At 39.3% G+C, this 144179-nt stretch overlaps 2 protein-coding genes across 2 annotated transcripts in view; both read left to right on the top strand.

Moving 5' to 3' along the window:
- Positions 1-28846: 28846 nt before the first annotated feature.
- Positions 28847-129024, top strand: PRRC2C (proline rich coiled-coil 2C). The gene is given in 36 exon segments (XM_055323735.1): positions 28847-28997; positions 58242-58403; positions 59127-59304; positions 60984-61027; positions 61030-61092; positions 62213-62338; positions 64383-64606; positions 68267-68349; positions 69394-69527; positions 69608-69695; positions 70749-70893; positions 72656-72709; positions 77048-77669; positions 87507-87676; positions 88111-88360; positions 89910-90120; positions 91550-93808; positions 95749-95957; positions 99650-99804; positions 100606-101389; positions 101784-101869; positions 104716-104904; positions 105051-105302; positions 106540-106632; positions 109305-109406; positions 112820-113021; positions 115900-116103; positions 117590-117702; positions 118078-118214; positions 120819-121050; positions 121280-121387; positions 122420-122638; positions 123194-123297; positions 123670-123796; positions 124728-124964; positions 127092-129024. Coding segments are annotated over 35 exon segments (8574 nt in total). The 5' UTR covers positions 28847-28997; positions 58242-58291; the 3' UTR covers positions 127350-129024.
- A 12783-nt stretch (positions 129025-141807) lies between these two features.
- Positions 141808-144179, top strand: part of MYOCOS (myocilin opposite strand) — a 4243-nt gene continuing 1871 nt past the window's right edge. Inside the window, exons 1-2 of the mRNA XM_055323549.1 lie at positions 141808-141927; positions 142817-142962. Of these exons, the coding sequence (XP_055179524.1) occupies positions 142868-142962 (95 nt within the window). The 5' untranslated portion in view covers positions 141808-141927; positions 142817-142867. The remainder of the gene's footprint in view (positions 141928-142816; positions 142963-144179) is intronic.

Genomic DNA, 144179 nt, shown 5'->3' with positions numbered 1-144179 from the left:
AATTAAAAATTTAAAAAAAAACACAATACAATATGATAAGAGTCAAAACTCAAGATGGAAACAATAGGAAAGGTATGTTCAGGAATGGCAAGAATTTCAGGGACAGCAGGAAGATGGCCTACCTTAGGGCCAAATTATTATGAAATTTGACTTTTAACTATAGGTGACAAAGTCAATGGAGGAAAGTTAACTGTGGGGTCTAATAAGAAAGTATGTCTGTGTGTTGTGTGCTGGGAGTGGGGTATGATTTTTATTGGATTTCAGATGCACAATGATAAATTAAACATACTTGAAAGGTCATGCATGGCCTATTATAATTTTTCTTGCCCAGACAAAACTTTCTTATTTATTCTCTTTTTATCCTCATATTCTCTCTCATTCTCCTTCTACTATATGCAATCATACAACATTGAATAATATTTTCACTTGTGTGTTTGCGTTCCTTTTTGCCTGTTTTCCTACAAAATATGCATGTCTTTTTTAAATTACTATGCAGGATAGTTAACATACAGTGTTATTTAGTTTTAAGTGTACAATATAGCGATTCAACAATTATATACATTACTCAGTGCTCATCATGGTAAGTGTACTCTTAATCCCCTTCACCCATTTCATCCATCCTCCTACCCACCTCCCCTCCAGGAACCATCAGTTTGTTCTCTAGAGTTAAGAATCTGTGTTTTGGGGGATCCCTGGGTGGCTCAGCGGTTTAGCACCTGCCTTTGGCCCAGGGCATGATCCTGGAGTTCCGGGATCAAGTCCCACGACGGGCTCCCGGCACAGAGCCTGCTTATTTCTCTACCTGTATCACTGCCTCTCTCTCTCTCTCTATGTCTATCATAAATAAATAAATCTTTAAAAAAAAAAGAATCTGTGTTTTGGTTTGCCTCTTTTTATTTGTTTTGTTTCTTAAATTCCACATGAGTGAAATCATATGGCATTTGTCTTTCTCTGACTGACTTTCATTTAGCATTATACTCTCTAGATCCATCCATGTTGTTGCAAATGGCAACATTTCACTCTTTTTGATGGCTGAGTAATATTCCATTGTATATACATACCACATCTTCTTTATCCATTAATCATCTATCATGGATGCTCGGGCTGCTTCCATAATTTGACTCTTATCAATAATGCTGCAATGATCATAGGAGTATGTATATCTTTTCAAATTAATATCTTTGTCTTTTTTGGGTAAATACCCCGATAGCAGAATTATTGAATTATATGGTATTTCTATTTTTTATTTTTTGAGGAACTTCCATACTGTCTTCCACAGTGACTGTACCAACTGACATTCTCATCAACAGTGTGCAAGTGTTCCCTTTTCTCTACATCTTCTCCAACACTTGTTTATTTCTTGTGGCTTTAATTTTAGCCATTCTGACAGGTGTGAGGTGATATCTCATTGTGGTTTTGATTTGCATTTTCCTGATGATGAATGATGTTGAGCATCTTTTCATGTGGCCATCTGTATGTTTTCTTTAGAGAAATGTCTGTTCATGTCTTCTATCCATATTTTTTATATTAGAGAGAAGGGGAGGGGCCAATGGAGAAGAAGTCAGAATCTTTAACAGGCTCCACACCCAGTGCAGAGCCCGATGTGGGGGTCGATCTAACAACCCTGAGATCATGACCTGAGCTGAAATCAAGAGTCACTTAACTGACCGAGCCGTCTAGGTGCTGCTCTTCTGCCCATTTTTAATTAGATTATTTATGGAGTTTTGGTGTTGAGTTGTATGAGTTTTTTATGTATTTTGGATACTAACCCTAAATCAAATAGAAGTGTGCATGTATTTTTAATTAATGTAAATGGTAGTGTGTCACATAACTCATTCTCTTTTACTTTTTTTACTAAACATTATGATTTTAAAATGTATCCATATGGCAGTGTGTATATTTAATCTGTCTATTGTAATTGCTATATTGTACTTAAGAGTATACATCCATCACATTTTACTATCTACTCTCACACTGATGAACACCCAACTGGCACAACTCCTCCCTACCATATGAAAAAAAAGAAAACACTGAACTGCTTTTATGTGTCCCATTATAAATCTGTATAACAATTCCTTTGGAATATATGTTCAGGAGCAGAATTACTGTTCACAGGGCATGCATATACTTCATCGGACTAAATTGTGCCACGTTGCCCTCCAAAACAGCTGCACTACTTTACATATTCACCAGTAATGCAAGGGGTAACTGAATTCCCTCACTCCTACCTACACTTTTTAATATCTGCTACTCCCATCGGTATAAATTGGCATATCATTGCTGTTTTTATCTGCATTTCTCTTATTATCAATGAGGAGCTTCTCTTCATATGCTTATTAGTTCTTCAGGTTTCCTCTTCAAAAACTTCTTTGACCCACTATGTTAATCCTTAGTCTATTTTTTCCCCATTGGGGTTGCTATCTTTTGCAGCAATATCTAGAAGTATTCTATATATTAACCCTTAGGATGGTTTAGATATTTTAAATACCTTTTCCTATTATTTCCTCTATTAAGATCATTTACAGAAAAATAAAGATCATTTACAGAAATACTCAGTTTTGATATAATAACATTTGTCAGTGTTTTCTCTCCGCTTTTGCTTTATTTTAAGAAGCTCTCTCTGAACTAAAATCACAAAGATATTCTCCTACATGTTTTTCTATTAACTTTGCTATTTTACCTTTTACATTTAGATCCTTAACCCAACCGGAATCTACCCTCCATATGGTGTTAGGTGGGGATCCAATCTTAATTAATTTTTTCCATATTTCCCCCCAACTTATCTTTTTAACAACAGGTCCATTCTCTCCGCTGATTTGGGGGCAATTTTTTTTTTAATTTAACCAGCAGTTTTGCAGAGGAGAAAGGTTGGAAGTAAGGATACCAGGTAAGAGGCATTACTATAATGCAGGTAGAAATATGAACTTGAAAAAAGAAAGAAAGAAAGAAAGAAAGAAAGAAAGAAAGAAAGAAAGAAAGAAAGAAAAATATGAACTTGACCAAAGACACTAGCTTGGGAGAGGGAGGGCAGAGAGGACTATCAGATTTGAGACATATTTCTGGGGTTGGAAATATGGGATGAAGAGGAGAAAGGAGAAACAACTTCAGTTCTTTTGTGTGTGTGTGTGTGTGTGTGTTTTAATAAATTTATTTTTTATTGGTGTTCAATTTGTCAACATATAGAATAACACCCAGTGCTCATCCTGTCAAGTGCCCACCTCAGTGCCCATCACCCAGTCACCCCCACCCCCCGCCCACCTCCCCTTCCACTACCTCTAGTTCGTTTCCCAGAGTTAGGAGTCTCTCATGTTCTGTCTCCTTTTCTGATATTTCCCACTTATTTTTTCTCCTTTCCCCTTTATTCCCTTTCACTATTTTTTATATTCCCCAAATGAATGAGACCATATAATGTTTGTCCTTCTCCGATTGACTTATTTCACTTCAGTTTTTAACTCCACATACTCCGTGGCTAGAGATGCCCCTACTCCAATATGGGCAGGAATGTGAACAGGTTTGAAGGGAAAAGATGAATAGTTACAGAGGTTGAGGTGCCTGTAGACATGCTTTGTTTGGCCCTCACATTTTTTTTAAATGTGTGCATAATTAAATAACATCATTTAATAACTGGGGGCTTTCATTTAAAAATCTATATTCAGGGATGCCTGGGTAGCTCAGTGGTTGAGCATCTGCCTTTGGCTCAGGGCATGATCCTGGGGTCCTGGGATAAAGTCCTGCATTTGGCTTCCCACAGGGAGCCTGCTTCTCCCTCAGCCTATGTCTCTGCCTCTCTGTGTATCTCTCATGAATAAATAGAGATATGTGGGTAGCTCAGAGGTTAAGCGTGTCTGCCTTCAGCTCAGGGCATGATACTGGCGTACCGGGATTGAGTCTTGTATCGGGCTCCCTGCATGGAGCCTGCTTCTCTGTCTCTGCCTCTCTCTGTGTGTCTCTCATGAATAAATAAATAAAATATTTTTTAAAATAAAAAAATAAAAATCTATATTTAGGGGCACCTGGGTGGCTCAGTTGCTTGGGAGCTGCAATTGACTCAAGTCATAATCTGGGGGTCCTGGGATTGAGCCCTCTGTCAGGCTCCCTCTTCAGTTGGGAATCTGCTTCTTCCTCTGTCCCACCCCCCAGTCATGCTCTCCCTCTCTCTCTCAGTCTATCAAATGAATAAATAAAATCTTTTTAAAAAAAATAAGAATAAAAATCTATATTCAGCTGCTTTCTAGAGATCAGAACCACTGTAATACTAATGGCCTGGCTTTAGCTGGTGGAGCTGATCACCAGCTCCCAACACTTCATGGAGCACAAGCTTCTGAGGGTCCCACAGTCTGCACTAGACCCTTAATTTTCCTATAGACATTTGGGATTAAGATCTGGTACTACAGAGTGATGAGGTGGTAAAAAAAGCATAGGTGTCTGCCATTGAACAGACTTGATTTGAATCCTGGCTCAACCACTAACTTAACTGATCTAAACCTGAATCTTATTATTGCAAAGGGGGCAGAGTGTATGTCTTATAAGAGTTTTTAAAGAGAGTTTAAAGAGAGAATGCATGCAAAGCTCAACAGTAATTGTTAGTAAATGATAGAGCAAATCAAATTAAAAATTGGAAATACAGGGATGCCTTGGTGGCTCAGTGGTTGAGCCTTTGGCCCAGGGTATGATCCTGCATGGAGCCTGCTTCTCTCTCTGCCTGTGTCTCTGCCTCTCTCTCTCTCTCTTTCTCTGTGTCTCTTACGAATAAATTAATAAAATCTTAAAAAAAATTAGAATTACAATTCCAGAGCTGAGGAGAGAATCAGAGCTCTGAGCCATGGCTTGGCAAGGCAGTGGTATATGGTTCTGTCCCACATCCCCACTTCCCTAAATCTCTAAAAGTTCACACAAAGAGCTCAATACATGTTTGTGGAAGGAAGGGGAAAAAGAAAGACTAGGGTAAAAAATAGACATTTTCTTTCATTTGTAAGACAGAAGAAAAGTGCAAGTTACCAACTTACTTACATTTATTCCTGTAAACCTAGCCTCACCTCCTTGCCAATAAAAAAGTTAATTAAGGCATATAGTTGCAGCGTATACTCCCAGTCCCCAAGAAGAGATTGTGAAAAAGACACACACTTACTCATGTTGGCTGCAAAATATATCCGTAAGCCTCCCTCGGTAAAATACTGTTTCAACAGTATTTAATGGAATTGTTACAGGGGCGCCTGGGTGGCTCAGTCCATTAAGCATCTGATTCTTGATCTCAGCTTGGATCTTGATCTCAGGGTCATGAGTTCAAGCACCACATTGGGCTCCATGCTGGGTGTGAAGCCTCCTTAAAAAAAAAAAAAAAAAAAAACGTATTTGTTATATGCAATTAACAATGCCAACAAAAAATCAACCAAAAAATACAAAGATATAACAACTTTGATTCAGTGCAAAAAGCCTTAAAGAAGAGATGGTTTTGTGGGAGGTTGTTTATCTTTTTCTGTCATAAAATATATATATTTAACTTCTGAATTCTCCACAGCAACACTCAACTCTGTAAACACATTTTTCTCATGCATCTGCTAAAAACATTTTTCGAATAGCTACATTTACTTTAAATTCATTTCTTCAGAACAACCTGGTATTTGCTCTTTTTATAGTATGTCGAAATTAAAGTTTTAAGTTTTCCCAATGTCCTAATAACTGAGTACTGAATGATACTTGGCTTGTCCTGTTAAGTGAGTTTCTGATCTCACTCTTTATAGCTAAGGAAATTGACCATATTAAATTTGAAAATGCATTAACTCAAAAAAAAAAAAAAGAAAATGCATTAACTCTCATTTATAAAGAAAACCTGAGTTAAATTACCAAAAATGTTTATCAATATGTTATTGTAGAATATCATAAATTTGGGAGGGTAAGTTCTTCCAAAAAATTATTTGCCTAAAAATTCCAGATTAGTCTTGGAAAGAAACCAACACCAGAAGAGAAAGTAAGGGATAGTTGACAGAAGGGAATGCCATGAAGAATATCCTATTTTCACATGAAGAAACAGACATCTGGTTCAAAATTACCTATTATTAAGTGCATATGTATTTAAAATCTAATTATTTTATGCTGTCCCAATGAAAAGATCATTATGGTTCTTATTCTCAAGAAGCCAGACTCAAAGACACATAGAACTGGAAGGAGATTACTGAAGTCATCCAGTTTTGTTTGCTCATTTTCCAAAAAGGAAACTGAAGATCACAAATGTGACTTGCTTCTGGTGAACAGATCATGTGCTCCTTTTGAATCCCTTAGCCTCAGCAGCAACTGCACCAAATTCATTATTCATTAAATGGGCACTAAAGGGTATTTCTGAACAAAGAATGGGAAGCACAAGGAGGAAAGACTATCCACTGGAAATGGTGCTGGGAAAATTGGACATCTACATGCAGAAGAATACAAACTAGACCACTCTCTTACACCATACACAAAGATAAACTCAAAATGGATGAAAGATCTAAATGTGAGACAAGATTCCATCAAAATCCTAGAGGAGAACACAGGCAACACCCTTTTTGAACTCGGCCACAGTAACTTCTTGCAAGATACATCCACGAAGGCAAAAGAAACAAAAGCAAAAATGAACTATTGGGACTTCATCAAGATAAGAAGCTTTTGCACAGCAAAAGATACAGTCAACAAAACTCAAAGACAACCTACGGAATGGGAGAAGATACTTGCAAATGACGTATCAGGTAAAGGGCTAGTATCCAAGATCTATAAAGAACTTATTAAACTCAACAGCAAAGAAACAAACAATCCAATCATGAAATGGGCAAAAGACATGAACAGAAATCTCACAGGGGAAGACGTAGATATGGCCAACAAGCACATGAGAAAATGCTCTGCATCACTTGCCATCAGGGAAATACAAATCAAAACCACAATGAGATACCACCTCACACCAGTGAGAATGGCGAAAATTAACAAGGCAGGAAACCACAAATGTTGGAGAGGATGTGGAGAAAGGGGAACCCTCCAGCACTGTTGGTGGGAATGTGAACTGGTGCAGCCACTCTGGAAAACTGTGTGGAGGTTCCTCAAAGAGTTAAAAATAGATCTGCCCTATGACCCAGCAATTGCACTGCTGGGGATTTACCCCCAAAGATACAGATGCAATGAAACGCCGACACCTGCCCCCCGATGTTTCTAGCAGCAATGTCCACAATAGCCAAACTGTGAAAGGAGCCTCGGTGTCCACTGAAAGATGAATGGATAAAGATGATGTAGTTTCAGGCTCCTGGTTCGTGGAGCCTGCTTCTCCCTCTGCCTATGTCTCTGCGCCTCTCTCTCTCTCTCTCTGTGACTATCATAAATAAATAAAAAAAATAAAATAAAAAAAAGAAGATGTAGTTTATGTATACAATGGAATATTACTCAGCCATTAGAAATGACAAATACCCACCATTTGCTTTGACGTGGATGGAACTGGAGGGTATTATGCTGAGTGAAGTAAGTCAATCGGAGAAGGACAAACATTATATGGTCTCATTCATTTGGGGAATATAAAAAATAGTGAAAGGGAATAAAGGGGAAAAGAGAAAAAATAAGTGGGAAATATCAGAAAGGGAGAGAACATGATTCCTAACTCTGGGAAATGAACTAGGAGTGGTGGAAGGGGAGGTGGGTGGGGGGTGGGGGTGACTAGGTGATGAGCACTGAGGGGGGCACTTGATGGGATGAGCACTGGGTGTTATTCTATATGTTCTATATGTTGGCAAATTAAACACCAATAAAAAATAAAATTTAGGGATCCCTGGGTGGCGCAGCAGTTTAGCGCCTGCCTTTGGCCCAGGGCGCGATCCTGGAGACCCGGGATCGAATCCCACGTCGGGCTCCCGGTGCATGGAGCCTGCTTCTCCCTCTGCCTGTGTCTCTGCCTCTCTCTCTCTCATTCTATGTGACTATCATAAATAAATAAAAATTAAAAAAAATTAAAAAAAATAAAATAAAATTTATTTAAAAAAAAAAAAAGAATGGAAAGCGCCATTCTCATTCTGTTTACATTCTAGATGTGGTAGTCTTGCCAGAGAGAGAAAGAGAGAGAGAGAGAGAGAGAGAGAGATTGCTAAAAGAAAGTGAAAAATATAATGTAGAGTGTGTTACCAAGAAAAACCTTTTTAGAAGCTTTTTATTGTGGACATTTTTTTTTAATGCATGGAAAGAGCATACTGAACCCCCATATATCTGTCGCCCACCTTAAACAATTATCAGCATTGTCATTCTTTTTAAGTTTCTAATTTTAATTCCCGCTATTTAACTACAGTGTTATATTAGTTTCGTGTGTACAATAGAGTAATTCAACACTTCCACACAACCCCTGGTGCTCACCTCAGCAAGCACTCCTTAATCCCCATCACCTATTTAATCCATCCCTCCACTCGTCTCCCCTCTGGTAACCATCAGTTTGTTCTCTATACTTAAGTCTATTTGTTGGTTTGTGTTTTTTTTTCCATTTGCTCCCTTGTTTTGACAATTATATATATAAATATCACTTCTTCTTTATCCATTCATCTATTGATGGACACTTGGGCTGCTTTCCTATTTTGGCTATTGTAAATAATGCTGCTATAAACATAGGGGTGCATGTACGTCTTTGAATCCATGATTTTGCATTCTTTGGGTAAACATTCAGTAATGTAATTGCTGGATTGTAGGGTAGTTTCGTTTTTAACTTTTTGAGGAACCTCCATACTGTTTTCCACAGCAGCTGCACAAGTTTGCTTTCCCACCAACAGTACATGAGTTTTTCTCCACATCCTTCCCAACACCTGTTGTTTCTTGGGTGTTGATGTTAACCATTTTGACAGGCAGGAGGAACTTTCTGCCATTCTTATTATCTACGTATTTTCTTCTTGCTTTGTTTTGTTCGGCTGGAATATTTTTCATTTTTTTAAGTAATCCCCACGCCCAACATGAAACTTGAACTCAGGACTCTGAGATACAGAGTTACATACTCTAGCAACTCAGCCATCCAGGCCCCCCTAGAATATTTTTAAATTGTAACCAAGGAATTATATCATTTTACCTATACATAGTCTAAATATATCTCCAAGAGATGAGGATTTTCAAATAACATAACCACAATAATATTATCACACCCTGTAAAATTAACAATGAATTCTTATATAGGCTAACCCCAGAGAAGCAATGCTGAGAGTATTCACTAATAGATCAAATTCTAAAGTGACAGTCTTTGAATAAAGTTAATAATTCAAAAGAAGAACATTTCAAAACTAAAGATTCCAATCTCATCTTTTTTTATATTGCTCTGCAAATACAAATTTGGATACTCAGATTCCAGAAGAAGATAAAAATAGGCTATGAATCAAAACCATTAATCATATCCTGTTATTTTTAGTTACCCATTTCTTCCTGGTATTTTAATTCAACATCAGTTTAATATATTTAATCATGCTTTTTTCAGAGAAAAAAAGCATTTTGGGATCAATTATGGAAATTTTACAAAATATAAACTTAAAGCTGAAGTAGGGTGATTGTCAAGCCTGTGTCCATGACCTTGGATGAGGTTCTTATTTAGTCACTTGGAGAGTCCTATGTTAATAGTCTATCCTATGATTCAACCATCTGCCACACAAGGTAGTACAAAACACCCTAAAAAGACTCACTGCTAGAAATGCAAAAAAAAAAAAAAAAATGTAAATGACAATTGGGTGACAGGCCACATTATTCTCTGCTAAAAAAGCAAAATTCAGTGGAGTAAATTCCAAGACTATATTGTTTTTCCTAAGCAGTTCAAGTAGGGTCAGCATCTGACCTAGCAAGTAGAGGAGAGCTCCAAAGTTTTGTACGAAAAGAAGGTTTTTATAGGAAAGGAGGTGGAGCAAAAAGTTATTAGCAAAACAAAACTGGTTTAGGCCAGTTTACCTTCCCTTAAGGGAAAGGGCAGGGGTCTTATCATGCTAATCACCTCATCTTCCTTGGTGGGAGGGGGGGCCCACATGTGACAGATTACTTCATTGGTGTTCACCAGAAAAATTCCAGGTTGATTGTCTTAAAATTACACCCCTGGAGAGTTTGAAACTGCAATTAAGTCTTGGTTTACTGCCCTGAGGGCAAGTGACTCTACCTTGGGTCTATGGTTCTCTACTTAATACCTCCATGCTCAAAGCAGACACTAATAACAGGGATTTTGATACAGCTTGTATAATGTTTGGCTGTGAGTACACTTAGAGTCAAAGCACCAGTGTTTTTCTTCTATTGGAATGTTTAGAAAGACCCTTCCATACACAACAGGTACTTAGTAATATCCGATTGGTTTTAATGTTAGAATCACGCTTTTCTAACACAGCAACTATTAAATTCCCAGTTATGTAAAATGCAATGGTTATGTATTCTTCCACAACCTGGAACTGAGTAAAAGCGATGCTTTTTCCTACATGTGCCTTTGCTCTGCACTCAGCACATTTTTTGCTGTCCAAATCTTTATACTCCTATTCAGGGTTCATGCTGAATTTGTGTTTGTGTGGGTGAAGATACCCAGCACTCCTACTTCGCTTCCATTCCCAGCTTTGAGGGGAGCTAGAGGTCGAGGCACTGTATGGGTGATAATGGATACGTTTTTGGTGATGGGGGCATTTTTTAGATATTGATGGAAAGGCATTGATCAATATATTTACACATCAGTGAAGTGCTGATTCTTCTGGATAGATAGCCTACTTGGTAAAGATTTCACCCCTCTTCAGACAATTCTATTTCATCTCTTTCTGGACTGAAATTTACTAGACCTAAATAGAGATTATTTTATCATGTATGCTTCTAATTATCTACCTGCTTACATATTGGCACATTCTATCAGCCCACATATTCTTCTACAAGCACATCTTGACTCCCCACAATGGCAACATGAATACAAACAATGTCATTTGACCCTTTCAGTGACGACTTAGGCTGTATTATTGCAGGAGGGATGGTACGGGCAAATAAATTCATACTACCCAGAGCCAAAATCAAACCAACAAAAAACTTGATGTTGTTGTTAAGGAGTTAGTTGGACAGTTACGTTGTCAGGGCCAGGGTCCCTAACAAAAATACATGGAGTAGGGACAGCTAAGACAAAACAGTGCTAACATCCTGTTTCACTGTTCAGACAAGACCATCAGCATGTGAACATTAACCTAATAGGTAGACAGACGCATGATCAAAGCCCTGACTGGCACACCTTAGCACACCCTGGTTGCTTAAGATAGTTCCATGTCACTATCACGAGCTGAGGCAGTTAAGACGTAAATCCGCAGATGTCAGCCCAAGAAGACCAACAGCACATGAACATTAACCTAATAGATACACAGATACATGATCAAAATTGGCATATTCTAGCACACCATGGTTGCTCAAGATAGTTCCTCAAAGAGCTCATAAAAACCCCTAGACTTGGAAACTCCAAGAGCAACCCCCTCAGATCTCCTCCCTCTTTGGGAACTTTGTACTCTCACACAATAAATTTTGCTTCGCTGCTCACCACTCTTTGTCTGGTTTACCTCTTCATTCTTGAAAGAGGTGTGACCAAGAACCATGGGCACTAAAGGAAGAGAAATCCTGAAACATTGTCAGTGAGCCCTCTTGCTGAATTGTAGACCCCAATAGTTAAAACCAGAAATAGACTAGAGTGCTGAACTCATGCTCTAACTAAAACCCATTGTGCTGATTTCTTATCACACTTTCTTGAGGCATTGACAAAGATGTTTTGCAAGGAACAGAACATTCCAACCGACAGACTAGAAAAGTCCTGATAGCAACGGAATGTCTAGTAGACCACACCCCACACATCCCCTTCCCTGCCCATGATTATGGGTTGCACGCTTACTGACCCTTACCTCTGACCACAGGCTCTCTGCCCTGCTTTCTTACACATCCACCCCCCCCCAAACTTCTCTGTTAAACTCTAAATGTCCATTTCATTGGCAGTTATTAAGGCTTGAGCCTGCAACCAACCCCCTGCTGCCGGCACCTGAAATGAATTTCTCCCATTCTCTTTTCCAAACCCTCATCTCTTGAGTCACTGGCTTCTCTTGTGACGAGTTTATCCGAGTTTGTTCAGCAACATTTTTGGCAAACCCAGCCAGGAGCTATGCTTTTGATTTGTCCAGCCCTCTCGGGATTTTCTGGGATGGAGGAGTTGGTCCCAAAGCATGCCAGGGCTCACCTGTTTGTTTCCTGAATTAGCAGCTATGATAGGTTGTTTGGTAACAACGCGACTTGATTAAGTTTTCCTTATTAACTATGTCCCTCACGCAATCTTCTTTGTGAATAGAAACAGTGCCTTCGGTATGTCTGCTTTTCCAGAACAGTGCATCAGTATCACATGAAGAATTTTTTAAAACACAAGTCCCCAAGATAATCCCAGACCCTTATCAGAAACTCCAACAAGTGAGATGCAAGAATCTGTTTTTATTTTTGTTTTATTTTTAAGTAGGCTCCATGCCCAACATAGGGCTTGAACTCATGACCCTGAAATCAAGAGTTGCATGTTCTGACTAAGCCCAGGTACCCCAAGAATCTTAACCTTAACAATCCCTCAGGAGTTTTTTCTGTGGCCAGCACCAATATTGTATAAGAATCACTACCCAGAGTACCTAGAGCAGCAATCCACAGAAAGCAGTATTATATAAATGTTTGATGAATGAATAAGTAAATGAGTCTAAACTGTGGAAATTAGCAAATCAATCTACTATCTATAGGTCTATGTACCTTCTGTGTTACCTTTAAGTATCTTGCATTGTCTGGCCTGTATAGATGCTGACTCAACTCTGATCTGTTTTGCCTCACTCAATTCCACCCTCTGCAGACAGCAACCATCTCACTCAAACCAGAAATAGTGACAGTGTTAAGAAAACTTTGCTTTATTTACCCTTTGATTTGTAAAGTAAAGAAACCAAAATCATAAACCCAAGCTAGCCCCCAGAAATACCTCCTGGCATTCCATATAACTACTTATTGGCTATCTAGTATATACTCTGTGTATGCCAGACACAGTAGAGGATACAAAATGATTACAAGATTTGATACTTGCCCTTGAATGTTTTACATTCAAAGTTGGAAAGACAAAAGGCCCTGTCACATCCTGTGTTGGATCCTTTTTGCTATCATCTTACTCACTCCTGAGAACAATTCTGTAAGAGGGGGAAAGTATTATTATCTGCTTTATAGGTGAAGAAATTGAGACTCACAGAGGTTAAATAGCACTAGCTCAAGGTCATATATTGGCAAAGTCTGGATTTGAACTTCCCTTCTTTCTGACTCCAGATTCTAAGCTTTGGCCACTAAGCTGCTATACAAATTGCAGTGGAGATGTCTAGTCTTCTTTCTTTCTTTTTTTTTTTCTTAAGGTTGCCTTTTTTTTTTTTTTAAGATTCTATCCATTTATTCATGAGAGACACAAGAGAGAGAGGCAGAGACACAGGCAGAGGGAGAAGCAGGCTCCATGCAGGGAGCCCGACGTGGGACTCAATCCGGGGTCTCCAGGATCAGGCCCTGGGCTGAAGGCTGTGCCAAACTGCTGAGCCACCTGGGCTGCCCGATGTCTAGTCTTCTAATGGGAAAACAGACATTTAATAGTGACTGCAAGGGCACCTGAGTGACAGCTGGTTAAGCATCTGACTCTTGATCTCAGGTCAGGTGTTGATCTCAGGGTTGAGTTCAAGCCCCGAGCAGGGCTCCACACCTAGTGTGGAGCCTAATTTTTTAAAAAAGTTGTGAGTACAATGCATATTCTACAGGAAATCTGGAGGCCATTACACAGGAGGCTGTAACCAGGAACTTACCTTGGTCTAAAGATTCAGCAACAAGGGAATCCTTCTAAACCCAGCAACTGCCTGATTTTGGGGAAGTCACAGTTCCTTATCTGCAATAATGCCAATTACCCATTTTGTAAGGCTGAAGAGATAGGCAAAGCATAGAACCTGACAAAAAATAAGTATTCAATAATCATTAATTAGCAATTATTTAAAATATCCATTCACATTTAGGAATATGCACAAGCAGGGGTGGGGGTGGGAGTAAAAGAGCAGTAGAGGGAAAGGATAAAGCCTGGTGGAAGACCCTGAAGCAAGAAGGGGCAGGGCAACACTAATTTGGTTGAAAAATCAATCCCCTCGGGCTAGAAATAGAAAGGTCTGCCACAGGAAGCTGGAAAGGTGGATGGGGGATCAGCCTTCAGGGAAGGATTTTTGTCGTTATTCAAATGCATTTGCCTTCCCTGCGGTGTTGACATCCCAGTGAAAATATGCCCCACAGGAAGGACCTCCTCCACCCCTGGGGAAGAGAAGAGGTAGCACTAGAGAAGCACCTGGTGCAGAGCCCTAGCTCCTACTCCATGGTGGTGAAGTGCCTAAAATGCTACAAAATCACCATGGTGATTTCGGCCAAGTACACGGGGTGGTTTTGTGTGTTGGCTCCTCCACTCTCCTCTGCCAGCCTCCAGGAGGAAAAGTAAGGCTTACTGAAGGATGCTCCTTCAGATGGAAGCAGCCTAAAAACACTCTGAATCAAGATGAGTGGGAAACTATCCCAATAAATAGACTTTGGATAGCCAAAAAAAGAAAAAAAGACATGTGAAGCAATTAAAGGAATTTAAGACAAGGAAAAAACCTGTTAAGATTCAAATTGTAGGGCCATGTGGTTGAGCGTCTGCCTTTGGCTCAGGGGGTGATCCCGGAGTCCCACATCCTGCTCCTGCATGGAGCCTGCTTCTCCCTCTGCCTTATGTCTCTGCCTCTGTGTGTGTTTATGTCTCTCATGAATAAATAAATAAAATATTTTTTTTAAAGTTTCAAATTGTAAACGATTACCCCCCAAGGGAGCGTAAAAATTCCTGTTCCCACTTTCTTACTGCTTATCTCTACGTTTCCAACTAACTTGCACAGCTTTTGTAATTTAAAAAATTATAGAGTTGGTGGTGGATATGCTTATTACCTTGGTCGTGGTAATAGATTCACAGGTATACACATAAGTCAAAATCTTGCACACCGTCGTTGGGTTTTTGTTTTTGTTTTCTCAGCTTGCAAACCCTGTAAGTCTCCCAACCTGGGAGTGGGAGTCACAAGGGCAGAGCCGGTGCAACACAGAGGGCCGCAGGCCCTGGCGTGGGCGGGTCCGGGGCCCGCAGCCCTCAGGTGAAGGCTGAGCCGCGCCAGCCCACGTTGGCCACGTTCGAGCCACAGCAGTCGGTGTGGATCCTCTCCGGGCTGCCCCGGCCAGGGGGCCACACAGCAGCTGCAGGAGCCTGTCCTGCCTGCGGATCTTGCCCGTGCAGTGCGGTGCAGACTACGGAGCGCGCCTGAAGGCCGGGCATGGGTCTGGGACCGCGTGCACCGCGGTGTCCTGGGCCGGCTGGCGGGGGGCCTGCGCCAGCTGCTGACTCAACTCAGAAGGGAGCCCTTCTGGCAGAGACGTGCTGGGAACGTTGGTGTTGGTCAGGAGCACGGGCATGCTGGTGGGGGAGCCGCAGGGGCTGGTGCATAGGAACCGACCTTGCGCACCTGGCAGCAGCCCAGGAACCTGAGCTACGTGACCGCCACTGTGCTGCTTCAACTTGTACACCTTAAATATATCCAGCACAGGGGTGCCTGGCTGGCTGGGTCTGTTAAGCATCTGCCTTTGGCTCAGGTCATGATTCCAGGGTCTTGGAATTGAGCCCCACCTGGGGAGCCTTGCTCAGGGGGAGTCTGCTTCTCCCTCTCCCTTTCCCTCTCCCCCTTCCTCAGCCCCTCCCCTTCCCTCTCTCTCAAATAAATGAAATCCTTAATAAAAATAAATATATCCTGTATATTGTATGTCACATATAACTCAATAAATCTATTGAACATAATATAATTATTTTGAAAAGAAGTCGCTTTGATCCAGGCAAAGTAAAAGATAGGAAAAGAAATTAGCAGCTTGTGCAGAAACTTTACCTGCACAACAGATGGGGGTGAATTGGATTATGATGGTTGCAACTGGAATAATGAGAGAAAAGGATCTGGTGATTGATTGGATATGGAGGCCTTTCCGGGATAAAGGAGAAAGGGATCTAGGGGATTTTCCAGATTTCCGGCTTGGTAGATGATGGTATTGCAGGTTGGGTCCCGCGGAGAACAGATAGAGATTAACGGGAAGAGTTTTAACTAGACTGCTTTGGGGATCAATGCCAATGGAAGAGAGAAAAGTTAGCTGGATTAGAGAGACTGAGAAATTGATCTACATACAGTCTCAAGGAAGTCTCAGCATACCCTATGTGGAGTTCCAGAATGGAGATGTCCCTTCAGAAGGTCCTGAGATGAGATGCAAATGAGAAAGCCAGACCTCAATACCATCAATACCCCTGCCCTCTCTCACTCTCTCTCCAAAATAAATAAAATCTTAAAAAAAATAATAATAATAATGGAGGGAAGAATGACTAAGGAATAATATACATTAAGCTGTATTTCATGTGTGATTTCAATAAAGATCACAAATTTTACCTACATTACATAACATCCCAGTTTTAACCCATTCAAAGGCTCCTCCTGCCCCTGGGGTAAAATCCAAACTCATTTATACAGCTCTTCGCATTCTGGTTTCTGCTTACCTCTGCAAGTTTGCTTTTTTATTCATATTTCTTTTACTATCTAAGCAACAGAGCTGCTGAATACTGTAAAATCCTCAAATATGCCATGTTCCCTTTGGCTTTTGGGGTTCTTTCCCTGTGCTATTCCCTCTGTCTAGAGAATTCTTCACTATTTGTGAACTAACTGCCCTCCTCTTCCCAGATGTTGACCTACCTACCACATGCTGCCACACTGTCCCTACCATATACATACACTAACTCACTCAACACATGCACACACACAAGCATGTAGCTAATTCCTGTAAAACATTTGGATTCATTCCCTGATCACCCTTCTCTGCAAATCTGAGTTAGTTGCCTTTTCTTTGGACTCATATAGTACCTTTTAATTGCCTTGTCAGAGCATTTACCACCTTTAGTCATAATTGCTTATAATTTTTTTTTACCTTACTCCTCCCCTTTCACTTAACTATATGTCCCCCAAAAACAGAAGTTTAGAATGTCTTGCTCATTTTTATGTCCTCCATGACTGGCACAATAGCTGATATATCATGTCTTAACGAATATTTGTTGAAGGAAAAAAATAAATCAAGTATAGTACATATTAAGTATCCTGCATTAAAAATAAAAATAAATAATACAGATTTATAATATATGGCATATTTACAAACAGCAAATGTACAAGTTGAGTAATGCATTAAGAATTCCCATTCCAAAAAAAAAAATTCCCATTCCACTTACTTCCTGTGATCCACTTGGAAAAGTGAACTCTTCCCTGTTATTAGATCACTTCTGTGACCTAATAAATTTCTATGCAGGGGTGCTTGGCTGGCTTGGTCAGTAGAGCATATGACTCTGGATCTCAGTGTGTGAGTTTGAGCCCCACATTGGGTATAAGAGATTACTTAAAAATAAAATCTTAAAAAAAAGATTCTATACAAGCATTCTATACAATGCTTAATTCTAACATTCATGCCAATTCTTTAAAGCCAACTTGTTTCTCGAGTAATTTGAGAACATTTTTTTCTAATACAAGATGATAATAGTTATGATTTGTTAACAGTGCTCTTCTTCCTACTAAGCCATGAAACTCTCAGCTAGTACCATGGGCTGACTGATTGGCTTAAATGTCATACTCAGAGAAGAGGCAACAGCTGCTCCTTGCTAAAAACATTTTTCTCCTGTTCCTGGAGAAAGCTGACCTTTTGCAAGTTTGGTTACTGAACAAAAATAATCTTGAGACCAAAATTTTCTCTTATCCTTTGGCCTTAGATAAAGCTCAAAATGCCACACTAATAACTAGAAGTTATATCTGCATGGTACTATGTAAGCTTAAATGCTCTCCCATTATCTCATTTCATAACACTGATAAAATGGGAAAAATAGTTAATACGCTGCTGAATTGTCAATTCAACTGGAATTTTAGGAACAGTGATTAAGGAGCTAGTTCACTCTCTAAATCAGTAATCTAGTGTTTTAAATTGTATCAGATGGAGCAAATTATTAGTGATTTATTAAGGATTTCAAGCAAAAAGATTTCTTGCTTTTGTTATTGATCTTTTACCAATGGATAGTATTGTTTATGTGTATTCTTTTTGTGGTTTTTAAAAAATCACTTGAAATCGCCCTCTGTCAGGGAGTAGAGGGAGAGTCCACCAGCACGGGTCATGGGGTTTAATGCTCTATGGACAGAGAAAGAACCTGGTTTAGTCAACAGCATCAGTCACCATACCTCCAGGTCATAGAGCAAATGATGAAGAGATACAGACCTTGAGTGAAAGATCACAGAGAGTGTGCAGGTACATTTTCCAGGCAACCTGGATACTGCGGTGGTGAATGAGGGCATCAGCTCTGTTTGAAATTATACCTCAGTCCAAACACCAACCAGCTCTATACCAATTGGTATTGTGACATCAAAGGCAGCCATTTTACCTCCTGTAACCACAGTTTTATAATCTATATTGCAGTCTGGCATGTAAAAGGATGTGTGCAAAGGACTTAGCACACTGCTAGCCCCCAGTAAGGACTTCCTAATTGGCAGCTGGCACAGGATAGGAGGAGTTAATGCAGCAATGACAACCAGGTGAGCACCACAATAATGATGTGTCCAATTGATGCCAGAGTGCTCTTTTGGACTAACTTCTTAATTTTCTGTAGTTTGGCTAACCCCCAGGATTTGTCTGTGGTATCAGACAAAGCTCCTTTCCTATTAGTAATCTCCAGCAAGGATATCTTCTCAGGCAGATAACAGGGACCCAAAGGAGATTTTTTGTTAAGATTTTATTTATTTATTTATTTATTTATTTATTTATTTATTATTTATTTATTTGTTTGTTTGAGAGAGAGACAGAGACAAAGATAGTGAGAGACAGCACAAGCAGGGAGGAAAGGGAGAAGCAGGCTCCCTGCTGACCCTGGGATCATGACCTAACTGAAGGCAGATACTTAATGGGCTGAGCCACCTAGGCACCCCTTCCCCCCCAAAAAAAGAGATTTTATTTTATTTTCTTGAAGATTTTATTTATTTATTCATGAGAGACACAGAGAGAGGCAGAGACACAGGCAGAGGGAGAAGCCGGCTCCTCACAGGGATCCCAATGCAGGACTCCATCCCGGGTCTCCAAGATCATGCCCTGGGCAGAAGGCAGGCGCCAAACCGCTGAGCCACCCAGGCGTCCCTATTTTTTTTATTTTTTAAAAGATTTTATTTATTCATGAGAGGCACAGAGACAGTCAGAGACAAAGGCAGAGGGAGAAGCAGAGTCCCTGCAGGGAGCCCCACAGGGACTCGATCCCAGCATTTCATCACACCCTGAGCCAAAGGCAGATGCTCAACTGCTGAGCCACCCAGGCGTCCCCAAAAGAAACTTTAATGTGGAAGAGGCTTGGGACTAAGATCCATGCCTCCACTTCCTCGTAGCCAGCATAAGGTGACCAACTGTCCTATTTTGCCCCAGACTGAGAGGTTTCCTGGGCCATGGACCTTCAGTACTAAAACCATGACAGTCTCAGGCAAACCAGGATGATTGATCACCCAACCTACCAGCATCTTCTCAAGGTTGGACAAGTGGCCTGGTTACATGTAGCTTAAAAGGTAGCACAATTTTATTAATCATTATAATAAATAAGGCTTTCCAATTAAAAATTTCATATAGGTAATATGGAATATTAAAATGAGGAGAGGTTCATTTCACTACAATTTAACCAGGTTGTTAAATACTTTGAGAAGCTTTTTCTCAATTCTTTTGATCACTATTCCTTTTCTCTCTTCTTCGTATTAAGACTGTGTCCTATAAGGTTAACAATGGCCCAATCCCTGGAGTATTGTACTATGAATTCCCATGTGAAGCAATCATCTCACTGAGACTCTCAGCAACTCAAAGAAATAATTCTGAAATAACTGTTTAATTAAACCTTGCTGAAATAAGAGTGGGGAATACAGAGAAACAAAACCCGAACTAGGCATGGAATACTGATACTTCGTAATACATGAACTTCTCTTTTCTATAGGAAGCCTAAAAGTATAGAATTGCTTACAATAGCCAAGATAGGGGGGCAATCTAAGTGTCCATCAATAGATGAATGGATAAAGATGATGTGTGTGTGTGTGTGCATGTGTATACATACTCTCTCTATATATATGTGTGATATATATATACTACTTGGCCCTTAAAAAAGAATGAAATCTTGCCATGTATGACATGGATGGATCAGAGGGCACTATGCTGAATAAAATAAGTCAGACTCAGAAAGACAAATGCCACATGATTTCACTTATATGTGGAATCAACAAAACAAACAACCAGAAACAGACTCACAAATAGAACAAACTGATGGTTGCCAGAGGGGAGAGGGGGAAGGGAGATGGGTAAAAATAGATGAAGGGGATTAAAAGGTAGAAACTTCCAGTTATAAAACAAGTAAATCACAGGGATGAAAAGTACAGCATAAGGAAAATAGTAAATACTATTATATTAACTTTGTATGGTGACAGGTGTTAACTACACTACACTGATTTATCAAGGTGAGCATTTCATAATGTACATAAATGTTGAATCATTGTTATACACCTGAAACTAATATTATATTGTATGTGAACTATAGTCAGTTAAAAATAAAATACCCAGTCCCAGTGCTAACAAAGAAATGTACTATCAATCTTACTTCTCTTAATTACCATGGAGCAATAAAAGATTTGAAACTGGGTGGTTTCATTTTTACATTGTATATATAATTGGTTGGGCAGGAAAAAAAGTGCCTTATACTTTGAGGAATGCTACAGGCAGCAGCCAGTGTTAGAGTTTTAGAGGTAATTATTGAGCACTGTATATCCATCAATAATGTGTCAAGTTTCTATTTTCTGGCCTTACAAGTTAAGACATCCTCTATTCTGTACTTTCAATTACCCCCTGGCTAGCTTCCTTTCTGAACCTTTTCTGCTCTGCTTTCCATAGACCCACCCTCTTTCCCTTTGGTCTTTAGATTCTTGTCCTTTATCATTACTCACTTCCTGACTCCGGTGAAATTCCAGCCCAAGGCAAAGCTGTGAGCCTGGCAATTTTGTTTTCTCCCATCTCCTCCCAACTTCCCTCCTTCCGTATGCTCCCAAATATTGTTTTCTCTGTTGACTTGGGTCCACTGCTCCAAGAATTTAGTTGCTTCTCTTAGTTAAGAAAAATCTGGGGAAATTTCAGGTGGAGAGGAATTCTAGTTAATTCAGATTTCATTAACACAGGATTTGTGATAAATGGATTTGTGATAAACACTTTAAACCAAATTGTAGGGATCCCTGGGTGGATCAGCGGTTTAGCACCTGCCTTTGGCCCAGGGCATGATCCTGGAGTCCCAAGATCGAGTCCCACATCGGGCTCCCTGCATGGAGCCTGCTTCTCTCTCTACTTCTCTCTTTCTCTCTCTCTCTCTCATGAATAAATAAATAAAATCTTTAAAAAAATAAAAATAAAAATAAAAAAACCAGATTGTACCTTTTATTCCATTATAAGAAGGGTTTGTTGACCCAATTAATAGACTGATAAGAACAAAAATATTTATTCCACATTATGTATAATGTAATATTTTATATACGACATATATTTAATAACCTCTTCTAACTTTACAAAAGACAATTTTTGAGGCACTGTCAATATTTTTCTTTATTAATAAAGTTCAATATCTGTTGAAGTTAAGTAAATGAGATTACATTTTCATATAATACTTGGGTATTATGATTTTCATTGTATCAGCTTATAATATTTCACAGTTTTACTAAATATGATTTGCTGGATCATTGGTGAAAAGAAATCAAAATTGCCATGTGCACATAAACCTCTAAGAAATACTTCTGCTGGCATCCCTGGGTGGCGCAGTGGTTTGGCGCCTGCCTTGGGCCCAGGGCGCGATCCTGGAGACTCGGGATCGAATCCCACGTCAGGCTCCCGGTGCATGAGCCTGCTTCTCCCTCTGCCTATGTCTCTGCCTCTCTCTCTCTCTCTCTCTCTCTCTCTCTCTCTCTCTCTCTGTGACTATCATAAAAATAAAATAAAATAAAAAAGAAATACTTCTGCTAATAAAATATGATATGGTCATTGATTCTTTTATTTTTTATCTAACATCTCATAAATCTTCAGTGCCTCTACGTTTATAGAATCAATCCAATGAGAAGGGTAGAGACAATAAAGCCATTAGCAAGGGGCATCTAGGTGGCTCAGTCGGTTAAGCATCTAAGTCTTGATTTCTGCTCAGATCATGGTCTCAGGGTTGTGAGACTGAGCTCCCTGTCAGGCTTCACACTTAATGTGGAGCTGATGAGAAAGGAAAAGGCAAGCTGAGGACAAAGCACAAGCTGACACTATACAACGACCCCCCTCAACTCCCAGGTGGGATCTGTGTGACCTGGCTGCCCTAAAGCAAAGGGAAGGAAAAACAAATGATTAACTAATAGAAATCACAGTCCAGTAAGACCTATGTCTCCCTCAGTTTAAAAATGTCTTAGTGATTTACAAGAAATAAAGCATTCTCATCAATAACCTAATTTCTAGAAGGAAACTGCCAACTGTCTTAATATTAATGGTTTACTAGAGGGAAAAACAACCTTAACTTGACAATGGCAAGGCCTCCAATATCTTGTAGGCCCTCTTTAGCTACAAAAATTCTTTTGAGAGCAGCCCAGGTGGCTCAGCAGTTTAGTGCCGCCTTCAGTCCAGGGTGTGATCCTGGAGACTGGGGATCGAGTCTCATGTCGGGCTTCCCTCATGGAGCCTGCTTCTCCCTCTGCCCATGTCTCTGCCTCTCTCTCTCTCTGTGTGTCTCTCATAAATAAATAAATAAAATCTTAAAAAGAATTCTTTTGAGGGATGCCTGGTGACTCAGTGGTTGAACGTCTCCTTTGGCTCAGGTTGTGATCCCTCAGTCCCAGGATCGAGTCCCACATCGGGCTTCCTACATGGAGCCTGCTTCTCCCTCTGCTTCTGTCTCTGCTTCTCTCTCTCTCTCTCTCTCATGAATAAATAAAATCTTTTTTAAAAAACCTCCCTTTTTTCTTACCCCCAACTCCCAAGTATATAATCAGTCACCCCTCACAATCCCAGGGCAGCAGCTCTTCCTGCCCATGGGTCCTGCCCTCCTGCTTTAATAAAACTACCTGTTTGTGCCAACGATATCTCAAGAATTCTTTATTGGTCTTGGCTCTGGACCCCACCCACCGAATCTCACCTATATTTAAAAACTACATCAGAGCCAGCTTTGGATTCTCTCTCTCCCCCTCCTCTTTTGCCCCCCACCCCCTTCTCTCACACGTATGTGTGTGTCTCTGTGTGTATGTGTACACTCTCTCTTAGGAAAAAAAAAAACACATTAGCAAATAAGACTGGAGAATCACAAAGAAAAGAGGTCATATTGTTTGGAGAATCATTTTGTTTCCAGTAAGAAACAGTTTGCTTGATTGCATATCGCCAATTGGCAATTTGATAATGTAATCCTAAAACTAATTTTTAAAAAGTAGAACTGGAAGTTGAATGACAAGTTTCCATTCACTATGTCATGAGAACATTTCCATTATGACAAATTTACCTATGCTGAAGGGATGTTAGGAGAGGTGCAAGTAATACAATACAACGTAAATTTTAAAATAATATTATTTGGCTCTAGACATCGTACCAATACCTACAGATTTCAGTCCATTTCCTCCCAGGATATTGGAAATAAGGGAAATAAGACTGCTCTTTGAGAGCTAAACTTTAAGAATACACACAACGGATAAGACCAGAAGTAAGTAAAGTCACCTATAAAACACAAACTGGCCTGACCTGACTGCAACTTGATTTTCATTGAAATAAGATTGCTAAGAGGTTTTGGGTAGCCGTGGAAACAGAAAGGAGCATATAGGGGCACTTCTGGGCCAATGCCCATCCAAGTGCTGTCAAGGAGAGAAGATGCTCAAATCAATAGCATGCCAGGATGTCCCTACTCTTGGAAATCAATGTAGAAAGTTGCAACCATGGAAATTGAGTGTTTCTATCTTTGGGACAAAATCATCCTGCCATGGAGATAGATGAATCAAGAACAATCTATACACATAAGCCTACTTGTTCTGAATCTGTGTTTATCAAGCTGCCTTCTGATAATGCCTAGGTTTCCTAGGTAAGCCTTGTTTATGTAGAAAACACACTGACTTTGCAGTCTTGAGTTTTCTGGTATATAAATTGAAAACTAGCATTAATATTCTGGTTATATTATATATATATATATATATATATATATATATATATATATATATATATAAAATTCTCATCACCTTGGATAATATAAACTCATCTGATCGCTGGAGCTATTTTAGGTACTTCTGAGATTAAAATACTGTAAGCCAGATCTTAAAGGGTTGGGAAAAATTCACTAAGGTAAGGTTTCCCTCTCCTCTTGGGGTTTCCCCTGGCAATGACCCTATATCATCCAAACTTTTCTATTTCAAAAGACCATTGATATCAATGCTGGGCGGGGGGGGGGGGGGAACAGGGTGTTAGTGTGTGCTTGTGACTTAATTGTGTTTATTATTCTATTTATTCTAACATTGCTACAGTGACAATCCTTGACCATATTGGTGGGAAAGACAGCTCAGACCAGGAGAGATGGCAGGGAATTCTTGAATTTAAAATATACCATATATAATTCATAAAGTGGATGCAAGTTTCCACTTACCACATGTCTACCGTATGCTCAAAGTCAATATTATCATCATTACGGTCCCTTAGTTACAGATACCCTCACGGCCCTATCTTATACTTGCCTGGTAAAGCCCAGCATGGATCAATCTACCTGTCTTCTTCATAGCTGTACCAAAGAGCTGCACACTGCTGGAGAAATCATATAAATAAACTGAATGGCATATTTTTACATTGATTATCACAAACTTTAAAACCGCTCTCAGCAGAGCATGCCAATCCTACGCTCCTCCTCACACTAGGCTTAATTTTTCACTCTTTTACTTTTGAATCTTCCCCTCAAACTCCTACAAGTCAAGCCCTCTCAGCAGGTTTCCTCACTCTCTACTTCACTGAGAAAACATGCTATCAGTGGGATTTCCCTTTTGTTTCCAACATCGAATCATCAATATTCCTTATAGCTGCAACTACTGTATGTAAATCCTCCTCCTTCAGAGCTCTGAATCCCCCTTCACACCTTCTCATGGGCCTCCCTGCCTTAGCATTTCCTCTCTTCTATCTAATTGTTATCCTCCTCCTTCTGGATTATGCCCATCATCATACAAACATGATCTACTGTCTCCAATACTTAAAAATGTCTTTCTTTACTCCACATTCCTTCCAACTACCTTGTTTTTTTATCTCATGGCAAAATTCAAGTTCTTCTGGAAATAATTGTTTATCCATGGTCTTCTCTACTTTCTCAACATCTATCTCCTTTTCAACTCACCATCATATGACTTTCTGACCTCATTACTCCACCAAAACTTCCTATAAAAGATATTAGTAACTTCCAGGTTGCCAAAAACAATGGACACTTTTGGCTCCTCCTTTGTATGACTTGACCTCTCAGCAGCATTTAACTTATGTGAATGTTCGTGCCGTCTTGTAATCCTCTCCTCTCTTGGCTTCTGTGACATCATCGTCTTCTGACAGTTCTCTGGCTTCTCCTCAGTGTTCTTTGCTACTGCCTCCACCTCCACCTAACCTTTACATATCACTGTTCCTTAGAGCTGGCCATTTTTTCTTCTTTCCCTACTCTATCCCTAAGTGATATCATCTGCTTCCAGCACTTTAAACATATGTCTATGAAACGTGTGTGTATAGGTGTGAAGCCCATGTCTATGAGATTCAAATCTCTCTCCAATTCTGACTCCCCTCTGAGTTCTAGACATGCATGTCAACTGCATACTTGATCTACAGTTAGACATTACACAAACATCTCAAATTTCACATGTCCAAAATTTAATTTTCCCCAATTTTTCTTTTTAATATTGCTCCACCAACCAAATGATTTTCCTTCCCTCTTCCAACACCATAATCTCTATAAATGTTGCTGTCATTCACCCAGTTGCTCAAGCCATAAATCTGTCATCATAGATTTTCTTCTCCCACAGTTAGAAGCCATAATGTCCCACAAGCAAGTATATTTTAGCTCCAAAATACATGCCATATCCATTTCTATCTCCACTGCCTCCATCTTAGTACAGGCCATTGTCATTCTTCACCACTGTAATTACTTCATTATTGCCTATTAGGGCTCCTGGTTTCCTTTCTTGCCTCCCCCTAATCTATTTTTCATGCTCTTCACTCGGCAGTAACGATGATCTTAAAATGCAAAATATCAGATCGTGTGGTTCCTCTTCTTAAAAACTTCCAAAAGCTTTTCACTGCACCTACATGAAATTCTGAACTCCCTAACCTGGCTTCTAAGGCCCCTCTGAATCCGGCTCTTGTCTCTCCTTCTAGTGCCATCTTTTGTCACTCTCTCTCTTAACTAAGTTCCAGACACACTCCTCTTCTAGTTCTTAGAACATTCCAAGCTCTTTCCCAGATTAGGGCATTTGCAATTGTAGTTCTCTTGGTCCAGAGCACTTTTCACCTATTCTTTGCATTACTACTTTTTTTTTTTTTTTTACAATTTTATTTTTTTTGTTTTAGAGAATGAGCACAGGTGGATGGGAGGGGGAGAGAGAAAGGGCAGGGAAAAGCCGACTCCACACTGAGCTGGGAGCCCTGACTCTGGACTCATACCCAGGACCCTGAGATGATGACCCAAGCTGAAGGCAGACCCTTAACCAACTGAGCCATCCAGGCACTGCAAATTACTGCTTCTTGTTATCATTTAGGTCCCAGCATTATGGCCCCTTCTCAGAAAGGTACTCAGTAACCACACTTTCTAACATAAATTCCTCCAGCTCTTCTCCCTGGTTATTTTTTATCTTGATAACCTGTTTGTTTCCTTCACTTCACATATCCAAACCTATTATTTGGTCTGTATCCCTAGACCATTGCCTTAGGACCAAGGTCTAAATTGTTCTATACCTTTAAATACCCAGTACCTAACGCAGATAATAGGTGCTCGATACATATTTGGTGAGTAAGTAACACAAACTTGAGAAGTAGGTATTATTATGTTTTTGTGGAAGAACAATTTTTAAAATATTTTATTACGGTTTTTAAAAAAGATTTTATTTATTTATTCATGAGAGACACAGAGAGAGAGGTAGAGACATAGGCAGAGGGAGAAGCACGGCGGGGACTCAATCCTGGGACCCCAGGATCACGCCCCAGGCGGAAGGCAGGCACTACACCACTGAGCCACCCAGGCGTCCCTATTATGTTTTTTAATTATAGTACAATTGATATAGAGAGAAATAGGCATTATCTCCATATTACACATAAGAAAACAGAATCTAAGTAACTTGCTCAAAACAGAGCAATTAGTTAGCAGAACATGTTCTTGTCTTATTCTAAAACCTGAGGAATATATACTTTATGAAATGTAAATAAATCCAATGCCATAGTTATATGCATAGTGTATACACTAGACGTATGTACACATTGATCATTTGTGTGTCATAATTTTATGACTCACAAAGTTTTCATTACACATTATAAATTTTTTTTTAAATTTTTAAAATTTATTTATGATAGTCACAGAGAGAGAGAGAGAGAGAGAGAGAGGCAGAGGCAGAGACATAGGCAGAGGGAAAAGCAGGCTCCATGCACCGGGAGCCCGACGTGGGACTCGATCCCGGGTCTCCAGGATCGCGCCCTGGGCCAAAGGCAGGCGCCAAACCGCTGCGCCACCCAGGGATCCCTTCATTACACATTAAAAGTGATTTCTGACTATAAAATCTGGAACTTACAGAAAGGCATGCATAAAATACTTTTAAAAATCTGCATTGGGGCAGCCGGGTGGCTCAGCGGTTTAGCACCACCTGCAGCCCAGGGCGTGATCCTGGAGACCCAGGATCCAGTCCCACACCGGGCTCCCTGCATGGAGCCTGCTTCTCCCTCCGCCTGTGTCTCTGCCTCTGTGTGTGTGTCTCACGAATAAATAAATAAATAAATAAATAAATAAATAAATCTTTCAAAAAAAAAATCTGCGCTAAGAAAACTATTGTTGACATCAACATTATTAACATCCAGAGTACATGTTTTTGGTCTTTTCCATCAATATGCACATATGCGGGTGCTTTTACAGCATAGTTATGGCATCAGCATTTCCCCGGTCATTAAGTATTAATCTGAATTTAATGGGTTCAGAATAGTCCATTATGTGGATGTATCATAATGCATTTAAATATCTTCATCAACGGCCAGGTTTCGGTATTATGAATATTGTGTTCACATTTCTGGAAAATCCCAAGACTGCCAAATATCAAGGTTAAAGATCGCGCACGGTGCAACGTTGCCACAAAGCGCCAAGCTGCTGACCCACTTCTCAGATCCATCCACCGCACACAAGGGCTCACTCCCGCGAGGCCCATCACCGTGCAGCCGCGGTCTCCTCTGGAGCGGCCGCTGGAGAGAGCGCAGGCAAATCGCCGGGCCGCGGGAACTTTGACCGCAGGAACTCCCTCCTGCCGGCAGGAGGCGCCGTCGCCTTCCGCCGGGCTTGCGCCGCCACGGAGGCTACACGTGATCCGGCCGGCTCTGCGCCGGAGGGCGGTCTTGCGGAGACCTGCCTGACGTACGCCGCGGCATGACGTAGTACGTAGGGGCTGGCTAGCCGCCATCTTGCTTCTTTTTCTCGCCCGCTCTCTCCCTGTCGGGAAGCAGCGAAAGTGCTTTGGCGGTTTGTGCGTCCGCGGCTCGGGCTTTCCAGTCGGGTGGTCCTTCCAGCGCCCCCCCACCCCGGCCCCCCCTCCCCCTCCCCTCGATCGGAGCCCGGCGGAGACTCTCGAGGTGCGCAGCCTCGCTCCGCTTGACACTCGCGCTGGCCGGTAAGGAAAGCGAGGGCGTCGGAGCTGCGATCACCGCGGGCCCCATCGGAGGGCGGGCGCGGGGCGCGGGAGCGCACCCCGACCCTGGCGGGCCGACGCGCCGAAGCCGCCTGGAGACGGCCCGGTCCAGCCTCCCGCCCGCTCGCGCTCTCCCTCCCTCTCTCTCTCTCTCTCTCTCTCTTCTTTCCTTAAGCTCCCATCCTGTCCGCGTCTGGGGGCAAGTCTCGGCCTCCTGGTCGGGGAGCGGGAAACCGGAGCCAGACCCGCCCCATGTGGTCTGCCGCGGGAGTTCCGGGCCCGTCGGCCTCGCTTCCCCACCCGGCCCCCGACTCAGGCCCTCCGCGGGGACTCCCTTGCGCTGCGGCCCGAAGGAGGGAGTTTCCATCCTGGGGAGAGGCGGCCGCGCGGTCTTTTTTTTCCTATAACGGGTGGGATGCGTCGTCCCCCCCCCCCCCCGGCAACTCAAGCGCCCACCCAGGGCCGCGACTGCCGACTTCTTTTCCGTGCGGAGTGGAGGGGGAATTTGTAGCGAACAGTGTTAGTGTCGGGCGAGAGGGACGGGGGTAAAGACCTGACTCGGTGAGGGGGATCTGGGCCGACCCTGCTTCCGCTCGGGACGTGCTGCCCCAGCTCCAGAGGAGGGTTTGGTTGTCGTTTCGTGGCCCTAGGCCTCGCCATCCCCTAACCTGCGTAGTGAATCCCGCTCCGCGGCTCGCCCGCTCTTCGAGGTAGCGTTAGTGCTATCGGTGCTGCGGGAAAGGCCCCACGCTAGGACTTGAAGGAAAAGGCGTGGGGGGGGGGGAGACCAACGAGAACACTGATAAATTGTTCTTTTTGCCCGAGAGGAATGCGTCGAGCTCCTTTCAAGGCGGGTGCATGTTTGTTTTAAGCTTTGAGATTTTTTTTTTTTTTTTTGAGGTTTCCCACATGCCTGGCGTTTGCTGGCTCCTAAAGGCTGCCCAGATTTCTGCATTGGCCGCTCTTAGCTTAGGTTTATAGAGTCAGACCTCGCTAGGGTACTTGGAACGGTACGGCAGGCAGCCGTGCTGTAAGGTTTTCGTGTGGAATGAATGCAGCAGAAGAATCAGAATTTGTGGTTAGGTGCTTGATGGCTTACTCCTGCAAATAAAAACGATAGGGTGGTATTTAAGCGCCCACCAAGTCTAACTCCAGCATTTTGTTGAGAGTATTTAACCTCCTCTGTTGGTGATTAAGATGCTGCTCTGACTGGAGCCATTTTTAGGTGTGTGTCACAGATGCACTGCAGCATCATTTCTGGTCCACCTCAAATGCATTGATCCCCTAAAAAAAAGAAAAATAGGAGAAGATTGAATTTGAATTTTATCTTTAGCGTGTAGTCAAATAGTAACTTTCTTTTCTATAATGGCCTTGTAAGAATCTAGGCTTTTTACTTTTATATTTTGGCTTGGTGAGCTTATTTATGTGGCTCTGTTCTCTCCACCATTAGTTGACCTCTTACTGTGTACCGAGCATAGTAATAAGCCCTTTACATACATGATCTTTTCTGATCTTACAGAAAGTGCTTGAAGGATGTTCTGTTATTATCATCCCATTTTACAGATGAGGAAATGAGATCTAAGATACTAATTTGACCAAGGTCACTCAAGAGTTCGTGGTACTGTAGAGATTCAAACCCAGACTGTCTAAATACAAAGGATGTTTTGGGTCCTCAAACTGCCTTCCTGTTCCTTGTAATTTTAGGAACGGTAGTAACTAAAGATGCAGCATTGTTAACCTAGTTGTTTTTTGTTTTTTGTTTTTTTTTTTTTTACTCCCGCTTGATTTCAGTATAGAAACATTGTTGCATACAATGGTGACAGTGTTGCAAGGTATAAAAAATAGTTTATTAACTACTCTGGGGATAGGAGAGAAGCTAGTTTTTCTACCCTTTCCTATTTAAAAGCCAGTTGGTTAATACTTAACTGTATAATATGTCATACAATTTTAAAATTTTGAGATCTGGCCTGTATTGTTGATAAAATAGTTCTTCATCTGTAAAATTGAGGTGATGATAATAATTCCCTCCAAGTTTTGTTGTAGTATTAATAATGTGTGTGAGGGGTTATTGCTGTGCTCAGCACATAGTAAAAGGCCAACTAATAGTGGAATGGCAAAATGTTGGTAGAAGAAAGTACTCTCCCAAGTAAGTAATCTGTATATTCTTAGAAAGAAGTATATATTCTTTGGGAATTTAAATAGTTTTATATTTTTTTTAACACTTACTAGATTTTGTTTTTTAAAGATTTCTTCATGCTTTGCAGTCAGTAACCTTGGGTTCAGTATGTTGAGCACAGCTGAAAATACAGAAGTTCTGACTCATTCCAGCCCTTGCCTCCCCGCTACCCTTATGTCACCCTACCGCCTTTACTGGTAAAATGTCTTTGAAGATTATATTTTCTCCTCCCTCCAAGTGGTTTCCTTTTGTTCCCCCCCCCCCCAAACACTGCTTCAACTTGTAAGCCAGTTGAGTAACTTGTTTCAGATGCTACTTATGCCATATTTGTGTAAGACAGGGATTGATTATTGATAAAATGTTACACAAATTGGTACAGAGCCCTATTCTTACAGTGAAGAGATCCAAGAGTTGTGTCTCACTGACTTATGACTAATAAACTTTCAGTAAAGTGAGATTTATCAACTTATGAATAGGGTAACAGTGATAGTTTATCTTAGTCAATGTTAACTGTTGTTTAGAAGCTTGAGAATTAATGTTTTCTGAGTCATAACATTCTTAACGTCTCCATAAAGCCTTTCATGCATCAGTCAGGACATCTTTGTGGGTAAAAGTATTTTCTAGAGATGGTAACTTGCACTGAGCATGTTCTATTGTGTGTTTTTTCCCAATCCCCAGAAAGTCTAAATATAAACTGATCTTTCGCCAGTTATATTTGTAGTCGTTTTGCTGTAGATTAACAGAATGCCAGGCATGTTTTAGGGCCTGTGTGTGTGCATGTTTGCCAGCAAATCAGATGAAAAAGGGCTATTAGTGAATTTCAACAGTCCTCTAGTTGGCAGACAGAAACTTAAATGGTTAGCATGTAACTACAGGCTGAATATAAGGTAGCAATAAAGTCATTACTGTCATTGTGATTTAATGTTCTCACCCCTATGTGGTGCTGCTAGGTGCTCTACATTGAAAGAGGATGGGGTTATAATCAGCATTTGTGGAGCATATCTAATATAAAAAAAACTTGGATATTATTTACATAGTATATTATCTAGTAATTTTCCTTGTACCTGTCTGTGTTCCAATATTAGTCTGTTTTCTTTTACTAAACTGTTTTCATGTCTTCATCACCTTGTGTGGTAGTTGGCATATATCTTGATTTTATTATTGAATGAGTGAAATTAGAAAACAGAAGAATAGACCCACAACCGAGATTGAACTGACACATATCTTAGTGGAGCAAAAGAATACCTTGTCCTGGGGATTCCTGGGTGGCTCAGCGGTTTGACACCTGCCTTAGGTCCAGGGATCGAGTCCCACATCGGGCTCCTTGCATGGAGCCTGCTTCTCCCTCTGCCTGTGTCCCTGCTTCTCTCTCTCTCTGTCTCTCATGAGTAAATGAATAAAATCTTTAAAAAAAAAAAAAAAGAATATCTTGTCCTTTTCCCCCCTTTATTTACATATCAGAATGATGTCAGATGCTTTCAAATAGTTTATGTACTATGCATTATGAGATTTATTTGCAGCAGATTTTCCTTTCTAGTTTTTAGATTTATTCAGCAAACATTAAAGATTCTTTTAATTTTGTAAGGCTTAGTGAATCAGGAATATGGCTTTTGGTTGCTGCTGCCAAGATGTTCACAATTTTAAAGATTAATGTTAAAAGTTATGTGATCTTTGGATTTATATCAAAAGAAAAAAATGAACATATAAGCTATAATGGGCAAAAAAAAATCCATATATGAAAATTTGCTATAGTATAGATCACATGTCTGGTTGATTACAAGTGAAGGTATGGTGGCCAAGAGAATCAATCATTGCAATTATTTGAAAAAAAGAATGAATTGCAATTTATTTGTTGGGCACTTTCCATGCAGGCACTGAGCTAAGATAATTTTGTAGGTTATCTTTTTCAATGTATACAGTAAGCCTAAGAGGTAAATTATTTTATGCCTGTTATACAACTAGAAAACTGGAATTTAAAGACGTTTAAGTAATTCGTTCAAGTTAACTTAGCTAGTAAATACGATTCAGGTCATCGATTCAGAGCCTGAGTGCTTAACTTCCACACTACATGGATTTCCCAGTGACTAGTATGGCCCAAACTTAAGACCACTCATGACTTTTTAAATCTTCAAACCACCTGTCTTAGACAATATTTTTCTTTAATTCAACTTACAAAAAATCTTTTAATTAAATGATTTTCAAGAAGAATATACATGGTTTTTTCATGTTACAGTTTGTTACTTTCGGTGTGTTTCAGAATAAACATTTTAAATATGCTTCTATGGACCACATAAAATCATCTAATAAGTTATCAGTAGTCTTAGGTATTTCATCCTTTAGGGACATAACCACTATAAGAAATGAATGCTGGGATAGATCAGGCAACAGTTGGAATTAATGAAAGCCAGAAGTGATGAAAGCCTAGAGTGGAATAGATTCATCACAGAAAATGGGAGCATTACAGGAGAGGAACTGTAAATCAGAGCCTTACCTACATCCTTGGGACAAGCATTTCCATGATAAACTGCAAAGTGAAGATATTTGTTTAGACAGAAATGTAGCAGGATGTCTTAAGACAATCTATGGCAAGAGGAGGAGAGCAACAATGAATAAGTGAAGAAGGAAACCACTACAAAAATCAAGATGGAAGAGAATAATCCAAAAAATATGATTATTACAGGCAAATGCAGAGGAATTCAGAAAAATATAAGAGAAGTGACCATTGGGTTTGGCTGAGACATCTTTGGTGACCCTAAAAGAATTTAGGTCAAGTAATGAGGGTAGTAGAAGGTTAAGCAGGGAGGAATAAGTAGTGAGACTTCTTCATTTTTAGGTGACTTGAATACTTAGTATGACCTCTGGACTATGAGTTTAAAAACCTGGGTTTAGTCCTTTGGCACCTACGTTTTTTTCTTGTTCCTCCTGTTAACTTTGGGGGCAAGTAACGTGGCTTCTTCAAATTTTAGATCCAGGTATTCCGTGCTTTTTGAAGGTTCGCACCCCACTTTGCTTTTATGAAAGATATACATTTGTATTTTTGCTAACTGTAAATTCTGAAGAGGATTTTTGTTTTCATGGAAAAAGGCAGAAAGTGAAAATAGTATTCAGCAGTGAGCCATTATAGAAGCAGGGCACAACCTGAGTAGCGAGAGTGGTGCCACCAAGCTCCTTCCCTTGGAACTACCCTCAGCATCTAGCCATGGTGGCTTTGAACTGTTTGTAAGTGTCTGTACTTTATCATGATACATTTTGTGAATTTGTTAGTAAGATGTGTCAGAAGGTATCAGAAAAGGCTAAGAGAGGTTATTTTTTGAGTCTGGGAATAGTGCAAAAAATTTTCCGTATAAATTATGGTAATTGTTTCTTTGCTGTAGCCATTTCGGCTTACAGGTTTCAGGAGAACACTTTGCTTTCTGATAGCCGGGGAAACCTGTTTATTCACCTGTGAAATAAGGAAAATACCCATATCCCCTATTTCAGAGGATTGTTGCAAAGATCACATTAAATGTGTTCCTATGTATGTTTTGAATTTTTATATTCTTTGATATTACATGATCCTTGACCATATTTAAAATAGAACTATGAAAAATAAAAAGTTAATAAATATAAAGAGAGGGTAGGTTCTCTATGATGTTGGAACATCCTTTTTAAATAAATCCTGAGTTTATTAAGAAAAAGGTGGATGCATATATGGTTGGAGAATACTTGATCTTCTTTCCTTTTTCCTAATAAATAATCTGAAAGCCTAGGGCTGATGTGTATGATTGTGCAGTTTGTGGGCTGCACAAATGTGCTGGGCTGATATTGCTGAGGCAATAAGGACTGAAAGCTCCATGTTCTACTTGCAGAGTCCTGTGCTCTGACCAGGCCTCCCAGGGATAATTGTGCCTTCACTTCTATCCGTTATCCCAATGCATCAGCACCTCACCCAGAGGATCACCTGTATCTTCCCAGAAGGATAGGTTTTTCTATTTGCGCAAAGGCCCTTTGGAGACCAGTGGATGCTCTGAAAGACTCCAAAGTAGGTGTAAGGAGTACACACACACACACACACACACACACATACACACACACATTTTAGAAATTTTATTTATTTATTCATGAGAGACACAGAAAGAGAGAGGCAGAGACACAGGCAGAGGGAAAAGCAGGCTCCATGCAGGGAGCCCGACGCGGGACTCCATCCCGGGTCCCCAGGATCACACCCTGGGCTGAAAGTGGCGCTAAACCACTGAGCCACCCGGGCCTGGCCAAGGAGATATATTAAGGATACATTTAGAACAAAACCAAAAACCGTTGGGAGACTGGAGAAATGGTCACCAATGAGCAAAAAGCTCAGTACTTCTTACTGAAAGGGGTTAAATAGTTGGGCAAGTACACATTTATTTTATCCATGTACTTTATTTTAAAGATTTGTTTACTTCAGAGAGAGCACATGTGCACACACGAACAGAAGGGGCAGAGGGAGAGAGTCTCAAGCAGACTCTGGTCTGAGTGTGGAGCCGGATGGAGGGTTCCATCTCAACAACCCTGAGATCACCACCTGAGTTGAAACCAAGAGTCAGAGGCTTGACCACCTGTGCCATCTAGGCACCGCTATCCAATGTACTTTATTATTTTTTCTTTCTTTTTTAAGATTCTATATATTTATTCATGAGAGACACCGAGAGAGGCACAGACATAGGCAGAAGGAAAAGCAGTCTCCCTGAGGAGAGCCTGATGAGGGACTTGATCCCAGGACCCCAGGATCACAACCTGAGCCAAAGGCAGATGCTTAACCCCTGAGCCACCCAGGCACCCTATCCAATGTATTTTAAAGATGAATATTGTATGTAACTTATTAAATATTTCCTGTAAAAACAGACCATTATATGTAATTTTTAAAAGATTTTATTTATTTATTCATGAGAGACACAGAGAAAGGCAGAGACATAGGCAGAGGGAGAATCAGGCTCCACGTGGGGAGCCCCACACAGGACTGGATCCCAGGTCCCTGGGATCACGACCTGAGCCACCCAGGCGCCCCTATATGTAGATCTTAAGAAGCACAATGTAAGACATATAGAATTAACTTCTGAAGGTCAGGAAAATGGAATAAATTTTATTTTAAAAGTATGAAAAGTAGTAAAAGAAATTCATATGTTATTGAAACGAGGCTTTTTTTTAAGATTTTATTTATTTATTCATGATAGAGAGAGAGAGAGAGAGAGAGAGAGAGAGAGAGAGAGAGAGAGGCAGAGACACAGGCAGAGGGAAGCAGGCTCCATGCCAGGAGCCTGATGCGGGACTCAATCCCGGGTCTCTAGGATCACGCGCTGGGGCAAAGTCAGGCGCTGAACCCCTGAGCCACCCAGGGATCCCCTACTTTTTTTTTTTTAAGATTGTATTTATGTATTCATGAGAGACAGAGGCAGAGACGTAGGCAGAGGGAGAAGCAGGCTCCATGCAGGGAGCCCGATGTGGGACTCAACCCTGGGACCATGGGATTATGCCTTGAGCCAAAGGCAGGTGCTCAATAATAAGCCACCCAGGCATCCCATGAAATGAGGCTTTTGACAGAAGCAGAGATTGATTATATTTCTATATGAAGTTTTTGAAATTTAGATAAAAATTGGAACTTGTTATGAGTTTTAATGCATATAGATTCATGTAATTCACATGAAAAGTAGGATACAGAATGTAGAACCATAGAGCCAGAGTCTTTGGACATTTTGGAGGCAGAAAAAGTGTCTCCTGCTGAAAGAAGTACTGTTGAATAAAGATTTAAAAGTCAGGAAGAGGAGTGCCTGGCTGGCTCAGTCAGAAGAGAATGGGGTTGTGGGTTAGAGCTTGGTATTGGGTGTAGAGGTTACTAAAAAAAATAATAATAAAGCAAAAGTTAGGGGGGATCCCTGGGTGGTGCAGCGGTTTGGCGCCTGCCTTTGGCCCAGGGTGCGATCCTGGAGACCCGGGATCAAATCCCATGTCGGGCTCCCGGTGCATGGAGCCTGCTTCTCCCTCTGCCTATGTCTCTGCCTCTCTCTCTCTCTCTCTCTCTCTACCTATGTCTCTGCCTCTCTCTCTCTGTGACTATCATAAATACATAAAAAAAAATTAAAAAAAAAAACGTTAGGAATTGGCCTGCATGTGCTGATTGCTTGGTTTCTTGATCAGGATTTTTTTTTTTTTTGTACAAGTTTATATATGACAAATTGGAAACAAGGAAAGAATAAAAGTAGAAAGCAAAAAAAAAAAATAGGTAGGCTTACATGTCTGGAGACAAGACATTTTAATGATAGAGGAATAGAGCCAGTGCTTAGCAGGGAGGGATGCTAACCAGTTTTCTAGTTTAAACTTAAAATTCCAACCCTTAAAGGCAGCTGGTTAGTTTATATGAAAGGTTTAGGGAGGTTCATGATGACACTTGAGCATCGTGGAAGAGAATGCTTCTGTTTTTCTCCCAAAGTATTGAACATATTTGCCTTGCAAAAATTAGTTAATTAAGAAACTTTTATGCTTTGGTTTTTATTTGTAATGTATAAGTTTTGAAAGCATTATTACCATTTGTTAAACTTAATAAAAGCTTAAGTGCCAGACAGTATTTTAAGAGCTTTATACATATTTTATTAATTATATCTCATAGTAGACTAGAAGATATAGCCCACAGATGAGAAAGTAAAGATTCAGAATTATTTTTAATGACTAGGGAAATGGTTCTGCCATAGCATGCATATGCCACAATTATGCTGTAAAAACACCTAGTTACTAAATGTTAGAGCTGGTATTTAAACCACATTAGTTTTAAGAGAAGTAATTGTGTGACATGAACAGTTTAAAAATATTGTAAGTTGTCAAAAAGAGTAATGTGGCAGTCACCTCATCTAGTAAATGGTAGACACAGATTTGTTACTTCGCTGGAGCAGTAATTTATGGTACAGAGGTTTGATAGCTACATATCTTTTCTGACTGTTAAGGCATTCTGCCCCAGAAACTTAATTCATATGTTTCATTTTCTAAGAACAGCCTGAGCCCTTCTACCATTCTGATTAGAACTCCACCAGATTTATTTATATTACACTTTGTTTTTAAAAATGACAATTTTTAATACTTTTGCTGAGGTGCTATTTGTAGTAGAGGCATTCAACATATGGTGGTATTCTTAGCTTTTCTATTATAGCAGCAATGTGATCTTAAAAATATTTGATGTCACTCTAATGTTAGAATTACTGATTATAACAATTGGAGATTGAAATGAACTTAGAAGTTGACCAGTCTCTTATCCAAAGCAAGACCTTTTCATTTTAAACGGAAAATTTAGTTTAATTTGATAGAATGTTTTCTGAAGTTAATATATGTCTCCCTTGCGTTTGTCAGTTCCAGCTGCCTTGAGAAAATACCAGACTTAACTTGGTCTTCTATCCTCTAGAGCTGTAATAAATTCCTGTTTGACCAAGATCAGGGTCCTCGCATAATCAGGTTCTGGTGAGGTCATCCTGGCTTGCACGTGACCGCTTGCTAGCTATGTGTTTTTTCCTCCTCCTCCTCCTCCTCCTCTTCCTGCTCCTCCTCCTCCTCCTCTTTTTTTTTTTTTTTTTTTTTATTCTTTTTTTTTTTAAATTTTTATTTATTTATGATAGTCACAGAGAGAGTGAGAGAGGCAGAGACACAGGCAGAGGGAGAAGCAGGCTCCATGCACCGGGAGCCCGACGTGGGATTCGATCCCGGGTCTCCAGGATCGTGCCCTGGGCCAAAGGCAGGCGCCAAACCGCTGCGCCACCCAGGGATCCCTTTTTTTTTTTTTTTTAAGATTTTATTTATTCATTCATGAGAGACAGAGGCAGAGACACAGGCAAAGGGAAGAGCAGGCTCTCTGAGGGGAGCCCGATGCAGGACTCCATCTCAGGACATTGGGATCGCGACTGGAGCCGAAGGCAGATGCACAACGGCAGAGCCACCCTGACATCCCAAGCCACCCAGGCATCTAGCTGGTTGTATGTCTTCATGTGGCTGGGAGAGAGCTGTGGTGTTGTCTCTTGTAAGAGCACTAATCCCATTATGAGGCCACACCCTCATCACCTTAGCTAAACCTAATTATCTCCTAAAGGGCTGTCTCCGAATACCATCTGTCACTTTGGGAGTTAGGACTTCAATAAATGAATTTTGAGAGGGGAAGCAATTCTGTACATAGCCCTCCCTGGCTCTCCCCCCCACCCTTTTTTTTTTATACTCTTTAGTGCATTGATTCTTAGACTTTTAACATTATTATATTTCTACCACAGATGGAATACATTTTTACTGTATCTTGTTACTATAATTTTTAGCCCCTGATATTTTATTCTGTATTGTAATGGAATAAGTTTTGAAAATAAAAACTTCAATCTGTTAGAATTTCTTAGTCTAAAATGACATGTTATTTATTACTGTATTTTAAAGGTTTGATGTTTATCTTTTATAGTGAAAATTGAATTCTGATTTTCATTTGTGAGGTTATCTTGGGTACTGGCTTTGGCATCAAGCCTGACTTTAATCTTGGCCCCTATCTCTTCATAGCTATATGAGTTCAGGGCAAGTTATTTTTGTCTGAAGTGGTTTCTTCATTGGTAAATTTTGGTGACTTGGGCTTTGAGCTCTTATTCCCAACCTAATATTTCTACATCTCTATAGCTCAGAGTTTTAGAAAATGGCTGCAAGAGACATTGCTACATTAGAACATACAGAAGTTAATCCCTCTTCATGTAAGAAGTGGGAGACATAAATATGGAAGATTACTCAAGGTTTTATTTTCTCTCATTTTTAAAAAGATTTTATTTATTCATGAGAGACAGAGGTAGATACACAGGCAGAGGAAAAAGCAGGCTCCCCATGGGGAGCCCAATGCAGGACTCCATCCCAGGACCTGGGATCACGACCTGAGCCCCTGAGCCGCAGGCAGTGCCCAACCACTGAGCCACCCAGGTGTCCCTCAAGGTTTTAAATCTAGAGATCAGGGAGGAATATCTGACTGGCTCAGTCAGAAGAACATGCGACTCTTGATCTCAGGGTTGTGAGTTTGAGCCCCATATTGAATGTCGAGATTACTTAAATAAAGCTTAAGATATCTATAGGTCAGGGAAAGTAGTTATGATGAGGTTGGGAAGAAGAACCTGTTTGGGAGAGCAGGTGAGCTTTTTAACTTATTTTTTTTCTATTTAAGTAGGCTCCATACCCAGCATGGGGCTCAAACTCCTGACCCTGAGACCAAAAGTTGCATGCTCCATGGACTAAGCCAGCAGGCACCCATTTTAAACTTTTTCTTTTGGAATAATCTGAGTCTCACAGAAAAATAGTAAAAAATAGTATGGAAAATTCCTGTATTCCTTCATCCCTATTCTTTGTTAATAGGTTACCATATTTATCAACCCTCTGGGGGTATGTGTACATGTGCACATTGGGTCACATATAGAATGTGTGCTTGACTTTTAATGTCTGCTGTTCTAAACCCACTCATTACTTGAAACTTTAAATTCAAATCACAAGCTCCTCTGCCTCCAATTTTCTCAATTCAGATACTACATTTTCTTCTATTGTTTTTATTAAATGAACAGAGCAACCCACGGTAAGCTTGACTCGGTAAGCATTTAATAATTTCTATTGATGGAGCTTTTATTCAATCATAGTAAAATTGGCAGTTCCTTCTGCTGTCCTCCTTATTCTTTTTCCACCTTCTGCTTAATCTCTGGCTTAGACTTGCATGAAATGTTATTTTCCTGGCAGTATCTTCTCCCTTGCTTTTCTTTACACATGTATGGCACACCTCAAATTCTTTATCATTCCAGCTGCTGTGTGCTTGCTCACCACTCCCGATTGTGCTGCTGGACTTTAATGAGAGTTTTCAAACTGTACAGCCTTGGGAGTACTGTCTATCACAGATCTCTAGTGGGATGTCTGCACTGATTGTCAATGCCTGGTTTGCCTAGTTGTCTGTCTTTCCTCCCAATTCTTTGTAAACCTTTTCTAACCTTCTCACATTTCCTGTTATCTCCATTCAGTTGATGAGGACAACATGTCTTTTTCATTTGTTCCTCATAGTGCCTGATAATGCAGGAGTTGCTGGATAAACATTTCTGTGAATGAATAGGGGAGTCGAACATTTTGAGTTTGTAGTTCTGGCCAGAAATTTAAGTGGAAACATTTTGTTCTATAGACAATTAAAAATGTATGTCTAAAGAGTGTAGCTTGGAGGAAAGTTTTGGGAATTATCCTTATTGAAGCGATGAACCTAATAGATGAGTTGTCCAAGGAAGAAACCACATAGAGGGAGCTGATAGAGATGGCAAAATCATGTTAACATTTATGTAGAAGGATAGAAAAAAGAGACCGAGCTGCCAGAGTCACAGAAACCAAAGAAAATGGTTTGCACAGAACCTGTTTATTTTTGTATTTGTATGTGATAACATTACTTACTAGAGATTCTTCTTTTATTCAGTAAAATATTTGTTGAGTGCTTATAGTATGCTCATCTGGAAATGATTGCAGTTTCTTTCTAGTGTTAACTACTTAAATCATTGGGACACTGTTCTTCATTTTCCAGAAGAACTAAACTCTCACCAAACTCTTAACATAAGATTAATGAGGAGGGACAACTGGGTGGCTCAGTGGTTGAGTGCCTCCCTTTGGCCCAGGGTGTGATCCTGGAGTCCCAGGATCGAGTCCCACATCGGGCTTCCTGCATGGAGCCTGCTTCTCCCTCTGCCTCTGTCTCTGCCTCTCTCTCTGTCTCATGAATAAATACATCTTAAAAAAAAAATAAGTTTAAAGAGGAAAGAAAGGTAAACAGAACTTGAATATTTAGAAGCCCATGGTAACCAAAAAGATAATTGTCATTTAATTGAATTGAGCAGATTGGCAATTTGTGAAAGTATGTTTTTCCCCCCAATAATGCTAGATTTTAAATATAACTAGAAATAATGTTTTTAGTATTGAATAGTTTTAAATACTTTTGTAATGGTGAGTAACCTTAGAATCTTATAATTTTTGAGACTGGAGGAATTTTAGAAATAATAGCAAATCTTGTTTTGATGTGGAAACCCTTCATATATTTTTTAAAAAATTTTCAGCCTATGATAGCTGTCCTTCATGAAAGCCATCTCTTTATAACCACTGCTGAGTGTCATCCTTTCATTTTGAAAGGTTGATATTTGGGGCGCCTTGGTGAGGTACATTTGGTTAAGTGTCTCCTTTCTCCTCAGGTCATGATCCCAGGGTCCTGGGGTCGAGCCCCGGCATGGGGCTCCCTTGGTAGGGAGTCTGCTTCTCCCTCTGCCTCTGCTCTCTGTCTCAAATAAATAAATAAAATCTTAAAGGTTGATATTATGATAAACTGCTGCCTTCCAAATTTGCCTTAGACCTTTTGTAAATTGTTTGCTTTTAAAACACAGGCTTTTTTTCCTTCTTGGTTTCTTCTTTCATCTTAACACTTTTTTGAAAAAAAAATTGTTTACAGGTAATATATGTTTATTGCTCAAATCTAGAAAATGCAGGTGCACATGTTTTGGTGTATCTAATTTCAAAGAAAAATGCTAATTTCTTACTATCATTGCTCAGTCACAGACCCTTGAATTTAGAAATGTGATTACTTTCTCTTAAAGGGGGTGTATTAGTCAATAGGCTTTGTTTTTATAGACTAAACTTCAAACCCTAATGATTTAGATTTTTAGGTACATAGTAAGGACAGTAATGTAAAAAAATATTCTGAATAGCATGCAAATAACAAAAAGCTTTGTAAAATTAAAAATGATACAAGTAGAGGATATAGTTCCTTTGTTCTTCTGTGACTGTGTCAGTACAGTACATTTTTTGAAATGAGAATATGACAAGTTGAAAAGAAATGCCTCTGTTGAGCTTACTGTTTCTCAAGGTTTTTTTAAATTCCTAATTATGTGAATTGTACCATTTTGTTACTTAAGATGTGGATCTGTGGAATGCAGCCATGCATTTACTCAGCAATTGAGATGTTTCCTTTTTTTTTTTTTTTAAGATTTACTTATTCATGATAGAGAGAGGCAGAAACCCAGGCAGAGGGAGAAGCAGGCTCCACGCTGGGAGCCCGATGCGGGACTCGATCCTGGGACTCTAGGATCGCGCCCTGGGCCAAAGGCAGGCGCCAAACCGCTGAGCCACCCAGGGATTCCCATTTGAGATTTTTCTATTGATTTTCTTCAGTGGCTCTTCATGGCATTTAGAATAAACTGCGCAATACTCCTTAGCCTACTAGACTTCTGCGTACTCTGACTTCTTCTCCTGCCTCTCCCCCAGACGTGACCTTTACACCTCAACTTTTTTTTTTTTAAAGATTTTATTTATTTATTCATGAGAGACAGAGAGAGAGAGAAAGAGAGAGAGGAAGGCAGAGAAACAGGCAGAGGGAGAAGCAGGCTCCATGCAGGGAGCCCGACGTGGGACTCCCGGTCTCCAGGATCACGCCCTGGGCTGATGGCGGCGCTAAACCAAAACTGCTAAGCCACCCAGGCTACCCTACACCAAACTTCTTATCTCAGATCAAAATTGGGTCATTGCCCCCACCCCTTCCGCCCTCTCTGCAGTGGTTCTCAACTGTGGCTATAGTTGCATACCTTGGGGGTATTGAGGGTTCAGTTCCAGAACGGTATAATAAAGCAAATATTGCAGTAAAGGGAATCAAAATTTTTTGGTTTCCCAGTGCGTATGAAAATTATATTTTTGCTATATTGTAGTGTAGTAAAGGTACAATAGCATTGTTTTTATTATTTATTTATTTATTTATTTTCCAGAAGATTTTATTTATTCATGAGAGACACACACAGAGAGAGAGACAGAGACACAGGCAGAAGGAGAAGCAGGCTCTGTGCAGAGAGCCTGATGTGGGACTTGATCCCGGGTCTGCAGGATCACGCCCCAGACTGAAGGCGGCGCTTAAACCGCTGAACCACCAGGGCTACCCTACTATTTTTTAGGGCAGAAATGCAGGCATTTTTTCCCTGCCCCCCCCCCCAAGCAACCCTCAGTTTGTTTCTCCAGTGATTAAGAGTCTTATGGTTTATTTCCCTCTCTATTTTTAAAAAATATTTTATTTATTCATGAGAGAGGCAGAGACATAGGCAGAGGAAGAAGCTAGTTCCCCATGGGGAGCCCGATGCGGGACTCGATCCCAGAACCCTGGGATCATGATCTGAGCCACAGGCACATGCTCAGCCACTGAGCCACACAGGTACCCTTCCTTGTCTGATTTTGTCTTGTTTTATTTTATCCTCTCTTACCCTGATCCTGTTTCGTTTCTTAAATTCTACATGTGATTGAGATCATATAACTGTCTTTCTCTGACTTACATTTCACTTAGCACAGTATTCTCTAGTTCCATCCATGTCGTTGCAGATGGCAAGATTTCTTTTTTCATGGCTGTTTAGTAGTCCATTGTGTATATATACCACATCATTATCCATTCATCTGTCAGTGGACATCGTGGCTCTTTCCATAGTTTGGCTATTGTGGACATTGCTGCTAAATATGGGGGTGCAAGTGCCCTTTTGGATTATTACATTTGTATTTTTGGGGTAAATATCCAGTAGTGCAATTGCTGTGTCATAGAATAGGTCTATTTTCAACTTTTTTTTTTTTTTAATGATAGTCACAGAGAGAGAGAGAGAGAGAGAGGCAGAGGGAGAAGCAGGCTCCATGCACCGGGAGCCCGATGTGGGATTCGATTCCGGGTCCCCAGGATTGCGCCCTGGGCCAATGGCAGGCGCCAAACCGCTGCGCCACCCAGGGATCCCTATTTTCAACTTTTTTGAGGAGCCTCTATAATGTTTTCCAGAGTGGCTGCACCAGCTTGCATTCCCACCAACAGTATATGAAGGTTCTCCTTTTTCTACATCCTTGCCAACATCTGTCATTTCCTGACTGGTTAATTTTAGTTATTCTGACTGGTGTAAGGTGGTATCTGGCATTATATTTAAAAAAAAAATTTTTTTTTAAGGTTTTATTTATTTGAGAGAGAGAGAGACAGCGAGACAGCCCAAGCCGAAGTGGCAGATGGGGAGGGAAAGAGAATCTCAAACAGACTGAGCATGGAGCCAAACATGGGGTTTGATCCCAGAACTCTTGAGAGCATGATCCAAGCTGAAACCGAGTCAGATGCTTAACTGCACCACCCAGGCACTCCAACAATGTGTGTGTGTGTGTGTGTGTGTGTGTGTGTATTTGTTTTTTAATCTTTCAAAAAGATTTTATTTATGAGAGACACAGAGAGGCAGAAACATAGGCAGAGGGGAGAAGCAGGCTCCCCACAGGGAGCCCAATGCAGGGCTTGATCGCAGGACCCCAGGATCATGACTTGAGTCAAAGGCAGACATTCAGCCACTGAGCCACCCTGGTGCCCTCACAATGTATATTTCTTAATTAAAAGTTACTTTATTGCAAAAATACTAACCATCACCTTAGCTTTCAGAGTTGTAATCTTTTTGCTGGTGCAGGATCAGACCTCCACGTTGATGGCTACTGACTGATCAGGGTGGTGATTGCTGAAGGTTGGGTGCCTGTTGCAGTTTCTTGAAATAAGATGACAGTGAAGTTTGCTGCATCACTTGACTGTTCTTTCATGAGCAATTTCTTTGTAGACTGTGGTGGTGACTATAGTATTTTACCTGTAGAACTTTTTTCAAAATTAGTCTTAAACCCTGCCACTGCTTTACCAACTATGTAATATTCTAAATCCTTTTCATTTCAACAGTTTTTTTATTTAAATTCAATCAGCCAACATATAATACATCATTAGTTTCAGATGTAAAGTTAGTAATTCATCAGTGGTGTATAACACCCATTCAACAGTTTTCACAGCATCTTCCTCAGGTGTAGATTCCATCTTAAACACTTTCCTTTGTTCATCCATAAGAAGCAATTCCTCATCCATTCAGGTTTGATCCTAAGATTGTGGCAATTCAGTCCCATCTTCAGGCTCCACTTCTCATGCTAGCTCTCTAGCTCTTTCTACCACATCTGCAGTTGCTTCCTCCACTGAAGTCTTGAACCCCTCAGTCCATGAGGGTTGGAATCAGTGTCTTCCAAACTCTTGTTAGTGTTGGTGTTTTGTGTGACCTCTTGATGGCATCTAGAGTACTGAATCTTTTCCAAAACGTTTTCAGTTTACTTTGCTTAGATCCATCAGAGGAATCTATGGCTGCTATAGCCTTATGAAATGTATTTCTTAGATAGTAAAACTTGAAAGTTGAAGGGATTCCTTGATCCATGGGTTGCAGAGTGGATGTTGTGCCAGCAGTAGTGAAAACAACATCTTGTTGTAGAACTCTTGGAGCAGTAATGTTTTGAAAGGAATCTTTTTCCTGAGCAGTTGGTCTCAGCAGTGGGCTGAAAATATTCAGTAAATAGGGACACCTGGCTGGCTCAGGTGGTGGAATATGAGACTCTTAACCTTGGGGTTGTGAGTTCGAGCCCCATATTGAGTGTAGAGATTACTTAAAAATCTTAAAAGAAAAAAATCAGTAAATGTTGTAAACAGATGTGCTGACATCCAGGCTTTCTTTCATTTCTGAAACATAGGCAGAGTACATTTAGCATAATGCTTAAGGGCGCTAGTTTTCAGAATGGTAAATGAGCATTGGCTTTAATTCAGTTAGCTGGTGTATCAGCCCTTAACAAATGAGTCAGCCCTTTGGAGCTTTGAAGCCAGGCATTGACTTCTTTGTAGCTATGATGCATATTCTTCCAATAGAGGGCTGTTTCATCTATGTGGAAAATTAATTGTTTTAGCTAGGTCTTCTGGATTATTTTGTTGGAGCCTCTACATCAGCACTTGCTTCACCTTTTACATATATGTTATAAAGTTGGCTTCTCTCGTTTAACCTCATTAACCAACCTCTGCCAGCTTCAAATTTTTCTTTAGCTTCCTCACCTCTCTCAGCCTTCATAGAATTTTTTTTAATTTTATTTATTTATTCATGAGAGACAGAGAGAGATAGAGACATAGGCAGACAGAGGGAGAAGCAGGCTCCATGCAAGGAGCCCCATAAGGGACTCGATCATGGAACTTCAGAATCATGCCCTGAGCGGAAGGCAGATGCTCAACCACTGACCCACTCAGCATCCCAGCCTTCATAGAATTTAAGTGAGTTAGGTCCTCACACTGAATTGGGCTTTGGCCTAAGGGAATGTGTCTGTTTAATCCAGATCACTCAAACTTTCTCCATATCTGTAGTAAAGGTGTTTCACTTTCATTCCTATATTCACTGGAGTAGCACTTTTAATTTTCTTTAAGAATTTTTCTGTCGAATTTATGACTTGGCTAACTTTGCTGCAAGAGGCCTAGTTTTTAGGCTATCCCTTTCTTACTGAACTTAATCATTTCTAGCTTTTGATTTAAAGTGAGAGACATGAGACTTCCTTTGACTTGAACACTTACTGACCATTGTAGGGTTATTAATTGGTCTAATTTCAGTATTGTGTTTCGAGGAACAGCTCGTTGGTGGGCAGTCAGTACACACACCAACATTTATCAGTTAAGTTCACTGTCTAGTTTGTGGTGTCCCAAAACAATGACGATAGTAACATCAAAGATCACTGATCATAGATCATGTAACAAATATAATAATAATGAAAAAGTCCAAAATATGAGAACTACCAAAATATGGTACGGACATGAAGTAAGCAAATGCTGTAGGAAAAACAGTCCTGATAGACTTGCTTATTGGATGCAGGGTTGCCACAAACCTTCTGTTTCTACAAAACAAAAAAAAAAAAAAAACAAAAACACAGTATCTACAAAGCCCAATAAAATGATGTATGCCTATATTTAAGAGACACCTGAGGAGGTTTGCAAAGAATCCTATTGCCAGACCGTGTCTGAGAAAATTCTGATTTGATTGGTCTGGCACGGGGACTGTAGTATCTTTAAAAACCTTCCTGGATCGGTTTGAATCCTATGTTGAGAACCACTGATCATTTTTTCTATCCTTCTGTCACCTTTCCAGAGAGATCTTTTGGACCTTTACCACAGTATCCAGTCTCTTTTCCTTCTTTGCTATCTCTTTATCCAGCTGAGTTTTTTCATTCTCTCATTTTTATTACCTTTTGTTAAAACTTCCATGAAGGCAGGGACATCGTCTATCTTTCCATGATGTATCTTAACATCTAAGGCAGAGTTTAGCAGTTTATTAGTTCTTAACACATTTGTTGTATCTTGTTGAATGAATATTTGTCATTGTAGCAGTAAGGAGGAAATTTCAGACTTGCTGTTTCTTCTTCTTCTTTTTTTTTTTTTTTTTAAGATTTTATTTATTTATTCATGAGAGGCAGAGACACAGGCAGAGAGAGAAGCAGGCTCCATGCAGGGAGCCTGATGTGGGACTCAATCCTGGGACTCCAATCATGCCCTGGACCGAACGCAGGCTCTCAATTGCTGAGCCACCCAGGCATCCCTGGCTTGCTGTTTCTGTGTAACCTGTAGAGGATTGCTTTGCTAAATTGTATTTCAGAGATTATATTAAATCCTCCATCAGGCTTTAAGAGGACATTGGTTTCATTATTTAAGGTTTTAGTATCTAAAGACAAGAACACACAAGATATGTTATCCGTTGGAAACTTACGGATGTGAGTTAGGTTCTAATGCCAGTGCTCAAAAGGAAGAGGTGTCAGCATACTTGCAAGTACCTATTGTGGTGTAAAGAGCCTTAATGACTGTTGTGTTATGCGCGGTGAACGTTCACTTAACACACAGTAGTTATGTGCATGTTTTCATTGCTTTCTCCCATTTTTGTTGCATAACCACAAGGCAGATAAAAGAAGTCAGATGAGCCCACATTCAACTACTTTTTGTTTACCTATAGTCTTTGTTAATATTCTTGCATATTTTAGATCTGTTTTACATCAGTGAGGATAGACTTTTAAATTCTTTTTAATGAATCCTATGCATTTTTTTCATTTTCTGGTCTTGAAACTATTTTTTTCATTTCAAGTCATTGCTATTAAAAACATTTGCAGTTTTTTCTTGTTTTCTGTTACAAAAAGCAAAGTACTTTTACTGTTTATATTAAGATACTGCAGTACATACAATGAAGAAAGTCAAAGTTCCGTATAATCAGGAGTGTCACTACTGCTGATAATTTGTGATATGGTTTGGTAGACTTTTATACTTGGCATGTAATTTGTATTTTTTTAATACTTAACATATGTTATTTATTTAACTATGTCTTGAGTATCTTTCTGTACAGATCCCTGCTTGTTTGTATAAAGATCTCAAACTAAATATGGCTGAGAACTCTTGCCTCCCCTTCTCCTTACCTCTCCTCCCCAATCTTCTGTAAATCTAGTCTTCCCCACCTCATTTCATGTCCAGCTTTTCTTTTTTAAAAAATTTATTTATTCATGAGAGACACAGAAGGGAGATGGAGAAGCAGGCTCCCCGAACTCCGGGATCACGCCCTGAGCGGAAGGCAGCCACTCAACTGAGAGCCACCCAATGTGTCCAGCTTTTCAAGCTCAAGACCAAGATTGTCCTTGTTTCCTCTTTCCTGGCCTCTATTTAGTTTCCATTTTTCAGCCACAACTACATCATCTTGTGCCTAGGTTTTTGTAGTTTTGTGTTTCCACATTCCACCTTTGGCCCCCTACAATCCATTCTCCACATTGTAGCCAGGATATTTTTGAAAACCAAAGTTACGTCTCTGCTCAGAATGAATACTAAGAATTGCATTGCTTTCAAGATAAAATTTAAAATTCTGATAGGCCTTCTCATCCAATCAACTCTCCCTTTCCTAGCTTCTATTTCACTAGCTTTTTTTTTTTTTTTTTTTTTGTAAATAACGTGATAAGCATGTCAGGACCTTGGGGCCTTGCATTTGCTTTTTCTTGAGCCTTGAAGCTGATTCCTTCCCCCTTAGATCCAAATCAGAAGCCTTTCCCTCAGAGAGGCCTTTAATGATCAGCTAATCTAAAATAATTACTTTCTTACCTTCTCATATTGTCCTGTTTAGTTTCATTCGTAGCATATGTCACCATCTGAAATATTAGAAATTAAGACCCCTGAGAGCAGATCTAGTGTGCTGTCAAAGAATTCTTTATTTTACCCAAGGTTGCAAGGATTTTCTCCCTTGCTTTCTCTTTTTATAATTTTAGGTCTTTACATTTTGTCTGTGCTCCTTTTACAAAAAATTGAGATATTAACATACAATATTGTGTAAGTTTGAGGTGTACATGTTGATTCATTCGTTTATATGTTGCACAGTGACTACTGTAACATTAGCAGACTTTGCCATCACAACCTGTTTGTTTTTTTGTGTAGTGAGAACGTTTAAGGTTCTGTCTCTTACCAATTTCAATATGTATAATACAGTATTTTGAGTATAATAATGCTGTGCATTAGATTTCCAGAACATACACGTCTTCTAATTTCAAGTTTCTACCCTTTGGTGTGGTCCATTTTGAGTTGTTTTGTATATGGTAGGAGGTATGGATCAGAATTCATTTTTTTATGTCCTGTATATCTAATTGCTTCGCCATTTGTTAAGACTATCCCTTACTCACTGAGTTTTCTGTGCATTTGTAAATACCAGATGCCTGTGTATATTTATATTTCTGTATTCTGTTTTCATTGATCAGCCTTTTTTTTTAAGATTTTATTTATTTATTTGAGAATGAGCATGAGCCCACTGAGGGGCAGAGAGGGAAGCAGACTCCCCACTGAGCAGGGAGCCTGATGTGGGGGTTGATTCCTAGACTACCTCATTATGACTTGAACCGAAGGCAGACACTTAACCTACTGAGCCACCCAGGCGCCCCTGATTTGTCTTTTTTTTTAGGCCAGTACCACACTATGTTCATGGCTATTTAAAAAATCATGAAATTAGGTGCTATTCATCTTCCAGCTTTTTAAAGTTCTTTTATTGAGACTCCTGAGTGGGTCAGTGGTTGAGCCTGTCTGCCTTTGACTCAGGGTGTGATCCTGGAGTCCTGGGATCCAGTCCCACATCGGGTTCCCTGTAAGGTTCTGCTTCTCCCTCTGCCTGTGCCTCTGCCTCTGTGTCCCTCATGAATAAATAAATAAAATCTTTAAAAAAAATTAAAAAATTATTTATTGGTCCTATTTTTTAAAGATTTATTTATTTATTTATTTATTTATTTATTTATTTATTTATTTAATGATAGACATAGAGAGAGAGAGAGGCAGAGACACAGGAGGAGGGGGAAGCAGGCTCCATCCCAGGAGCCCGACGTGGGACTCGATCCCGGGACTCCAGGATTGCGCCCTGGGCGAAAAAGGCAGGCACTAAACCGCTGAGCCACCCAGGGATCCCCTTGGTCCTATTTTTTAATGAATTTTAGACCAGCTTGACATTCTACCACCCTCTCCCCTCAAGATTCCTTCTGTAATTTTGTTTAGGATTGCTTTGACTCTATAGAGCAATTTGGCAAGGAATCACATCTTACATATCGGGTCTTTTGACACACACACAGGACACAGCATCATATATATAGGTTGTCTTTAATGTTTTGTGATTTATAGTATACAAATCTTGCACATTTTTTGTTAGATGTATCCCTAAGGATTTCCGATTTTTAATTGCTGTTATAAGTTGTGCTTTAGTTTTAGTTTCTGGTTGTTCATTGCTACTATGCAGTGATACAATTGTTTTTATTTATTTTATTGTTTTTTTAAGTAATCTGCGCAACGTGAGGTTTGAAGACACAACTCCAAGATCAAGAGTCACATGCTCTACCTACTGTGCCAGCTAAGCACCCCTGATTCAATTGATTTTTATATATTGATCTTTGCAACCTTGCTGAACTCTTTTTAGTTCTAATAGCTTTTTCTAAACTCCATCAGATTTTATACAAATATGATCAGGTCAGCAAAACAAAGAATTTTTATTTCATCCCTTCCATTCTGAATTCCTTTTGTTTCTTCTTACTGCACTGGTTAAAACTTAGCACAGTGTTAAGCAGAAAGAGTTGATATCCTTGTCTTGCTCCTGACCTTTGGGAGAATGAGGCAGGGTGGTGGTGAGCATTCAATATTTTACAAATCTCATCTACTACCCACTTAGTTCCATATCTGTTGTGGTTCATTTTTTCTGTCAATTTAGATTTTGTTCTGGCTTTTTTTTTTTTCCCCTGTTTGAAGGACTTTAATATTTCTTGTAGTGTAGGTCCTGCTGTTGATGAATTCTCTCAGGTTTTCCATGTCTGAGAAAGCCCCCTCACCCCCTTTCTGGTCTTCTTCAGTTTTGAAAGATATTTTTATTGGATATAGAATCTAAGTTACCATTTTTTTTTCCGTTCAGTACATTAAGCATGCAGCCACATTTTCTTAGTTGCATGATTTCCCACAAGGGTGCTACTGCTGTTATATTTGTTTGTTTCTCTTATTGCTTTTAAAATATTCTCCTTATTGTTAGTTGTTTTTAAGTAATCTCTACACCCAGTGTGGAGCTCAAACTCAGAATCCCAAGATCAAGAGTCGCATACTTTACCGACTAAGCTCGCCAGCTGTCTTTATTATTTTTGAACAATTTGTGTATGATGTGGTATGGTTTTCTTCATTGATTTGCTGAGTCTTTTGGATCTGGATTTATAGTTTTCATCAAATTTGTAGCATTTGGCCATTATTTTTTTTCTGTCTTTCCCCTACTCAGTCAACCTCTGTTACACTAAGATTAGGCTGCTAGAAGCCCTCTCAAGGCCTAGTAATACTCTTATTTTTTTAAATTTTTTTTCCTCATTGTCTTATGACTTCAGGTTCATTTTTTTTATCAAAGTGTCCAAAATGCTGCTAATCCCATCCACTGTGTTTTTCATTTTTATTAATTTAGATTTTTTTTAAAGATTTTATTTGTTTATTCATGAGAGACACACACAAAGAGAGAGGCAGAGACACAGGCAGAGAAAGAAGCAGGCTCCATGCAGGGAGCCCGATGTGGGACTGACTCCATCCTGGGTCTCCAGGATCACACCCTGGGCCAAAGGCAGGCGTTAAACCGCTGAGCCATCCAGGGATTCCCCTAATTTAGATTTTTAAGTATCTTTCATGTCTCTGTTTGTATTCAGTCTTCTTCTTGAGTACATAGAATGCAGTTGTAATAAAAAAAAAAAAAAACTGATTTAAGGTTTTGTCTGCTGGGTTACCCAGGTTGGTTTCAGTTGATTTATTCTTCTCTTGAAAATGATTCATATTTTCCTGTCTCTTTGCCTGCATTTTTTTTTTTTTTGCATGATTTTTATTTGGATGCTAGAGAGTAGATTTTAGTTTCTTGGGTGCTGGATATTTTTTCCCTTTTTATAAATATTCTTTTTATTTGAGACTCAGTTACTGGGCAACAGTTTGATTCTTTAAAAGAATTTTTTTTAAAGATTTTATTTATTTTAGAGAGAGTTATGGAGGAGGGAAAGGGCCGAGGGAGAAAATCAGACTACCCCACTGAGTACAGAGTCCCATAAGGGCTCAGACGGGGCTCAGGCGCACAACCCATGAGAGCCAAAACCAGGAGTTTGGATGCTCAACTGACTGACCCATTCAGGCACCCCTTTATCCAAATTTTGAGTTGTTTTCATTTTGGGTGAAAGTGTGAGCCTGTTAGGCATGATTATTATTGCTTAGAAAACTCATGTAGCCATGATTCTTTGATACATTTTAAGCACCCAAACAGGAATTACACTTTAAAATATTTTTAGTTACATTATACAAAGTGAAGCTAAGTCTTGCTGGCGCTTAGGCTAGATTGGTTGGATTCTCTTAATACTTTGTCCTAAAAGTAATTTTAATTTTTGAACAAGTCACTAGCTTTTCTCTAAAGTATATGTTGAATGAATTTTCAACCTAATTGGGACTTTGGCGGTATCTCAAGCCTTTCAGAAGAAAAACACCAAAAAGCAAGAAGGCTAAATTAAACTTTGGCTTTTTTTTTTTTTTAATGATAGTCACAGAGAGAGAGAGAGAGAGAGAGAGAGAGAGAGAGAGAGAGAGGCAGAGACACCGGCAGAGGGAGAAGCAGGCTCCATGCACCGGGAGCCCCACGTGGGACTCGATCCCAGGTCTCCAGGATTGCGCCCTGGGCCAAAGGCAGGCGCCAAACCGCTGCCCCACCCAGGGATCCCCAAATTTTGTTTCTTAAAAATGCATATTTTATAACAATTAGGTTATCACATTAAGTGGTAGTTCTTAGCTTTTGATGGAATTCTCATTTGGTTCGTTTATATTACAATCAAGCGTATTTTATTTTATTTTATTTTTTAATTTTTTGATGTAGGTACTGTAAAACATAAAAATAAGAGCAGCTTATAAGCATATGAAAGCATAAATTTAACTCTGGTAGCCTGATTGTTCATCTTTCTCACTACAGATTACACCTGGTATGTACTTTGTTTACCTCATTTGAGAAAAGAGTACATACTGAAGGGCATATTTTATTTACTTGTTTTTAAGTAATTTCTACACCCAGTGTGGGGCTCAAACTCATGACCCCAAGATCAAGTGTCACATACTCTACAAACTGAACCAGCCAGGTGCCCCCTGAAGGGCATATTTTAGAGTATTTTGTTAATAGTGGGAGGAAAAACTTCACAGAATGTTGAACCTTAAAAAGAACTATTCAGACTTGAGTTTTACAATATATTTGCAGAAACTTTGACCTTATAGTCTATTGTGTGGCTTTTAGGGTCAGTTCCCCCTTTTCTTTCTTTCGTTCTTTTTTTTTTTTAATTTGAAAATTCCTTATAATTTAATAGAAAAGTTTTTGTTTTTCTTTTAAGTAGAAAAATTAGGTTTATGTATTTATTTAAGGTTTATTTTATGATTCTATCCAAGCTCTAATGTTTTTTTTTTTTTTTTTTAAGATTTATTTATTTATTCATTCAGAGAGCGAGAGAGAGGCAGAGACACAGGCAGAGGGAGAAGCAGGCTCCATGCAGGAAACCCGATGTGGGACTCGATCCTGGATCTCCAGGATCACACCCCGGGTTGCAGGTGGCGCTAAACCGTTGTGCCACCAGGGCTCTCCTCTAATGTTCTTTGATGGCTAGAATCGAATTATATATTGTCAGTCTGGTTAAATGATGTAATGTTACATTGTTTTCCTTGTGTAAGCATATAAACAAGCTAACGTGTCTTGTAATTTTAGTTTTGTTTGCTTATGAAACTGAATATACTTAATACATTTGCTTATTGGTAGTATTTCTCTGTTTGTTTATAGGATTAATTTTATTCCTTCAAGTTCGTTTTCTTCAATTTGTTGAGTTCTTACATAACCACATTTTGTCAAATGTTGAGATACTTTGTCCGTTGATAGTTTTTAAACTACCATTTCCCTCTCATGCTGTGCAGATGTTTGGTAGGCTTGTTTCTGAGACCCTTAATATGAAATGGATTCCTGTGTTCTAGGTAAAGTTAGAGCTATGCAAAACAAAGAAGAAATGTAAATAGGCAGCAGGATATATTCTTAAGGAACACAGAGTTTTGGGCTGGACATAGAAATACGGGATGATCAGTTGGTTGTTGAAGCCATAGGAATGATGAGATTCCCTACAGAAAAGCCAGGATTGGCCTTCGATGGAATGGGAGAAAAGAGATCCGTTTTACTGCTGCAGTTTTGAAGATTGCTTACATATTAGAATCACCTGAGCAGTTTTTAGCCTAAGGATTGCCCCAGCCCCACCTCGAAACCTCAGATGCTGGTGCATTTTATTTTATTTTTTATTTTTTTAAAATATTTTATTTATCCATTCACGAGAGACAGAGACAGAAAGAGAGAGAGAGAGAGAGAGAGAGGCAGAGACACAGGCAGAGGGGGAGAAGCAGGCTCCATGCAGGGAGACTGATGTGGTACTGGATCTGGGGTCTCCAGGATCATGCCCTGGGCTGAAGGCGGTGCTAGACTGCTGGGCCATCCCGGACTGCCCTGCTGGTGCATTTTAAATCCCACGTGATTCCAGTGTGCCTCAAGGATGAAGAACCTTTGCTTAGATTATGTCTGCTTTTAGCTTAATTTATCCTTAACTAATCTATGTCTCAGCATCATCTGAGGACTTGTTAAAAATAGTGCTACACCCCATGCTCAGAGTTCGATTTGATAGATCTGGGTTGGAGCCTGAGAATTTGTATTTTTAGTAAGTTTATAGATAATGATTGAGAACCTTGTAACAATAACTGGAGAAAGGGAAACCGTTAAGAAAGATGGATGTAGATACACGTGGGCCTGTAGGTTTGCCCCTAAGTTTCAGAAGTGTCTTACACTGTTGCTTTCTCTCTGATGTAGGCCTGTGAAGGTCCACTAAGAGTGTTGCATGAATAGTTGTGATATTAAGAGAGGTTTGAGGTGCTAAATTGCCATCAGATGAGGATGAAAGAACAAGTAGTTGACTTTTTCTTGCTATATCAGTTACTTTTTTGTAGCTGGAGATCTCCTTGAATCTTAATTTTGTCATCTCTTAAATATGCATTGCCCTTTTTTGTCACTATAAATGAATGTATGTTTTCCTACATCTTTGTTTATGTTAGTGAAAATATGTCAACAGGATATTTTCTGGGAGTACAGCTCTCTTCATAACATTATTAGCACTCTTGGGATATAATTAATTGCATGCATTCTTCTATGGTAGCAGATAGGAAGCTGTTTATATATTACGCAGTTCTTTTCATTGCAGGTGAGTCCTTTTCACAATTTATCTCAAGGAAAGGTTGTTTATTTCTGCAGTTACATGGGGAGGAGGTAGCATAATGGACTGACCCAGAGCCTTGATTTCAAATCAAGTTTCATTTACCTCAACATCAGTTTTCACATCTGTAAAATCAGGATACTAACTGTAGCATAAGGTTATTATACTGAAATGAGATAAAGTGAAAATTCTTGATAAATTTTACGGAACTATGCACATAGTGTGGCAGTTGACATGTATGAAACCACACCTCTGCCTGTAAGGCTGATTCTGCAATTGATATGTAAAACCAATAGATAAAATTGCTTTCATAATGATAGGGTCTACATGGCCTTTCCTTGACTTTCAGTACTTTTTGCTTGATGTACCTGTCAATTCTCTGTCTTTAATTCCTGTGCTTCAGTTCTCAAAGAACTATTAATGTTTTGTAGAATTGACCATCTTTTGCCCTACTTCTACCCTAACCACTCAAAAAAGGAGAAAGAAAAAGATAAACCATAAATAAAAGAAAAACCATAAAAGATTGATGTATGTATACTTCATTAAATGGGAGGAAAATAATAGAACTAATTTGTGTATTTTTGCTGTTTATTAGTAAACTAGTTTTAAGGTGCACCTCACATTAAGACACATGAACTTCAAAGATGAAATTATCTTTGTATATGAGTGGTCATTAAAATGCTGTTTTCTTCTAATAACTTACCATTTGTTGAACACTTAATCCATAGCCATGAAATAGAATATTGTTTTTAAGTACGAAGGAGTTTATAAGGAAATGTTCTACCCTTTGCAGAATGCAGTGAAAATAGAATGTTTCTTTTTATTTTATATTGTTAAATTACTACAGCTTTGTTAGATACATACCACAGAAAAGAGAGGCATATAATTTATAGAGGAATGATGGTAATCCTCCTATCATATGTATTCCATATGTAGGTACTGATTGATACCTCTATTTGTAAGATAGACAGTCTTCATAGGTTTATTGTATTTGAACTGTTCATGTTAAATTTATTTTTCTTAAGTAGACTTCACATGCAATATGGGGCTTGAACACAATTCTGAGATCAAGAGAATCTTGTTCTACCCACCGAGCCAGCCAGGTTCCTCTGGATTAAAATTCTTATTCTCTATGATACAGTAAAGCACTTACAAACCGTAAATAACTCAGGTGTTCACTGAATGCAAGGCAGTTTAGTTTGATTCATTTTATTGTGTGTTGGTTTTTGGAGTTTGAGAGTATTGAACAAGTCTGTGATATTATTATTGATACAAGTTATTGAAGATGGAGTTCATTTCTCAGTGTTTTTATTTTTCAGAATTTCTGGGAACATTTGAATTTACTGAGAGTTTCTTTAAGTTAAATTTTTCCTCATTTTTCTTTCTAATGTGTTTTAAAGGTTTGAAGGGGTGTGGCAGGAGGTTTTGGACTCGATGAGTTTCCACCGAAATGTCGGAGAAGTCAGGCCAGAGCACAAAAGCAAAGGATGGGAAAAAGTATGCAACACTCAGTTTATTTAATACTTACAAGGGTAAATCTTTAGAAACTCAGAAAACTACAGGTGAGTAAAATCAAGTGGCTTTTTTTTTTTTTATGATTTTCATGGAACTATTGCTGTTAGGAGCTAGGACAAACCCATGTTTATGCAACCATATGTGCATTGGACTTTTTATGTTTGCACTCATTTTTCACAGGATGAATAAGTATCTTACAGAAGAAAATTTAAATGTTTTAAAATATATCTCTTTTTTTTTTTCTTTTACTGTTTGTCAGAAAGTTAAGTAGAACTGTGGCTGCAAAAGGGGATTTGGTCAATGAGAATGATAGGTGTAGGAATATATATTAGTGGGTGTTTGCTACCATTTCTAGTTATGGAAGAGATAGTCCTGGGGTCTTTTGTATTTTTGATACCTTGAGCCTAGTGTTTATAGTGAACTGTCAAATGTTGATTATGAATGTAAAGTTAGCATATTCTGTAATATACTAAATTTTGAGTTTAAAATAGATTCCTTGAAAAGATTACAAAACCAGTTATCGCCCGTATTTTCCTTTTCATAGTATATAGGGTTGTTAGAATGCTTAAATCCTCTTTTCAGTGGCTCCGTAGTTTAATATAATTTCTATATTGGTTTAATGTTGCAGGTGTGGCTGTTTTAAAATTCTTATTTTAAAATAAAAGGAAATAGCCCAAGATTCCATTAATTTTTATTGTCTTTATATATTTTAAGAAAAAATGGAGCAATAAAATAGATGTTCTAAGAAAGTTGATGTTATTGATCTTTAGTTGCAGCTCGACATGGATTACAGAGTCTTGGAAAAGTTGGTATTTCACGACGTATGCCTCCACCTGCTAACCTCCCAAGTCTCAAGGCAGAAAACAAAGGCAATGACCCTAATGTAAACATTGTACCTAAAGATGGCACAGGATGGGCATCCAAACAAGATCAGCATGAAGAGGAAAAGTGAGTCAAAGTCAACTAAAAAGTAAAACTATTCCCCTTTCTTTGTAGGGAACTTATTATTTTTTTAAAGCTTTTATTTTTAAGTAATCTGTACACTCAACATGGGGCTTGACCCCACAACCCTGAGATCAAGAGCTGCATGCTCCAGCGACTGAGCCAGCCAGGTGCCCCTGTAGGCAACTTCCGTTTGAGTTCGTTCTGTGTGCTAGACATTATACTATGTATGTTGGATATCTCAGGCCATTTAAAGTCATTTTATATAGTCAACTTTTAATGAATTTTCTTTTGTGAGTAGGTTTAGTGGTAGTATTTCCATATGTCAAGGTAGAACAGATGACAGAATTGCTAATCACAGCTTTTCCTATGTACCACGTCAGGCTCCCTCAAACTCCCACCATATTAAGCATTCACTTTCTAAGATAAGTAAGAGTTGATTCTGTTAAATAATTTCCATGATGCTAAGAATTTCTGTCTGCCTAGTTCACTGAAACTATACCTGATGTACTCTGTAAGTGCTCAAATAATACTGTTTGAATGAATAAAAAATTAGCAAGCAGGCTATGATGGAATTAATAATGTCCCTTTTATTTATTCAGCATATATTTGGCATTCTGTATTTTGGGAATTATGCTGGGCTTTTAGTTTCTTGAATGACCAAGCAAAGTAGTGGTGATTTAGAAAAATAATATCAGCATTTGGGTTTTTGATGCTTTTTGCCTATATCTGTTACCAAATTTCTGTACTCCTGTTTGGGGAGCTTTATGTAGTAAAATTTGACTTTACTTGGATAAAACTTGTCAAAGACCTTGTTCTCCATTTCTTAGTTGTAGCATTATTTTGTAGTACTAGGTCAGTTACAGGTCTGAGTATATACCAGGAATATATTGCCTCCCTTAAGTCTCTTAACTACTACCTTTTTCATTTTCAGGCATTAAATCATTACAGTGATTGAATAAAACTGTAGATTTTTTTAAAACACCTTTTACTTGGGCTCCTGGGTGGCTTAGTTAAGTGTCCAACTCTTGATTTTGGCTCAGGTCATGACCTCGGGGTTGAGATCCAGTCCTGCATCAGGCTCTCTGCTGGGGGTGGAGCCTGCTTAAGATTCTCTCTTACCATCCCCCAACCCCTCCATCAGTCCCTCTCTTAAAACAAAGACAACACAAACACCTTTTACTCATGGGGATGAATCAGGCAAGTTGCTGTTACCTCTCTGAATAACAATAATAAGTACAGTGATGAACCTGTTGACTGCCAAATGGAGAATTTGCTTAGCCTTAGCCCTGGCCAAGTCCACCAGTCCAGACAGTATGTATGCTTATAATGTTATTTCTAATTATATGTAAGTATTTACTTCTTCCAAACAGACTCTTGGTAGCTGTGCTCAATAATGAGTGTGTCATTTTTTTGGGTGTGGGGGGTGTGTGTGTGTGTGCGCGTGTGTGTGTTTTCATAAAATGAAGAACAAAGCTATCTTAAAAGGTAGAAATGAAAGGGGATAGAATAGCTATACTTTATTTGAAGGAATGTTGCAAAGGAACAGCATTTGTGGGAGATGCATCTGTGAGTAAATATGTAGCCAAAACATTCTGTACACAAATTTACCTTAACTACAATATTCATTTTTATTTGATTTGATCGTATAATGTCTGAAATAATGGATTCATGTTTTTTTTAAGAACACCAGAAGTTCCACCAGCACAGCCAAAACCTGGGGTTGCAGCTCCCCAGAAGTAGCACCTGCTCCCAAATCTTGGGCCAGTAACAAGCAAGGTGGGCAAGGAGATGGTAAGTGGACATTAGCTGGGGAAACTGGCTAGGTTTGACAGTTACTGAACAGCCATGCAGCAGATAAGGGGTGGATTTTGGCAGGGGCAGAGAACATTGTCAAGGATATACTCAGACCCTAAAAAACGGTCTTTCTGTCATCAATTGGTGTAGTTAAGTTTCAGTGCCAAGACCCGTGTATGAGCCAGTGATAGGGATTTAAAAAGGAATCTTTAAGATACCCTCTGTCCCACATTGTTTTTATCTTTACCCTACGTGACCAGAAAAAAAACTTTGTAGCTTCTGCTCTTTGGGGCATAAAAGTACCCAGTCATTGTGTAGATTGCTAGAAACCTTATTCATCACCATCTGTGCTCCCTAACCTTTTCTATTTCAAATATGTGCTACTCAGGATTTCCATAGTAGAGAAGAGCTAGGCAGTAGCTATAAAGCACAGTAGCTGTTATACTCTGCCCCCCACCCCCTCACCAAGGAATGACTGATTCCCCAGCAAAATGTAAATTTCCTACTTGCAAAACAGGAAAGATCTATAAAACATTGTATGGAAAAACCTATCTAGGCCCTCAAGCTAATAAAAATCAGATCTTTTCACTTATAGAAGTATATAAATAGGCAGGTAGGTGGGTAGATGGGTGAATGAGTGACTAGTGAGGTGTAAACCAGTATCTCAGTTATAAATTCGTTGAAGGCCTTACTGTGATATTTGTAGTGTTGATTCATGTATTCTATTTCAGTAATATTATTTGATTTTTAGAGTTATTAGCAAAAGAATTTGACTTTTTGAAAATGTAAAGAGTAAAAGAGAAACAAGTGAAACTCTCCTCTTTTGCCTCATCATCTTTAATGAGTACTGGACAATGTCTGGCAGAATCCTTTCTTAGATTTTTATCTCCTCATGGCTGTTCATTAACTTTCCAAGGGATTCTAATTCTAAAATTTAAAGTTTTATGAATGTGAACAGTGTAATAATTATATATATATGATATATATAATTATATATATATACACACACAAAATTGGAATAATTTATCAGAGAAAGCAGAGACCTCTGTCCTGGGAGGGTTTTTTTTCATTATCTTCAGTATAAAAGTTACATTTAATATTTTAAAAAAATCTGTAGGAATCCAGGTGAATAGTCATTTTCAGCAAGAATTTCCCAGCCTGCAGGCAGCTGGGGATCAGGAGAAAAAAGAAAAAGAAACAAATGATGAAAATTATGGACCTGGACCCAGTTTACGCCCACCAAGTAAGAATATTTTCTATTTCATAAGAACAGTGAATGAGATTATATTTGTATTTTATTTTGTAACCTTCTGCCCAATATTATTATATTTGTGACTTGCCTAGTTTGAAAAGACAGTAACTGCTCTCTTTCCAGTGTGGTTTTTACACGTGCAGCATTGGTATAAATTAACATGTTGGAAATGTAGGTCTTTGGCCTCACACCCAATCCACTAAATTAGATATCTATATTTTAACAAGATTCCTGGGTGAGTTCTTTGAGTATCTTTTCTGATACTGGGTGAGTTCTTTGCACATTAATATTGGTCATTTTTATAGTAGTAAAAATTTTGAGCCAACCTCCCTAATGTGCAAATTTTAATTTTTAAATTATATCCATTTACTTGCTATTCTGTTAACATTCAAGGATCCTTTCCTTTCTGAACTCACACCAAAGAACCAAATAAATTTGGATAGTGAGTGAGAAGTATTTGTATTAAGAAAGAAATAGAAAATGCTTGAGATTGTCTTTTTTATTAATCATTATATTCCAATTGTCATTACCAAATATCTCAAAGGATCCTGTATTACATGGGAGATCTCTGTTTTCAGTGATGGTTACCAATCTATATTTCTATTTTTTTTTAAGATTTTATTTATTCATGAGAGATACACAGAGAGAGTCAGAGATACAGGCAGAGGGAGAAGCAGGCTCCATGCAGGGAGCCTGACATGGGACTCGATCCTGGGTCTCCAGGATATGGCCCTTGGCTTAACGTGGTGCTAAACCGCTGAGCCATCCAGGCTGCCCTCCAATCTATATTTCTGATAACCTGACACATTTCATATTTTTTATGGCTTATTTCTTTTATGGTCTGGGTAAATCATCTTTTTCTTATTTTTATTTTTAATTGCTAGTGTGTAATTGATGCATATTAGAAATAGATCTGTCAGCTCTATTTTCTTTCCTCTTTCTTTCTCTTTCATTGATTCATTCGTTCATTTTAAAAATTTTAAGTGATCTCTACACGCAACATGGGGCTTGAACTTACAAGCCTGACATCAGGAGTTGCATGCTCTATGCACTGAGCCAACCAGGCACCCTCTACTATTTTCTTGTTCAGTTGATTTTCACCAGTTATCTGTTTCTGCATAACAGATTTATCAGCTTAAAACAATAAACTGAACTGGCCTTAATTTCAGAGTATCCAAGGGTCAGGAATCTGGGAGCTGCTTAGCTAGGAGTTGTGGCTCGGGAACACTCCCCTTTGTGTGTGGGCTGCTCACAATATTGCTTCCCCACATAAAGAGAGACCAGACTATTCCCGCTCAAGATGGAAACCTTATATCTTGTATGAAGAAAGATCTTTTATCTTTTATAACTTAATTCTGTAAGAGACATGTCATCATTTCTGCTTTATTCTGTAGGTGACACAGATAGTCCTGGTATACTGTGAGAGGAGACTACTACTAGGGTATGAATACCAGGAGATAGAAACCCATCTGGGGCATCTTGGAGGCTACCTACCAAAAAGATACCCTTGTAAAACCATTTATTTTTGAGTGTTGTTTTACCAGATAATGTGGTCACTGAATTTGCCCCCTTGGACACGTGTATATAACTAACCATAGTAGCCTAAAAACAAATGAGAGCATCACTGTCACTATAGAACTAGCCCTCTTCCCTCAGGACTTAGGTTTAACAGTGACTTTAATTTCTATATCAAATATTGGTAAAGCTTGATAGAGAGGTTCTAATATTTTCTGCCCCAACTCCAGTATTTGCTTTTGGTGGTACCCTCTGTGGTACATCTCCTCTGCTTTGGAAGCCACTGTTCCTGATTACCTAAACACTTTGAAAGCATTAGGACCTAGATCAGACTTTTACTGCTTCTTCCCTGTATTTTGTTACTTTATTCAGTTTTGAAATCTGCCTGGTTTGAGATTTCTGTGTTCTATTTTCAGCTTTTTTCTTAGCCCCTTCCCCCCCACCCCCTTAAATTTCAATCCTGAATTCTAAGGTGATGTTTCTTTGTTTTAATTGAATTTCTTACCTCTCTCCATACCAGATGTTGCTTGTTGGAGAGATGGTGGTAAGTCAGCTGGCTCACCTTTAACATCTGACCAAGATGAAAAGCTCTCTGGCCAGGATGAAAGCACAGCAGGAACATCAGAACAAAATGATATCCTCAAAGTGGTGGAAAAGAGGATAGCTTGTGGTCCTCCACAGGCTAAACTGAATGGACAGCAGCCTCCTCTTGCTTCCCAGTACAGAGCTATGATGCCTCCTTATGTAAGTATTGTTAAAGAAGCAAGTTCTTAAGTAAGGTTTTTGCTCTGGGTTTCGAGGAGAGAATTGGAATGGTGAAAAGTTGAGGTTTTTATTTGTATTAACATCTAGCTAAAAAAATCAGCATTTTCCTTGATTATGAATGCAGGCAACAAATTACAGAAGTGTTAGGAGTACCCTAGTTGTTATTATTAATAGGGGTCATAGATATTTTCCTATCATCACATTGCTGTGGATATAGCAATATATACTCAGTAATATTTCCACATAATTTATTAGACCCCTGGGTAAACCCACCTATTATTTAATGAAAGCAGATACTTCACCATATCACAAATTTTTAAAAATGTGTTAACAAAATTTTAACATAATTGTTTTCTTTCATAGTACTCCTTATTTTAGATTATGGGTTTAAAACATTTCTATGAGAAGAAGTTCATAGGATTTACAGACTGCCAGAGGGGTTGTTCATGGCACATAAAAGATTGATGTGTGCTTTAGTTCTAAAATTTTTATTGGTAAATGTACCTTTACATTCTTTTTAACTCTTTATTATGGAATATTTTGAACATAGGCAAAAACAGAAATAATAGTACAGTGGAACCTCCCTCTTCTTCCATATCTACCATCCATCTTCAGTAGTACTCAACTTTTTTTTTTATTAAGATTTTATTTATTCATGAGAGACAGAGATAGGCAGAGGGAGAAGCAGGCTCCCTACAGGGAGCCCCATGTGGGACTCAATCCTGGGTCCTGGGATCACGCCTTAGCCAAAGGCAGACCCTCAACCATTGAGCCACCCAGGCATCCCAGTAGTTCTCAACTTGTGGTCAGTCTTTTTTCACCTATTTCCCACCACCTCCAATTAGTGAAGCAAATCCTAGACACATTATTTTGTCCATACATATTTTAGGTTGTGTTTTAAAACATAAAGATTAGGAGAAAAATCCATCATGGCATTATCATACCTAAAAAGCAAGGTTTTGTTTTTTTTAGTTAAAAAATTATTTTTGAAAAGATTTATTTATGAGGGAGAGGCAGAGTCTTATGCAGATTCTAACCTAAGTGCAGAGCCTGACATGGAGCTGAATCTTGACCCAGAGATCACAACCTGAGCTGAAACCAAGTCAGACGCCCAAATGACTGTGCCACCCAGGTGACCCTAAAAAGAAAGGTTTTTCAAACATGTCAGTATTCTAATTTCTCTGATTATCTCATAGTAGGATCCATTTTTTTTTTCTTCATAGTAGGATCCAAATAACATCTATTCTTTGAGATTGGTTGATATTTTTAGGAATCCTGTTGTCTTTGGTTACTACTTTCCTTCCACTCTTTTTTTTTTTTTTGAGCTTATTATAATTTATTAGTTATCCTGTGGAGTTTTTCATAGTCTGGATTTTGCTGAATTCTATCATTGTATTTTTATTTAGTATATAATTCTGACCCCATATATTTCTACAAATTAATAGTTAGATTTGGGACCCTCATACATTTGTTTGCTCTCAGCCTCCTGTGAAATGATACGACAAATTACATGTGCCCAAGTAAGTAAATTAACATTTTCAGGAGACCATTAATCTCAGAGTATCTAGTTATATTTATTTTTATTATGATTTAATTCCTAAGTCTACAGGCTCTAATTACCCATATTTTTTGATATTTTTTATTTCTTTGTATGACTTAGTTATTCGTAGGTACAGGAGGGAAATAAATGATTAAATATGATTGTTTTTTTTTTCCTGTGGGAGCATGATAAAAATCAGTCTTATGTGGTAAATTGGCCTTGAAAGATTATTTACATCTATTTGTCTCCTAATAGTTTCCAAATACTTCTGAATTTTCGGGGTGTGGGTAGGATGATAGAAGGAAAAGTAAAAAGGGAGACCAAGTGGCTTTTGTTGACAGTCATTTTATTTGAAAAATGTATTCCACTAATTAACAAAGACAAAAGAGTTTTGTGGGTTTTTTTAAGATTTTATTTTTTTACTTATTTTTTTAAACAAATTTTAAAGATTTTTTATTTGTTTATTCATGAGAGACACAGAGAGGGGGGAGGGAGCAGAGGCACAGGCAGAGGGAGAAGCAGGCTCCATGCAGGGAGCCCGATGTGGGACTCGATCCCGGGACTCCAGGATCATGCCCTGGGCCAAAGGCAGGCACTAAACCGCTGAGCCACCCGGGTGTCCCAGAATTTTTTTTTTTATTCATGAGAAACATACACAGAGAGAGGCAGAGACATAGGCAAAGGGAGAAGCAGACTCCCTGCAGGAACTTGTAGGACTCAGTCCCTGGACCCTGGGATCATGACCTGAGCTGAAGGCAGGCACTCAACCACTGAGCCACCCAGGCGCCCAAGACAAAAAGTGTTTTTAAAAGCATTACTGTATATTGAAAATTTAAAGATTGCTTCTGTAAATAATTTTGGGGCAAATTCCTAAATTTTAAGCATTTGATATATGGAATTAATCTGTGCCTGACTAATCAGTAGAGGAGGGATCTAATGAAATTTTACCTATAAACGCTTGCCTCCAACAGTGTTTTTGCTAACCTCAGTACAAGATGATGTAACCAAAAATTCTCGAGTATTCCCTAGACAAAAAGTTTTTCCATTTGAGGTTCATCTGCCGCTTACTTAATTAACTTGATTAACTTTGCTCTAACTCTACTTAGAAATTGTATCTTTAGACGGACTAATCATATAGCAGCCTTTCTTCAAGTACAGAGTAATTCCTTTACGTAACAGGTTTTTTTTTTTTTTTAAAGAAAAGCTAATCTATTTCAGGATATATATGACATATTTAAGGTAATACAGTCTTTTCTTTCTTGCCTGCCTTCCTTTCCCCTTCCCTCCCAACCTCTTTTTTTCCTTTTTTCCTCTTTCCTTCCCTCTTTTTTCTTTCTTTTCTTTTTTCTTTTCTTTCTTTCAGCCTGGTTATGAGTAAATAGTTACAAGCACCTCTTTTGACATTTCTTCTCTTGTTGGTGTTATCATATTTATAATATATCTTAGAACTTCTCCTAAACTTAGCCTCTCAAATCCACATTCCCATAGAGAGCAACATCTTTGTTACCTCAGTTTGTGATAACGATCTGTATATTAACTTGAAGCAGAATCCACCTATAACCCATCCATGGGAAATTTCCCATACCCACTTTCTTCCTAATTCCCCTGCATTTGACCATCCTTTTTGGGAACTGAGTTTTGCTTTACCAACAAATCTGCCTGCACTTAATCTACTGCATTATGATGAAGTCACACATTATATCCTTTCAAGTCTTTGAACTTGGTTAGGGCTTTGTAGTTCTCTGGGGTGCCATGCATGTTGTCTTTTTAGGGTTTTCATGTTAGTACATAATTATTTATGTGATTTTGTTAATGGAGTAGCAGAAGTTCTTCCTAGGATGTGTCCTGGTCATGATCTATATTTGTAAAGTCTTGCTAGACCAGTAGTCTTAACAGATGACTTGTTAATTGAGGGTGAATGATGATTCCAGCTGATATAATTAATTATTCACGATATGTTTTATTTTGATATTCCTATAAATTGTAATATCAAGTTTAGTTGGGGTGATCTATATCTATCTATCTATCTATCTATCTATCTATCTATCTATCTATAAAACTTGGTTGCAAAGTTTATCCATTTTGTTTTCTTCATGCAGATGTTTCAACAGTACCCGAGGATGGCGTACCCTCCTCTTCATGGTCCCATGAGGTTTCCACCTTCTTTATCTGAAACGAACAAGTAAGACTATTAAATGATAAAAGTTACCAGGGCAGAAAGGCACATAGATGGTAATTAAGATTTTCTGGAGGTTGAAAGAAAAAAAAAAACAAAAGATTTTTCTGGAGGTTGTGATGATTGATTGATTCAGTATTTTGGCCTTAGAGTACAGTTGCCTTGGATAAATAATTGACTTTTTTTTTTAATTTATTTATTTATGATAGTCACAGAGAGAGAGAGAGAGAGGCAGAGACACAGGCAGAGGGAGAAGCAGGCTCCATGCACGGGAACCCGATATGGGACTCGATCCCAGGTCTCCAGGATCGCGCCCCGAGCCAAAGGCAGGCGCCAAACCGCTGCGCCACCCAGGGATCCCAATAATTGACTTTTATAAGATAGAACAAAAATACAGATTCTGAAAACTGAAAATCATGGCCCTAACAAGACATGACAATTGTTTATCCCTTCTTCCTTCCATGATGTTAATGACTCCTAATTTCTTTTTTTCTCTCTTCATGTGAGACGAGCATTCTCATTTTTCTTTCTTCCTTTCTTTCTTTTTTTTTTTTTTTTTTTTAGATTTTATGTATTTATTCATGAGAGAGAGGCAGAGACATAGGCAGAGAGAGAAGCAGGCTCCATGCAGGGAGCCTGATATGGGACTTGATCCCTAATCTCCAGGATCACGCCCTGGGCCAAAGGCAGGCGCTCAACCGCTGAGCCACCCAGGTGTCCCATCTCCTCATTTTTCTTAAAGTTCTTCACTTTGATATTAGTATTAGTTTTAGCCCTATTATTCTTTAATATATTTGTTTTATTTAAAATTTTGGCAATTAAAAAAACCCATTGTCAGATATGAAATACTTGAAAAAGAATTATATATTGTCCTGAATTTATGTATTGATATTAGAATTTTTTCATATACGTGTCAGGTATAAAATATTTTGTACATCAGTCAGTACTAATATTGAATGGAAATGAACTGATTTCTAATTTTTGAATATTTATCAATTTAGAATCATTAAAACTTTGTATCTTTTTCCCTCCTAACCTCTTGTTCGTTAGAGGCCTTCGAGGAAGGGGCCCACCACCTCCATGGGCCTCTGAGCCTGAACGCCCCTCCATCCTTAGTGCATCAGAACTAAAGGAGCTTGATAAATTTGATAATCTAGATGCTGAAGCTGATGAAGGTTGGGCAGGTAAGAGGCAAAATCAATTAAGCATTTTAGTTTTTAGGTTTTTTTCAGCAGTCAATCTGAGTTTTCCTTAACTTTAATAGGTGCTCAGATGGAAGTAGATTATACAGAACAGCTGAATTTCAGTGATGATGATGAGCAAGGAAGTAGCAGTCCTAAAGAAAACAGCAGGTAAGCTGTTGGAATATCTTCCACGAGTAATAGTATGAATTTACTGTTACAACATTATCCATTTATGCAGAGAGGGTTCATTAATAGTCATTTGTTCCTTTTTATATAATTTCTACATTTTACTCTAAGATCTCACTGACTGGGAAGGTGATTAATAAGCCAAGTTTTAAAAGTACAGCTAATCAATGAATTAAAGTTTTGATGTTTCTAAAGAAAATACATATTTTAAAAAAGATGTTTAGTTTGGCTATATAATTGGCGATATTTTGAAAGACCGTATCAGGGACCATTTGAAACTTGTTACTTGCTTGAATGGATTCATATTTACAAAATTGGGAGAAAAATTGAGGTACTATAGCTGCTTTAATTGAGTCTTTGATTTTTATAAACTTCAACAAGTAGCATTAAAGTTTGAAAAAATGGCAACTTTTAATCTCTTCTCTAATATAGGGGCGTCAGAGTCAGAAATATATGGGTTATATACCATAAAAATTGGGCTGTTAAAATACAAGGAGCTTGCATGGATGTGTTAGTAGAGTTTTCTAGCCATCGCATTGTAATACAGTGCTGTTTCATAACCAGTTGGGAGATACCTGGGACTTGTGATCTTAAAAAAATATTGTAGTTTGACTTCTCTTCTGTCACAAAGTCAGAATAAATTAGAATACAGGTGTTAATTATAATATTACTTGGATGCAGTTAGATGAGAGTTTTTGGGCAGGGGGTGATAGAAAATAGTGGCATTATATTCTTTTGCCAAGTTGTGTGTAAGTGTGAATGTCCATATTTGACAACTACTCTACTGTACTTTTTATTTTGTGATGATAACCTGACCAAACCCATTTCCCAACATGTTTTAGATATATAGTATATATTTACTGAATGAATGAATAGCACCACTAGATCACAAAACCATTTCATTCCTTGATATACTCCACTCTCCCCCACTAAAACTAAATAGAAATAATCGTTTTTATATAGACAAAATGCTTTTACTTACAGTGTGGTCTGTCCACTTTACTTTTTTATTCCACTTGGATTTTGATTCCTTAGTGAAGATCAAGGTTCAAAAGCCTCTGAAAACACTGAAAACCGAAAAGAAGCAGATGAAACCTGCAACACTAAATCATCTTCTCAGATACCTACCCAGCCATCAGTATCAAAAGGTCCCTATGGGAAGGGACCTTCATTTAATCAGGTTTGTTGGACTCAAGGATATTGTCACTACATGTACTTTGGTTGAATTAATTTTATAATCATAAAGTTGAAAGAAGAATTAGGAAAATGAGACTATCTATTATCTTGAATAGTTGTAGATCTAAACCATAATTTTATTGCATGTTAACAGGAACTGTCAATACAGTAGCTAAAATTATCAGGTAGAAACTAAAGTTTCACTTTTTTTCTTTTCTGTAACAGTTTAGTCCTATGAAAGTGGAGGGATAAACTTCTTTCCAAACATTGCCAAGTGCTCTATGGTTTATTGAATACTTTGTAAATTCTAATCAGTAGTCATATGTGAAATAGTATGCTGAATTGGGAAGTAAGGAGTAGAGAAATCTATTAGGTGTGAGTTATTTTGAAGAACATTGTTAAAGAAAGGAAATAATATGAGTAAAGAGATTCATTTGATCCTGCTTCCAAGAAACAGCATTGCAAACTGGCTGTCATCCAGAGAGTCCACTTAATTCACGGTATACTCAGCATGTATATGTTGAACTTACACAAAACAGATGGAGGAACTAGTCCCTTCAAGGAAATAAAAGTAGGTAGCTATCAATCTCTGTAAAATGAAAAGACATCAAATATCAGTTGCAGTACAATGAGTGTTAAGTGTTGTGACAGAGCACACATAATGAGTTCTTAGAGCATTCTCTGGAAAAGGTTTTGCAAAAGATTTGGTACTTGAGGTGAGAATTAGCCAGTAAACAAAAGGAAGAGGAAAATTTTAAGCAGTGGGAACATGTTCAGAATAGAGAACCATAAGAAAGCATGGCACATTCTAGAAGTCCCTGGTAGTTTGATAGAGGAGAGGAATAAGAGAACTGTGTAACAACGAGTATGCTATACAAGGAACTTTGAATTTTATTCTTAAGGCATTAGTTCATTGGAGAATAAATTTGTGAACTCTGTAAAAGGATTTTTCAAGTTTTTTTTTTAATCTTTTTTTTTTTATTTTTTTATTTTTTATTTATTTATGATAGTCACAGAGAGAGAGAGAGGGAGGCAGAGACACAGGCAGAGGGAGAAGCAGGCTCCATGCACTGGGAGCCCGATGTGGGATTCGATCCCGGGTCTCCAGGATCGCGCCCTGGGCCAAAGGCAGGCGCCAAACCACTGCGCCACCCAGGGATCCCTTTTTTTTTTTTAAATAAAATTCATGTTTTATGTGCCTTTAACTTACTGGCTTAATATGGGGAGTTATAATTCCTTTCTTATGAAAGAATAGAGGAGTATCCTATGCCATATCTTGATGTCTTGATTTGTGCATGTTTCACACTGATCTATCTATATATTAGCAAGTGAATAGGCTATGTATTATATTTGATTCCAATATGTTTTAGATGTTTAGTTCTTTAGGTAAATCTCATACATTTAGGTTGCCATTAGGAAGAAATTAAAAAGAAAATAAGGCTTATGTAAATAAAATTTCAAAATTAAAGGCATACTTCTCCATACCTGTGGTAGAATTTCAGAATTCATACAATAAAATTCTATTTTTTGCAAAATCCATTTGAAATTCTAATCTTTTTAAATGACAGAGTTATTTTGTAGAATATAAAGTTATCGTGCAATAACTTTAATAAAGTTACTCTTTATTTAAAAAAGAGAAAAAGATGAAGATAGTTTACTTTTTGCAATCTTGTAGTTCCACCGAAAAAAATTACGTATGTTCAGAAATGTTTCCAGTAGATATCTTTTATGTTGTTATTTTGTAATAGTCCTTATTTTTATGATAGGAACGCGGACCATCTTCACACCTGCCACCACCTCCAAAACTGCTTGCGCAGCCGGTAAATCTTAAAATCTTATTTGGGGTCTGTCTGTATCATTTGATTTTATTTGTTTTAAGGGAAAGATTTCTGTATGCTTCTTATTTATAACTTTTATGATACAATTAGGAATTTTACCTTGTTAGCTTTTTGGGTATCTTCCTCTTTTTCTTCTCAGCTGATAGACATGGTCCTGATTTCACTAAGAAAATGAGAAGCAACTGTTTATCTCATTTCAGTGCCTTTATTATTCTGACTTCTTCCTGTCTTCCCTTTAAAAAAAAAAAAAATTCATAATAGAGAGAGAAGCAGAGACAGGCAGAGGGGGAGAAGCAGGCTCCATGCAGGGAGCCCGACGCGGGACTTGATCCCGGGACTCCAGGATCACGTCCCCTGCCAAAGGCAGGCGCTAAATCTCTGAGCCACCCAGGGATCCCCTTCTTCCTGTCTTCCTACTAAAGGGCAACTCTTACTATTCCTCTGGCCCCCTCTTCTGTCACTTATCGGTAATCTTATCTCCCATCTTAAGAGACTTAAAGAAAAAAAAAGACCCTCCTTTAACTCTCACTACTGTCCACCCCCCTGTAGTTTCTACCCTATTTGTCTGTTCTCCTTCATGGCAAAATATTAGTGAGCTATTTTCCCGTACCATCTTCACTTTCTCTCCCATTAACCCTTTATAAGTAACGCTTTTCATCTACCGCTATACCTTTGAAACTATTATCATGAAGGTCAGTAATGATTCCCATCTTGCAAAATTCAATTCTCTTGACTTCATTTTACCCAATCGCAGTAGCAGTTGACAATAGCTAATCTTTCCATCCTTCTTAAAAGACTATTTTTTTTTTACTTTTGCTACATCACGTTATTGTGTTCTCTTTCTTCAATTTGTATTTCTTCCGGCCTTTAATACTTTTGGTTGAGGGGGGTCTTTTGTTTATTAAAGATTTATTTATTTACTTATTAGAAGGAGAGAGGAAGGGAGTTCACACATATAGGAAGGGGGAGGGGCAGAGGGAGAGAGCTAATCCCAACTAGACTCCCCACTGAGCATGGAGCCCAGTGCGGGACTCAGTCTCACCACCCTGAGATCAAGACCTGAACTCAGATCAAGAGTTGGAAACTAGGGATCCCTGGGTGGCGCAGCGGTTTAGCGCCTGCCTTTGGCCCAGGGCGCGATCCTGGAGACCTGGGATTGAATCCCACGTCAGGCTCCCGGTGCATGGAGCCTGTTTCTCCCTCTGCCTGTGTGTCTGCCTCTCTCTCTCCCTCTCTGTGACTATCATAAGTAAGTAAGTAAGTAAGTAAGCAAATAAATAAATAAATAAATAAATAAACAAACAAACAAACAAACAAACAAATAAATAAATAAATAATAGGAAAACATTTAAAAAAAAAAAAGAGTTGGAAACTTAACTAAGCCGCTCAGGTATCCCTGGATGTTGGAGAGTTAAGGGCTATGTTCTTTTTCCTTTTTCTGACTGTATCCTTTCCTAGAGGATTACATATATGTGCATTTGGTAGTTAAATATATATTATCTGTAGCCCTTAAAGCTCTACCCTAACTTCGAGAGTCATGTATTTAGTGATCAATTAAGCATCTCCACTTGGATTTCTTTTTTTTTTTTTTTTAAGATTTATTTATTTTTTGATAGCATGAGCTCAGGGAGGGGTAGAGGGAGAATCTCAAGTAGACTCCCCTCTGAGCTCTATGTGGGTCTCATGATCCCAAGATCATGACCTGAGCTGAAATCAGGATTGTTTGCTTAACCAACTGAGCCACCTATCATCCTTTCACTTGAATTTCTGATAGATATTGTCCAGACCATAACATTTTCCCCCCATACACAGCACCCATGCAGCCCTGCTTCTTCCCTTATCTTACCATCTTAGGTAATGGCATTATCATTCACCCATTTGCTCAGGTTAAAATCTAGAACTTTCTTCCTTAATTTTTATTGTACATACAGCCTAATCTATCAGCAAATTACCTTACCCCTATTTTCCGAATATATTCCTACACTGAGTACTTGTCTACTATCTGTTACTTTTCATTTGAACTATCCTAGTAGATCCTTAAAGGTCTTATTTTCCACTCTTGTTCCTCCTTATCCATCACCTCCATCCAAAAGAGGACTCTTCTGATCAAATTTATTGCTCAGGTGTTACCACTTAATAGGCATTCCCAAATCATCCTGCTGTGGTAGGCATACCTATCACAACCATCACCTCTGCCAGTCATTTTCCTTGTAACCACTGAGTGCTCTTTATAGTATTTTTATATGCAAACAAGCTAAAACTAAACATCTAGAAGAAAATTGTAGAATGAAATCTTTAAGTTCGGGTCAACAGAGATGTTCTTGGATAAGACACAAAAAGCATGACTTAGAAAAAAAAAATCTATCCGTGGGACTAGAGGGCAGCCCTGGTGGCTTAGCGGTTTAGCGCCGCCTTCAGCCCAGGGTGTGATCCTGGAGACCTGGGATCAAGTCCCACGTCAGGCTCCCTGCATGGAGCCTGCTTCTCCCTCTGCCTGTGTCTCTCCCTCTGTCTCTCTCTCTATGTGTCTCTCATGAATAAATAAATTAAAAAAATCTTAAAAAAAAAAAATCTGAGGCGATGAAAAAATATGTCCACAAAAAATATTACTAATACATCTGACCAAGAACATGTCCTGGAATATATTTTTTAAAAAAAGAACAAACAAAAGACTCTTATCACTAATAATAGGATACATAGCCCAACAAAATGATTTGAACATTCACTTCACAAAACGAGATAGGTGGCCAGTAAGCTCATGAAATGATGTTCTCCATCTTTAATCACCAGGGAAAGCAAATTGAGACCACAGTGAGATTTTGTTGCATTTCCAAAATTTAAAGGGCTAGGGATACCAAATATTGGTAAGGGTATAAAGTAGCTAGCACCCTTATATATTAACTGGTGCGGCTGTAAAACCTTGTAATCACTTTGGGAAACAGTTTGGCAGTGTTTTAATAAAGTGGAAAGATATATCTACCACATGACTAAGCAGTTCCACTTCTAAATATTTATCCAAGAGAAATGAAAACATATGCATTTACATAAAGACTTAGGCACAAAAGTCCATGACTGTTTATTCAGAGTTAAAAATGAAACATGCATTTGCACAAAGACTTAGGCACGAATGTTCATAACTATTTATTCATGGTTAAAAAAAACTAGAAGCAGTCCACATGTCCATCCACAAATGATACAGTGTGCTTATGATGGAATACTGTCCAGCAATGGAATAAAACAGATTTCTGATAGACACCTCAAAACTGTTATCCTGAGCATGAGAAGCCAGATACAAAAAATATAATTTGAAGTATTCATATGTATTGAAATTCTAGGAAAGATAAAACTACTCTCTATTGCCAGAAGTAGATTAACAGTTGTTTGGGGTTAGGGGGTACTGGCAGATAAGACAACACTGTTAGTAAATGATAGAGACCGGATCATATATATATATATTTTATGTTTAGTCCAGTGTTTTCATCATACTATTATTTTCTCATTTGTAAGGATTCTGACTGGTTATGTGACTTTTCAGGTTTCTTCATCATACTAGCCATTAAAATCAGTATCTTTAAAACAAAAAAACATTTTTTTTAGTTCCTTAACATTTCAGCCCTTCAAGTGCTCTTTTTATTCTGCTTGTTTTGTGTAGTTGCTGGCAGTGATTGTAGTTGTTTTAAAACATATCAATTAGAAAGTAGATCATTAAAACTCAGTCTCTCAAGCAATATCCCACATTCTACTATGGGTTATAGGTATGCATTTCTAGATCTTTTAGTGAAAAGATTAGGAATTTTTCCTCCTTTAAAGTGTCAGCAGTAGTAGTGTTTCCACCTTCTTCACTTAACACCTCTGGCTGGCTGTTTTTGCCCTGTAAATGCACCTTTGTCTTCTCAGGGCTCACATGACACTGTTGTTGATCTTTATGGATTTTTCTCCCTCTTTAGGCATTCCATCTCTAACAGTTGCTGCTCTGAAAAACATTCATGTTCTAGATTTCTTTCATGTCTAAATTTAGATTTTGAAATTCATGTTATGACAGCTTCTAATTTTATTCAACAAATGCTATATGAGCAATAATCTCTACCACAAAAATAGGTATATGGCCTAGATTAATTTTTCTTGTCTAAGTTTGAGGAATTCTCTAAATTTAATATTTTCCTTATGTTGCTACTTGTTTGCATTTTATTAGGTATGTTTTATCAGAAACACTAGTGGCATTTTGCAGAATTTTTCCTTCCTTCTTCATGTCTGTGGTATCCATTGTTGGATGGAAATAGATCTCTCATAGTCATCTGATAATTTATCATAATGTTTCAGCATCCTCCTCCAGACCGACAGACAGTACCTGGAAGACCAGGCCCTTTCCCCCCCAAGCAGCAAGTACCGGATGAAGATGAAATATGGAAGCAAAGAAGACGACAGCAGTCAGAACTTTCTGCAGCAGTGGAACGCGCTCGAAAGCGGCGTGAAGAGGAAGAGAGAAGAATGGAAGAACAAAGGAAGGCAGCATGTGCAGAGAAGCTGAAACGATTGGATGAAAAACTTGGCATAGTGGACAAACAGCCATCTCCAGAGGAGATTAGAGAAAGGGAACGAGAAAAGGAACGAGAGCGTGAGAAAGAACTTGAAAGAGAACAAGAACGGGAACGAGAAAAGGAGAGGGAAAAAGAAAGGGAGAGGCAACAGGAAAAGGAGAAAGAACTGGAGAGAGAGCAGGAAAAACAGAGAGAACTGGAAAAGGAAAGAAAGCAAGAAAAAGAGAAAGAACTAGAACAACAGCAGGAAAAGGAAAAAGAACTGCAAAAAATCAAGGAACAGGAAAAGGAATGTGAGTTGGAGAAGAAAGAAAGGGAAAAAGTGGAGGAAAAAATCGAACACAAAGAACCTACATTAGAGCCTATGGTAGAAAAACCAGAAAGTGAAACCAACAGTAATAAAGGTATGAGAGTCCTGTTTGTTCTTACGTTAGCTTATAAAGGCTTCATAATACTTCTCTGGTGTGGCTGTTTGTGTATTTTAATATATGTATATAATCCAGATGTGAGTAATTGAGGGTTGTTTTTTTGTGTTTAAGATTGATTTTATTATTTATTTAAAAAGACAGAGATTGAGCCTGCACACGTGTGAAGGGGTGGGGGCAGATGGAAAGGGAGATAGAGAATCTCAAGCAGATTCTCCACGGAGTGCCCAGTCCAACGGTGGGGTGGATCCCAGGACCCTGAGATCATGACCTGAGCTAAAGTCAAGAGTCAGGACACTTAACCAACGGAGCTACCCAGGTGCCCAAATTGAGTTTAAAAAAAAAAAAAAAATAGAAGTTGAATTTCATTGGATATTTTAATATACTTTTTTCCGATAATTTTTATTTTGATAAAATACACGTAATATGAAATTTAGCATCTTAATCGTTTTTAGGTGTACAGTATCAAATACATTCATAATGTGCAATCATTACCATTGTCCATCTCTAGAACTCTTTCCATCCCATAAAACTGAATCTCTGTCTTACTAAACAGTAGTTCCCTATTCTCCCCTCTCCTCAGCCCCTGGCCACCACTATTCTAATTTCTTTCTCTGATTTTGACTGTTCTCAGTGCCTCGTACAATGTTTATCTTTTTGTGACTGGCTTATTTCATTTACTATAATGTTTTCAAAGTTCTTTTCATATTGCAGAGTTTTCATCCTTTTTTAGGCTAGTAATCTATATATAAAACCAGTTTGCTTATCTTTGTTGACAGGCACTTGGGTTGATTCCATATTTTACCTATTTTGAGTAATGCTTTTGTGAATGTGAGTATACAGATATCTTGTTGAGACCTTGCTTTCATTTCTTTGATTACATACTCAGAGATGGGATTTTCGGATTACATGGCAATTCTATTTTTAATTTTTTGAGGAACCACCATACTGTTTTTCACAGCAGCTTTACCATTTTACATTTCCACCTACAGTACACAAGGGTTCTAATCTCCCCACATCCTCACCAACGTTTATTTTCTATGGGTTTTTTGATAGTAGCCTTCCTATCAAGTGTAAAGTGATATCTCACTGTAGTTTTGATGTACATTTTGCTGATGATTAGTGGTGTTGAGAATTATTGTGTTTTTTGGCCATTTATGTATCTTTGGAGAAAAGTCCAAATCCTTTGTTCCTTTTTTTAATCAGACTGTTAAGTTTTAGGAGTTGGCTATACATCCTAGATGTTAATCCCTTACCAGATTCATAATCTGCCAATTTTGTCTCTCTTTACGTAGGTTGCCTTTTAACTGTGGATATCCTTTTCATACACAAAACTTTTAAGTTTTCATGAAATCATTCTAGTTTTTGTTGCCTCTGCCTTTGGTGTCAAATCCACGAAGTCCTGGCCAAATCTAATATTGTGAAGCTTTTTTCTGTTTTCTTCTAAGAGTTTGATAGTTTTATGTCTTACATTTATATCTTTTTTTTTTTACATTTATATCTTTTACTTATTTATTTAATCTTTTACCTATTTAGAGTTAAGTGTTATACATTGTGTTAGGTAAGGGTCCAGCTTCATTCTTTTGCATGTGGACATTCAGAATTGTTGGAAATACTATTGTTTTCCCCCATTGAATGGTCTTTAGCAGCCTCTCCTAAAACTAAAATCATTCTACCATGTATGCGATGGTTTATTTTTTTATTTTTATTTATTTATTTATTTTTTAAAAAGATTTATTTATTTATTCATGAGAGGCACAGATTGAGAGGAGAGGCAGAGACACGGGCAGAGGGAGAAGCAGGTTCCCTGCAGGGAGCCCCGTGCAGGACTTGATCCCAGATTGGGGGATCACCACCCAAGCCAAAGGCAGGCGCCCAACCGCTGAACCACCCAGGTGTCCCTATACGATGGTTTATTTTGGGGTCTTGATTCTATACCAGTGATCTATCTGCCTGACTTTATGTTGGTGTCATACTGTTTTTATTACTGTAGCTTTGCCATATGTTTTTATTTTTTATCTTTTGAAAGATTTGATTTATTCATGAGAGAGACAGAGAGAGAGAGAGAGAGAGAGAGAGAGAGGCAGAGACACAGGCAGAGGGAGAAGCAGGCTCCATGCTGGGAGCCTGATGTGGGACTCGATCCTGGGACTCCAGGATCACGCCCAGGGCTGAAAGCAGAAGCTAAACTGCAGAACCACCCAAGGATCCCCTTGCCATATGCTTTTATATCCAGATATGTGAGTCCTCCATCTTTGTTACTTTCTTTCCCATGAAGGTTTTGGCTATTCTGGGTCCCCCTGAGAGTCCATATGAATTTTAAGATGGATGTTTCTATTTCTGTAAAGAAAGCAATTGAGATTTTGATAGGGGTTGCATAAGTATAAGTTGCTTTGAGGTAGTATTCCTAATGTTAACAATATTAAGTTTTCTGTTCTGTAAACATGGGATGTGTTTCCATTTATGTCTTCCTTAATTTCTTCCAGCAATATTTTGTAGGTAGAAGGCTTTTCCTCTTTGGTTAATTCTTAAGTATTTTAGGGGTACCTGGCTTGCTCACTTTTGGGGAGTGTGTAGCTCTTGATTTCAGGGCCATGAATTCAAGCCTCACATTGGGTGTAGAGATTACTTAAATAAAAACTTTTTAAAAATTCTTAAGCATTTTATTCTTTTTGATCCTATTATAAATGGAATTGTTTTTGTAATTTCCTTTTTTAGATCATTATTGGTATACTAGAGATGCAGATGATGTGAGCAGATGATACAATCTTATGTAGAATAATATACTATATAGATTTATACCATAAATCTCAAGGGATCCAGAATAGCTAAAACCATCTTGAAATAAAGTAACAAAGATGGAGGACTCCCACATTGGGATTTAAACTACAAAGTTTGTTTTTAGGAATTTGTTCATTTCATCTTGGCTTTCCTGTTTGTTGGTATACAGTTATCCATAATATTCTCGTAATCATTTTTATTTCTGTAGAATTAGTGGTAATGTCCCAATTTCTATTTCTGATTTTAGTAGTTTCAGTCTTTTCTTTTTTTGCCTTAGATGACCTACCTAAAGTTCGTCAATTTTGTTGATCTTTTCAAAGAACCCACTTTTAGCTGCATTAATTTTCTCTATTTTTGTATCTCTGTATTGATCTTGTTTGCCTTTCTGCCAGTAACCTTGGGTTTACTTTGTTCTTAATCTCTTTTCTTATGTTGTAACACCGGGTTTTGGATTGGAGATCCTTCTTTTTAATGTAAACATTTATAGCTATAAATCCCACCCCCTCTTTGTATTTCTTTTGCTACATCCTATAAATTTTGGGATGTTGTGTTTTTGTTTTCATTCATCTCTTGAGTATTTTCTAATTTCCCTTGTCATTTATTCTTTGATCTCTTAGTTAAGAGTTTCATTTAATTTCCACAGATTTGTGAATTTTCCTGTTTCACTCTCCCCTCCCCCCCCCCTTTTTTTTTAAGATTTTATGTATTTATTCATGAGAGACACAAAGAGAGGCAGAGAAACAGGCAGAGGGCAGGCTCCATGCAGGGAGCCCAAGGTGGGACTCCATCCCGGGTCTCCAGGATCATGCCCTGAGCCACCCAGGCTCGCTTATCTTTTTTGATTTCTAACTTCATCCCATCATGGTCAGAGAAGATATTTCATATGAGATTTATCTTTTTAAATCTATTGAGCATTGATATTGTGGCCTAACATACAGTCTGTCTTGGAAAATATCTTATGTGCACTTAAGAAGAATGTGTTGGTTTATTGTATTTAGTCCTTTGTTTCCTCACTTACCTTCTGTCTAGTTGTTCTATCCATTATTGAGAATAAGGTATTGAAGTGTCAAACTATAAAAGTAGAACAGTCTTTCCCTTCATCTCTGTCAGTATTTTGCTTCATATATTTTGATGGTCTGTTCTTGACACATACCTTAAATATGTGTAAATAGGGGCACCTGGGCGCCTCAGTGGTTGTCTGCCTTTAGTTCATGTCATGATCCCAGGGTCCTGGGATCAAGTCCTGCATACTCCTCCCTCTGCCTTTGTCTCTGGCGTTCTCTCTCTCTCTCATGAGTAAAAACATAAACTTTTTTTAAAAAATTAAAGATAAATGTGTAAATATTTATAATGGCTATATCTTGCTGTGCTGAACCTTTTATTAGTATATAATGTCCTCCTTTGTCTCTTGTAAAACTTTCAATACAAAGCCTTGCTTGTCTGATATTAGCGTAGCTGATTTGGTGTGTTGCTCTCTTGGTTTCTATTGTTAATGAAGTATCTGTTCATCTTTTCAATTTCAGTCTGTGTCTTTGGGATCTTAAATGTGATTCTTGGAGATAACGTAGTTGGATCACATGTTTTTATCAATTTGGGACTGTCTTTGTTTTTTGATTGGAATCTAGTTCAATTTATTTAAGTGTTGATTAGAAGGGATTTATTTCTGACATTTTGGTATTTGGTTCTTATATGCCTTATATCCATTTGTTCCCCTCGTTTCCTGCATTGCTGCCTTCTGTGTTTAGTTGATTTTTTTTAAAGTTGAATCATGTTACATTCTTTTCTCATTTCCTTTTGCTTCAATTCTGTATCTACTTTTCTGTTTTTACAACGGGATTACATAAGCATCCAAAAGTTGTAACACTGAATTTATATCATCTTAACTTTGATAATATACAAAAACTTGTTCTTTTTCCTTTAACAGTTCCATTTGTATTCCTTTTGGTTGTTGATGTCACAGAATTACATCTTTTTACTTCGTATCCCCAGAAACAAACTAATAATTATTTTAAATGCATTAGTTTCTTAAATCATGTGGAAAACCCTGTAGACTTACAAACCAAAGCTTTTAGACTAATGATTACTTTAAGAAAAGTATTCATTTCTTAAATCATGTGGACATAATGTCTATATGTATTTGCCTTTATTAAGATCATTATTTTGTCATGCAGTTTTGGTTTACTGTGTGCGATCCTTTCCTTTTTTACCCTGCAGGACTCCCTTGAGCATTTGTTGGAGGGCAGGCCTTGTGGAAATGAACTCTTTCATAGCTTTTATCTGGAAATATTTCAAATCTTTCAGTTTCTCCCTCATTTTTGAAGAGCAGTTTTGCCAGAGAAAGGATTTCTTGGTTGATAACTTTTTTTCTTTTAATATTTTGTGATGATTTGTAACCTGTAATCTTTCTGATGAGAAATCTGATTGTTTTACTGAGAATTCCTTGTATGTGACCTCCTTGGTGCTAACCTTCTAGTTTCAAGATTCTCTCTTTATTTTTTTAAAGTTTGATTATAATGTGTCTCAGTTCTTAGAGCTTCTTAGAAGTTATATTCACGTTATCATCAAATTTGAGATGATTTTGGCCATTAATTTCTTCAAATAGTCCCTCTGTCCTTTGTCTCTCTCCTTCTGGGACTCCCTCAGTGTGTACATTTGTTCTGTTGATCTTGTTTTATAGATACCTAAAGCTCTGTTTTTGTTATTGTTGTTGTTCTGTTCCTCAGACTTAATAATTTCCATCATCCTATCTTCAAGTTTGCAAGTTCTCTGTTCTCCTTGCTCCAACATGGGTTTAAATGTTAACCGGGTGGGCACCTGGGTAGTTCAGTTGGTTAGGCATCTGACTCTTAGTTTCAGCGCAGGTCATGATTTCATGGGTTGTTGGATTCAGCCCAGCATCAGGCTTCAGCTCGTGTGGGAGCGGGGGTCTACTTGAGGATTCTCTCCTGTTGCCACTCCTTTTTTTTTTTTTTTTAATTTTTATTTATTTATGATAGTCACACACACACACACACACACAGAGAGAGAGAGAGAGAGAGAGAGAGAGAGAGAGAGAGAGAGAGAGAGGCAGAGACACAGGCAGAGGGAGAAGCAGGCTCCATGCACCGGGAGCCCTACGTGGGATTTGATCCCGGGTCTCCAGGATCGTGCCCTGGGCCAAAGGCAGGTGCTAAACCGCTGCGCCACCCAGGGATCCCCTGCCACTCCTAATACACGTACACCCACTCACTCAGGCACTCTCTCTTTCTGGTAAATCTTTTAAAAAATACATGATGTGGGGGCTGTGTAGCTGGTACTGTGCTAAGAACTCTAATTGATATTAACTGCAGTTTTATCTTCCAAGCCTTCCCTTGAAAGTTGCACACCTTTAATAGACTCTGGAGTTGATCAGACAGATTGGGGATCCCTGGGTAGCACAGCGGTTTGGTGCCTGCCTTTGGCCCAGGGCGCGATCCTGGAGACCCGGGATCAAATCCCACGTCGGGCTCCCGGTGCATGGAGCCTGCTTCTCCCTCTGCCTGTGTCTCTGCCTCTCTCTCTCTCTCTCTGTGTGTGTGACTATCATAAATAAATAAAGAAAAAAAATATTAAAAAAAAAAAAGATTGTGCCAGTGCAGTTTTGTTGTCTGGGTTGGGAAAGAGATGCTTGGTGTTTCCTTCTCTGCCGTCATCTCCAGATCCTCTGTGTCTTATATAAAAGGGTGTGAAGACAACATTTGCACTATAAAACATGCACTAGAGCCATTTTTTCTTATTTTATATTAACAATAAACGGTGTTGAAAGAAACAAGTTACTGGGTTTGAGGAAGGATAATTGTGGAGTTATTCTGCAAGGAAACAAAGTCTCTCTTGTGTTTCTTAAAGTTGTTAGATGAACTTCAGTTCTGTTTTGTCTGCAAAATTGTGTTGGTTTCATAGTCATATATACTCATTCTTCTACTTTTTTCTGATTCTAAGACATTTAAGTTTTCATTTGTATACCTATATTAATACTTCCAAAACTTCAGTTGAATAGAGCTTAATGGAAATTTTGGGATTGTTATAATTAAATGACTACATCCAGTTCATGATTTCAGATTTGTTTTTCTGCCTGTTTAAATATAAAAGCTTTCAAAGTGTAGTTGATATGCTTACCAGACTGTAATTATTCTTTAAAAAAATTTTTTCTGGCTGTAAATCAACGGTTTTGTTTTTCTCCTCATTGGCTTATAAACTAATTAGCAGAATTAAAATATAGTGTTAAACCTTGCTCTGAAGTGTGGTAAAGCTCATTCTTAATGAACAGCTTAACAGTGACTTAAAAATAGAAGTAGGTCAATTTCACTATTTTCTGATATAGAAATACTGAAACTTTGTTTTTATCTCAAAACCTATTGTCTTTCTACAATATAAAGCTGCTTGAAATATATAAAGCTATTTAAAATTTTCCTTTAATTTTTTATTTATACATAGGGTTGTCACCAAATTTAGCTCTTAACGTAACCATAAAAGGAGTGATACTTTAACATTTTTTAGTGAGATAAGGCCCAGCCAGATTTCATAAATTTTCATATTAATGCATATAGAGATAATTTGATATTGATAATGGGCTTTTATTATATTATAAACACAGATTGCTGATAATACTAAAAAAGTAAAGTTTTTTACTATAGGGATGAAAAATGGGGTACTTGGGTGATGCTCAATCAGTTAAGTGTCTGCCTTGGGGCTCAGGTCATGATCTCAGGGTCCTGGGATCAAGCAAACCCTGAGTCTGGCTCAGCGCTCCATGAGAAATCTGCTTGAGATAAAATCTTTAAAAAAAAAAAAAAAGGGACACATGGGTGGCTCAGTGGTTGGGCATCTGCCTTTGGCTCAGTACCCGATCCCAGGGTCGGGGATCGAGTCCCACATCGGGCTCCTTGCAGGGAGCCTGCTTCTTTCTCTGCCTTTCTTTCTGTGTCTCATGAATAAATAAATAAAATCTTAAAAAAAAAAAAAAACAGAAAGAAATCTGCTTAAGGATTCTGTCTCTTTCTCCCTCTCCCTCTGCCCCTTACCCTTCTCATGCACACACTCTCTCAAATAAATAAATAAGTAAGTAAGTAAGTAAATAATTTTTAAAAAATGAAAAATAGGGCAGCCTGGATGTCTCAGCGGTTTAGTGCCACCTTCAGCCCAGGGCATGATCCTGGAGACCCAGAATCGAGTCCCATGTCGGGCTCTCTGCATGGAGCCTGCTTCTCCCTCTGCCTGTGTCTCTGCCTCTCTCTCTCATAAATAAATAAAATCTTTTAAAAAAAAAGAAAAACTTTGGCATACTTTAATATTCATGGATGCTAAGAACAACATTAGGGAATCTCATTAATAGATAATGAGAAGGGACTATAGATTTGAAATAAGGAAATTCATATTTATTAGGTCCTTGTTCTGCCAATGAATACATAGTATTCACCCCAATTGATTAGTTTGTCAGTGGAGACTATATTTACACAAATTATTTAGCTTTTTTTTTTTTTAAGATTTTATTTGTTTATGATAGACATAGAGAGAGAGAGAGGCAGACACACAGGCAGAGGGAGAAGCAGGCTCCATTCCGGGAGCCCGATGTGGGACTCGATCCCAGGACTCCAGGATTGCACCCTGGGCCAAAGTCAGGCGCTATACTGCTGAGCCACCCAGGGATCCCCTAGCTTTTCTTTTTAATCATTATTTCATGGTGCTTTTATTTTAATTCACATCTTGTGTTTTTTGATGGCAGTTTAACTTCATTTAGGTTTATCAGCATGATGTACCCTTTTGATTTTTTTTTTTAAGATTCCATTTATTTATTCATGAGAGAGAGAGAGAGAGAGAGAGAGAGAGAGAGAGAGGAGACACAGGGCAGAGGGAGAAGCAGTCTCCATGCAGGGAGCCCGATGAGGGACTTAATCCCATGACTCCAGGATCACGTCCTGGGCCGAAGGCAAGCACTAAACCACTGAGCCATCCAGGGATCCCCTACCCTTTTGATTTTTAAGTGTTACACATACTGCTTTTTTCCTCCCCAATATTTTACTTTCCTATTTACAGCATTCTTTTTTTTTTTTTTAAGGTTTTTAAAGCTTTTTTTTTTTTTTTTTTATGATAGTTACACACACAGAGAGAGAGAGAGAGAGGCAGAGACACAGGCAGAGGGAGAAGCAGGCTCCATGCACCGGGAGCCTGACGTGGGATTCGATCCCGGGTCTCCAGGATCACGCCCTGGGCCAAAGGCAGGCGCCAAACCACTGCGCCACCCAGGGATCCCCGTTACAGCATTCTTAATAATGAATGTAATGCCAGTGAGAAAATGTGGTTTTTACATTGACAAAATAAACTTCCTTTTAAAATTCATCCCTAGTTCCCTGAGAAAAGAATTTATAACAAGGTTGGCATTGTAATTGGGACAAGTGACATTCTCTAGAACAAATATGGCTGTGGTTTTCTTTAGGATGAACAATTGTTATTTGGTTAGTAAATCAGTGTATATAGTTCTTTTTGGCATCATTCTTCATATTCTTTATGTAGAATAATTTATATGTTTGAAGATAGCTAGTGATCAATGTTGTTAGACTTTTATTCGTTGGTTTTCTTAATAGTCTATTGATCAAAAAGCAGACTGTTGTGTTATATTTTACGTTTAGGCTATTTGTGTTTTTACATAAGTCCTAGTGAACCACAGGTAAATACTGACAGGATTAATATTTATTGCAACATTGGGAAATAGATAGTATTTGAAGTGTTTTATTATCCTAAAATATCAAAAATTTTTTGCTTGATAAAGCATTTGGACATGTTATCTCTATCTTAAGAATCTAGCTTTGAGGAACTCTAAGGTTTTGTTAATTTAATGTTAACTTCATTGATAGTTACCAGTATTAGCATACAGAACATTTTGGGGGGATGTTATGGATGCTTTCTTCCTCATCAACCTTTTTTAATATATCAATCCAATAACTTCATGCCGGTGCACACATCATGTATGTGATGTGTCATAGATGAATAACATTATTATTCACCTTTTCTTTTGGACAGAGGATGACCCAGTTTTCACTAGACAAGACAGCAATCGTAGTGAAAAAGAGACCACACAAGTGGCACATGAAACAGAGCCAGAATCAGGGTCTCAGCCTCGACCTGCTGTATTATCAGGTTATTTTAAACAGTTTCAGAAGTCTTTACCACCTCGATTCCAGCGACAGCAGGTAATAGTAAAAACATTTTATCATGTATACGTGATTAAAAGGTTTATTGTTCAGGGTAGTCTGAGAGGTATTTTGACATGAAACCTAAAATAAAGCACACAAATTTTCCCTGAAATTCTTTCCCCTTTTAATAAAAGTTTATTGATCATAGGTTTTACCAAAAACTTCTGTGTCATTTCCCCCCCTCTGCCTCATTATAGGTAGCATCTTCCTTTCTGTGAAATGATTTCTACAGTATAATTTATGAGTAGTTAATTTAAGCCAAAATGTCATAACTTATCTTTTGTTCTTTTGTGTTACCACCTCTCACTGTTAAATGTCTTTTGAATTCTTTTCCCTGGAGGATTAAAAAAAAAACCTATTATTTTCTAATATGATTGATTATGTTATCACGTGGAACTAAAATCTCAAGATGTGGGATCCTGCTTTTCTAGGAACAGATGAAACAGCAGCAGTGGCAGCAGCAGCAGCAGCAAGGTGTACTTCCCCAGACAGTCCCTTCACAGCCATCTAGTGGTGCTGTCCCTCCTCCACCACACAGACCTCTCTACCAACCCATGCAGCCTCACCCTCAGCATTTGGCTTCTATGGGTTTTGATCCAAGGTGGCTCATGATGCAGTCCTACATGGATCCTCGAATGATATCAGGTAGACCTGCTATGGATATTCCACCCATTCATCCTGGTAAGTTAAAATTGATGTTGTTTCATGGCTCACTGGCAGTTATACAAGATCAGAGGTTTTCATCTTCCTCCCATTTTTATTCCTTTAAAAGGTATGATTTAGTAAGCACTTAAGTACGGTGGCTAGATATTTTCTTTTAAAGATTTTATTTATTTATTTGAGAGAGACAGCACATGAGCACTAGTGGAGAGGGGGTGCAGAGGGAAAGGGAGAGAGACAAGCAGACACAACCACCCCCTCCCCCAGCAGGGAGCCTGATGTAGGGCTTGATCTCAGGACCCTGAGATCATGACCTCAGCTGAAGTTGGATGCTTAACTGAGTCAACCTAGGTGCCCCTAGATTTTTTTTTTAAGGTTTTATTTATTTATTTTAGAGAGAGAGTGCATGAGCAGGAGGGGGAAAGGGAGAGAGAATCTCAAGCAGATTTTCCACTGAGCACAGAGTGTGTGACACGGGGCTCAATCTTACTACCCTGAAATCAAGACCTGAGCAGAGACCAGACGTTTAACTGTGTCACCCAGGTGCCCCCAGGGGCCGAGATTTTATTTAAAAGATTTATTTTAGAGAGAACATGCATGCACAAGCAAGGGGAGGGGTAGACAGTGAGGGAGAGAGAATCTCAAGTAGACTTGCCACTGAGCAAGGGAGCCCGATGTGGGGCTCAGTCTCATGAGCCTGAGATCATAACCTGAGCTGAAATCAAGAATCAAATGCTTAACTGACTGACACACTCAGGTGCCGCCAGGGTGTCTAGATTTTTAATTTTAAAATTTTGTAACTTTTACCAGAGTACGTAAATGCCAGACACTGTATGAACAGTATAAGACCAAAACACTAGTTATTTTCTGTATGTAAATATTAAAAATGTTTGAGTCTGAAAACATTCTGTTATTTGCTAAGTTATTTTCATTCTTCTGTTTAAGCATTTGAATTTTGTCCTTATATTCTGTATTCTAGCTTTTCAATTTTCTCTGCTGTATACTTGAGTTTTCACATAGGTTAGCTGAAAAACAAATGAATTAGCAATCATGTATGGAGTCTATCAGAGTAAATCCAGATAATTCATTACCAAAATGAGGAAAATTTAGGAGTGCTAAAAATATGATCAAGAATAATGTCCTAATTTTAAAATTTATACTGCAATTTTAGAATTTAAAACGTGTAATTAATAGCATTGATCAACTACTTAGACTATTAATATAATTTTCTGTAGGATATATTTCCTCTGGAAATCTATCACTGTTGGTGTAATCCTCATTATGTTTTTTTTGAGACACATAGAGGCTTCATACATGTTACCTGACTTTTATAGGCATTGTAGTTTTTTTTCCTTTAAAGTAAAGATAGGCTACTGTTGTGGTTTGCTTAGTTTGCTTCCTCAATTCTTAAATCTATTTAATAGCAGCAATAAAAATCTCATATATGGAAAAACTTGTACAGTTTTCATTGATCATTGCTTTATAGTTTAAGTATAAAGTTCTAAATAATAATAACCCAGATTGTATGTGTATGATTGTTTTTCCCATCTTTTTCTGATGTTCTGTATAGGAATGATTCCTCCTAAGCCATTAATGAGAAGAGAGCAGATGGAAGGATCGCCAAACAGTTCTGAGTCATTTGAGCATATTGCACGATCTGCAAGAGATCATGCAATCTCCCTCTCTGAACCTCGTGTAATGTGGGGATCAGATCCCTATCCTCATACTGAACCTCAGCAGGCCACTACTCCCAAAGCAACAGAAGAACCTGAAGATGCAAGGTAATTACAAAAATTGTTAATAGACCAAATTAATATTGTGGTAAAATAAAAACTGTGTAGCATTCCCTGAAGATCATTTTGATTTAGAATTGAGCCACAAATCTGATTTCCTCCCATTTGAGTGTATGTCTTCTCATTTTTGGACATGCTTTTTCTGTCATTTCTGTATTGGTTAGATTATTTTATCACACGTATTTTTGTGCACTGAATTAAATACTGAAATTCAACATTGGATGTAAAATTGGCCAGTTTCTACTGTTGATTAGATATTTGACATGTAGTCTAGCTTAAGGTGTTGATACATGTTTTCTACTAAGGAGAAGTGGTAGAGATTTGATTGTCAATACCTTGTGGAAGTCTTCTAATGCCAATATAAGGACAAATACTAATTTACAGAGATAATTCGAAGTAGCAATTGGTGACCTGTAATAATTTATAACCATAAACTTAGAACCTCTGCCCTTTTAAGGAGTGTATTTTGTAATGCTGATTCATTGGGGGAAGATAGACCTACTCTACTCTTGGATTATAGGTAGAAATTAGTAGTCTTGATGGACTAAAAATTCCCATCAACATGGCCTAAACGTCCTTTTTTCTTAAGGAATGAAGTTCATTTGTTTTTAATTGTGGCTTCTACCATTAATGAAATTTTGAGTGTTCGGTTCAGTGTTGTTCTATAAGCATGGTGTTTTACAGCACATTTCTAGAATTTTTTCATTTTGTATGACTGAAATTTTATCCCCACCGAGTAGTAAATAATTCCCTGGCAATCATCATTCTGCTTTATGCTTGGATGAGTTCGATTAAATTATATATCTCATATAAGTAGAATCCCACAGTACTTGTCCTCTGATTATTCATTTCACTTAGCATAATATTCTCATCCATCTGATGGTATATAACAGTATTTTCCCTTTTTTGATGGCTAAAGACTATTCTATTGTATGTATATACCATGTTTTCTTTCTTTCTTTCTTTCTTTCTTTCTTTCTTTCTTTCTTTCTTTCTTTCTTTCTCTCTCTCTTTTTTTAAAAAGATCTCATTTATTTATTCATGAGAGAGAGAGAGGCAGAGACACAGGCAGAGGGAGAAGCAGGCTCCATGGAGGGAGCCTGATGCGGTACTCTATCCTGGCTCAACAGGATCACGCTCTGGGCCGAAGGCAACACTAAACTGCTAAGCCACCCGGGCTGCCCACGTTTTCTTAATCCATTCACCTGTCATTGGATATTTAGGGTTGTTTCCACCCCTTGGCTATTATGTAATGCTGCGCTAAAGTTTTTAAGGAGGCATAAAGATTAGAATCCTCTAAATGGTTTTTATGTTTAGGATCCATTTGTGTTTTATAATTAGAGGGATTATTTTGCTGTACACTTGTGAGAAGGGGTTTGTTTTGGTAGTTACACCTCTGAATTCTTCATTCTTTTAGGCCTGAAGCCCCACTGGATCAGGAGCAGATTACTGCTGCTTATCCTGTAGAACAGAGTCAGTTAGAGGTTCATCCAAAAGCGGACTTTGTCAGAGAATCGAGTGAGATGGAAGTACAGAAGTTTTTAAGCAGATCTGTGGAAGACGTTAGACCTCGCCATACTGACACGGTCAGTCAGTCTGCCTGTTTTGATGTACCTGATCAAAAAACCGTATCCACTCCTCAGGAAGAGCGGATCTCAGCTGTAGAAAGTCAGCCTGCCCGGAAAAGAAGTGTTTCCCATGGCTCCAACCATACTCAAAAATCAGAGGAGCAAAGAAGTGATCCATCTGCAAGCATTCCTAAAGTAACCAGCAGATGCATGGATTCAAAGGAACCAGCAGAAAGAACAGAGGAAAAACCAAAGAAGGATGGCTTTATACGATCATCTGAAGGACCAAAACCTGAAAAACTATATAAATCTAAATCGGAAACTCGTTGGGGCCCGAGGCCAAGCTCCAACAGAAGAGAAGAAGGTAATGATAGGCCTGTGAGAAGATCAGGTCCCATTAAAAAACCTATACTTAGAGATATGAAAGAGGAACGAGAGCAGCGGAAAGAGAAAGAAGGGGAAAAGGGAGAAAAGGTCACCGAAAAAGTTGTCAAACCTGAAAAAACAGAAAAGAAAGATCCTATTCCTCCAGTCCCAGCACCTGCAGCACCGGTTCAGCCACAGTCTGTTCCACTACCACCTCAACCAGAATTAGAGAAATTTCCTTCAACAGAAACTTCAGCCTTGGTTCCAAAGCCGCCTCAAGATGCTGAGAAGCCCTCGGAACCTGTAAGTAGTGTTGAAGTAGAGCCTGTGGCTAAAACTGTAAACCAGCAAACCATCACAGCACCAACAGTCAAAGAAGAAAAACAACCTGAGAAACTCGGTAGCAAAGATCTTTTAGAGAGGCCTCGACCAGATTCAAGACCAGCAGTTAAAAAAGAATCTACTTTACCCCCCAGGACCTATTGGAAAGAAGCTAGAGATAGAGATTGGTTTCCAGATCAAGGATACAGGGGTCGAGGCCGGGGTGAATACTATTCGAGAGGCCGAAGCTATAGGGGTTCTTATGGAGGACGTGGCCGAGGTGGGAGAGGGCATACTCGAGATTATCCCCAATATAGAGACACTAAGCCACGGACAGAGCATGTGCCCTCAGGACCTCTTAGACAGCGAGAAGAAAGTGAAACACGAAGTGAGAGCTCTGATTTTGAAGTTGTTCCCAAAAGAAGACGACAGCGGGGTTCAGAGACTGACACGGACAGTGAAGTTCATGAAAGTGCAAGTGACAAGGATAGTTTAAGCAAAGGCAAACTTCCCAAAAGAGAGGAACGGTCTGAAAACAAAAAGCCTATAAAGCCTCAGTCTTCTTTCAAGCCCGAAAATCACATCAGAATAGATAATAGACCCCTCGAAAAAGCTTATGTGAGGGATGTGAGGGATGATGATAAGTCTAAACCAGGCTTCCTTCCTAAAGGAGAGCCTACACGGCGAGGCAGAGGGGGTACATTCAGACGTGGGGGAAGGGATCCTGGAGGCAGGCCATCTCGCCCTTCCACCTTACGAAGACCTGCTTATCGGGACAATCAGTGGAACCCAAGGCAGGCAGAAGCTCCAAAACTAGACGATGGAGAGCCACCAAGAAGACACGAGCAGTTTATTCCTATACCAGCAGATAAACGACCTCCGAAATTTGAGCGAAAATTTGACCCAGCTAGAGAAAGGCCCCGACGACAACGTCCTACCCGACCACCGAGGCAAGACAAGCCGCCTCGATTTAGACGTCTCAGGGAGAGGGAGGCTGCTTCCAAAACCAACGAGGTGGCAGTGCCCGCAAATGGCACAGTTAATAATGTGGTTCAGGAACCAGTTAATCCTGCTGGGGATATTTCTGGGAACAAGACACCAGACTTATCTAACCAGAACTCTTCAGATCAGGCAAACGAAGAATGGGAAACAGCTTCAGAAAGCAGTGATTTCAATGAGAGGCGTGAAAGAGATGAAAAAAAAAATGCTGATTTGAATGCACAAGCAGTTACAAAGACTGGAGAGAATGCTTTACCTCCAAAAAGGGAAATAGCAAAGAGAAGTTTTTCTAGCCAGAGACCTGGTGTAGATCGCCAGAATCGGCGTGGCAACAGTGGTCCACCAAAATCTGGAAGGAATTTCTCAGGTCCTAGAAACGAAAGGAGAAGTGGTGGCCCACCATCAAAGACTGGGAAGCGAGGGTGAGTACTTTGTTTTCAGTATACTTGCTTTCATACATGAACTGAGCAAAGGAGCCAGTCTGGATATAGGATCCAGACATTGTTGTTCCCTAAATTTTTTGTTTGTTCATTCTTGAAGTGTAAGGGTGCCTGAGCAAGAGAGGTTAATGGATCTCAGAAGCTTTTGCCTCTTTCGTTAACATTTTCTAGAATTCTCTTAGGAATTTGTAGCTTTGGGAGAATCTGTACACCTAAAGGAGGGACCTGTATAAGTGTCCTCCTTTTGGTAAGTCTTCTTATTGAGGATGAACAGCCCCTCTTTCTTTTTTGGTTTCTCTTTACAAAAAACTGGTGCTCATAGGTGTCTTCTGGGGCTTAAATGAATACATTTTAAGCATATGCTTTATTACTCTGTATTGGTTGCTAGGAAGTGAATATTGAACCTTAGGAATAAACTATATCTTCCTCTGGAGTTGCAAACTACAATAAAAGATCCAGCTGGATAGAGGCACAGAACTGCCATTAAGGCCACCAGCAACATAAATATGTTGGATTTATTTTAAAATAATTTCTCTGTGCTAAGCTTGATCTGTTCTTTTAAATATTAAAATGTTGTTTATAGTAAATTATTAATTTCTTTAATATCAGGAAAAATTATAGTATCGGTATGCCTAGTTTTATTTATTCATTTGCCTAGTTTTAAGTGTAGGTTCTGCTATTTACTGCCTTTATAAACCCTGCTTCCTCACCAGTAAAATAGGGAGAAAGTAATCATACTTTTAAAGATTGGTAAAGATTACAGACATGATATTTGTGAACTGTATTAACATACCTGATAAATAGTAAGCATCTGTTACTAGAATGTACCCTGGTTTTTGATCAAATTTCCAGGTTTGCAGCCTGAGCTGATAAAAAATTTATCCAAATAATACTAATCTGCATTGGTTAGTTACAATACACTTAATATTTCAGGTTACTATACCCATCAACAAAAATATTTCTGCTTTCTGATAACTCAGAAAAAAAATTTAGGGAAATAATTGCGACCAGTTGTGTTTCCCGAGTACCTTCATAACAAAGAATTAGAACCTCTCTTTATAGGGCCAAAAGAATTAGGATAGCATATATAGTTGCAATGTAGTTATTGACTATAACTGAACTATTAGAGTTTTGAGTAATAATATTCAGGGGAAATCTTGATCTGGTTTTTGTGTAATGTAGATTTCAACAACTTAGCAAGACTTTTGTGACATGTTGACAATAACAACTTTGAACCTGCAGAAATAGCAGTTACAGATTGTAATTAAAATAAATCTTGAAAGAGTCCCACTTAGAAGAAATCATTTTATTCTTCAAATATTTGAGTTCATGCTTTGTGTCAAGTACTTGGGTAAGCTTTTATCTCAAGTGAAACTATTGGCTAAGATGAAATGAATTAATTTGATAGGAAACAAAAACTATAGAAATACATTGGTTTGTGAAGTGAAGTATTTCCCTATTAAAAGTGTTTTTTTATATGCTTTCGTTAATTATAAATCTGATTGAACTTCTAAAAAAAATACTCATAGTGTTAACAGAATGCTTTTTAAATTTTTCATTTGCTGTCCTGTTGTGGAGAAGATCCAGCAGTGAATACTTTGAACTTGTTTGGATCATAGGAATTTTCTGCTATAAAGCATGTTGATTGGCGTATACATACCATGATAGACACAATAAGAACCTTCAGGGCACAGTTGGAATTCTGGAATTTAATTCCTGGAAAAAATTCTGTCCACCTTCTTAATTGGAAAGCTCAGTTTTAGTGAAGTTGCACTCAATAAAAATCACTGAAGCTTATTAATTTGAGAGTCTTCTGTCCCATGGCTATTTTATCTTAGATTAAACTGTAGAAACTGCCAATAATCATTTTTCTTTTGTTCAGTTATGTGGAGGTAGCAGTAACTCAACTTGTTGTTTTGCAGGCCATTTGATGACCAGTCTGCAGGCACAACTGTTGTTGATCCTGTTAATGGCAGTTCTGCACACCAGCAGGAGGGAACACCTAATGGTACAGGACAAAAGAATGCCAAAGATTCCACAGGGAAGAAAAGAGAAGACCCCAAATCAGGCCCTAAAAAACCCAAAGAGAAAGTAGATGCACTATCACAGTTTGATCTCAACAATTATGCAAGTATGTCTTAGGTTCCTTTTATGCATATGTTATCTGTCACATTTGAGTTGATACTAAAATACAGAAAGGGGGGAAGAGGGAAAAGAGGGAAAGAATTAGAACTACAAGATTGAGATAAAGGCTGATGATGAATCACTAATTAATAAAATGAACTAGTTTTTAGCACAGCCTTGTGTGCTTGATCAAGTTCTTGTTAAAGATAATCTGCTAGATTTCATTTTTCTTCATAAAAAAGGAGAAAATTAACCACTCCACTTTGCCAAACAGATGTAGGAAAGCATTGGAGACTAAATGAGGTTGCTTAATTATATCTGTACATATGCTTTATCTTCTGTGAAAGAAATATTAATCTCAGTGACTTATGCCCTTGATAAAATTGGTATCTAAGGCATGATAAATAGAGAATAATAGGATGGGAGGCAGTGTTGCTCTGGATAAATACTTTCAGAAAGCCATAAATAATTAGATACCAAATGCGAAGGATAACACAAGCAATAAGAAAATATTTGTTGAAGACATTAACGAGGGGGAAAAAAGAAAAAAGGAATATCTATGAGAAGACATTTATACATGTAAAAATGCACTATTTGCCGTTCATTCAGATGAGACTTCAGCTGGAAATACTGTGTAAAATTGAGATTTACTAAGACCAGATAGCAGTAATGGCAAAGTTAGGTTAGGTACTGTTATTCCAGTATTGAAAATAAAGATGAGGATTTTTCACCTAGTTAATAGTTATTTAAACTTGATTTGGGCCCAGGACCTTGGCATTATTATTTCTAGATCAGTAATTCTCAATGGGTGGTCCCCAGATCATCAGCCTCACCTAGAAAGTTGTGAGAAATGCAGAATGTTGACCCCTATCTCAGCCCTAAATCCAGAAACTCGCAATCTTTATCTTATAGAATTCTCCAGGTGATTTTAATGCACACAAATACTTGAGAACTATTGTTCTAGAATACCATTTTAGGATTCACATGGGAAAGAAAGAAACTTAGCTTAATTGCATGTTTAAGAATTTTTAGTTAGTTTATGTAGAGCAGTGGTTCTCCACAGGAGTAATTTTGTACTCCAGGGAACATTTAGCAATCTCCGAAGACAGTTTTGATTGTCCTAGTGTGGGGCTGGGTGCTACTGACATAATAGATATAGGCCAGGGATGTTGCTTAACATCCTAGCGTGCACAGGATGGCCACCTCAGAATACTGGTAGTGTTGAGTTTGGAAAGCGCTGATCTAGAGAGAAAAAAGTAGACTCTTAGGAAGCTTGGGTGCCAACCTTGTGGCGGTCCGTAGAGAGAGAGGAAAGTCTAAACACACATTTGGAAAATGACAAATGAAGATTACAAAAAGTCTGCAAAACAGGCTCAGTGGTTTGGCGCCTCCTTCAGCCCAGGACGTGATCCTGAAGTCCTGGGATGGAGTCCCTGTCGGGCTCCCTGCATGGAGCCTGCTTCTCCCTCTGCCTGTGCCTCTGCCTCTCTTTGTCTCTGTGTGTCTCGTGAATGAATAAATAAAATCTTTATTAAAAAAGTCCACAAAACATAGCAGATATGTCTTCCCAAATAACTATTTACCACTTTCCCTTCTTCCAGAGAACTCTTGGGGTAGAAAATTCCCAAAGTATTATATTATTGGATTAAGACATAAAAGACGTAAAAAGGTTAAGAACTCCATATATAATTCTGAGTTGATGGTGGAAACTGAGCTATGCATTTTAAAAACTCATTAAGAATTGCTCCTCTTTAGGTTGTTTTTCTAATACTTGTTAAGTAATTTATGTTTAGGCCAAATTGTCACAAAGCACCAGGCGTGTTGAAAATGAACAGAAAGTATCTTCAAATTTTTGTTTCACATAGTTGAGTAAACTAACTCTTGAAAGGTTCTAAAGAAGCTCTTTGACAAGAAAATTAAAATAATGGGTGAGATGGTATGGCTATGAAGAGAAGTTTCAACACACATTTTTAGTCAAAGTGGAATACTGAGATGAACTTAGAAATATAAAGAGGTCTCTTTGCCACTGTGAAGCAATGGAGTGTATGGCATCTGCTGAAATGTTTGACTAAGGCCTTTTATTTGAAATGAGCATTATGCTATTTCAGAGTTAATCTCTTAAGGATTTAAAACACGTGTAGAACTATCATAGATAAATCAGAACCAATGAGGCTTTTGTTAGAAAAACAGAATAACATGGGGCACCTAGGTAGCTCAGTTGGTGGACTCATGATCTTAGGGTCATGAGTTTGAGCTCCACTTTGGGTGTAGAAAGCACTTATATAAGTATTTAAAAAAAAACAGTAATAGGTTTTTAAAGAGAGGAAGCCAGCAGCACTTCGGTGGTTCAGTCAGTTGAACATCTGACTCTTGATTTGAGCTCAGATCATGAATTTAGGATTATGAGATCTACCTAAGTGGGGCTCCACATTCAGCACAGTGTCTATTTGTCCCTCTCCGTCTCCCTTTGCCCCTCCCCCTGCTTGCAGATGCATCGCCCGTGTGTGCTCACACCCTATCTCTCTCATAAACAAACAAATAAATAAATAAATAAATTTTAGAGAGTGAAAGCCAGTTTTAGTCTTTGTTTTGTTTTTCTCATTATTTACATAAATGCAAATTGTTAGCCATTCAAAGAGAGTTGTTTGCAGGTGGATTCCCTATGAATCACTCTCTAATAAGACTCTCTTGCTATCCCTCATAAGTTATCACCATCTTGAGTTGTATATGTAAAATTCCCAAGCAAACAACCTATTTTTATTGTGTGTTCCCCAACTAAAACATGCATTATTTGCAAAATTAAAACAGTTTATTTGAATTGCCTCACCCCTTTCTTATTTGTTTTGGAAACATGTCTGCAATCACAGGTTGCATTGCTTGGACTATTTTAATTTTGCTTTTAGATATTAAACTTAAGGGATCTAGATTTCTTTTTTTTTTTAAGGGATCTAGATTTCTTTAATTTATTGGGATATATGATTTTTCAGGACATCGCCCAAATAACTGTTAGTTGAACAGTGAGTTGAAGATACATCTTAAGGTTAGTTATCTGCTAGGGTTATTATGATGTGTGTATATCTATGCCACTTTACATTCACGTAGAACTTTCCCATATATTTCATTTGTTTTTAACAACTACATGTTGTAAACAAATGGTCTCCCTAAAACAGTCATTAAGAGCCATAAGACTCGCTTGGGTATTCACCAGCTCATCTTTAGCATATCAGCCTCTCAGAGTTTATTTCATCCTTTAGAAAGGGGAAACAATACTAATATGCACCTCTAAGAATGGTTAGATGCAAATGAAGTGAGGTGCTGCGTAGGCCTTTATAGCCCATTACAGACCCTTTTATAGCACAGTTATAGAGATTAAGCATTTGAAGAAAGTAGAATGATACTGATTGTTTTAGACATCACCACTATATTATTGAAGAAAAAAAAAGATCTATATCATTCAAAGTACTTTAGAAAGTCAAAAGACTTTAAGCTTGTTTGTGAAATATTTTCATGTTTATGCATTCTTTTCAAATAATTACTAATGGCCATTGTGTGGGATGGGAATTGGGTTATATTGTGAGTTATAAGAACTAGATTTTTGTCTAGCCCTTCTTTTTTTAATCACTACTGGACTAAATATTTTTATTTACCTTTTCAATTGAAAAAACATATATCATTTTAAATCTTTTTCCATACTCATAGGTGTTGTTATAATTGACGATCATCCTGAAGTAACAGTAGTTGAAGATCCCCAGTCAAATTTGAATGATGACGGTTTTACTGAAGTGGTTTCCAAAAAACAGCAAAAGCGTTTACAGGATGAAGAACGTCGAAAGAAGGAAGAACAAATCATACAGGTTTGGTGTTTTAGTTTGTTGCTAGTTATTGAGATTGTTGCCCAAAATATAATCTTTGAAATCCAGTGAACACAACTGCTATGATCAATAAATTGCAGACTCTTCACCTATAAAGGTTTTTGTGATTATAATCTACATTAGTAGATTATACTCATGGTATGAATCAAGGTCAGTTATTCTGTTTAAACCACCCCAAACACCCATTTTGCTAAATGGTGACACAGGATAAAACTAAGTAAAACACATAGATCATAGTGATAACATGCTCTAATAGATGAGAAGCCTCAAAAACAAACACTGTAAAAATCATACGTGAATGGTAATATTAAGTTGAATATAAGCTTTGAGACTAGGTATTTTTAGAATCATTCATTTGTGTATTCATTTACTTTATAAGGTAAAAATTGTACAGCATACACCCCAGCAACACCACAGATTAATGTTTCTGTGGCAAACAGAGTGAAGTCAATAAGTAGCTCTTTGTCAGATTGGATCAGATTTTGCTGCCGAGTGAATTCATTGAAAAATTCCATAACTTGAATTTTAAAATTATGGAAGAGAGATTGTAGAACTGTTTATCAAGAATGTATAATAAATACTTACTTGTCTTTTTTTCCCCCTATAGCATCTTGGCATTTTGTAATTTAAAATCCCCTTTGCAGCCTTGACGTTTTTACTCTTATTAAGTGCCTATTTTGAAAAGTAAATGAGTTAAATTATTTGATCTTGTCAGAGACTGTGTTGGTGAACTATGCTTTTAGTTACATTATTGACAAAAATGGTTCCTACCAATTTTTTCAGGTCTGGAATAAAAAGAATGCAAATGAGAAAGGAAGAAGTCAGACTTCTAAGCTTCCTCCACGGTTTGCCAAGAAACAGGCTACGGGGACCCAGCAAGCACAGGCTCTGGCTCCAGCTCCAGCCTCGACTCCAGGTCTAGCCTCAACCTCTGCCCCAGTGCCAGCCTCAGCCCCAGCTCCAGTCCTGACTTCAGCCCCAGCTCCACTCCCGAGCTCTGCCTCCACACCAGTTCCACCCTCCACCTCAGCTCCAGCCACGGTGTCTTCTTCAGCTCCAGCTCCAACCCCTATCCTTGCCTCAGCTTCATCCCCAGCTTCTGTGCCCATCCTCACCTCAGCCTCAATACCCATCCTTGCTTCAGCCCTAGCCCCAACTTCAGCTTCAGCTACAGCCCCTGCCACCTCAGCCCCAGTAGCCCCCACCTCAGCCCCTGCCACCCCAGCCCCAATTCCAACCCCAGCCCCGGCCCCTGCCTCCACCCTAGTCCCTGCCTCAGCTTCAGCCCCAGCCCTGGTCCCCATCCCTGCTCCAGCCCCCAGTGCACCAGCCCAGACTCAGGGACAGACTCATAAACCAGTCCAGAGTCAGCTACAGACTACAACACAGTCTTCAAAACAGCCACCACCTTCAATTAGACTACCTTCAGCTCAGACACCTAATGGCACAGAATATGTAGCCACAGGAAAGTCTATCCAGACTTCACAGTCACATGGCACAATTACAACTGAATTATGGGATAACAAGGTGGCCCCACCAGCTGTGCTGAATGACCTCTCAAAGAAATGTAAGTTCAACAGAAAAGAGAAGGAGGGGGTATGGCCTGAGATGTTGGGGTTTGGTTTTTTTTGATTGTATGCTCAGCATGGTTTTTTGTAGCCACTTCCTTTTTCTTAATAAGAAGCATAATTTTTATTAGTTTCCTTTCTTAAAACCTTTGTTTCTAAAACAAATGTGTTACACTTTTAATAGCATATTTTATGGGCACAATTTTTGCATTGATTAAAAAATACAGGTTTGTTGGGGGGGACCTTATATTTATTTTGGTATTCAAAAATCTGAGTGTATTGTGAAAACCTTTGTTTTTTTGTCTAGCTGCCATTAAAGGAAAAGATAAAGTACTTAGGATTATTAGCCTCTAAATTTTAATGGTTGCATTTGCAATGACTCCTTCTTTCCAGTAGGTCCCATTAGTCCACCACAGCCACCCTCAGTCAGCGCGTGGAGTAAGCCCCTAACATCGTTTGGATCGGCTGCTTCATCAGAGGTAGGAGTAGATGTCATAATGGCCTTAGCAGAGTTAGTGGAGCAGAGGTACCTTAAAACAGTTTTTCAAACTGGAATGTGCATCCCAGTCACTCGGACAGCTTAGTAAAATAGATTGCTGAGATTCATGCTCAAAGTTTGTTTCATTCGGTCTAATTGAAACCTGAGTACATTTCCAACAAGTTCCCAGGTAATATTATTGCTGCTGGATCCCTATATATAAGTTACTTCTCACCTTTAGACATCTAAAGCTTAACATTTTTATTTTTATTTTATTTTTTTAATTTTTTATTTATTTATGATAGTCACACACACACACAGAGAGAGAGAGAGAGAGAGAGGCAGAGGCACAGGCAGAGGGAGAAGCAGGCTCCATGCACCGGGAGCCCAACGTGGGATTCGATCCCGGGTCTCCAGGATCGCGCCCTGGGCCAAAGGCAGGCGCCAAACCGCTGCACCACCCAGGGGTCCCGCTTAACATTTTTAAATTGAAGTCTCAATAAAAGTGCTTGTGATACAGAGAATATGGGTGCAATGATTAGTTTTTCAACTTTTCTACCATATTTTTAGCCTGAAAATTAGGTAATAAAATTACTTAGAAGCAGAGTTTACAGGAAATTCTAACATAATTTCTTGAATGTGCAGTATTGGTAAATGAGAACTTAGGTTAGCAGTTTTTCACTTACTTATTGAACAAAAATTTCTTGAGCACTTGTGATCTACCAGGCAGTGTTCTAACCTGTGGACTTACAGAACAGGGAAAGAGTGTGACAAAAAGGACAAAAAGCCCTGCACTTTGGGGGCTCCCATTGTAAATGGAGGTGGGACCAATAATACATACCATGTAGTATGGTAAATGGTGATCAGTGCTGAGGAGAAAAGCAAAGTAGGGAAGGTGCATAAGAAATTTCTCAAGGGATCTGGAGACAACAATGATTATTTTGTTCAATGATATAAATGTTAGATACGCTAAATAGACTCACAAAGATTGATAAGATAGTATGGTCTAACTGTTGCTACCCTTCATTGTATTATATATATTTTATACACCATTTTTATTTCAAAGTATATGATATTCTTCCTAAAACTACCATTCTCTAATAGTTCTATTAATTGTCCATCTGTTTTTGCATTTCATTGGACTATGTTAATTCTTTCTGTACATAAAATCAGTAGCTTTCAGTGATTAATTACTTCACTGTTTCACTTTTATACTACTAATTGTATATTTAAATTGACTAGAATTTCAGCATTGACTGAAGCAAATAGAGATTCTTATTCTAAGTCATATCAATAATATTTGCCTGTATTTGAAAGAGAATATTCAGATATTAATAATAAATCTAAAGAGCATGACTTGTTCTTATTGTTGACATTGTTACACTGATAAATATAATCGTAACCTTATACAGTAATTGATACCTTAAGTTCAGGGCTACTGAAACTGATAGGAACTATGATTGGATTGTAAGACTGGTGCCTGAAGTTGAACTTTGTCCTGAGTTTTGTCTGTTTTTTCTGAAAATGTTAAGTATTGTTATAAACATTCTCTGACTTATAAAACCCTGTTTTGTCTAGCCTTCTGCATGTTCACCTTCTACCACTGCTCTTAATACCTGCTATATTCCAGCCACAGTAGCCTTTTTTTCAGTCTTAACCTTTATAGTAGGTGTTTGCTCTGCCAGGAACACTTCCGCTGCTTTTGTCTTTTTTTTTTTTTTTTTTTTTTTTAAAGACTATTTATTAGAGAGGAGGGTGAGAGGACAGGGAGAGTTTGGGCAGTCTCCCCACGGAGCAGGGAGCCCACCACGGGGCTTGACCCGTGGGATCGTGACCTGAGCTAAAGGCAGACATTTAATCAACTGAGCCACCCAGGTGCCCTGATTTTTTGTCTTGTAGATTGAGTTACAGTGTGACCTCCTCAGGGTCTTTTTCTGTCTACCAATCTAAAGTGGCTTAACCATATTTTGATTTTTGCATATCTCTCATCTGATTTTCTAGTTGTTCATTTTCTCCATTCACTATATAATGCAAGTTCTGTAAGTTAGATTCTTAGTGTCTATTTTGGTCAGTGCCTAGCACAAAGAAGATGCCATAGAAATTAGCAGTTTAATTGGATTCCTACGGTGCGTGCACTTTATTACCAATCACAGAGTATTTTAATGGACGTTATTTCATTTTATTTCCAAGTATACTTTTTAAAAGTAGGTGACACTAGTGTTGCTATTTTCTTCTCTCCATTATTCATTCATCTGTTTATTTGTTGCTAGTGCAATCTTTGTGTGTTGCTTTAAATTTATTGCTTTAAATTTATTTTAAAGAATCAAATAACTTGCTGCTGTAATTTGCTCACAACAAAACTCATGACACTTAAAAGCCAGGACTTTGAAAAACTGAAGTCTTGGGGCACCTTGGTGGGTCAGTCAGTTGAGCATCTGACTCTTAATTTCAGCTCAAGTCATGATCTCAGTGTTTCGAGATAGGATAGAACCCTTTGCTGGACTCCAGGCTCAGCATAGAGTCTGCTTCTCTCTTTAGCCCTCTCCCCCACCCTTCCACCCCCGCTCCTGCCTTTTTGCATGCATAGTTTCTCTCGCTCTCAAATAAATCTTTAAAAATAAACAAGTAACAACCAAAGTCTTATCCTGGTTTTCATTTTATTGCTTTTTAATACAGATCAATTGTAGCTAAAGGAAAGTTTTCAAAACACGATCAGTGTCAGTTAATACATAGATTACTTCAAACTTCCTTCCATTGTACTTTTGAAATGCATGCTTCTACATACATCATTCAGTCACATTTGACTGTTTGCTTTGATAAGGAAGTTTTAAAATACTATCTTTCTAGGGAACAAAGAATGGTCAAGAAAGCGGAGTTGAAATTGGAATTGACACAATTCAGTTTGGTGCTCCAGCCTCAAATGGGAATGAAAATGAAATTGTGCCTGTACTTTCGGAAAAAACTACTGACAAGATACCCGAACCTAAAGAACAACGGCAGAAGCAGCCACGGGCAGGCCCTATCAAAGCCCAGAAGGTAAATATAATTGATATTCTAGATAGAACTATATGAAAGCCACTAATACTTACGGGAGAACTAGTAATGGTGTTGAAGTTGAATTTGATTTTCAATTAAATCTCTTTGATCATGATACATTTTTGTCATAAACATTGGATTTTTAGCTTCCAGATTTGAGTCCAGTAGAAAATAAGGAACACAAACCAGGTCCTATTGGAAAAGAGCGTTCGTTGAAAAATAGAAAAGTAAAAGATGCCCAACAGGTGGAGCCAGAAGGACAAGAGAAACCAAGCGCTGCTACAGTCAGAAGTACAGATTCTGTAACAACAAAGGAAACCAAAACAGTTTCAGAAATGTCTACTGAAATAGGAGCAATGATTTCAGTATCATCCACAGAATACGGCGCTAATGTGAAGGTAGGCAGCATGCCCCAGCCACCAGCTCATTGGTGCAAACCATGTGGGGAAAACAGCACCAGTACTCGTTTTTTCTGTTGTTCTTTTTCTTTTATTTTGGCTTGAGGCATACAATTCTGTAAACTATATGGGTTATTTTATCTGCAGAGAATATTTTATTCCATCATCTGCATTTGTGATCTGAAGAAATTCCTAAGTAAATGATTTCTTTATGTGGAAATTTACTTTTAATTCTGGACAGTTAAATGGTTCAAAGTGAAAAATGTACATAGAATGTTTTTCACTGGGTTTACAGGCTTTGAAAGGATTGCACTATATTTTTATTTTATTAAGAATTATAGTGGAGCCTTATCTTGCCCACTAGTAAGATTTTCAAGACAGAAACTAAGTCAAATTAAATTTTTAGTAACTCCAAAATAGCCAGTTTTCTTTCACGATTGGAATAGATCACTGTTTTATTGATTGAGCACCAGAGGAAGTAACTTGCATTTAGGAACCACATTGAAAGGTGCATATCTTTAAAAATACTCATTAAGACAAGATACAAAGATACACTGAGTGATTTATATGTACTAACATTTATGGGAATAGCAAATTTTATATCTGCCATTTTGTGTTCACTCTGGTACATATTAAGAAAGGTAAGTGGAAACATTCATGTTATTTGAATATTTTTGTCTTTTTAATTGCTATACAATCAGTATATGTAAATAAAAACCTTAAGATCTACCTCTACCATATTTAAAGAAGAGATTCATGATGATAAACAAGTTTATCCTAAAACCTAATTGCAACAACAAAGATCTTGACATTCATTTATCTATGTTGTTTTTTGAAGAGCATGAAAAATCAGTGGTTGGAAATAAGCTACAGATTATGAGAGCGACACAGTTCTTTTAGTAATCCCAGAAATAGTACTGTTGGCAACCTCCTAGTACTGTGAAGTATATTTAAGTTTTTTTAAAGAAAAAAAAAACTTTTAATTGGAAGTATAGTTGACATAAGAGAGCAACGGATTTGAAAAAAATGTACAGGACCTCGGCTGTAGTTGAAATGTACCGCTTCAGTAGTGAGTCCATGTTTGTTTTATCACAATATTGTCTCTAAGATTTGAGTCTTAAGAGATGCTCTCCTCTCCTGCTTTCCTCCAAAACAACTTTACAACTGTTAGGCTGCCATTAGAAAGTGAGTCATTAATTTAGTTTACAGTGTATTTTTTTCTATTACTACTCCACAGGAGTCTGTAACAGACTATACTACACCTTCTTCTTCTCTGCCTAACACTGTGGCTACTAATAATGCAAAGATGGAGGATACTTTGGTTAATAATGTAAGTAATCAACCTCAGATGTGGAAAGTATGCTTAGGAACCTGGCTATTCTCTGATATGTACTGTGTGACCAGTATTTAATTCTTCTCTGGGAAAGGGTTGTAGTAAATTTGCATTTTGGAGCACTAATACTTAGCAAAAATAGGCAACACTTAGGCTCAGTTTCATAAGTACTAATCCTATTAACTTGGTTTCGTTAAGAATTTTTATTCCTCCCTCCCACATTCTTCAGGTTCAGTAATTTATTTTGTTGGTATTGGTGTTCTTAAATGAAAACTTTTTACAATGCAATAAAAAAGTCACTCAACAAAGAGTGTTACCAAGTTTCTTTCTGAACTTAAAAAAAAATCTTTCTGTACCTTAGCAACATGCCTGTTGTGAAGATTGAGCTGAAATGTATATGTAAGCACTTCAGACTCTTAAATGCTGTGTTAAAAAGTGATAGTAAGTCATGTAAATTTGGCTGTAGTTTTCCGGAATGTCCATGTTATAATTAAAGATTATGTTAAGGCAGTACAGTCCATCATTTTGCCTTGTTCATTGACTGACAAAAAATTGTAAGCCCAGACAAGTTAGGTAACCCTCTGTAGAAGACCACTTTAGAAGTTACATGGATGGCCCTTGTTTTGGAGATGTGGTAGAAATTTGCTCAGCTGCTCCCTTTTTTAAATATAGCTTTCTATATCATTTTGAGAAGGAGAATTTTATGTCTTACAGCATTTTTCTTATGCTGTCTATGCTTCCTTCTAGCATCGAGTATAGAATTGTAGAGATGTGAGATGCTTTTAGGGTAGTTAAATCCAACTTTGTTGTCAGGCTGTAGGATGGAGGAAGAGACAAAAGCAAGTGTACAGTTTCTCTTTGTGGTGGGAGAGCTTTGTAGGAGCCAATTCATAGAATTTCTCTAGCTTTCAGATGTAGTAGAATTTCACTCAATGTGCCAAATCCTTTCCCCCTGACCTTTTGGAGGAAATCCTAAAATTATTTAGCTTCCTGTAAGAAGTAATGGGAAATTAGGAAGGGTAAAAGGACTCCCTGTCAATGATCAGGGAGTCCATGCCACTATGTCAGTTATCAAATGCTGAATCAGTAATGCATCAATAAAGTTTAATTTTACCTGTGTATTCTCATTTAAAAAATATAGTATTTCTTAGGTGTCACTTTTTCAAGAAAGTATACGATGCTCTATGCCAAATTACTCTCTAAATGTGATTTATGAAATACAAATAAGGAAAAATCATTATTCTCAGTACTTAAATGTGATTGAAAATATCCATATGAGTGTTTTAATGGTTTCTGTGTGATCTAATTAAAATGTAATATAACTTATGCATGCAGGATAACTGAAGGGGAGACACCATTCTTGTATCTAAGCAAATAGTCTGCATTTAATTTTTAGCTGTGTCTCCAGAGCATGTTTGAAAACAGAAACATCCAGTTTGGGTCAGGGAACATTATAAATGGTCATCAGTTTGAAATGATTTCACAGTGGTGTGTATTTGTGCCAAGTGTGGTGTTGATTCTGAACTAACTAGTGTTAAAAATAAATGTCATACATGGGAAAAATTTTACGACCTTTTGAAAGGTTTCTTTTTTATCCTTAGTGTGGTTGAGGGTTCCATTTTATGCATAGATTTTTTGTCTTTTGAAAAACCTGTTCTTGATTACGGCTTATATCCCTCATCAAAGTTTAATCTACTCTTTAAGGATCTTCATTTGGCTCTTTATTGCTTAGTGTTACCTATTATTACAATCATTTTGAATCTTGAGTATCTTGAAGATTTAAATGCTGGTGGTGTTTTTGAATATTCATATATAATCTCTGTTAAGTAGTCCATATATTATCAATCTGTGTTAGATACTCCCTAGTACCACAAAGTGATTACCATATAACCTCCAAGCATCTCATTTTATCTAAGAATAACTAAGTGAACCATTAGAATCAGTCATACAATAGTACATAATAAAATTTCAAGATCCAGAGACTTAGAGGGAAAAACGAAATCTGAGTATCTTAATATCTTCATGTTTTTAAAAATATTCGCCATAATCATGTTATAACTACCAGGAAGCAGTTGTTTAGTGTAACAGGGTGGTGCGATATTCCATACTTCCCTCCCGATTTTACTTCTGTTCTTTAGTCTAGTTACAAGAATGTTGGCTATATCGCAGGAAAGAGATTAACTTCTAATATTTGCAGTACTGTGTCAAATGCTTCTGATAGAATCTTAAAGGTGGAAATTGTATTCCTTAGAGCTTTGCTACACCGTGTATGGTCCATGGACCAGCAGTATCAGCATCACTTGGGAACTCATTTGAAATGCAGAATTTCAGGCCTTATCCCCCATACCAACTGACCAGAATCTGCACTTTAATAACATCCCAGGTGACTGTTATACACATTAAAATATATGAGGCAGTGCCTTCAAGTATATACCTTATATTTGGGACAGATTCTTTTTCTGTAATTATATGCATAAAAAAGCAGGTAGTATTTCTCTAAGATATCCAGAATTATCAATTAGTGCAGACACAATGTAATTCTAAGTAATCAAATATTCCTTTTGGCTCTGATGAAAAATACCCCTAGACCAGTACAATTAGTGTTGTCTGTAGTGGGGCTTTTGTAGCAGACTTAGTTAGATTATGATATGTGTTGCCTACCTTTTCAGGTGCCCCTGCCCAACACCCTCCCCCTCCCTAAGAGGGAGACTATACAACAGAGCTCCAGCCTAACTTCAGCTCCTCCCACTACTTTCAGCCTCACCTTCAAGGTATGTACAACATCCTTCTCTAAAAGTCCTTGATGATTGCATGCAAGGGGGCATAAGTTAAAAATACTCTTGGTATTTTTACTCGTTTTGTATGGTAAGCAACAATACTAAGCTGAGGAAATAGAGTTATGTCAAATTATATATTAACATTTTATTAACTTCTAATACCATTTTAAAGGGAGGCCTGTTACACTTGTGAATTTTATCTTAAAAATATAGGAAAGCACTAATATTTCATGTTTATACTGAGTCCTTAGAGACCTTAAGTTTTGGATATATTAGTTGTATACAAAACAAACCAACTGGCACGGTGTCTTGCATGTTTTTTCTTATCCTATGGTCCCATAATGATAAGACTGCTAATTTTCTGTCTTTCTTGTAAGTTGTGTGAATTAAATGAATGCTTTGTAATAATTAGAATATTTTATGAAGGGCAGCCTGAGTGGCTCAGCAGTTTAGCGCAGCCTTCAGCACAGGCAGGGCCTGATCCTGGAGACCCAGGATCGAGTCCCACATCAGGCTCCCTGCATGGAGCCTGCTTCTCGCTCTTCCTGTGTCTCTGCCTCTTCTCTCTCTCTGTCTCTCATGAATAAATAAATAAAATCTTTTTTTTTTAAAGGAATATTTTATGAAGATACCTCTTGATTTAATGGAGGTGATTTTGATCTGATTTTTTTGGACAATTTTGTAATAAGAGGGCAAAAGAGATTATAGACAACATGTGTTTTTTATATCAAGAGATGCATGTAGGCTTTTTTCCCCCCTCCTGTTGTGTTTATAATATTGAGCTGTGTTATGCTTTTTTTAAGTTGGGTTATTTGAGAGAATTTTAAATCTGTTGTTCACCTCCAGATTAGTCAGTGGTTAGCAAAAATGGCATGAAATTTAGTGAATTTCTTTTTTTAAGTGCATAGATTTATCCCATTGGTGATGTTTGTTCAGTTTTATAATCTGGGCAAGTATTTAACCTCTATTAGCAGGACTTCCTAATGCTGCATTGGTTGATAGTGAATCTTTGAATGAACGTTCACGTTCACTTCTAGAAGTTTGAAAGTAAAATTTTATGAGACAACCGCTTGTACTTTGTGTCAGGCCCAGTCGTTGCCCACTCCTTAGTCTCCTCCCAGTTCCTGTTCGATCTTTCTGGTTTTCCCTTGGGAGTGACTGTCTCAGTCCGTGTCTCCTACTGTGTCTTATGTGTGGTTTTGACTATATGCTAGTCAAGGCTAGTCCAGTTTCACATAAGCAAATAGAATATCATAAATTATTCTTTAGGCCAGCTGTTAATTCTTCAGAGAACCCATTCAGCCTTGCCTAATGTTTTTAACATTCCAAGAAGAACTATATACATTTAGAATTAAGGTGAATTTAAATTAAATTTCATTAGCATAAAAATTTCTCTAATTTCTTCACTTTTTATATTTCTTTGACATCTCTCTATTTGGATAATATATAAAGTATAGAAAAGTTTTATTGGGTGGATTTTATTGACAGCGTGTTTGTCAAGGGGAAGATTAGGTATAATTAAATAGTAGTACTTGTCCTTGATTTTCCAAAAATAGAGAATTGAAATTTCCTTGTTGCTAAAGAAATGAAATGAAGCCAAATGTGTGTGGCCTGTATATTATACAAGTTTGATTAGCTATAATTGACATGTTCCCAACACAATAGAATTAGTATAAAAGGCATTGTGTGCTCTATAAAACTGCTCTAAACCATAGAATCTCAGACAGTACAAGCAAATTGCATTTTCTCTAACTTCATAAATTTTTTTTTACAACCCCCCCCCCCCCGCAAGACTCTTATTTTAAAATAAAACACATTTGAAAGTAGCAAGGTGATTATGAGAAGACTCAAGCAATCATAAAAACGTCCCAGTGTTTTGGTATTACAGTGATGGTATTACTCCTCTAAGAAAAAGTTAGATTATATGTACTATGTGTTTTAACAAGAAAGCAGGGAAGATATGTAATTATTTCTCATTCTTAAAATTAAAATAAGGTGAAAAATTTTACAGTTGGTGCTTCAAGGACTGACAGCTTCCTAACTATGGCATTAAAGATTGTTACTGGATTTTTTTTGCAGCTGAATTTTATAGTTTACCTTGGGTTTGTTTTCCTGTTTTTAACTAGTAGATCTAAAAACTTGAAAGTCTATGTATCTGTTCACTTCCTGTTGAGGATCTACATCTGTGCCTGCCAGTTTAGGATCCACTAGCCACGTGTAGTTAGTAAGTGCTTAAATGTGGCTAATCTAAGTTGAAGTATGCGCTGTAAGCGTGTAAAAATAAAATAGACACCAGATCTGAAATGTTAATATTTAAAGTTAAAACGTCAACTTTTGTGTTGATTACAGGTTTAAGTTATATTGTAGATAAAATTTGGGTTAAAAATGCTATCAAGTTAGTATTACCTCTTTATTTTTTAAAATGTGGCTATTAGAAAATTTAAAATTATAATATGACTTGCATTTATATGTCTTTTGAATAGCACTGGTCTAGATAGATCTGTTTCTATATTTTTAAAAAAGATTTTATTGTCTTGGAAAGAGAAGGGGAGGGGCGCACAAGCTGGGGGCAGAGGGGGCACAAGGAGGGGGAGAATCTCCAGCAGAGTGAGCTGAGCGCAGAGCTCAGTATAGGGCTCTGTCCAACAACCCTGAGATCATGACCTGAGTCAAGACAAAGAGTTGGGTGCTTAACTGACTGAGGCACTCAGGCACCTCAGTCTGTTTCTGCATTTTAAAAAACAAGGACACTATAGCTAAAACCTCTTAGCCACAAGTACAAATGGCAATAGTCAGTATCTGAAATGCTTGATGAAATCTGGATGTAGAACAAGACATATTTCTTCTGCACCCAAGCCTAAAACCTATCTGGTTACTTTGCCGTTTAAAACACTGAACATAAAACAGCCAAACAAAAGGTACCTGATATTTGCTCGAGAACTGCTACCTTATAGAGAGAGAATGGAAGGAATAGAGTATTTATGGAGGGCCTTTTAGTGCCCTTCCCCCCTGGAGTCAGGGCCTTTGGTTAGTCCTAAAGAGGCATGACCTTCCTGTTTCCTTACTCACCACAAGGGTACAGGAGCACTGACTTTATATTTTGCTAACTTCTTTGCCAGAGCTGTCAACAAGCTCTCTTTAGAGACATAGTTCACTGCCTCCCAATTAGAATAAGGGAACAAAGAAAGATAAACGGCAAAGTGAAAGGTTGGAAAGCCTTAGGAATCCTAATCTTGTCTTTTTTCAGTGTTTTGAAAGCTTATATTTGGAATTGAGATATATATACACATGTATGTATGTTTGTGTATGTATATATTGTGTTACAGGTTGTTTGGTGTGTTTTGGGGGTTTTTGTTGTTTTGTTGTTTGTTTTGTTTTGCTTTAAGACAATGTCCATTTTATTGCAGATGGAGTCTGCACGTAAGGCATGGGAGAATTCTCCAAATGTAAGGGAGAAGGGATCGCCAGTAACTTCCACAGCACCTCCAATTGCAAGTGGAGTCAGCAGTAGTGCCAGCGGACCAAGCACTGCTAACTACAACTCATTCTCAAGCGCATCAATGCCTCAGATTCCTGTTGCTTCAGTCACTCCCACAACATCACTATCAGGTAGAAGGTTTTGGTACCTTTCCTTTAAATATCTTATTTAAAATTTCTTATGATCTTTTCCTGTTTACTATCCCCCCCAAACTTACTATTTATAAAATGTATAAGACTTCACAAGATCTAATTATCAGCTATTTTGTAGTAAGCTCTTGCTATTCTTATGCCTTCCCCTCTCTTAACCCTCTCCTAATTTTAAACAAATAGTTTTTGATGGCTTATTAAAATTTTGCTTGCTGGACCTTCTGCCCACCCCTATGCCCTGCCCTTTGTGTCATGCTCCTCTCCCCATTATAGATATTAATAAGTAGTTGGTGAAAAGATGTTTATCCATCTAAATTTTTCTGTAGAATTCACCTTTTGATTTTTATTGTTTAACTCTTATACAGCTAATTATAATTAGTCCAACTCAAAACAGAATCACACAGGTTGTAAATTTTTGTGGTCTGTATCTAATTTGAGGGAGCTATTGGCCTAAATCTATTGGGATGACATATATTTTCTAGTGAAGGGTTAGGGATAGAGAATTTCCAGTTTCTTATTTGAGTAGATATTTATTGGGTTTTTGTTTGTTTTTAAAGGGAATCCATCAACATCCCAGGTTAGAAAGTGCTTTTCTTCCTTAAATATTTCACTAACGTATAATCTTTTCATTAAACTATATCTCATTTGGGGGCTTTACGGTTTTTAAATAATTACATTTCTAAAATGGTTGACTCTAGGAAAGTACACCCTTTTACCATATGTATAACAATGTTTCTTCTGTTGAAAACAAATTTCCTTTCAAATTTTCCCAATATTCTCTAATATTTCGAAAGCAGCAGAAGCTACTTTCCCAACAGATAACGAGATCTATCCAGGACAGATTTTACCTTCTGACTGGTTTTCATTTAGTGATTGCATTATTGTTTTTCACTATTCTGGCATTGTGTACCAAAAGAATTGGTCTTTGGGATGTATTATGGTTATTTTGATGTTATATGGGATGAAAAGTATATATTAAGACACACATATTCAAATCAAAGAGCGTGTTCCACTTCTCTTCCCTCTTTTCATGCATTCCCTACCACGAATTTGCAAGACATCTTCATAATGTTTACTAGCTTGGGCCCCAGTCATTGGGTGCGTAGGGGTTGGGGCTATAAAGCAAGCAGGAGTAGAGTAATGTGGGGAGATTGGGAAATAAAGGGACTGGGAAGGTTCAGTCACAGTTGAACCTTAAACAATGCAGGGGGTTAAGGGAACTGACAGCTGCCAATACACATATGCAGTCAAAAATGGAATATAACTTTTTCCCCTGGTTATAACTTTTGACTCCTCCCCCCCCCCCCACCCCACAACAGCCACTATTGACTGGAAGCCTTAACTGATAACATACATAGCCAATTAACACATATTTTGTATATTTATTATAGCCTGTATTCTTACAATAATGTAGATAAAGAATGGTATTAAAATCATGAGAGAAGATACATTTACAGTACTGTACTGTATTGAAAAGAAATCTGCATGTAAGTAGACCCACACACAGTTTAAATCTGTGTTGTTCATGGGTCAAGTGTCCTTCCTTTCTTCCAGGTCTGATTTCCCCACTCTGCTTGACTAGGATAAATTTTTATACTTCTTGCCCAGTTATCCTACTGGTGGAGACTCAAGTGGAAGAACAAAGGTGCTTTGACCTTAGTTCTCTCTTAGATAAAACATCATTTGAAGTCTGAAAATAATGACTGCATCTCACGTTTTAATCTGATAGGACTATTGCCATTCACTGTATTATTACCGTCATTAACACCCACAGATCAACAGAACTATGTGACCCTTCTAGATCTTAAGTTGTATAATTCTACTTATTTATTAATAGGTTTTCTTTAGGGATGCCTTGGTGGCTCAGTGGTTGAGCATCTACCTTTGGCTCGGGTTGTGATCCCGGGGTTTTGGAATTGAATCTTACATCAGTCTCTCCGCGGGGAGCCTACTTCTCCCTCTGCCTGTGTCTTGGACTTTCTTTGTGTGTCTCTCATGATTAAATAAATTAAATTAAAAAAAACTTGTTTTTATTTTCCTTTTAAGGCATTATTATACACCTTTTTTTTGCTGGTATATATACAAGGAGAGAAAGAACTAACTGTAGCTTTAAGCTTATATGGCTATTTAGGAGGAGGCCCCTTTACATTAATTATTATTAAGGTTCAGTGCTTTGTTTTTCTGTGTTCTTATGTCTATACCTGACTTAGTAGATGTTTAAATATTTATTCCTAAATAATGAAGCTCTTAAGATTACCCTTAAGGTATGTTTCTGGAAAGAAGAATAAAATCTAACCTTTAATTTACATGACTTTTTAGGAGCAGTTGTGATCTCCTCAGGTCTATTTACATGTTTTTTTAAGTTTATTTTATTTATCAATCTCTACACCCAGTGTGGGGCTTGTACTTATGACTCCAAGATCGGGAGTCAGTGCTGTTCCGGCTGAGCCAACCAGGCACCCCTGCATTCTTAAATATTCCTAAGGTGCAGCATTTTGTCCTTCTATGTTGTTACTTTTATGCCTAGCTATAAATGAATGAAGCGCTTGACCATCCTTGTCTTTGTGACGATTAAAAAACTATTAGCTTGAGGCTAAACTATAACAACCCTGTAGGCTCTTAGCCACCTTATTTTGTGAGTTTTATTTTTTAATTTCCTTCTCTTTGCATTTTTCTATTTAATATATTTCTCCAGGTTTTATAGTCTTGTTTACAATTGGTGATTGTTACTTAAGTATGGGGTAAGTACATGCAGGGCATAAACATTAATTTTCCAGTGTCCAGCTGGCATTTGAGTTGTTTTACAGTGTAGAACAGTGGCACTTTAAAATATCTGCCTTTCTCCCTCTCCCGCATATAGGAGCTGGTACATATACTACCTCTTCTTTGAGTACAAAATCTACAACCACATCAGACCCTCCTAATATTTGTAAAGTGAAACCCCAGCAATTACAGACAAGCAGCCTGCCTTCTGCAAGTCATTTTTCACAGTTGAGCTGTATGCCTTCCCTTATTGCCCAGCAACAACAGAGTCCACAAGTCTATGTGTCTCAATCTGCAGCAGGTAAGATTTTTAGGATTGGGTATAAGGAATTTAGAAAATGAAGACTTTTTAAAATATTTTTTTTCTCTTTTTCAAGTTAAGTATTTTTTGATCTGCTCTGCAGATTTGTTTCCTCCTAGAATTTAATTTGCAAAGTAACTCTTATACACTTAATGCTATTCCAGTCAGGTTATAATACTTTGTTATCTAAAACTTGATAAAGCGATAGTAAAATTCATAGGGAAGAATGAACCTAAGATGAGCAAAGAAGAAAAAAATTATATGTTGGAGGTATTGGGATAAGTTATCCTGCTAAATATCACAGTGTTAATCTTAAATAGTAAATACTTGAAAAATATTCAAACTCACTAATGATTTAAATTCAAAATAAAAGAACAGTGAGGCAATTTCTTGCCTTTCTGTGTGAGAAATATTAGAAAGATTGATAATACCTAGTAGAAAGATCGATAATGCCCAGTTTCTCTAAGGGTCGCAGTTATTATTAGCAGTTTTTTAAGGCGTATTGCTGGTGAGTATATAAATTGACATAATTCTTTTAGAAAAATATCTCTATGTGTACATACTTAACTGTAGTAACCGTTTTCATAGGAATCTTATCATATAGATAAACTTCCTTTTTATTCAGAGACATAGAGTGTTCATTCATTGCAGTTATTGTTTATAGTAGTGATAAGTTAAAAAGAATACGGGAAGTTCTCCAAAACATAATACTATCATATGAAATCAGCAAATCACAATATAGTTTATGTAATATATAGAGATCCGTTAAGAATCTATACCAAATACTTTGTTATTAAATGCCAATTCCTCTGAAATATTTTGTTAAATTCTAGTAAGTAGATAGAAAATTAGAGTAGATTTGCTGGTAAACCAGTAGGTTCATTTTCACTTTTAGAAGCTCGTGTCAGATTTCACTTGTTTGTATTCCATTAGCAGTATCTGAGCGTCTGTTTTTCCATACCTTCACAACAAATACAACTAACCATTGAACAATGCAAGGGTTAGGAATGCCGGCACACTGCACAGTCAAAAATCCACATTTAACTTTTCACTTCCCCAGATTTAACTACAAATAGCGTATTGTTGACCAGAAGTTTTATTAATAACATAAACAGTTCATTAACACATATTTTGTATGTTACGTGTATTATACAATACATTCTTATAATAAAGCTGGAGAAGAGAAAATGTTACCATGAAAATCATAAGGAGAAAATACATTTACAATACCTCAGTGAATTATTTGAAAAAAATTTGCAATTCAAACCAATGTTTGCAAGGGTCAACTGTACTAGAGGTATATTGTTTTAATTTGCTTATAACTGCTAGAAATTTTGTGTCTTTCTAGTTTTTCCTTGGCCTGTGTTAATTTTCAGAGGGCTCTTTTAATTTGAAATCTGCTACAAAACTTGGTTTTTAGTTACTATTCGGAAAATTTTGAAGCTTAGATACTTAAAACTGCTTGTTTTTTCTTGGTGGTCTATAGCTCAAATCCCTGCTTTCTATATGGACACAAGTCATTTATTCAATACCCAACATGCACGCTTGGCTCCACCATCCTTGGCTCAGCAGCAGGGCTTCCAACCAGGTCTTTCACAGGTAAATACCATGGACTTCTCTCATCCTGTATTTGTTTCTTGTCATGCTAAAGGTGTAACAGTTATCTTGGGCTACAAATAAAGGCTCTTTGAAGTTAAAATCATCTATTGGCAACATGGGACGATCCATGATTACCTTGATATGTATTGGCAAAATTTTCAAACTCCCAAATTTGTCAAAACTTAATGACTAACAATGTAGAATAAATAATGTATTGAAAGGAAATTTTAGATGCTTACATTTGGTTTTATTTTAAAAGGGAGTTGATATAAACATATCCTTTATTAGTCTTTATTCTTTTCATATCTCAAACTTTTATTTTCCCGAATGCTGTGATTTGTGTATATGGTGTTCACATATTTTTTTGCATTGCAGCCAGCTTCAGTTCAACAAATCCCGATCCCTATTTATGCACCACTACAAGGACAGCATCAGGCCCCACTGAGTTTGGGTGCTGGACCTGCTGTTTCCCAGGCTCAGGAGTTATTCACCTCTTCACTTCAACCATATAGGTACATGCTTTTGTAATTACTGAGCCTTCTTGACATATCCCTACTGTTCTTTCTTTTCCCCCCAGAAGCTAGGATGATCCTGTTACAAAATTCCTTTAAATGATAAGCATGTTGATTATGTCCTGAAACTTAATTTCTGGTCATTTCAGCCAATTTATTTTTTTTTAAGACTTAATTAATTTATTTGAGAGAGAAAGTGAGGGAGGGAGGAGAGAGCACAAACCAGGGAAGGGGCAGAAGAAGAGGGAGGAGCAGACTCCCCACTGAGCAGGGAGCCCAATGTGGGACTCTATCCAAGGATTCTGAGATCACAACCTGAGCTAAAGGCAGACGCTTAACTTGACTGAGCCACACAAGTGCCCCTGTAATCCATCTCCATTTTAATGATTGCCTTGAAAGATGTACTTCTTAAGACAGGCCTGTTCTATAGAAAGATAATGTAAGCTGTATGTATAATTGTAACTAATGACAGCTGTATTGGAAAGTGCCAGTTTAGACTCTGAAAGCAGTTGTTTGTATCCCTGTCACATCATTCTGCTAGTCTTGCTCTCAACCTCATCAGCATAGTGTTTATTAATACAGAATCCTTGAACTAACTTCTCCCAGGACAGAGTAGTTGTGGGTTTATGTCTTTGTTTTATTATTATTATTATTTATTTATTTATTTGGTTTTTTTTTTTTTTAAAGATTATTTTACTGAGAGAGCACACGGGGTAGAGGGAAGGGACAGAGGAGAAAGAGTCTAAAGCAGACTCCACATTGAGCACAGAACCCAACACAGGGTTTTTTTTGTTTTGTTTTGTTTTTAAGATTTTATTTATTTATTCAAGAGAGACACTGAGAGAGAGAGAGGCAGAGACACAGGCAGAGAGAGAAGCAGGGAGCCTGATGTGGGACTCAATCCCAGATCTCCAGGATCACGCCTGGGCCAAAGGCGACACTAAACTACTGAGCCACCCATGCTGCCCAGCCGATACAGGGTTCTATCTCAGGACCCTGAGACTACAACCTGAGCTGGATCCAAGGAGTCACTTAATCAACTGCATCACCCAGGAATCTTAGGACTGGGTAGTTTATAACAGTATGCTTATGTTTTCCCATTTTATATTTGACACATACACAGTATAAAGATTGCTTGTGACCCTAGGCCAGCACTCCTGCTCAATGGCTTTTGTTTCTGCCACATATGTCAATTTTAACAAAGCATAATGTTACTTATGGATGATACTATCTTTAATCCACTACTTTGATTAGTAACTCTTTTATTTTAGCATTTTTAAAAGTATAGCTTGTTGAAGGCCCCCATTCCAGAGGTAAAAGGGTAGTCTCGAGTTAGATTCCAGCACTGTATTTTTTTAAAAACCATTCAAATATGTAATACAGTATTATTAACTGTAGTTACCATGCTGTACATTACATCCCCATGACTTACTTTATAAATAACTAGCAGTTTATGCCCTTCACCATAATACTGTGTTGTGAATTTGAAAGTTGCTGAGGGGCACCTAGATGGTTCAGTAAGTTAAGCATCAGACTCTTGATCTCAGCTCAGGTCATGATCTCAGGGTTGTGAGATCAAGCCTGGTGTCAGCCTCAAATCTGGGCATGGAGCCTCCTTGGGATTCTCTCATCCTTTGCCCCTCATCTCCCTTCACTCTCTTCCTCTATAAAAAAAATAAAAATAAATAAATAAAAAAAGAAATTTGCTGAGAAAGTATATCTTAAAAGTTCTCATCACAAGAAAGAAAGATTTTTTTGAAAAAAAAAAAAAGAAAGATTTATTTGTAACTATTGAGACAGATGTTAACTAAACTGTGATTATTTCATAACATATAAATATTAATTGATTATATTGTAAACCTGAGACTAATACAATATTATATGTCAATTATACCTCAATAAAAGTAGAAATTTTATGAGTGATCCTGATGGTGAATTACTACTCTGCTTCATTTCATAGAAGTCTTGAGATCTTTTACAGGAAATATATGGGGCACCTGGGTGGCTCAATCAGAGTCCATTGCTTGGTTTCGGCTCAGGTCATGATCTCAGGGTCATAAGATTAAGCCTCGTGTCAGGCTCTGAGCGCAGAGTTTGCTTGAGATCCTTTCCCTTTCCCTCAGACCCTCCCCCTACTCATTCCAGCTTGCTCTCTCTCAAATAAATAAAATCTTTATATATATATATATATATATATATATATATATATATATATATATACACACACACATATATGTGTGTGTGTGTGTATATGGAGGGAGTAATGAAATACAAATAATAAAATCAGCTTTTAGTGTTATAAATTTGAATAAGATGTCAATACCAAAGAGAAACAGATTTGTTTCTGAGCTTGCTAGTGAACACATAAAAAAGAGGAGAAAACCCTGTTAGTTTCTCCGGAAAAGCAACCCTTTTCCTAGAACTTTGTTATGTATGGGGCTCTAGCTCATGAAACAAATGCCTTAGACACCGTATACTCTATCTCTCTTCTTAATTGTGTTTAGTAGAATACTTGGTCATTTGGGATACTCATTCCCAAGATTTCCAGATTCCAAAATAGAACTGACTACTAACACACGTCTTTTCTCTTCAATACCCCTATAGATCTCAGCCAGCCTTTATGCAAAGCAGCCTGTCCCAGCCATCTGTGGTACTTTCTGGTACTGCCATCCACAACTTTCCAGCTGTCCAACACCAGGAACTTGCAAAGGCACAATCCGGTCTTGCCTTTCAACAAACTTCAAATACACAGCCTATTCCTATATTGTATGAACATCAGCTGGGTCAGGCATCAGGACTCGGAGGTTCCCAACTAATTGATACACATCTTCTCCAGGTAAGAAGTAACAAAGGGGCTAGAATCATGCACTATCACTGTATTCCTGTGTAGCACATTATGTAAGGAAACAGTTTTTAAAGAAAAAATGTTAAAAGACATGGTGAGAAAAACCAGGGTCTTTCTATCTAATACTAAAATTCTTAGAGTGCTTTGAAGCCACACCCTGGATGTCTGAATTGGTAGTTTTTCAATCTTAATGCTATTTTCTCACAAAATTCTTTTCTAGGCTAGAGCAAATCTTACCCAGGCTTCAAATCTTTATTCTGGACAAGTACAACAGCCTGGTCAGACAAATTTTTATAACACTGCCCAGTCACCAAGTGCTCTCCAGCAGGTAAACTATGGCATGGTAAATTTCCTCAATTTTCTTCATTATTATTATTATTATTATTATTATTATTATTATTGCTTTAGTTGTTGCTTGGTAGCTTAAATGGAACCAAGATGGGGAGAATATGCAGTGGTTTTCATACTTTCCCCTGAGGTGTCCTAGGAATTCTATGGGGTCCACTAGTGGTGGAACCTGCTCAACCCCACTTCAGTCACTTCTGCTTTTTGGCTCTTTGTTTCAAACTGGTTTCCATGTAATCATTTTAACAAAGGATTCCATGAATATAAAAGTTCGAGAAACATTGTCTAGGATATATAGTTGCATATAAGCAAGAGAGGCAACTTTACCCATCTGTGCTAGAAGGGAAGGAAGGCTAAGGACCACCACACTGGTTAATAAAATACTTTGAACGGTGTGGCAGAGTGTGAATTGTGTAAATGACAGACATGCACTATCTCTTAGCATGTCATTAATCTATTTTTAAAAATTCATGGAGGACTGAAGGAGAGAGACAAACCATTAGTCAATGTCTTATAACGAATTCTGGTGACTATTTTAGGGGTGAAAATTTATACATGTATTTATTACCTTATTGCCATTCAAATCAAATACTGTTTGTATAAAAATGGAAAGGTTAATTTTTCTCCTTGTCAGAGCTCATTTTGATCAGACATGAAAACAGTATAGAAATGTCTGTTTGGGAAGTTGTAACATCACTACTTTCCTTAATTGTATCCCATAACTATTGTTGTATTACGGGTCTGTTAGACACATAACCATGGAGTTTTTCAAAGATAGTCATAATGATTTTGGTTACATAGTGTCTGCACTACTAATCTGTTTTGTTATTACACCTTTAATGAAAGCATGGAGGTAGTTACTAAGTAAAAGATTATATGTGAAATTTATTAATAGATTGATGTATGCTGTTTAAAATGTTATTCAAAAGTTTTTTGAAGAACTATTAGTGTTACAGGGATATACAGACAACAGGTATAAGTGAATTGCTGCAGTTTCTGTTCACTTATTTTTTAGGTTACAGTACCTTTACCAGCATCCCAGCTTTCATTGCCTAATTTTGGATCTACGGGGCAGCCTTTAATTGCTCTGCCACAGACTCTTCAGCCCCCATTACAGCATACCACCCCACAGGCCCAGGCCCAGAGCCTGAGTCGTCCTGCACAAGTAAGCCAGCCTTTCAGAGGATTGATCCCTGCTGGAACACAGCATAGCATGATCGCAACCACAGGAAAAGTAAGTGAAAAATTTACCAATTTCTCTGAGAATTTAAGGCCATATGCTTAGATATATGTATCTGTGTATCTGTAAATGCACCAGTTTTTACCATCCTCCAGGGTGGTAGGGTTTTTTTTGTTTTTTTTTTTTAAGATTTTTTTAAAGTTTTTAAAAGATTAATCTCTACATCCATCATGGGGGTTGAACTCACAACCCTGAGATCAAGAGTTGCACAGTTCACCAACTGAGCCAGCCAGGCACCCCAAGCCCCAATGTTTTTTGTGTTTTGTTTTGTTTACTTTAAATTTACTTTTTAATGTGTTTCACTTCCTCTGGTTTTTACCTAATAACAAAAAAATCACAAATTTTGTGGCAGAATTGGGTTTACACAATCTCTTTTCACCCACAAATTGGCTTTAATAATTCCATGGTATTTGAAACTTAATTACAGGATTTTTGTACTAAGGCTCTTTGCCCGTTGCTGGAATAAATATTCATATTTCGAATACTAAGCATAGCATTTTAGCTTATGGAATTCCAGAAATGCTAAATCCACCCTGTGTGTTTTCTCAGATGTCTGAAATGGAACTGAAGGCCTTCGGAAGTGGCATTGACATAAAACCAGGCACACCGCCAATCAGCGGTAGAAGCACCACACCAACATCTAGTCCCTTCCGGTAAAATGGGCATTTGAATTTCCAAACAACTAAGCACAGTTTGTTTGTTAGATACTTACTATGTCACCAGGCCTGTGGTAAGCACAAGACGTTCTTAGAGCTTTATGTAAAATGTTAAGCTATTTAATTAAGAATGTATATCACACTATATTAAGATTTTTTTTTTTTAAATACAGGGTAAATCTAGCTAGTATTCTTTCTCACCTCTGCCCCTCCACTGTCTCCCCACTACCATAATGTTTGGTAACTCACTTTGGTAAATTTTTATCAGCTACCACATATGAAGAATCTACCAAGAGCAATGTCTCTCAAAATCTAACAGCATTATTTATTTGGCACTACTGTACTGACCAGTGATGGCTTTTTTCCAAGGGCTACTTCCACAAGTCCGAACAGCCAGTCCAGCAAAATGAACAGCATTGTCTATCAGAAGCAGTTCCAGTCAGCCCCTGCCACTGTGAGAATGACACAACCATTTCCTACACAGTTTGCACCCCAGGTGGGCAGATACGAGTGAGAAATGAGTATTATTTACTTGCAAATGAATTGCTATTCTGGCTAATTCTCTGATTTCATAATCTTGCCATATTATAACTAGTTTAGAGACATAGTTTTTAATGAGAAACAGTTTCTTATTTAACAGTACATTTATAACATTCATATATATTCTCAGCAGTTTTTAGCGAGATATAGGTAGTAACCGTCTATTTCTAAAGCAGACAAGAGAAACAGTCAAAAGATTCCCCACACAGCTCTGGTCACTTCAGTCCCGTTTCTTTTATATTTTTTGAAGAAGTGGACTTTTCTGAGAAGGGTCCCAGTGCTTAAAGTTTTCTAGGTCTAAAGTTTTTTTTGTTGTGTCGTGTTTTGTTTTGTTTTTTGGTTTTTTGTTTTTGTTTTTGTTTTTTTAGATAACTGTGTAGTTAAGGTAAAATTTCCAAAAGATGTTCTAATATATGTGTAAAAACATTGGCTTCTCTTCCCCTTTGCTGATCGAATGGAAAGACTAACTAGTAACTATCACAAACTAGAATTGGTTCCTGAAAAAAACAATTTGTTGAATTGGTGTTATTTTTATTTATCTTCAGATTATGTTTGGTATAAGTGTGTGCCTTTTCTGCAATTCTATCTTTTTTAAAAACATTATCCTAATTAATAGCTTTTCTATCTCCCCTTCAGAATTTGTAGCTGAAATGCTAGATCAAATTGCAGTGCCATAGCATGCTTTGCCTAATTTTTCTATTAGATTCTCCAAGCATGGCCTGTTTGTTCTTGGTCCCTGTAATAGAATGGCACATATCCCTACACTTCCTTTCACTTGGCAGAATGGGCACAGATTTACTCTGAGATAAGCCAACCTGGTCTAGTTGGCACAAAAAAAATTTTTTTTTTAACAGTTCAATGTTGTATGTTTTGTTTTTTTCACTCAGATTCTCTCTCAGCCTAACCTGGTCCCTCCATTGGTAAGAGCCCCACATACTAACACCTTCCCAGCGCCTGTTCAGAGGCCGCCAATGGCACTGGCCAGTCAGATGCCTCCTCCGCTGACCACAGGCCTCATGAGCCATGCTCGTTTGCCACATGTAGCCAGGGGTCCTTGTGGATCACTATCTGGAGTCAGAGGTAATCAGGCCCAGGCTGCGTTGAAGGCTGAACAAGACATGAAGGTTAGTACAGTGTTAACAGCCAACAGAGCAAGAATCTGTCTCTGAACCATGTCTTAAGATGCCTCTGGACCCATAACCACATATCCAGGCATTCATTGTCTTAGCTGATTTAACTAAGCTAACTACGTTTATTCATTCCTTTCTTTTTTATTTCTTTTTTTTTCCTCCCTTATTCCCCCCCCCTTTTTTTTATTTTTAATTTTTTTTTTTTTTTTTAGTTTTTTTTGAAACTAGTTAGCAAACAAGTTAACATTTTAAACTGGCAAAGTGAATTGCTTATAAAATAAACATTTGAGGGAGATCTGAGTTCAGCTGCTACATTTTTTTGAAGAGCAAAAAAGTAATGTGGATTATTATAAGCTTCCCCATTTTCTTTCATTTTTTCCCTTTATTTTCTTTTTTATCCCTCCCTCCCCCTTCCCAGACTTAAGATATAAATCATGGTTATGTGAAAACTCTGGAGTGGGTAAGAGATTTTACCTATCTTGATTTTTATTTCTTTATTCATGAGTCATCCAGGTACAGTTTTCTTCTCAAACTGTTTCCATACCTTTTTTTTTGTTTTGTTTTTGGTTTTTTGTTTTTGGTTTTTTGTTTTGTTTTGTTTTATTTTTTTTTGCCTGCCACTTGAGTTGGCTGTATACCACAACAGATTGTGCAGTTATAGATGAAGAACTGAAAAAAAGCACTTTGGGATCCTTCATAATAAAAGGCACTGGTAAACGTGAGGTTTGCTGATGCAGAAGAGTGCCTTGAGGAGTCTGTGTGGGGACAGTTTCCATAGTGTAAACCTTACCTGTCTGCCTGTACAGCCAGCTGAATCCATTTATTCTGTATTTAGACTTGACTTTAGAGGTCTTAGTAATTTTGCCTGTTTCGTCACTATGTATATGTATGTGTGTATGTGTGTGTGTATACACATTCACACACACACACACACACACAGATATATATCAGGTCAGACTAGAACAAAGAAAAGCTTGCTGCCTTAAAACAGGGCAATGTCCATAGTATGCTTTACTCTGAATTAGAAACATGTTTATGATAATCCTGTTAGAAAATTTAGTTGACTGGCTAGTTCCTTTCTACATTGATATTCCTCATTTCTCATCCTGAATAATCAAATTTAAAAACTACTCTGCAGTGGAACTCTTGTTAAATATGATCTACTTTTATTAAGGCTGTGTGCCTAGGATTTCCTTCTGTTCATAACTATTAAAAATACTTGTATGTGTAGAAATCTTTGGAAACTATTTGTTCATGGTTTCCAGTTGTTGTTCTGTCTCCTTGGCACTTGATTTTCATACATTCCCATTTTGGAAATGACATTAGAGCTTAGAATGGGGTGGGGGAGGGTAAAAATTTCTTGAAATTGCTTTAGATCTTTGGATAGTACGGGTTTCCTATAGAACATGAAGGGCTCTTTGTTATATGCAAGAGGTACAGAAACTTAAGGTTTAATTGTGTACGTTACAGTGGTATAGTTTACAGATTGACGTAAGTATATTCTTTGGGACACATAGTCAATAAACGTAGGAAATTATTTTACCAGCTCAGAATGTGGTAGGAGCTATCAGAACTTAGTGATCAAGTGAAGTTGTAGTTACTAATTTCTGATGCTCTTCCCCTGCAGAAGAGAGCTGTGGGAAGAGGACTCAGCCACAAGACATTTGGTCCTAGGTGTTGGTAATGCCACAATATAAGTGCTTCCTTTTCGTTTTATTGTAGACCACATATTGATAACTAGAAGTTTTAAGTGTTACATATATATGTCTTCAAATTTGCGAGCAGCTTCCCTAAATAGAATTTGATATCAATAAGTTTTATTCCGGAAAAGATACAGACCAACAGCAATTTCTGTCTTATTATTTTATAAGAGGGCAAACTTTGAAAATGTGGTGGGAGGTGGTCCTATTGTTTTCAAATGTTTAAAAAAAATCACATGGAATGTTTGCCAAGATAGGAAGAAATCTATCCATTAAAAGCTGAAAGATCATTGAGGTACTTTTGGTTTGGGCAAAACACATGGGGAAAATGGATTTGTGGTTGGTAAAGAGTGAACGGAGATGGACGGACAGGCTTAGCTAACGCTGCAGCGTTCTCAGTCATTGTTTCTCATTTTTTAAGGCAAAGCAGAGAGCAGAGGTTCTTCAGTCCACGCAGCGGTTCTTCTCTGAACAACAACAGAGCAAACAGATAGGAAGCAAAGCTCCAAAAGTGGACAGTGATTCAAGTAAACCTCCTGAAACACTGACTGACCCTCCTGGTGTCTGTCAGGAAAAAGTAGAAGAAAAGCCACCTCCTGCACCTACCATAGCCACCAAACCTGTTAGAACTGGACCAATCAAACCTCAGGCCATCAAAACGGAAGAAACAAAATCATAAAGGCTGTGGTTTATTGCAGGGGGTGGGGGAGGGGGGAGGGGAACGAGGGAGAATGAAGTCAGATAATGCCAGCAGCCAAAGGGGTAAAATGGTCTGTGACGTTATCCAGTCTAGAGCTGGGAGGTGCACAGGGGACATAGGAGCAGTGTACATGGACACACAGCTGCTGCACCAGTAAAATGAGGCTTTGCCAGCTTGCACCTACTGTATAATGCGCACTCTGTTGATGACCATGCATCTTCAGGCAGAATTTATATACAAATATCTGCACATGTTCCTTGAGTGCATATCATTTAAAACTGAAATCCCTATGGTTAGATGAAACACCAGAATTAGGAGGAAAATAACCCTGCTGGGGAATAGCTGAGCCTGAACAATGGTGATTCCAGCTAAGACATCAGGTGTGGTCTTTTTGTTCCCTTATGTTCTTTGGATGTGATTGTGGCATTTGTGGGCTTGGTGGTCAAGAACTGAAGATAACTGGTGCTGGATAGAGGAGCCTTATTTTTTATTATGGCAGCTTGCTATTTTTGTAACATTGTGATTGAGTTGAACACAATCAAAGTACAGTCACTGATCTCCCCCTCTTCCTGGATGAGTGAGCAGGTGATGAAATACGCTGTCCACCTCCTTGGACATGTCCAAGCGGGTAGGGTTTGGCTACTGCTTCTGTTTGAAATGATGCTGTGTTTGAGTTGTGGCCCGAAGCTTTGAAGTGCTACTTGGTGTCTCCTTTCTTCCACAGAGTTGTCATGTCTTAAAACATGACAGATTGGGTAAAATACTATTTAGGTTGAGTCTGGCTTGCCTCCACTGGGTTATCTTTGTATGAATCCAGTGGGGTTTTTTTGTTTGTTTGTTTTAACGGTTTTTAGCTGATGTTCATCAAGAGCAGTGATACCTAGAACTGTGCCCTTAATGGAAGGAAATCCTATCTAAGAAGGTGCATTTCTTTACCAGAGCTGTGTTATACCATCCCTTGGGCCCTCTGCTGGAAAAGTAGAATCAAGTCTCAAATAATGCCTTTTTAATTGTATCCTGTAGTATTATAGATGTAGGACAGTACTGTATCATACCTCTGTGAATGTAAAATATCTTGTACCTGCTTTATGATACGTAATAGTGACTGTGCTTTATGAGAGCTGTTTTTAATGACGTTATTCTAGAATGTTTTCTTTCCAGATGATGATTGAGAAGCTAATAAAAAAATGGTGCCAGGTACCACAACAGTAACAGAACTTTGCTGTTTTCTGGGGTTTTTTTTTTTTTACCCTTTTTTTTTCTTTTTTTATTAATGGAGTGTGCTGGATGTCTCTATAATTTTGTTCAGATGACTGCAGAACCTGGAAAAGCTGTTGCTGCTATTGATGCATAACATACTGCTATTGGTCTTTTTATATAAATAAATAAATATATATATACATACATATACATATATATATATAAATAATTTGAATTTTTGGAAACTTTAGCTGTGCTGTCAACTTTGGAAAAAGTATCCCAGTTGTACCGTGTTGGGTTGGCATTGTACAGAAATTAACAGCCATATTGGTCTAGAAATGTTAAACATAATTTTTTCCATTTGTACAGGGGTAACGCACTGTATTAAATATGTAAGGTCTTATCTACATGGGTTTGATTACAGAAACTAATAAAGTATTCTCTAAATAATGAATCTTGAAACTTCTAATCCATTCCTAAAATCTGGAGCAAGATCTGTCACATACTAAAAACTAGTGATCAAGAGTACATTATGCTCTAGGAAAATATTATCATCTAAAGACTTGATTCTGACTTTTAAGAACTATAAAGTTTATTCAGTCAGAGTCATTGTTGTCATGGAGGCTAATAGGGTAGCTGTACTCCTGTTGAGAACAAGTCTGTCGAGGAGGAGAGCAGTCTTTCTGGATGATGCCAAGGGCTGAGTGAAGAAGACAGCTTTGCTGTTCTTCAGGGCTGATACTAAAAGGGCCCAAAAGAGATCTCAGTGCTGACATATTTATTTTTCGTATTTTTCCCGGCACATCCACAGTCCTTATCACTGATATGAACTGTCTGTAAGGGATTTGCTGTATCATTACTCATTTTTAAAGTGAGGTGCTGAGGGATTTTAATTGCCTAAAATTCCATATCCAGAACACATTGCTTCCAGGCCCAGCTTTAGGAAAATTAGTAATTCACTTACTGATGACCTGTGTGCCTTCTTTACTCATGGATGCTGTAATTCTGAAATACATAGAACACTCAAGTACTCTTCAGCCCTACCTAGATGGCCAGGCTTTTCACTTTTAAAGTTTATGGGTGACTAAGGCTAGGATCATAGACGTGTACCAAAAGAACTGTAATCACCACTTCACGTATTTGCCTTACTAAGTCAATTCAGTTGCCCCCGTTTTTCATATCCTAATCCTTACGTTCAATCCTCCTAATTGTTAAGTGACCACCTGTATAGTTTGCACTCTATGTTTGCAAGGAACCACAAGTGTGCTGTTGAGTGGGTTGTATTAACTGGAAACCATGATCACCTTAGGCTCTTTGCTAGGTAGGATCATACAGTGGGAGAAATGGGAACAAAAACGTATCCTGAGGTCTTGGGGTTCCTGGGTGGCTTAGCCAGTTAAACACCCAAGTCGATTTCTGCTCAGGTCATGATCTCAGGGCTGTAAAATCCAGTCCTGTGTTGGGCTCTGCTCTGGGCATGGAACCTCCCTCCACACCCCCCACCCCTTAAAAAACACATCCAGTGAAAGTAAGATATTTATGTAAATTATTCTCCACAGTTCGGTTATGCAGTTCTTACCTCTGGCTCTTCTGGCATACAACTAGATGCCCCAAAAGATGTTGCAGTTAGTCGTCAGCAGTAGCTTTAGTCACATAACTTTTTGAACTTCCCTGCTTGAACTGTACTCATGATGGTGTTTTTGTCCTTGTTAATAATGAATTGTGCTTTATGATGGAAGAGTAATTGGAGGAAGCAGGTTGGGGAATGAAAGATAGTTTGAAAAGATTTAATTTGCTTATTTTCACAGTACAGATAACAAAGTTCCAACATACTCTTGGCTGGAGTCTAGATGTAGCAGATAGAATATACCCCAGGCATAAAAAAGCTGAGAGGACCAACCCTTAGGTAAATGTCCAGCACAAGGTCTTCTAGCAGGGCCCCAGCAGTTTCCTGTACCCAGCAGATGTCACAGCTCATTGGTGTCAGCAGTATTTCCACATTCCCTTCCCAGTGTCCTTTCTACCCATAATCCAGTTAGCCACAGTTGATCTGTTTGTGGAAAGCATCTTAATTTGATTGTATCTTAAGTGATTAAGAAATTTCAGCCATAATATCTCTGCTTGTGTAATGAAAAGAACTGGACACTGATGTCTTAATGTCACCCTGGCCAGCCATCTTGGCGTTCGCATGTTGCCCAAGGAAATCATTTGCTTGGCCCCATTCCTCCTCCTGTGTACTGGTCTTCATTGATACCCTCAGGGTAGGGTTGAGTCTGCTGTTGGTGCTCAAAGTGGTGGCTCTACATGGTTTTTCTGAAATAGTCCCGAAGGCAATGGCAACATATTTCAGGCCGAGAGTGCTGTTGACTTTCAGCCTTCCTTGAGGTACAATGGGTTGGCAGGTCATATTCACCCTAACACAGAAATGAAGCTTCTGACCTGGTGTCACTTGGATTCTTTTTTTTTTTTTTTTTTAATTTTTATTTATGATAGTCACACAGAGAGAGAGAGAGAGGCAGAGACAGAGAGGAGAAGCAGGCTCCATGCACCGGGAGCCCGAAGTGGGACTCGATCCCCGGTCTCCAGGATCGCGCCCTGGGCCAAAGGCAGGCGCCAAACCGCTGCGCCACCCAGGGATCCCTGTCACTTGGATTCTTAAGTAGAAGCCCTCAGATCTCAGGCACCTGGCTATCTCAGTCAGTAGAGCATGCAACTCTTGATCTCAGAGCTTTAAATTTGAACCCCACGTGGGATGTAGAAATTAAAACCTTAAAAAATAAGGCCTCAGGTCTTTTTGGACTGGGAAATCAAAAAGTATGGGTAGCCCAATCCCTTGATTTTAGGTATATCTTGATTTCCCATCCAGTCTTTTGATGAAGCCTATGCCATTTCTTTGAGATGCCTGGTAGTGTCTTTTACCTAAGGTAAGTACAGAGTTCCTTTGAATTTTTACAGATTCTTTAGTTTTCCCCACACTTAATTTAATAATTTTTTAGGGCTAAATTGGTAGCAATTGAATAATATAGACTTAACAGCCAACCACCTGTGGGCATCACGTGAGTGAAATCTAGCAAGTGGTTGAAGTTTGCTTAAGACTCACTAATGTACTCCATATTCCACTGTAAGAATAATTTTTAAAAACACCTTCCCCTCAACAGAGGAATAGGTACCATAGGAAAAGACAATTTTACCTCAACTGGAGAGTTTAAGCAAGAGATAAGACATTAGGCAAGGGGTCAAGAATTAACCATGTATCAGTTGCTGGGAATACGGAAGTCCGATTCTTAGCATAGTCTGGTGGAAGAGGCAGAGGCACAGCTGGGGCCTGAGGTCGGTCACACTGCCATCACTAGTAACCTGACATGTTTTCTGGAGGCCTTGGGCCATCTTCCAGTGGAGGCTTTTTCCATCTCCCCTCCATCTATCTCCACTGCTTAGGTTTCTAACTGATGGTTAAGATCTTCTAAAGGCATTTAGGCAGTACTCACCTGGCTTTGTTTCTTCCCATTTGACACACCAGCTACGTAAGCTCATTTGTAAGTTTTGATCTTACAGGTTTCTGAGCAAAAAAAGCTGAAGCCAGCAGTGCTTATCTGAAGTAAAAAGGGAGCCCCCAAGTGTGTTAGTGTTCAGTGCAGAATTAGAGCAGGGAAATGTCCTCAAGCAGGCCTGTGCTTCCAGATGAGTGAAGTCTCCAGTCCAAGGATAGTGTGGAGGAGCAAAAAGAGGAGGGACAGATGTATCCTGGCTTGTCCAGAGGGAAAGTGTTCGATGTCCGTTAATGTCCTGCTGCTCTGTGTGGAATGATACCTGGTGTTCTGACTTAGGGCTGTGGTTTTCAAACTGAAAGTACACATACTGTTCAACCGAGGCAGTTTTTAATATTTGGCACAAAATGTAAATACTAACGTAAATAAAGTTAATCGGTGCCAAGGAGGAGCTGCTGTCAAACCTCGGTATGAGAGGCTGAAAAGAGTATCACACCAAGAGTAAAGCTACACTCCCCACAGAAGCTGCTAGTGATGCCCATGGGGGGGGGGGCATTGACTGGGTATTGGATTTCTATCTGGGGATAGAAAAGGATGTTACAAATTTTCCTCTTAAATGCTTATGTTACCAGATTTTATATCCAGCTTAAAGCCTTACAGGGGGAAAATGGAGTTACTCATAAACTTTACCCACATTGTCCCTACCCCACCCCCACCCCCAGCAGCCCAGAATCAGGGCATGGTTCAAGTACTTGAATTTTTTAACCTTTGTACCAAAGGGACTTTGAGATGTGATCAGAAAGCACAGAATGGCGAATAGGCCTCCCACAAGTCAGCCCTGTTCTTACCCATGCAAAAGAGTACATGGGAGACTTTATTCCAGAAGCATTTGTGTAGCACCTGACACGTGGGAGGCATCATCCTTGCTAGATCCCACATCCCAAAAAAGTGCGATTCCACCATCCCAAGAACTCAGTTTAGTCAAAGAGCCAGGGAGTGCGAGAGACGGGAGCTCTACTTCCTTCCTTGGTGGTTTAGGTCACTGATGGGACAGCCTGGCCACTAGGGCCAGACCATGCTGCTCCTCCTCAGCTTGCCATCCATACTCTAGTACAGAGGCATTTCCCAGCTCTATTTTGACAAGAGGTTGCAGAAGAAAAGTAGTGGTCACAAAGGGTATTACTCTGACCCCACATGTCCAAAACTAGCTGCTTCCTTAGTCTTGCTATGCCTGTGTAAAAAGAGCAACCATTTAGAAAGTGCCAGTGTGCCAGGCACTGTTCTAATCAATGTGTATCAGCCGATTCCTCCCAACATCCTTGTTGGTATGTAGGTCCTTGTAGGTCGTCTACCTTCACATTGATTACTGGGAGGAGGAGGGAGCGCCTCATTTGGGGGTGGGGGCAGTCTTCAACTGAGGGCAATTCTGGGCAGGAGACTTCTATATTCTTCCCTGGTCCAGCCTCCTCGTGACTAGAGTCAAGTATCTCTGCCCAACAGTAACTTCTTTCCTCACTTGTTCCTTGTCAAATGATCCCAAAGTAACTCTAAGCTATAAAGTTTAATGGGTATGTTCCTGGGACACCTGAGTGGCTCAGTCCGTTAAGCATCCAACTCTTGATTTCAACTCCGGTCATGATCATAGGGTTATGATCTCGGGGTCATGATGAGATCAAGCCCTGAGTGAGGCTCCATGCTCAGCGATGAAATTCTCCCTCACTCTCCCCCCTCTCCCTGCTCCTGTTCTCTAAGAAAATAAATAAAATCTTTAAAAAAAAAAAAGTTGAATGGGTATGTTCCTGTGTCACTAGTAGATGTATTCCTCATCTCAGAGCAATTTCTAACCCCACAGGGCCCAGCATTGGGATGGGAAACCCAAATTCTCCAAGTGGGTCACTGGGAGTGATGGTAAACTCCTCTCACTCTTGTTTTCTAAAAGGGTAATCCATCTATTTTACCCAATGCTGTGTAACAAATTATCCCAAAATTTAGTAGCTCAAGTGACAAATATTGTCTCTGTTTCGGTGGATCAAGAATACAGGTGCGGGGCAGGCCAGGCCTTTTGTGAGTGCCGTAAAGCTCATGACCGGCTGCAGCCTCATTTTAGGGCTCATGGGGAGACCGTCCTCTTCCAAGATCACTCATGCTTGTCAGCAGCCCTCAGGCCCCTGGTCACTGGGCCTCTCCACGGGGCCGCCTCCTCTTATGACTGCTGGCTTCCAAGCAATCCATCCGAGAGCCAGTGAGAAAGCACTCAAGACAGAATCCTCGGTCTTCCTGTAACACTGTCTTGGAAGTGACATCCTGTCACTTGTCCATATTCGGTTTCTTAGGAGTCAGTCAGTAGGTGCACACTCAGGGGCAGAGATTGCACAAAGTGGTGGATGACAGGAGGCCAGGATCATCAGGGAGTCTTAGACGCTTCCTGCCACAGCACCCGGGAGTGTATTCTCCTCTCCCCCACATGACCCCTCCACTGTGTCTTCAGAAGGCCCTTCCATCCTAGTGGGCTGGCAGCTTTTAGGGGGTAGCAGGTGTATAGACAGAGTGGCTCCCTGCCATATGCCCACTGCACGTCTCTTGACGTCATGTAGGTTCTGTGGTCCAAAGACACACAGGATACCACCAGGATGGAAAAACACTCCGTAAGCTCTCCGCCGATGCCAGCTGAGGTCCTGCAGGCAGAAAAAGCGAAACCATATCTAGGATGTGTCCATTCCAGTCACCCAAGTGCAGGACGATTTGCCCTCATCGCTGTGGTTCGAGGCCACATATCCAATTGTGGGTCAGACCCACATGTCGAATTGACAAGAACCAGACTGGGGGTTTTCCCTTCTATCTGAGCTGACCATCAGGGACCTTTCATGCACACATTGGGGTGAGCTTAGGGAGAGGTTCTGGTGTGATACTGCTGGAAGCTGTGGGGCCCTGAGTCACCTGCTTGTCCCTTGGGCCTTACTTCTGCTGTTCTGGAGGTGTCACTTGCCTCTTACGATGGATCGTGGCAGGGCCTGCTCAGACTCAGGGCTCTGAGGGTCTAGCAGAACCACTCAAGACGGGCAGTTCTGGCCATTTCATCCCTTCGTATCCCAAGGACAGGGGCTCAGTATCCCCCAGGAAGCTTATATAAAACTCCATCACAGATGGCCTTGCATTGCAATTCTCCTACTGGAGCTTCGCACACAACAGCTTGTTTCATCACCAGTACCTTTAATGCCCTGAGGCCTTCTAGGTAATACTGACCAAGTGGCTGTGAGTGCACCTGCCCCACCATCTGCACCTGGAGGGGCTTCCCCTGTTCCAGAACCTGCTCAGAGCTGGCACACTTCCACGTCGCTCGGTATGTAGGTGGAGCAGTGTTCCTGAGTCTGGAACATGCTGCTTCGGAATCCAAAGAAGCCTGCCGGTCACCATGCTCTTCTAAGATGAGTGGTGAGTGGTGGGAGCTATGATAATTAGTCCCTTAATTGGGAGGTAATGGAACATGCCCCAGACCGTTGGATCCCTAAAAACTTCACTGGTGGGGTAGGCCCACATCAGTCTGCTCTAACAACTTGACTGGCAGCTGCAACTACGTCGGGTTACAACTGTTGAGTTTGCTGTATCGTCTTCAGTGTGGTTTTTGTAAAGGCCAGAGGGGCAAATTAAATAGGGATGTTCTAGGAACTACTACCCCTGCACCCTTTAGGTTTCTTTCTTTTTTTTTTTTTTAAGATTTTATTTATTTATTCATGAGAGACACACAGAGCGAGAGAGAGAGGCAGAGAGAGAAGTGGGCTCCTCGCAGGGAGCCTGACACAGGACTCGATCCCATATTCCAGGATCATGCCCTGAGCTGAAGGCAGACGCTCAACCGCTGAGCCACCCAGGTGTCCCACCCTTTAGGTTTCTAAGGAGAGCATCGACCAGGGCTGTTCCCACCTTACCCCCAGACATTTATTTACTCTGCTGGGAGGGGAAGCAACCTAGCATTTTCCACTGTAACAGCTCTGACTTGAGGCCAGGGCCCCATGTTAGAATACTGCCAGCCTACAAGTATGTCCAATTATATATTCAAAACATCTGGAAATGTCCAATGAGCATAGACCGAGGGGGCTCACTGGGTCACACCTGGACCAGGACTCTCTATTCCTGGCCTCCATGTTTCTGATCATTGCGCACGCCTAGCTGACCTCTTTTCTTTTTTTTTTTTAATTTTATTTATTTATTCATAAAAGACACAGAAAGAGGCAGAGACACAGGCAGAGGGAGAAGCAAGCTCCATGCAGGGAGCCTGACGCAGGACTCGATCCTGGGTCTCCAGGATCAGGCCCTGAGCTGAAGGCAGATGCTTAACCACTGAGCCACCCAGGGATCCCAACTGACCTCTTATTTTATAACCTCTTTTGCTCACTGCTCTGTGAGGCCAATTGCAACAATTGCATCTCGTGCTGTGACCTCGGCCTACAGAGGCCAGCCACCCCCTGAGTTTCCCAGTAATGCTGGAACCCGTTAGTGCAGGAATTACTTTGTCCTTTTGGTAAAGTGAGTATCCTCCAGGCTCACCCGCAGAGCGTACTCGACTGGCGAGTTTTCTGCCCTTTCTACATTATTTCCGGGCTAGGATGTCCATTTCTCTAATCCTTTTGTTCCCTTCTTCTATCTGTTCTAGACTTTCTACTTTATTCAGTGTGGGCTGTCCCTTACTCCCAGCTTCCAAGGGCCGTCATGGGAGCAGGTGGGCGCCATCCCCCAGGGTCCCCGCTGGGGAATGAAGCATAGCTCAGGAGAGTCGTCTCCCAGCCCCTCCTGGCCCAGTGTTCTCGGGACCCAGTGGCTTCCTGGGAACTAGTCGAGTGCTGCAGCCACTTCCTACTCTAGTCCCTTCCCCTCTCAGCAGACCGGGCACCTTCTGGTGAGTTGCGTGGTGACCGGACACCCATAGCGGTCTGCTGGCCAGAAGGGGCATCCTGAGGGCGCACGTGTCGCCTCGCAAGGCAGCGGCCCCTGGCGCATCTTCAGGCAGGAGTGCGGGTCGCCAGTGGGGAGCACGGGGTCACTCCCGCAGCCCTGAGGGAGCAGGTGCATCAGGGATTTCACGGCCTCCAAATGTAGCCCCCACAAGTCTTCATCCCAGGTCTCGGGATCCTGAACCTTTCCTGCCTTGCTGGGACCGAGAAGCCCGCCTCCTCTGGGATGCTATGTAGTTCAGAACTGAAGTCTTCGCCGTACCCCCCGCGCCCGCTGTCCTTTGGTCAGGGAGAAGTGGGGTCCTTTTCCGTGCTGCCAAGGTGGCTTCCTCCTCACCTCGCCTTCAACTGCAGATCAAGAGCCACGCTTCTCCTGGCCTCTCTCAAAAGCACTGCTAGCTTTCCATCCTCGGCAGGAAGTCCTCACAGTACTTCCCAGGAGCCTTTCAAAAGCGTGAGATACTGTACTATTCAGCAGAATCCCGTCCCCATGCACCACCAGTGAAAACCTGAACAACTGGCCGCTACCACTCGCCAGGGGCTATGAGTGCTCCACTTGCCACCGGTGACCAGGCTGCCTTTGCCTGGTAACCCACTGCCAAAATCTGTTTTTAGGCTCCACTTCCTCAAAGCACTGCTGGCGCCCACGGGTGTTAGCTTGAGTTTCCTGGGAAACACTGAAGATTGACTGATTGATTGTTTGATTATTCATGAGAGACACAGAGAGAGGCAGAGACACAGGCAGAGGGAGAGAGCAGGCATCCTGTGGGCAGCCTGATGTGGGACTCGATCCCAGGACCCCAGAATCATGACCTGAGACAAAGGCAGATGCACAACCACTGAGCCACCCAGGTGCCCCGGAAGTGACGATTTATGTGCGGGAGGTTCACTGGTGGAGGGGCCTCCATGTCAGGACCTGCGGGAGAGCAGAGCAAGTAGGAGGAGTTACAATAAAGGCCTCAGCTTATTCTACAGGCAGCTGCAGATCCGGACATCCCACATCCATCCGGCGACTCCAAAGTGAGGCAAGGAGGCTGGGCATTCATCCCCCCACGTTGGGCTGGATGAGGGCTCTCCTTCGTCTCCAGGGGAGGGGCATGAACTTGGCCAAGGCACCTGTCTGCAGCTGAAAGCTGTCAGCCACCAACATTGCCAGCAGCCAGGATGACAAGGGCCTTGTCCGAAAGCAGATCTGGAGGGCACACCACAGCATCCACTACCACACGCCGAAATGCCAAAACATTGTTTTTAGGTGTTGAGATACGGCAGTGAACATAGCAGACGTTCACTCTCCTACTTTTTGAAGCGCTCCATGAAGGCCTCGCTGTTCAGCACTGAACAGACAGACACATGAAGGAAGAGAGGAGTCAGACTTTAGATCAGATATTTGCAGCAAGAGTTGTCCAGGCAGAGGAGGCAGCAAGTGCAAAGCCTGGCTTCTTAAAGAGGGAGTGTCCCTGGGTGTTTATGGAACAGTAAGGAGGCCAGAAGTTGAAGCAGAGTCAGAAAAGGAGAAAGTGATCATTGTTGGGGTCAGAAAAATTGGGGCTGAGTGAAGAGGGCAGACTGTACTGGGCCTTGAATGCCACTGTAAAGGCTTCTGGCTTTTCCTGTGAGTGAGATGGAAAGCCACTGGAGAGTTTGAGGCAGAAGAGTACACGATGTAATTTAAAAGGATCACTCTGGCTGTGTGTTGTGAACAGGCTGACAAAGGGACAAGGATGCAACAGGCAGACCAGTTAGGAGACATTGCAATTACTCAGCCAAAGATGATGAGCTGTGGGCCAGGGCGTGACAGCGAATGTGGTGAGAACTGCCTGCATTCTGAGTATAACTTAAAGATCGGAGCTAAAACTCCACCTGATGATGGACTAAATGTGAATCTGAGAAAAAGAGAGAGAGAGAGATAAAGGCACAGATGACTTCCAGATTTGAGGCTCATGCAGCCGAAAGGATGGGGGGGGGGCTGCCATGAAAAGAAATGAGAAAGATGGTGGCACATGTTTGAAGGAGTTGATCGGAGCTCAGCCTTGGACATGTCGCTCCTAAATGGTTATTAGTTAAATGCAGATGTCCAGTAGGCAGCTGATGTCTGAGTTTGGAGTGCAGGGGACAGATCTGGACCACAGAAAGACAGAGGGTTGTCATCATCCTATGGATGTTATTTAAATGATACAACTAAGTGAGATCACAGGGAAATGTGTGTAGAGAACAGAAGAGATTCAAGGATTGAGCCTAGGATTCTCCAATGGTAAGAATGTAGGAAGATAGGAAAAAACAAGCCAAGGAACTGAGGGAGTAACCAGTGCACTTGGAGCAGGGGAATGTGGTGTCCTGGAAGTCAAGGAAGAAAGTGTCTCCAGAAGGAGGGAGCCGTTGATGGTTTCCAGTGCCACTGGAGTGGGTTTGATGGAGCATGGAAGGAAAGGAATTAGGGACAGCAGATACAGACCACTCTTTTCCAAGAAACTTTTTCCTATTTGTTTTGTGTAGGGAAAATCAGTGGGTTCAAGAGAGGGTTTTAAGACAGAAGAAATAACATGCCTGTACCCTGTTGGGAAAGAGCCAACAGAGAGCGGAAAGTTGATGTTTGGGAGGGTAGGACTGCTGAGCAAAGACCACGCGTGAGTGGGTGAGGGAGGATGAAATCTGGTGCTCGAGTGTGAGCGTGACTTCGGAAAAGGGTTCAGACGGCCGGTGGTTCAACTGTAGGTGTGGATGAAGAGGCGAAGAGTATGGGGAGATGTGCTTTGTAGGTTCTTACCACTGCTTCAGCCTCCCACGCAGAATGAAGACTGGGAAGAAGTGCCTGAGGTTTGAGATGAGAGGTTTCTAGGCCTGGGATAAGCTCCCAGTTGAAGTTTGCAGTCACAACTCGAAAGTGAGATGAGTCACAGCTGCGGGAGGTGAGCATGCCTCGGGTTGGCACTCAGCCAAGCAGTGCAAAGACTTTGGAGTGGGCCAGGGGGTTGAGTACCGGCAGGGGCTCACAGTCTCACATTAGTGCTGCTTATCCTACAATCTACAGACATCACACCGGGTTTGTAAGGTTCCCCGTGATTGTGAGTGAGTCATAGTCGTGGTAGAGTCCTGGAGCCTTGGGCACCTGTTGTTGTAGGAATGGCAAAGTAATGGAGTCCCTAGACTTTCCAGTTCACATCTTCCTGGGAAGCCCAGTAGGGTCGCCCATCCTGTTCTTCCAAGAGGATTCCCATCCCTCTTCTGCTGTGTGGACCCTCACAGCAGTTCCTATCACTCAAATCACCTCACTCCATGTGCCACGCATTTAACTAAGAGAGCCTAACAGAAGGCTCACTGCCGTTATTTACAATTAACAATCATGTTGGTAGTTGTATGTATTTGTCTGTTGTTTCTAGAGAATACACGTTCCCATTTTATCTTACCCACCCAAGTGTTTCATGAGTGGACAAACATGGTTAAGTTTGTAAACTTTGATGCCAGGCAGACGATATTTGGAATCCCAGCTTTGCAAGCAGCAGTTTCCTTCCATTGGGGTTTCATTGTGCTCAGTGTGAGGAAAGACCCTCTTACTGCCAAACTGCTTTATTACCAGCGCTGCTTCTTACCCATCTGGACCGAAAACTTTGTGCTTGGATGTCACAACTCGGAAACATGTCTCAGATACGTATGGACCATCATAAAGGATACCTAGTGTAGGAGGAAGTGACCGGGTTTGTAATGCATTTAATTGCTCTAGATGTATCTGAATGATAGCAAACAAAGGTCTCTATCTAAAGCTGAAATGTCCTCCAAAGCTATTGTGTCAAACAGTAGCAAGCACAAAACCATTTTAAGAAATCAATGCAGTCACTGTGTCCCTTCCGAAGTTGACACGTAACAGTTGCTTGTGACATATTCAAACACAATGCAGATATTTGTTTACACTTTGAAAATCCTACATACTTCAGAGACTTCCCTAATCATATGGCTGAAGAAAACATGGGAGCACAATGCTATCACAGATTCCAACTCAGTGTAAGTCATTGTTGGGCTCCCACTAGGATCTCAACACTCTGCCAGGCCCCGGGAGGGGAGGGAAGGGAAAAATAGAGCTCCTGCTTTCAAAAACTATAGTTGTGAGGAAAAGGTTTCCATCAACGGCATGACATGAGGGGCAACCCATGTATACACACAGATCTGTATTCATCCTGGGGCTAAATGTATGTAGACGTCTATATACATCCTAGGGCACATATTTAAACACTTTTAAGTGAAAAAATGTAAAAATGAGGGATTTTTGCAGTTATTTTCTCAACCTTCACTACTGCCCTAGGAGGAAGAGTGTCACTCCCCTTTTGCAGGTAAGAAAACCGAGGCTCATAGAGGTGAAATCACTTGCCCAAGATCGCTCAGCTCAAAAGCGAGAGTCCTGAAGCCAATCCTTTCCATCTCAAAGCCGAAGCACCTGCCGCCTCAGCAGGGTGAGGCACAGTCACAGCCAAGTGCTGTGAATCATCAGCAAGGCTGGGAGCAAGGCTACGGGGAGGAGTGCACGTGAATTCGCTTGAGAAAACGTGGTCGTTAGATCACGTGTCACGATGTCACAATTAGCAGCATCTAAGGCGGGGCTTCCTCGCATCCCACGTGCCACAGGGCCCTTCTGCTGCTCTTCTCCCCGCAACATCTCGGGGGGTTCCTGATCAAGGCATGGCTTCAGGGAAAATTTGCATCAGCTGCTACCTTCCCAGGGGCCAGGCAATCCCATTAAGGGCAGCTCCCGAGAGCGCCTGACTACATGGGAATAAAACAAGCGTGGGCTGACAGCCGTGGCATGTTGGTCTTTCCCTTCTCTGAGGAGGAGGCGTAGCTGCCCTGTGGGTACGGAGTGGGCATTCCTCCCCGGGGCCATGAGCTGAAGTGTGGAAGGGGTCCTACGCCGAGCCGAGCTGGGATCAAAAGGTAAATGGGTCTAGCATCCTCCGAAGAACAAAATTCCCAGCCAGAAGATCAGGCTGGTGAGCTCAGGCCACCGCAGTTGACGCCACAGGGTCACCTCAAGAGTGTGATGGAGCCTCCTCGCCTGTTCTTTTGAGGTGGCTTGTCCCTGGGACAGAACTTGGGGGTCGCTTGGCTGCATAGTGGAGTCTTTGAAGCCAGGCAGGCCTCGGTTCAGATTCCAGCTCCATGCTCCCCCCGCCCCCGCCCCCCCCCCCCCCGCCCCCTGCCAGGGAAGCCACTGAATTCCTCCACAGCTCCGGTTCCCTGTTCATTCGACGGGGATCCTAGAACTTTCCTTGCACAGTTACTGTGGTTGTCACATAAGAGAACGTAAAAGGCTCCCCAGGGTAGCCGGCCCTAAATGGATGGCTGCTGTGACTTTGTTAACAATCAAGCGCCCAGAGTCTATGCCAGGTGTGCATCTGAACAAGTAGCCGTGTCAGCCCCAGCTTGGCCCGTGTCCCCTTCCTGTTCCTTAGAAGGCAAGCACTCTGGGAATAAAGCTCTGCACGCGTCAGTGATGCCAAACAGCTCTGGGAGGGGAGGGCTCCGTGGGACGAGCACTTGTTAGAGGGGAAGCAGGACGGCACAGGGCCTGGCTGAGCAACCTGGGGAGAGACGGGTCACCTCTCTGGGCCTGTTTCCCCAGCTTTTTACTTGGGGGTAATCATAACTGCCCTCGATTTTGAAGAAATATCTGCCTCGAGACAGGTGAGGCTTGGGGAGTGTGAGGGGGTGGGGTTGTAGGGAGGACCCGCTGAGGATGTGGCAGCAGAAATGCTCTGCAAACCATCCTGTGCTGGACCCGCATCTGACCCCTGAGGGATGTTTACTGGCGTTTGTGTTATAGATTCACAGGTGCGGTGAACCCGAATTCCTTGAGTCCTCTGCATGCAAGGCCATGGCTCAGAAGAGCCCCACAATCAATGGCAACAACCTGCCCTTTGGAGACCTGGCCTCCGAGGTGACCAGACGCAGAGTCACCATGGCCACCAGGTACTTGAGAGCTTTTGGTGCACTGGGGGAGGGGCAGGGATGGAGCCTAAGTGCTGATCCCCACCAGATACCTGAAACTGCAGGAGACCCTGGTTTGCATAAATCTGTTCAAAGGCATTCATTCATTGCTTCAAGGCAGATTTTATGGGTGAGAAAGCACTTTGTCACTCACCCTGGGAAACAGATTTATGTGTCTTTCAGCAGGTGATGATAAGGGTGCTGAGATGAACTTCAGATCAGTGGCTCTTCATGGGGGTGGGGGGTGAGGATCACTTTGGTAATTGGATGGGAGTTGCCATGCACCTTCCCGATATAAAAACGTGTGACTTTGCCAAGTTTGGGGACAGCGTGGACTCTGGGAAGCTTGTCCTCATTCCCAACTAGGCTGTAAGCTCCCCACAGGCAGGCAGTTTTCCTCCTCCACTGCATGCCCCGCGCCCAGGACCAAGCTGGCCGGCCTTTGGAAGAGCTGCCAACAGCTGCTCTGGGCCCTTGGAGGGGCTTTGCAGGCCAGGCAGCAGCCAGTTCTGAACCTCCGCTGCCTGATGCCTTCCCCTGATGGTGATGGGGCTGGCGGATACAATACAGGATGTCCTAGTGAAATCGGAAATTTTTTTTAAGAGACTTTTTTTTTTTTAAGATTTTATTTATTTATTCATGAGAGGCACAGAGAGAGGCAGAGACACAGGCAGAGAGAGAAGCAGGTTCCATGCAGGAAGCCCGATGTGGGACTCGATCCCGGGAACCCAGGATCACACCCTGGGCCAAAGGCAGGCGCCAAACCACTGGGCCACTGGGGCTGCCCTGAAATTGGAATTTTAAATAAACAACAAGAAACAAGAAGTTTTCTTGGTCTAAGTACATCTGTGCAATATTTGTGATCTGCTCAGAGTAAAAAAAAATCAGCTGTTTATCTGAAATTCAGATTTAACTGCGTACCCTGTATTTTTGTCTGCTAATTCTGACAAGCCCATAATGGCCTCTGGGGAGTTCCCTGTCCTCTCTGGGCTGAGCTCCTCCGATCTGGTTGGGTGCCCAAGATATCCGCTATATAAAGGTGCAGAAAGAAAAGGTTATACTCCAATTTATATGAAAACCGAGCTCTATTGAAATTGATGTCTGGCTAGATGCAGTTCCTTGGCTGGGTGTCAGGTGGTCAGGTGTCAAGTCGGAGACTTTCCTGTAGGGGTGGATGGAAGCTACAAGCTGGGGGAAAT

The sequence above is a fragment of the Nyctereutes procyonoides genome, unplaced genomic scaffold (genome assembly GCF_905146905.1).
Source record: "Nyctereutes procyonoides isolate TBG_1078 unplaced genomic scaffold, NYPRO_anot_genome, whole genome shotgun sequence".
In the NCBI taxonomy this organism is placed as follows: domain Eukaryota; kingdom Metazoa; phylum Chordata; class Mammalia; order Carnivora; family Canidae; genus Nyctereutes; species Nyctereutes procyonoides.
Note: the sequence above shows the minus strand (reverse complement) of the source record. Positions and strands in the feature narration are given on the sequence as shown.